This window comes from Ammospiza caudacuta, chromosome 24 (genome assembly GCF_027887145.1).
Source record: "Ammospiza caudacuta isolate bAmmCau1 chromosome 24, bAmmCau1.pri, whole genome shotgun sequence".
NCBI lineage: Eukaryota > Metazoa > Chordata > Aves > Passeriformes > Passerellidae > Ammospiza > Ammospiza caudacuta.
Genome location: NC_080616.1, coordinates 3,916,742 through 4,055,924, shown reverse-complemented (window position 1 = coordinate 4,055,924; position 139,183 = coordinate 3,916,742). Strand labels below are relative to the sequence as shown.

Genomic DNA, 139,183 nt, shown 5'->3' with positions numbered 1-139,183 from the left:
AGTCTGTAAGGAAGAAGGAAAGGGTTGGAAAGGGCAGGAAGAGGGAGGTGTCCCCAGGGAGGCACCCCGAGCCCAGCCCAGGGGGGTTTCACCCTGAAGCCCCCGTGCAAAGCTGCTGCAGAGCAGAGCTGTAAATCTGCATTGCCTCTGCTCTTTGTCTCTGCTGCAGCTCTACTCCAGGCCCTGACCATGGAGCACAGGCAGAAATTTCTCACTGTGAGGGAGGTGAGACACTGGCACAGGTTGCCCAGGGAGGTTCTGGGTGCCCCAACCTTGGAAGTGTTCAAAGCCAGGTTGGATAAAGGCTTTGAGCAACCTGGGCTAGTGGGAGGTGTTCCTGCCCATGGGACCTTGAAGATCTTTAAGGTCCATTCCAACCCCTTAATATCCTGTGATTCTATGACTGGGTCAGGCCATTGGAACTGAAGGTGATGAATTTGGGGGCATCTTCAGCACCAAGACCCACAGGTCCAACACCAGTCCCCAGCAGCCAATAGGCACCAGTTGGTGGCCTTGTACCCTTTGGAAGATGGGCTCTGCTTCCCTAGGAGACATCCAGGGAGGGTGGGACCACTCCCCATGCCCAAGAGCCAGGCAGGGCTCTGGCACCCAAGCCCCCTCTGTGTGTCCCTGCCATGACAATGCCACCAAGCCCCCAAGTAGTGACACCAATCCCAGTGCTCACCTTTGATCGTGGTCTGCCCACGTTTCAAGCCCTGCAGGGAACCAGCCCTGCAAACCTTCGAGCTCTGCTGAGCCTCCTCGGGGCAAATCCTGCCAACACCACGCTCCTTGGGGGGCACCCTGTGGGCCAGGGAGCTCCTGCTGTCACTGCTGATGACAGCCCTGACCAGGCTGTGAACCTCTTGGGGTGCCTGCTCAGCCACCAGCATCCTCTCCCACTTGAAGGGCCCTTCCAGGGGAGTCTCTGTCTCAAAGTTGAAGTTCCAGCGCTGCTGAGCTTCTTCCAGCTGCTGCTTCATCTTGTCCTCAAAGTCCTGCTGGAGCTGCTCGTGGTCCACGGGGCCAAAGAGGTTCCTGCAGGCTTTGCTGCTGCAGGGGCTCTGCCCAGCCCTGCTCTGGGACAGCGGCATTGTGGCGGCTGTGGGGAAAGCAGAGCGAGTTACAGTGAGAGGAACAAACACAGGGCAAAGCAAGGCAGGACAAGCTGGGCTGGGTCTGCACTGAGGCAGCCCAGAGGGGACTGACACATCTGGATTCTGATTCTGGAGATTTTAGCAAAGGCTCGAGCAGGGCTGAGGTCAGACACAGCCCAGCGCGAGACAGGAGGTGGGGAAGGTGCAGATTCAACATTCCCTGCTCCCCCTCCAGCAGGCAAAGCCCTGCCAGGTCAGAGCATCCAGCACCTCACTGCTCCACCCACAACAGCCCTCGGGGTGCCAGCCTCAGAGCCACAGCTGGATGATGCTCCCCTGGTCCCCAGCCTGCTCATCCCCACCTCCACGCAGGCAAGGGCAAGTTGGCACACGGGCAAGTGAAGCAACAGGATGTTTTTCTGGCCAGTTTCTTCATCTCAAGAACTCAGACCCGGTTGTAAGGAAACCTTCAAGCAGCTGCAAGAACATGCCACAAGCTTGACCACTTTGTTAACCACCCTCCTTATCTGCAAGGAGCTGTTGGGTAACCAGAAACAAGACCTTGTTTGTTTTTTTTCAAATCGGTGCCAAAAGCCTTGACCTTCCCAGAAAGTGACAAAGCCTTTTCATCCGAGCAGAACTTCCCCTGACACACATGTGGGGATAATGGACCCCTCACTACACCCCACTTATGAGGAACCTCGACACAGAATCAGAATTGTTTAGGTTGGAAAACACCTACAAGATCATCGAGTCCAGCTGATAAGAGGCAGCACCGCTCTGGGATTTGAGTTTTCGGAGCTAAGGCTTGCCCTTACTGCAACAGCCACACTCATTAAATCAGCTTTAAAAAGGAATATTCACAGCTCCCATTTCCCACCTAATCTGGGACTCTCAAAGCCAGGCCACAAAAGATCCTCCCCATCACCAAACTTCTCCAAGAAGCGACTTCTCAGCCTCCTGCAGGGAAGATTTCTCCCCAAACTCAGCACCTGCAGCCCCTCTGGATTGCCAGGGCCACACTGTCTTCCCCACATTCCACCCTTGAAATGTGCAAGAAACAACTGAATGTAGAACCCAGAGCTCTGGTCTAGCTGACAGGGTGAGGATCAGTCAGATTTTGGACTCGAGGATCTTGGAGGTCTCTGCAAAAAGGTGAATTTTCCAGCCTTAAAGATTCAGTGATCCTATTACCAGGCATGTCACCAACCCAGTGTGCCAGCGGGGGGGGCTGGGGGGCCACATTCAGTCCCTTTGGTCACCCCCGTGGGCACCCCGGGCTCAGACCCAGCACCCCGAGTAAAAATAGCAATCCAGCTTCCTATCTCCGGGCAGTGCGAGCGCACAGACAGGGGTGACCTCACTGCCAGGCAAGTCCCAGCATGTCCAGGCAAGCCCGGGCAGGTGGTGGGAGAGGGGGACACGTTCTGTCATCATGGCCAGACACCCCCGGCCCTCCCCGCCCGCGTCACGAGCCCATGTCCCCATTCCCAGGTCACCGACGCCACTCAGGTGCCACCCTGGAGCCTCGAGATAACAGCCTGGCCCTGACTCACGGCTGCAGATTGCCAAAGCCACCAGCGAGGGAGGGACCGGCACCGGCGCCGGGTCATCGTCCCCTCCCATGGGGCTGGTGCCGCTTCCAGCGCCCTCTGCCCCGCCGCAGCCCCGAGCTCCCGGCACCGGAGCGAACCCCGGGACTGGGGCGAGGGAGCGGCAGGTGCACGGCCCCGTTAAACCCCGCCAGCCGAGCTGGGCGATGAGAGCAGCCCTGCGGACACCGAGCGGGGCTCCACAGCCGCCTGCGACAGCCAGGACCAGTCCCACCAGTTTGGGCAAGGCTGGGCGAGCAGGAGGGGCTGGGGGCACCCGCATCCGGGAGCGGCTGAAGCCGCTGCTCCGCGCGGTTCGTGACACCGATGGCTCCGGGGGGCTGGCACGGGGCTGGCCGGGACCCGCGGGATGCTCGGCGGTGGCACCGCGCCCGCACCACACCCTGCACAGCACCGGGCACCGCACCCTGTACGACACCGGGCACCGAACCGCGGCCACCGGGGGGCGAGCGTGGCCCAGCCCGGGGGCTCCGGATCCCCGGGGGGCTCCGCACCGCCACCGCCACCCCCGGGCACCGCCAGCCCCGGCATCGCCACCCCCGGCACCGCCACCCTCAGCACCGTCACCCCGGCCCCGCTCTCTCCCAGCGCCGGGCACACGGCTCCAGGCGGAGCCGCCCCCGCTACGGCGTTTCCCCCGCTCCAGGCACCGGCGCTCCCCGGGGAAAGCGGCGCTCGCTCGCCCTCCTGCCCTCCTTCCCTTCCCGGGCAGCGCAGGAGCGGAGCCGCCCGGCCCGGCCGTGCCCAGCCCCGCCCGCACTCACCGCCGGCTCCGCGCGTCTGTCCGAGCTTGGCGCGTCCCCGCCTTTTAAGCGAGGACGGGGAGGAGCCGGGCCCGGCGTCGCCCGGGATTTCCCTCCCGCCCCGCCCCGGAGCGGCCCCGCTCTGCGTGTGCGTTCTCGCCCCCATCGCCCTTTCCTCTCCCCCGCTCTGCGTGTGCGTTCTCGCCCCCATCGCCCTTTCCTCTCCCCCGCTCTGCGTGTGCGTTCTCGCCCCCATCGCCCTTTCCTCTCCCATCCCGGCTCCCGGGAATGTGCGCGGTGCCAGGGGAGACCCGGCCATGCCAGGACCGTGGGCACCGGGACCCCCTTGCTAGGGACAGCGCGGAGCTGGGTTAGGGGATACCGGGACCCCCCTCCTTGGGGAGTGTTGGACGCCCCTGTAGCAGGAGATGGAGGGACCCCCACCAGGGGATAGGGGGAAGCCCTTCCTAGGTGGGTGCAGGGCCCCGGCATCAGGAGCCAGAGGGAAACCTTAGGCAGGAGATGAGATAAAGGAAACCCCAGCCAGGGGATACAGGTCTCTCCTCCCTGGGAGGTGCAGGCATCTCCCCCATCAGGGAACACAGGGACCCCTCCCCATGAGGAAATGCAGAGATTCCCTTCCTAAAGGGGTCAGGGGACAGGGAGATGCCCCTGAGGGATGCAGAGATCTTGTTGAGGGTACCAGGAGCTCCCTGCAGTGGATCCAGGTGCCACATTCCAGCCAGGACACACAGGAATTCACCCAGCTCCAAGAGGGTCTTGTCCTGCCCAGGCTGTCCCACCCACCTGGCACTGCAGGAAGGAGATTCAGGGGTTAAGGACAGGGTGGCTCAGCCCCTGGAGTGCCAACCTGAGAACCACACGGTGATGATCCTCCCCTGGGTGCCAACCTGAGAACCACACGGTGATGATCTTCCCCTGTGTGCCAACCTGAGAACCACATGGTGATGATCCTCCCCTGGCCCCCAGGCACTGCCCAACCCATCCCTGGCCTCTCCAACAGGATTGTCTCCCCCAGGTCTGGTTCTGCTCCACCAGCTGAGCCCCAGCACCCACCGTGGGTGGAAAAAAGTGTTTGGAGCAGGATCTGCTGCTCTGAGTCCTGCAGATGTCCAGGCAGGGATGAGGAGGAGGAACAAGTCTGTGCATGTCCTGCAGGAACCTGCAGCAAGGATTCGAGGGGATCTGTGGCTTAGCTGGAAAATGCATCCAAGGGAAGCTGTGAAGACAGGTCAGCTTCTGCTGGGGTTACTCTGTGGGCCTGGAGGGAGCTGCCCTGAGCCTGGCTGGTGGCTCCATCCCTGCCTAGCAGCCCGAGGAGGGAAGGGAAGCCCTCAGAGCCAGCCCAGCGGGGCACAGGCGCTCTGTCCTGCAGCCCTGTCATGGCTCGGGCACACAGAGACAAATACAACCTGCTCCCCTGGGCACAAAGAGGTGACAGCACAATTCCAAGTGACAAAAGCCTTGTTAAAGTGATCCCTTGGGAGTGCCTCAAAAGCCCCTGGAGTCATCAGGTACCGGAGTGCTGAGGAGGACCCTTGGTGTGCAGACCATTCCTGCTTTTTCCAGCTGGAACAGCAGCTTCCCCCTGGCCAGAGCAGCTAAAAAATGTGTTGGGGCATGTTCAGCTCCTGCCACGAGCTGCAGGAGTATTTCACAATCTCTTGTCCCTACTCTGCAGAGCTGTGCCAAGGCGCTGGAATCTGGTTCAGTGGCTGTGCAGTCCCCCAGAGAGGCAAGCTGGATGGACAGGAAAGGCGAAAAGAAGATGGGAAATGGGGAAATCACAATTCCAAGTGACAAGGTGACAGTGGAAAAAGTGTTTCAAGTGTTGAAAGTGTCAATCACTCGTCCACACTCTGCAGAGCTTTCCAAGTTCAGTGGTGCCTGCCTGATTCATGTGGCTGCCCTGTGGCTGCCTCCAGAGAAGCACAGTTGGATGGACAGGAAATGAGGATGGGGAAAGCTAAATTCATGTCACAGCGCTGAAAACCCAACCTGTAAAGATGCAGTCTGGACTTAAAGGCTCCAAAATTCATCCTTTCTGTTTGCAATAGGCAGGGAGAGGAGGGGGCAAGTTGGGACAGGGAAGTTGTCACTGGTTTTTCCACCTAGGAATGATTTCTGCTTCTGGGTGCAGGGAGCAGCCTTCAGAGCCTCATGCAGAGGAAGTTTGCAGATCATTTCCTTGCCAAGCTCCAGCCCTGCTCCAGCTGCAGGTGTGGGTTTGCTGCCTCTGGATGTGAGGGATGCAGTTGGCACCACCCCAGCCTGGGCATCTCCTGGGTCAGTGCAGCTCCAGTGCTGCTCTGGGACTCTGGGTTGAAGCAGCATTTACCAGAGGATGCTCCCTGCTTTAAACACTTCCCTTTTTACCATAGAACCCTTCCCTCCTGCCCCCCAGTGCACAGAAGGAAATGGGACCATTTCCATTTCCACAAACCAGCAGCTTTTTGAAGTGGCAGAGGAAGGAGCTTGTGCAAACCAGAGTGGCCCCAGAGCCACTGGTGCAAGACTGAGGGATTCAAAAAGTGAGATAAACCAACCAGCCTGGCTGCTGGGAACATCCCAGTTACACCAGGGGTTCATCCCAGGACTAAAACAGCGAGAAAATCAATCAGATGTAGATTTTCCCTTAGGAAAGTAACTCTCAGTGATTTTTTGGTGAGGGTTCACTCCCCACACGCTGTGATGGGGGGCATGGGGAGGTTTCTGGCTCTTGCAAACTCCACTCTCGCTTCCCTTCCTGTGGGAGAGAGGAGCTCCAACGACAAAGGGGGTAACTGGAAATGGGAAGTGGGAGAGGGATGGTGTCAGGGTCTGGCTCAGGAAGTCCATGAGTATGTCTGCAGTGGCATTACTAGAGAAAGAAAAAAGGGCTGGAGGGGTAAGAGGAAGAGTGATTAAGAAGGCGACACAGGAACTTTAAAAAAAAAAAAATAGAAAATCCCAAATGTGATTCATGGTGTTTGATCCCACAACACAGAGGAGGAGGAGGACGAAGGCAGACACAGGACTGGGGACCAGGATCAGCACTGAGGGCTGATGGGCTATTTCCTTCTCACCATTTATAGCCACAGCGTGGGATCTGTCACCTCCCCTGTCCCGGGCTCCCAAACCCCCACACGGGAGGAAGGTGTTGGTGGGAGAATCCGTGTTTATCATTTCCTTGAATAACCCGTCCCAATGCCTGGAAGCAAAAGGAATATATTAAATTACTGCATATTTCACAGCCTTCAAAGGAACCTCCTTCCCAGCACCGGGGGCACCCAAACACTGAGCAGCACCCTCGGGAGTGCTGAATTCCCAGGGGATCTCCCCAGGTGGGACCCGCAGGAGCCGAGGGGAGTGGAAGCCTGAGCAGACACGGAAGCAAACACATCACTCTGGGCAGGGAGAGCCGTGTGACTCAGCCCATCCTCACAGAGCCAGGGATCCGACAGGGAACGTGCCCGGGCACAGCGCCCCTGACAGGCTCGTCCCTGCCCCGTGTCCTCCTCTGACTCGGGAAGCAGCACCCCCAAAGCCAGGGGGACATGGGGACAGTTCCATCCTGGAGCAGGGAACAGCTTGGGTGGGATGGAGGGATTGGGGTGGGAATGCTCCAGCCTTGGAAAATGGGGAAATGTGGCTTGGTGGAGCTGTGTTCACACTGAGTAACACACTGAGGTCCACCCCGTGCTCATCAGGACTTCTAAAGGCACACAGATTCCTGTCTGGAAGGATTTTACACGGTTTGGAAATTTAGTGGTCAAAGGTCTTATGTGAAAAGGGTTTTTTAGGGTGGGGAAGTGATATTCCTGTTAGATCAACCGGCACAGAGGGGAAACAGCAAAGATTTGGGCAGATGAGCATCCCTCAGGTCTTTTGGGATGGAGATGGCAGAGATCAGGGCACACTTTTTTTATGTTTATCACACCTATTTCTCAAGGTGAGATAAACACAAACTCTGCAAAAAGGTGAATTTCTACCCAGAGAAACACCCTGAAAATGGGGGGAACTAACACAGGACCTCTGCCACAGCATGGACAGTGGGGAGATAGCACATGGGTTTGGGGTTCAGTCCTGCAGAACACCCATCCTACACCCCAATGTCCAGCCAGACTGTGTCCCACTCCATGGGGCACAGGGGTAATTTTTTTCCCCTCCTCAAACAGCTTTTATTTGCCAGAACATCCCAGGCAGGTGGAAATTACTCAACTCAGGACAGCAGATTGCCAGTGACAAAGTCCTGAGTATTCCAGCACTGAAAAGCCTCTTCAGCAAGATTCAAATCACCAAGAGTTTTTTCTCTGTGTTGTTTTTTTTTTTTTTTTTTTTTTTTTTTATTATCTCTGCTAACAAGCTTTTTTCTTTTAAGTGGGAAACGTGAAGGCTCTTAATGAAACCCTCACGCTCCAGCAGAAGTCTAAATGAGCCCAGTGTTCGGCTGGAGGGCGTTTGTATCCCAGCAAAGCCTGTTTTCCCATCAGCTCTTTGAAGTGCCCTATTAAGTGATTTTATACTAATAGGATTTTCCCAGGAAAGAAAGACAAGAATGACAAAACGCTGAATGCTTGATTAACTCTGCCCCTAAAAGAACTCGGATCGTGTTAATTGACTGTTCCCCTGCCATATCCAGCCCTTGTTTGCCCCATTTATGAAGGCATTTTGATGAGACACCAGACCCAGCAGAGTGGAAATAGAGTCCCACCAAGCACAAATAGGGGATGAGACAGTCCTAAAACAAGGCCTTTGCTTACTGGAAATATTCCTGGATGCGAGAGCCAGGCTATGAATCGGTCGCTTCATTCGGCCCCTCACTCATTTTCATCCAAGATTGTTTTTAGCCCCATTCATAGTCATTAACGTAATTGCTTCACTGACTTTCCATGAGCAGCTTGGAAGCTTTGTGGGGTTTTTTTGCTGGCAGCAAAGGCCTCATTGTTCAGAGCATGGCCGGGTGGCTGCAGTACCTGGCTCCAAACCCTGCACCAGGCTGTCCCTTTATTCCCCTGCTGCTCCACCTCAGTGCCCACGGCCTGGAGCACGGCAGGATGGGCAGACACCCACAGGAGAGGACAGAGACACCCACAGGAGGGGACACGGACACAAACACCCACAGGAGGGGACACGGACACAGACACCCACAGGAGGGGACACGGACACAGACACCCACAGGAGGGGACAGAGACACCCACACGAGGGGACAGAGACACCCACAGGAGGGGACACGGACACAGACACCCACGGGAAGGGACACAGACACCCAAGGAAGGGACACATCACCCACAGGAGGGGACACAGACACCCCGAGGAGGGGACAGAGACATGGACACCCACAGGAGGGGACACATCACCCACAGGAGGGGACACAGACACCCACAGGAGGGGACAGAGACACCCACAGGAGGGGACACAGACACCCACAGGAGGGGACACTGACACAGACACCCACAGGAGGGGACAGAGACACCCACAGGAGGGGACAGAGACACCCACAGGAGGGGACACTGACACAGACACCCACAGGAGGGGACACATCACCCACAGGAGGGGACACAGACACCCACAGGAGAGGACACAGACACCCACAGGAGGGGACACAGACACCCACAGGAGGGGACACAGACACCCACTGGGAACCAGGGCTGAGCGGCTCCAGCCTCTTGCAGTGCTTCCTGCAGGGAATAAGCTCCATCCAAAATGCTCACTGGGGGTTATTTTGCACCCAGAAGCATCTCAGTGAGGGCAGGGGGAGGACAGCAGGACCTTACCCAGCAGGATAAGTGAGTGGGGCAGGGTTGCTCCTGTCCTGCAGCCCCTGGAAGCTGTCAATGGATGTCACTTCTTCCCAATGCACAGCACGTGTGGCACGGTGCTGCTGCTGAGGGGTTTGCTGCTCTCCAAGCCATGGATGGTTTGAAATCCATTGGGAGCTCGATCTGGCCCTGTACAGCCACGAGAAGGAGGTGAGGATGGAGAGCTCTGACTAAGAACTTACTCACGATGTCACCCCTGAACCAACTCTGATTCCATGGGCACCCTCTGCCTGGAGCACCCAGACACCAGGATGGGGCATCTCCACTCTCAAATGCTGAGAGTTTGGGGTTGTCCCACACAGACCTGGGCTCTGGGATGTGCACACTGACCTGCCTGCCCATCCTAACACCCACTGGCTCAGCGTGTGTCACCATCTCCTGGATCTCCAGTCTCACCTTGTGGGAATGCCCCAGTCCAGCACAGCCTCGTGATTCACTTGGTGCTGGGGGGCGAGGAGTGGGGCTGGGCGTGGGCACAGGGAGGGAAGGGGCAGAGCAGGGGCAGGCAGACCCTGAGCATGGCATGAAATGGGATCTGCAGGAGGGCAGGACCAGGACTCAGACCCAGACAGACCCTGAACAGCATGAAATGGGAACTACAGGAGGGCAGGACCAGGACCCAGACCCCAGATGTCATGAAATGATATCTGTAGGAGGACAGGACCAGGACCCAGACCCACACAGATCCTGAACATGTCATGAAATGGGATCTGTAGGAAGGCAGGATCAGGACCCAGACCCAGACAGATCCTGAACAGCATGAAATGGGATCTGCAGGAGGACAGGACCAGGACACAGACAGACAGACAGACAGACCCAGAACATGTCATGAAATGGGATCTGCAGGAGGGCAGGACCAGACCCCAGACCCCAGACAGACCCTGAACATCATGAAATGGATCTGTAGGAGGGCAGGACCAGGACCCAGACCCCAGACAGACTCTAAGCAAGTCATGAAATGATACCTGTAGGAGGACAGGACCAGGACCCAGACAGACAGACAGACAGACCCTGAACATGTCATGGAATGGGATCTGCAGGAGGGCAGGACCAGGATCCAGACCCAGACAGATCCTGAACATGTCATGAAAGGGGATCTGCAGGAGGACAGGACCAGAATCTAGACACCAGGCAGACCCTGAACATGTCATGGAATGGGATCTGTAGGAGGGCACGACCAGACCCCAGACCCCAGACAGACAGACAGACAGACACAGCCCTGCCTTGTGCAGTGACTTGTGCAGAGCCCAGAGCAGAGCAGAGGTAATGGGAGGGGACAGCTGAGATGGCAATAAAGGCAGGGGTGATGATACGGCAGCCACCACCTTGACACAGGGTAAGGGTCGATTGCACTTTTCCTCCTACCTGTCAGTCAGGCAGAGCAGGATTTCTGGGGATGGAGGAGCAGCTTTCACCCCACTGGCCCCCCAAGCTGGGCCATGGGGGTGCACATGCTTCACTCACCACAGGGGCTCTGCCCAGTTGCACACAGATTAAAGTTGGGGAGTTCCAGGTGCCAAAATAAAATTTTCTCTTTCAGTTTCAGGGAAAAAAAATAAGGAAATTTGCTGAAACTTGGAGCTGTGGTCAGCAGTGCCACAGATGGAAACAGGGTTTAAAATGTTCTGTGCTTCACCCACCAGCAGCGATGCTGCACCAGAGCCCTTCCCACCTCTGCACAAACCTCTGCTTGGCAGAACACTGAGAGATTTATAGATTATCAATTGTAAATCCACAATGGGAGCAGGAGGGAGACAAAGAGAGGGGGATGTTGTAAAGTTGAAGTTCCCCTGCCCCTGTGCTGAGGCCACACCTTGAGAACTGTGTTCAGTTGTGGTCCCCTCATGGCAAGAAAGACATTGAGGGGCTGGAGTGTGTCCAGAAAACGGAACAGAGCTGGGGAAGGGTCTGAAGCACCAGGAGTGGCTGAGGGAGCTGGGAAAGGGGCTCAGCCTGGAGAAAAGGAGGCTCAGGGGGGGCCTTGTGGCTCTGCACAACTCCTGACAGGAGGGGACAGTTGGGGAGGGTTGGGCTTTGCTCCCAGGGAACAGGGATAGAATGAGAGGAAACAGCCTCAAGCTGCACCAGAAGTTTAGGTTGGATATTCACAAAAATTCCTTCACCAGAAGGGTTGTCAAGCACATGTGTCCACAGCAGTGGCAGAGTCACCACGCCTGGACACATTTCAAAAAAGGTATGGATGGGTTAGTGCTGGACCTGGCAGTGCTCGGGGGAACAGACAGACATGATGATCTTAGAGGGCTTTTCCAACCTAAATGATTTCATGTTTCTATGAAACAGGAAACACTGAAAATATCTCCAGATCAAAAAATACCCCATGGGTCCCTGTCAAACACTCCCTGCACAGGGGAACTCCTGACTCCAAACCTGGCGGAGTTTCATCCACGAGTTCCTGGGTGGCACGTGTCAGCCAGGCAGCTGCAAGGACAACCTGCCAGGAGTGGCAGCAAACCACACCTGGAGCTTATCTCCCCAGCTGGACAACCTCCTCCCACAAAGTTTATAGTACAAGTGCATGAAAAGCTGATCAATCCAGCACCAGGAAGAGCAGCACAAGGTGCAATAACACTGGTGTTGGGCAGAAATCCTTCCCTGCAATGAGGCAGAGGCCCTGGCACAGGGTGCCCAGAGAAGCTGTGGCTGCCCCAACCTTGGAAGTGTCCAAGGCCAGCTTGGATGGGGTTTGGAGCAACCTGGGCTAATGGAAGGTGTTCCAGGGAGTGGAACAGAATGAGTTTTAGGGTCCCTCCCAACCCAAACCATTCTGGGATTCTGACTGCAAACACTTTATATCAAACACTGACAGCAAACCCTCCGTCAGCAGGGAGGGCTGGGACAGCGCCGAGACTTCCTGCTGAATATTTTTGAATATTCATGTTCTGAGCAGCCTCTGCCCACGAGGAGATAATGGCTGTCTGACAGCTGGCAGGGGTGATGTTCCCAAGTGACAGCCTGAGTGACACAGTGCCCCACCCTGACACCCCTGCTGCACCCTGATAGCACAGTCCCCAAGGAGCCTGGGGCTGCCCAGGGCCTGTCACACACCTCGGGCTGCTCTGGGGGTGCCACCAGCCAGTGGCACATGGCAACTTCTGTGTCACCCAGCAAAGTGCCCAAGAACAACAGTGTGAAGGCAGCAGGAGGAATCTCCTCACGGCCAGGGAGGTTGTGGAGTGGCACTGCTGGCCATGGTGACAGGATCCAGATGGGAGGGACATGTGCTTCCCTTTTCCAGCTGTGGTCACTCCCACAGAAAATCTGACTAAAATGACTTAGAGGAGCGAGCAGAAACACCACCCGAATCAATGTGAAGATTTGTTCAACTCCAAGTTATGTCAGCCACTAAATTATTAAATAATAGCCACATGAATCACTTGGGAACGAACATAGTGTTCCTCTTGCATGTCTATTTTATATTTGTCTGGATCCCGTGTTTATTTTAGTCCCCAGCCGTGTTTGTTTGAAAGGCATTAACAGAGGAACTCGTGGCCGTGCCCCAGTGAAACTGCAGAAACAAAAGAGCAACCCCAGGCAGTGATGGGCTTGGAGGAAACCAGAACACTTCTCATGTCAGAGCCTGGGACAAGGCTTCAGCTCTGGCAAACTCCTGACTAATTGCAAACATGACCAAGCAAAAATTTGCTTTATTCTGCCAGTTTCTGTCAGGCTGAGGGGTGAAGCTGAGGCATTCCAGCAGCAGGGCAGTGGGAGCTGCCTCTTTAGGGCAGGTACAGCACAGTGCCATGGCCCTGTGCAGGAGCTAAGGTCAAACCAGAGACTGGAATTGCACTCCTGCCCTTCAGCCTTTTGTTTGCAAAAGGGGCTGATGCTCCAGTTTTTTTCTCTTGTTTTTAACTTGTTTTAACTCTGCACTACAACAGCAACAGAGTAGGTTGATCGGTGGGGGGAACTGCAGCTCAGGTTTTGGGACTGTATTTCTAGGACAGTATTTGAGCAGGGATACAGAGACAGGGATTAAATCCAGCACAAATATGTTTGTCCAACATTCAGCCACTTTGAGGATCTGTCTATCCAGAGACAAGGAGGCAGCCCATGGTGATGACATCATGGCAAATGAAAGTAAAACTGGAAACTGAAAAATGGTGATAAGAGCAGTAAAAAGCTGCAGAAGTGTTCAGGGACTGCTGGGGGGGGGGGAATGGTGGGACTCAATGTTAGAGGGCTTTTCTATGATTTTATTAATAAACACAAAACCCTGGAAACATCTATAGGTCAAAAAATCCTTCCAGCACTGGGTTCTGCTGCCAGACCCCACCAAAGCAGGAGAGGGTCAGAACTACAAGGTATAACTTGTGCCAGGCTGCTGCAGAAGATCCATGGGCACTGGGTGGTGTCTCTGGTTTCAAAAAGAAGGAAAGGCAAAGGCAGAGGATGAAATCCATCAGTAACACATTGCAGTTCCAGCTGTGGCTGGAGGACAGAAGAGCAAAGCTCCAGAACCAGACTGGCTTTGGAGGATGAGAGGGATTAAAACAGCACACCTGTTTGTCCAAGAGGAAAAAAGCTCTTTTTTCATAGAGCAATGTTTGGTCTGGACTTCTGCAGCTCTGTTCTGCTCTCAGAGGGGAAGCAAATCAATTTAATAGAGGAGAAACTGCCAGGCTGCACCTCTGGACAGGGATTTGGCAATTCTTCCCAAGGCTCAGCTTTGAAATCAACAGTGGGAATGCTCCATACTGGCTCCCTTCAGCTTTTTGAACAGGGTCAGGATAAGGTATCCTAAAACCTGATGAATTTTAGTGGAACAGACAAAAACTAATCTATTTTTCAAGGGATTTTTTTCCTTGTTTTTCTACCATTATCTGTCAGCCCTCCTTTTTTCCAGTTTTTGTCCTAACTAGCATTATGTATATGAACATATGTCATCCTGCACATGGAGCAGCCTAACCAGCAGCACTGTCAGTGCTTGGGATGATCCCAACTCCTCACACCCAAGCATAACCCTGTCTGAAGGCCAGTGGAACAAATCCCAACAAAAGAAAGAAAGGAGAGGTTAAGGATGTCCTAAAGTGCAAGGCACATTCTTAACATGATCTTTGGTCATAAACAAAGAGCAGCATGTACATAAAAAGAAAAAAACAAGATCCTCTTCTTTGCAAACCCATTTGCACACAATGCTCTCCCCAGGGAAAGTGTATAAAATAATTGGGATGTGCTCAGGCACTGCTGAGGATCTCTGAGTATTAACCCCAGGATGCTTCTGCCTGAAGCAGGGGCAGTTAAACCTCTCCCCAAATTAGAAACACTGTGTAAAGCATGACTGTCAGCACCATGAAACCAGGCCCTGAAACAATTTGGAAGGTGTCAGGCAGCAGCAATTGCTCCATCACTCCAAGGGTCTCCAGAGCAGGGCTGTGGCTGAGGTTCTGCCAAGGAGCCTTGGATAGTGAGTGTCCCTCTGTCCTACCCTGGCAGGGACAGACTGCTTGGTGATTCTTCCTGGTGTCAGAATCTTCGGGGAAAGGCAAGGGATGTCCCCAGCCTCAGAACACCAACACTTCCTTGTACATTTAATTTAAGAGCAAACTTTTTAAACACAACACTCCCAGGCTGGTCACTCCCTCAGACAGGAAGGAGATGCCTGAAATCCACAAATGTGCTGGTACATCAAAAATAGCTCATTACCTACACCCTGTGGGAAGGGCTGTCCACTCAGTGTTTATTTATATTTATAAATTTCCCATCTTTCTCTAGAAGCTGTTTGTTGTGTTCCCCTTCAAACCTCCACCCAATTACATAAAACCAGCACACTTCTGATCTAAGGAGCAACTTCTTCATTCAGCTGGGGAGTAAAATAGTCAGAAAGCTGAAACTGAAACACTTCCTCAAGAGTGTTGCGTATGAAAACCACAACCTGCTTCCCACTGTCTCTGGCACTTCAGATTTCTCCCCCTGCAGCAGCTGAACTGAAGGCTCCTTGTTCCCCCAGGTAACCACAGGAAGAGTGTCTGTGCCGGCAGAGGCACCACAAGCTGTGACCCTTCTGCACATCTGACACTGCCAGAGGCACGGAGGGGAAGGGAACGGAACAGAGCAGGGCCGCGGGCAGCCCCCGGGCCCGGCCCGGAGCTGGGCTGGGGCATCCCGAGAGCGAACAGGCCCCGGGCCGGAGCCGCGCTGACCTCTGCCGGGCACCGGCGGCACTGCACGGCCCGAGCCAGCTCCACCCGCTGTTCTCACCCTCCGCAACAGCCGGCTCGGGCCTGGGCATTCCCAGCTCAGCGCTGAATCCCGCTCCAGGGGTCTAAGTGCCTCTTGCAGCACCTGCGGCCACCCTGCTTTTCTGGGACAAGTGGGACACACAGCAACTTGCAGTCTTTAATTCATCAACAGAACCTCAGAGGGGTTGGAAGAGACCTTCAAGACCCAGCCCAACAAAGACTAAGTCACTAAAAAAATAAATCAATCCAGACACAGCTCAGCAGCACCAGCACATCCTTCCCTTATGCTTCACTGTCTCCCTTTCGCTGCCTGGAAACAACCAAGCAAAGGAAACTCCACCTCTGTCACAGACATCTTTTATGAAAAATCCTTTCCTTAGGATTTTTCCTCCTGAGAAGATGAGAGGCCTCAGGAACAAAATGTAAACAATGGTTATCTGCTGCTGTGGAATGCAACAGGTACATCTGGGATTGGTCTCATGGGGTTGTTTCTAATTAATGGCCAATCACAGCTGGCTCAGACTCTGTCCAAGCCACAAGCCTTTATCATTCCTTCTTTTTCTATTCTTAGCTAGCCTTGTGGTGAAATCTTTTCTTCTATTCTTTTAGTACCTTTTAATGTAATATATATCAGAAAATTATAAATCAAGCCTGCTGAAACATGGAGTCAGATCCTCATCTCCTCCCTCATCCTAAAACCCCTGTGAACACAGTCACACACCACCAGTGTTTGTCATGATGGATTTATCTAAACCACACAACTGAAGCAATGGAGCAATCTGAGATTCAGGTGCAAGGGAGCCCTTGGGCACTGTGGCAGCTCCAGCTGCTCTCCAGCCATGCCACATTTCTACAGGAAGGGAATCTTCAGGGTAAGTTTTGGTTTCCAGACTGAGATGGGATGAATATCTGAACTGCTGTTCCCAACCCGCAGCTGGCATACAAAGCTCAAGGTGAACCTTTGCATCTCCAGTTTGGTTTTCCAAGGAATCACTACAGGGCTCCCTGTCAGGCAAGGATTCAGGTGGCATTGGCTACTGAGCACCCCAGCTGGAGCTGTAAAACAGGATTAGATGCCATGGTGGAGTGAGACTGCACCTCACCACAGACAGGTGAGCAGGTACAGCTGTGTTGGACACTTCACAGCTGTGTTACAGCCAGGTGAGGGGACTGTCACAGTCAGGGAAGAGTTAAATACTGAACAACGAGTTGTAACCAAAACTTTAATCCCAAGGATCTCACAAAAGACATTTTACAAGTGACATGAAAATTCTTGTACAGTAAAGAAATGTTTAATAACTAATGTTTACAATGTACCATTAGACATAACACATCCACTCCAGGTGTCAGATCTGCTGTGGATTTGGTCTATTCAGAGCTTCTGGAATACATGGTTAATCAAAAATCAACTAATTAAGGGACTCTACTCACACCAAGTACAAAATTAACTGACACTATAGCTACAAAGTTTTATTTAATGGAATTTAAAGCAGCTCAGTCAGAACTGGAGCTGGATAAAGCTGCAGCCCCCAAGCCTTACCCTCCCCCTGCCTCAATACTCTCATTCCCAGACATGGGCTATGGAGCACCCGTGTCCTGCTCTGCTCCTGGCCTGATCCCACAAGGAACACTCCATCCCTGCACACCTCCTTGAGCTGAGCCCCTGCCACCCCCAGCCCAGCTCTCCGAGCTACACAACACAGACCATCTGCCATTCCACACACACACACACACACTCCCCATGTCTAATGGTACATTGGAAAACCATTAATATTACAAATCATAGGATCTGCTCAGAACCATATACAGATTCACATCTTTACATTTGCCACCTGTTACAAGATACAAGGAACAAAGCAAGTTCAACAGCTAAAACATTTTAAAAATGCACCAAGCTTTATGAAGTCTCAAAACAAAATGTTCTGTACATACTCCTGGCCTCGGATCTCATGACTTCCTGTACACAGCTCCTTCCCACAGTTCTATTTCCTCTCATTTGACCTGGAGCGACTGAAGAACAACAGACAGGTAAGGTTAGGATCAGGTGTCAGGAAGAGATTTTTCCTTTAAGCCCCCCAGCCACAATCACCAGGTGATATTTAAGCATTTTAAAAATATCTTTAATAAAACTGAGTATTGTGTTAAAGTGAAGAATCTCCTGACATTAGAGGTGATTCTCCACCAAGGCACAAAGTTATTTTCACATTTACTTTGAACCACAAACATTGAAGGCTCTCCTTACCTGCGAGACCTGGAGAAGGAGCGAGAGGGCTTGTGGTTCCTCTCCCGTGAGAGTGATCTCTCTCTTCTTCTGTCTCTGGAGAGGGACCTGGCACAGATCACAACACCATCAGAACAAAGCTTCATCAGGCAAGGAGGCTCCCTGAGGAGCTTCCCTTCAGGAGTGAAAATGTCTAACTGTTCAAGCAGGGAAAACCTGTTACTGATGCTGCTATTAACCTTTTCTAGAGGGAAGAATAATCAGCCTGAGCCAACAGCTTATAATGGGCTGTAAACAGGCACGCAGTACTTTGTAGAATATTTTTTTGTGTGTGGGTTTTGTTGTTTGTTTTTCTTTTTTTTTTTTTTTTTCAGAATCCCACTCAAATCACATTCTGATTTATGCCTGGACTCAATCTTAACTGTCTTTTCCCACCTCAGGGCTCGATCCTATGCTCACATTATCTGCGAGAGAGTAGCACATGAACATTTAAACTTCAGGGGAAAGCAACAGAAGATACCAGGCAGCTACAGAAAGGAAATTACTTCTGTTCTCAGTATCCTTCCACTGCTATCCCTGGAATCTCAAACAGCTCAGTAATTCGAGGCAAGCAATATGACAGAAACAAATCTGTTTCTCTTTTACCAAACTACTGACTGTGCACAGCCCACACGTGGAGCTGTTTTGGGCTGTTCTTTTCCAACCCCCCAGGCTGGAGGAGTCCATGGGGTAGGGGAGGGATCCGTACCTGCTGCGGCTCCGGGAGAAGCTTCTCCTTCGCGGTGATCTAGAACCAGAAAAGCAAATGTGAGGCACTTGATCCATTCTTTGAGCTTTAATGGGCTGAGGCATTTCCCAACTTGTCAAACTCACTGTTGGGCCCAGGGAACGTGCCAAGAATAACTGGCATCCATCATCCAGTAAAAGGCATGGAAAGATTAGGCAGTAAAACCAAGCTCAGTGTGAACAGCACGTTTCCAACCACGAATTCACTTAACTAAGAACGCGTCAGAGCAGAGTTGTCCAATGCAACACTTTCCATTTCAACTAAATACACTGCCCAGAACACCACACCAAAGTCCCACAGGTGGTTCCAAAAAAAAAAAAAAAATAGCACAGAGCAAATGTTTTGGAACCCATGCAAGCCAAAAAGGTCCATAACAAGACATAAAGAGATATCAAGTGGAAAAAAAAAAGTGAAAATGCGCTCAGTGTCAATATTGATAATGCCATTAAGTGCTACATTAGAACTGCATATTTGTGATTGTCATTTTTTAATGCCATAGAGTGTGTTTAGACTATTTTCTTATAAAAAAATAAAAAATTAAAAAATATAACCTTAGCTCGGCCCAGTTCATCCCAAAAAGTAATTGTTTTAAGTTTTGAAAACTGTTAGTAAAACCATTTAAAGGTGATAGGATTTTTCTGGCAAGGAAAAGCTACATTTGTTAGAGCCTTATTAAAAATTTCATTTGGCATCTCACATGCAAATATCCTGGTTTTTACATTAATCACAGTGTAAGAGCTTCCATATCACCCTTAAAAGTTTTCTCAAGCAACATATGTACGTTACCACTCAATTATTATGCACAGCCAGCCTTTGATTGAGAAAAGTAATTACTTATAAGCCGCTTACTCCTTATTTTAACCAGCAGTAAACTGTATAAGCAGGAAAAACTTACAAGTCTTTGGTTTCAACAAGCTAGAAATGGTGAGGTGAGGCTGCCGGACTGACTGCCAAGAAGAATTTGCTGAAAAGGTTTTGCCAGATGTTGCGTTGTATTTAGTTGGTTGGCGAAGGGGGTGTTGTGGATTTTTCCTGCTTTTTTGTTAGCCGAAGGCTGCTGCTGTAGTTGTTGTGAAGACATTTGGTAAATAAACAGCTGAGCTGATTGGCCGGGAATGTGTGGGCGGTCGAGGTGGCTGCTGCCGATTTGGTTAAGGTTGGAGAGAAGGCTGAGAGAAAACAGCATGCTCGGGAACCAAAGGGCGGTGCAACCTGACGACTGGCCATGCCTGGGTCATGTGAAACGACACCAGCCAAGCTGCATGGGGCGCGCTGGTCACATGACGCTGAAAGGGCTAGTTGGCTGGCTAATGCAGACTCAGAGGGTGGTGAGAAGAGACATGATGGTGACTCTGTAACGGGTTCATTTTTATTAATAGATGGACCAAAAAAGCATAAAAAAAATGAAAAACAAGCCATCAGTACAACCATCTATTAGCTAACAAATACTCCTAATGTGTTATTTTTTTTTTTTTTTCAACAGCAAAAGGGTAAGCTTGAAACCCTGGCTTGGGAGGACTTCACTCACCTGCCACAGGTAAATTCAGTCCTGTAAAAACCACGGTGCACACTTAACTGCCAGACAAACTAGTCTGGGTCCAAGAACGTGCCAGTTCCCAAAAATCCTGCTATATGCTAGAGCTGGGTTTGCAAACCTCAAGTGACAGGATCGTCACAGGATGCTTTATTTCCAAGCTAACACTAAAGTGTCAAGATTCCAGATGTTTAGAGCAACTGTTACTCAATCTATTATTAAACAGCTGCCTGCTTGGGAAGTATTTAAGTTCTGCAAACAAAGTGGAAAAACCCATTGGTATGGAAATGCTATACTGCTGTATGTCATGTTTTGCCAATATGGAGTAAAGGAAAGGAACAGCCTAAGTTGAAGTATGGGGAAGAAAGGCAAAGTGTGACTAGAAGATGAGCAGGTTTTAAGAGGAAGGAGGATAAGCCCAGGACAGAGGGCACTGACTACCAACTGCACAGTCACCTATGGACAAAAGCCAACAACATTCAACACAACTCAAGTTCACCTCGATTTTGTGGGGGGGTTGGTTTGGGTTTTTTTTTTTCTTTTAGCATCTGTCACTTCCGAATCATGATCAGATAGATGAATGCCATCCATCAACATGCCTTTAACAAGCCTGCTCCTAGGATGCTAGGTGGTAACTGTGCCAAGGGCTCTAGGAGTGTGCTGTGCCCAGGTACCTGCGCCGAGGAGGGGGACTCCTCCTGCGATAGTCATCCCGAGGGCGCCGGCCCCACGACGGAGGGGGGCCGCGGTTCCGACTGCGCTTCTCCCCGTTGGAGAGCTCCACGCGGACACGACAGCCACACAGCGTTCTGGGGAGAGAGGGAACTGGTCAGCACTGCCAGGAATAAAGCATACACAATCCACAAGGTGGATAAACAATGCAAAATGTTCTGTCATCAAAGCACAGTGCCCAGAGTCAGCTCCAGCACTTCCCTTCCCTGCAAGTGTCCAAGGCCAGGCTTGGAGCAGCCCAGGCTCTCCAGTGGAAGGTGTCCCTGCCCACAGCAGAGGGTGGAACCGGATGGGCTTCCAGCCCAAACCATTCTGGGATTCTTTGGCAGCCAAAAGGATTGGCTGCTTCTCAAAACTGCTGTGCCAGTAAAGCAGGCAGGGAAAGAGCAAAGGAGAGTCTCCACAATCAGTTTTACCTCTTTGTAGTAACACCATCTGCAATTTAACATGCACAAAGAGATGCAAATAATTCCTAACTTGGGAGATCAACAGTGAAATGCAAAATTAAAGATTACAATGCTACTCATGAATGAGAGCAGGGATAGATGGGATAGTGGGAAGGAATTCTTCCCTATGAGGGTGGGGAGGCCCTAGCACAGGGTGTCCCTGGATCCCTGGAAGTGCCCAAGGCCAGGCTGGACAGGGCTTGGAGCAGCCTGTGATGGTGGAAGGCATTCCTGCCCATGGGGAGGGTGGGACTGGATGAGCTTGGAGGTTCCTTCCAGCCCAAACCATTCTGGGATTCTACTGCTGCACCATAAGAACATCCTTATAGTACCATACAAAACAGTACATAAGAAATGCATCAAGACTTCAGTCTTTCAGTTTAAGTTCCACAATTTAAAACTGCATCACTCCTACAATGTCCCATATTTTGACCAGCCAAGCCAAGCACACTTTACCTTCCATCTAGCTCTCTGACTGCATCAGCTGCATCTCGGGGATCTTCAAACTCCACAAAGGCAAACCCAGGAGGATTTCTCGCCACCCATACACTGCGCAGTGGTCCATAGTAGCCAAAAGCTCGCTCTAATTCTGTTTTGTTGCCATTGTTTCCAAGGTTACCCACATAGACCTTGCAGTCCAGCGGACAAGAGTCACGATGCATTGCTAGGGCAAGAAAAAAAGAAGTTCACATATATTTAACACTGCTCATGTGCTTGTTCACTTCCAAGGGAAGTCGCTCTATTGGCTACTTCCCCCTGAAACTTCAGCAGTAATGCATTGTGATGGAGACATTGTTTGGAAGGGGCGAGTGGGGTGAGAGAAAACTTAAAACCCAACAAAACAGCTGCTATGGCATACTGAGACTAAAATTCACTATTTCGAGGAATTTCGTTTACTTTTACTGTTTAGATTTGCAGGGGGAGGTCCCTGCGCCTCTCTTCCTGCTTAGCGCGGGGGGGTCTGCAGAGGGCGCTGCGCGGGGGAAGCTCCATTGTTCCCGGATCGGGATTAGGATCAGGGCGATCCGCGCACGAACGGGAGTGGGCAGCGCCATCTCCCGCCGTGGCCTGCGGGCAATGCCCGGGGACTCGCTCCGGAGCTGCTCCTCGGCACGCCGTGAGGGACCAGCGCTGCTGCTGGCGGACGGACCGCGGCCACACCGCCCCCGCGGCACTTCCCACCCCGCCTGGCCTCGCACCCCGCGGGGAACAGGCCGAGAACGGGCTCCTCCCGGCAACCCGCCACCTCCCCACCCGGTTCCGCTCAGGGCCGCGGTAGCCGCCGCCCCAGGCCCGGCGTTACAAAATGGCGGCTGCTCTTTGTTTGGCGCCGCCGCCGCTTCCATCCGCCCTGCCGGGCACCAAGACCGCGGCTGCCGCCTCCCCCCCGCCCTCCGGGGTGAAGATCCTCACCGGTGCTTAGAGGGAGGGCGCGCGAAGGGAGCCCGCGCTAAACTCAGCCGACTCGACCCTCAGCGAGACCCCAGCTCCGCTTTTCCTCACTGGACAAAATGGCGGCTAGCAACGACCCCGCCCGCGTTTATATAAGGCCAGTCCTCTCCCACGTGATGCCAGGCGACAGCGAATCAGAGGGCGCCGTTGAGCTGATTGACAGGCGGCGTCACGGCGCGCGCGCGCGCGGGCGGACTCTTGGCGGCAATGGCGGGAGCGCTGAGGGGGCCCCGCCCGGGCCCTGGAATCAGGAGCGGTAACAGCGTTATAACTGCCGGTTTTCCGGCTAACATAAAAATAAAGTTTTATTTCCTTGTGTCTCTGGACGGATGAGGTCCCTCCAGGTAGAGTTTACACCTCTGAGCGCTTCAATTCTCTCAGACCCATTTCTTTCCCTGAGCTTTAAATAAATGTGTTGAGCAAATTGCTTTAAGTCAGAGTTTTTGGTAAATTTTACGTCTGGGCTTTGCTTACTGAGGCACAAAGGACGGAACTGATTTTTTTTTTTCTTTGTACTAGAGAAAACGAGAGGATTTGAACAGAGGAGTTTCAGGTACAGATATGCAGTGCTGTTGATATGCTTTGCCAAAATCATTCATTCACAACATTTGTACATACAACATGGGTTTTAACCTCTAATTAAACAATAAACTTGTTCCAAAGGGGTTGTCTTTGATCACAAACTTCCTGATTTCTGTTATCAGGTAATAGAAATCCACCCAGGGTTGTTGCTGCAATAACCTCCCAAAAACCTCCCCTCGCAGCCAGGCTGGGTTTAATCCAGACTTCAACTCTTTGCCATGGGCCAGAGAAGATAAATTTATCTGGTACAGGTATAATTAATAATACTTTTAATCATGTAATACACAAAAAGGCATTTTGAGTACAAATTAATGCTTGTTGACTCTGCTTTCCAAACAGGAACTGTGCAGAGGATGGGATGTCCTTGTCTACCAAAATTCCAGAAACCCAACCGGAATTAAAAACAACCAGCTGATATAATTAATTGGAATTTTCAAAAAATCTTTTGTGGAATCCCCCATTATTTTTAAGAGCTATTTCTCAGTAAAATCCTCAAAGGGTCAAAACTGGCCAAGGGACAGAAACACAACAATGATTTTGAGGTTATGAATGCTCCAAAGTATCTTTATTGTATATACAGTTACCTGCCTTTAATTAAGGAAATCTAATCCATTGTAATCTAAATTAGCTGATGGCTAATTTCCTGAGGCAACACAAACAAAGGAAATAATTTGAAGGTTGGAGCTGTTCTGCCATTTCACTTTGTGATTTCTTTGAGAAGGTGATTTCCAGCACTCACCTCCCTCCTCCAAGGGGGTTTGCAGCATTCCTAGACCCCCCTCACATCACATAATGTGCATTTCAATTGATATTTAAAATAATTGATATTTAAAAAAGAAACAGAACAAATATTAGAGAGCAATTTGGACAACCTTGTAATCCTAACAGAACTTTTAATTTCATACCAAAGTTACAGATGATGTATGAAGATAATTCTGGGTGACAGACATGGAACAAAGGATTTATTCAGAAGTCAACTCACCTGCTGCAAAGCAAACAGTGCACTCAGCACTCACCTAGGACATGTTACCTGCTCTATTCAAGCACTTCTTCCCTGGGGTTAAGCCTGATTTTATAAATCACAGCCCACAAAAATCACATCACCCAAACACAATCCGTTTTCAGTTTGTTTTTGGTGTTATTCAGAAACTGAACATGGCCCATCACAGGGCACACAGCAGAGCTCAGAGTGCTCAGCAAAATTCCCAGAGCTGGGGCTGGATGTGCCAGCAATCCTTGTGTCATTCCAAAGCCACATAATTCTTGTGTCATTGCAAAGCCAGTGCTTCGATTGTGACCCAAAACTGGTCCCCAAACTAGCCCTGTGCATGTCACATGTGTGGGAGCTTTGTGCTACATCACTTCCCTCCTTCTTCCATGTTTGTGAGTGCTTGGAAAATCCTGCTGTGCTTGGAAAATCCTGCTGTATTTGGAAAATCCTGCTGTATTTGGGAAATCCTCTATTTGGAAAATCTTGCTGCATTGCACTCACTGCTTTTACCACCTGTGTCCAATATCATTGGTTAAATGTGTTATAAACGTCCAGAGCAGGATCCGAGACCACACTGGTCTGCAGTGAGGTGTTCTAGTCAAGCTGTTGTTGTGGTTTCTGAGATTTCAGTCTCAGGGGAAAATGAACACGTTCTAGATGTTGCGATTTTGAAGAAACCTCAGCTGTGTGAGACAAATTTAAAGGATCGCTGAACCACAGAATATTCTGAGCTGGAAGGCACCCACAAGAACCATCAAAAATCTACTCCTGGCCCTTCACAGGACACACCAAAATCCCACCATGTGACTGAGAGCATTGTCCAAATGCTCCTGGAGCTCTGGATTCCTCAGAAGGCAGATAATATTTACTGGAGAACACTTCTATCTGCAGGAGGATCTCTGAGAGCTGCTCCTCAAGCAAAACCAGACACCAGCAAAACCAGTTATTTACTGGCACAGTTCTGCCCACAGAAAGGCCTTTTGTGGGAAATGTCAGTGCTCAAACACAACAGGAACTGGTGGAGGGGATGCATCTTCAGTCAGAAACTGCACAAGGGCACATCTGAGCCTGCTGTCATGAGGTTCCTGTGGATTCACCCCATTTTCACATCCTGCCCATCAGCCAGCCCTGGTGAAAGCTTTTTTCTGAAGAAACAGAGACTTACACAAGCCTGATCTTTAGATATATTTCAGTGCATGAGCTTATTCCCACACACTCTTCTGTTTAAAGGGTACAAGTCCCTTATTTCCTCACTTTTAAAACATATATTTTTACACAGTGAAAGCTTTTATCTCTACCTCAGACTTCATGTAAAGAGAGAGTGAAACAACAGACTGTAATTTATATATCATAGACCTAAAGTAAGACACAGCACCAAGCACAGCATGTCCCCAAGACTCAGCACTTGGGGATTAATTAGTGTGACATTTCTTTATGTGGATGACATTTAATTGCTCATCCTTCATCCTCACCTTTCCAGGTGTGAGGCTTCTGCCACTGTTGGGGGTCTCATGTCTAAGCTATTGGCACCACAGTGACATTCTCTTGCAGGGGCAGATCCCAGAGAGTTCCTTTTCATGGAGACAGGGCTCATGGCACCAGGACACATCCCTTCTTTTTGTTTTGTTTTGTTTTTACTCAGGTGAGGTCTTCAGGAGAGTTTTGCAACGCTGTAGAACCTGGGATAAGCTCAGAGAGCCCAGTGGGTGTTGCAGAAGCTGCAAAAGGGACCTGAAGCTTTGTCTCAGCTTCACCTGAATTTGTTTTGCACACATAAAATATTCCATCTGGAGACAATTTTGGGCAGAAAAGAGAACCAGCCCCAGGCTTGGCTTCAGGGTAGGTTTTGGAGGACAAAACATTCACCCTTGTTACCGTGTTCACACAGAGCTGTGAGTCCCAGGATCTTCTGTAGATCTGGCTTGGAAACAGAAAATGGAAAATGAAAACAGTGAGCCTGAGTCACTGCTGCTCAACTCTAATTTTAATTCCCTGGAAGATGGGAGTTTTCTCTGGAATGACGCAGTGCACAGTGCACAGGGGCCACAATTTCAAACAGTTTGCCCCTTCCCAAATGAGATTGCTGGCACCTCTCCAGATGGCACAGGACTGTCCCCAGCAACAAGAGGGTGACACAGAAGAGCTAAAAGCACCCAGAAAGGAGGGGAAGCCTGGAGCTGAACCTCTTGAAATGGTGATGGAAGCCATGGGTCTGCTGGCTCCTTCCTGGGGACAGAGAGCTGGTGATGCCCCTGGAGCACCGAGTGCAGGTGTGATGGTGCCAAAATCTTCGTGGTTTGCTGGGAGGTGTCATTTCCTCCTGTCTCTGAGTGGGGGAGGCCAGGGAGGGCAAACAGCCCTTTGGCAGCTGCTGCTCCTCCAGCAGCTCTGTTTGCCCTGAGTGTGGTCAGAGCGTTTCCTCTCGCAGGGCGGTGCCCGGCTTTCCACTCACAGGATTTCGGGTCTGTTGGGCTAAGAGCAGTAAGGGAAAAACAACAAAAAAACACAACCCAAAAATAATGGTAATCAAAAAAGAGTTGATGTTTTCGTCAGGGAAGCAGGAAGACTTCTGAAGCCCACACTCCTGTTACTGGTGAGTAACAGAGAACAGCAGATGGAAAAAATTCCTCAGATCTCCCAGCCCTCTCCCTACAGATAGAGGATCCCTTTGATGCAGCACAGTCTTTGTTTAATTAAGTTTTCACATCCCAGGCCAGAGGATCCCCCTTAGCCTAACGAGGCTATTTGCACATTCGCTTTGCTTTCTGTTCCCTCCCCCAGCTCCTTCTTCCCCCTCAGCTGGGCCTCCAGGCTTTCTCTTCCCTTTTTCTTTCATGCCCTGCAGCAGGCCATATTCCCTTCCTCCCCCACCTGGCTCCCCGGGGAAAGGGCTGGAAAGCAAAACAAAGGAATCGCTCCCTGGGAAACTGTAATTGGCACAACCCTGCTGCTCCAAAACTCCTGCTCGAGGTGAGGGAACAGCAAAAGGCCCTCCCAGGCAGGGAGCAGGGAAAGCTGGAGGGAGGGAGAGAAGGCTTTGAAGCCAAGGCTGAAACCTTTGATGGCTCCAAAAATGCTGTGGAGGATGCCCTGAGGGAGGACCAAGCTCTGGTCAGCCCAAATCCCTTCAGCAGAAAGGGTTCCTGCTCCTCTCTGCACTGCTCAGGCCTCTCACAGAGGTCAATTTATCTAAAAATATCACCTGGGAGTGCTGGTGGTACAATTCCCCCCTGTGACATTAGCGCTGACCCCGTTACAGCTGGGAACATTTCCTCCTGTGTGCAATGGACACATTTTATGTTTTCTTTAGAAATGTTGTATCTCTCATGGATATAGGGTAACCCCGGCGCAGTCCCACCTCGTGAGATGTCACAAAGTGATGACCATGGTTAGACTGACTTCTCCTGAGTCCTTTGTGGAAGAAAATGGCTGGTGGAAGGGCAAAGCCATGGCAGTGTGAGTGGTGATCATGGTTATTCCAACTTCTCCAGAGTCCTTGGTGGAAGGGCAAAGCCATGGCAGTGTGAGATGTCCCAGAGTGATGACCATGGTTGTTCTGATTTCTCCAGAGTCCTTGGTGGAAGGGCAAAGCCATGGCAGTGTGAGATGTCCCAAAGTGATGACCATGGTGGTTCTGATTTCTCCAGAGTCCTTGGTGGGAGGGCAAAGCCATGGCAGTGTGCTGTGACCACCAGAACACTCTCCAAGTTCCCCTGTCCTGATCCCACGTCACCATCTCTGCTTGTGGTCACTCAATTGATGTTTTTCCGGTGGAGAAGCCATAACTGCATCCAATGAAAACCAATTGTACGCTGGAGAATTGAAAAGTTCATGGATGAATTGTCCCAGATGTTTCTCACAGGACTTTGGCCAACGCTCATTAATCCTTGAAGATGTAACCAAGGGATCCACAGCAGATAATTTGGTGTAACAGTGTAAGTGCTAACGAATGTCAGCCTTAATTGGTGACACACTCTAATGAGTAACGCTGTCTTTAGTGATCAGGACTCAGGTAATGAAATCAGGAATGTTTATTGGCTGTCTCAGACAAGCTGCCTTGAGGAACACAATGAAAAGCAATTTGGTGTCCATGGAAGCTGGAGAACAGAGGCTGTGGAGCCCTGCAAGGGGTCTGTCTGTGCAGGACAACGTGTCTGCATCCACCTGAGCCTGGCTTTGTCAGAACACAGCCCTGTGCCTATGGGAAAGCAATCAGAAAACAGTGAGCAAATGATCTTTGCAATCCTCCCAGGGAATTGCTCCTCAGAGGTGACAAACACATTCACTGACTTTCACTTTGAGAAGCAGGAACTGGTCCTCTTAAGTGGTTCCAGCCTAATGATCAAGCCACATCCTGAGTATCCAAATTCTATTGAAATTACCTGCCTAGAGGTCATACAGTGAATATAAAACCTTGTGTGGTGTCAGCTTGCAGGATTTCAAAACATATCAGAATTTGGCTTTCTGCCTGTACTACCACTTACACTTTTATTGTTTAGTGAGTTTCTCCCATTTTCCAAAATTTCAAATTATTTTTTTTACTGTGCAATCAAGAGATTTAAATTAAATTTGTACTGAACATTAAAATTATTCTCGTTGCCCAGAGCAGCTGTGGCTGCCCCATCTCTGGAAGTGTCCAAGGCCAGGTTGGATGGGTTTGGAGCAATCTGGGATGGTGGAAGGTGTCCCTGCCATGGCAGGGAGTGGGATGGGGAGCTTTAAGCTCCTTTCCAGCCTAACCATTCTGGAATTTTATTATTTACCAGCTCCTGAGATTTGCTGTGAGTAACTGAACTTGCTTGAACATGTCCAGAGGAGGGAAGCAAGGCTGGTGAAGGGCTTGGAACACAAGCCCTGTGAAGAATGGCTGAGGGAGCTGGGGTTGTTCAGCCTGGAGAAAAGGAGATTCAGGGGTGGCCTTATCACTCTCTACAGCTCCTGAAAGGTGCCTGTGCTCAGGTGGGGTTGGTCTCTGCTCCCAGACAACCATGAACAGAACAAGAGGACACAGCCATAAGCTGCACCAGGGGGAGTTTAGGTTGGACATCAGAAAAAAATTCTTAACTGAAAAAGTGATTGGGCACTGGAATTGTCAGCCCAGGGAGGTGGTGGAGACACTGTCCTGGATGAGATTACAAAAATCCTGGATGTGGCACTCAGTGCTGTGGTTTAGTTGATGAGGAGGTGTTAGGTCATAGCTTGGACTAGATGATCTTAAAGATCTTTTCCAACCTGGTTCATTTTGTGATTCTGTAACTGGGTTTTGCTGACTGTACATTGCAGGCATCACCAGTACTGTTAATTTAGATTCCTCTTACCCAACTCAGGGTCCATACCCGAGCCATAAGAACAGGAAAGGAGCAAAATCTGTTTCCACACCAGAGATACTTTTCCTGATCAGTTCTGGTACAGCTGTCCATCATCTTGGGGCACAGCCAAGCTGTGTTAAAATCAAAAGTTCTCACAAACCAGGAGAGACTGTAAAGGAAGAAGAAACTGCCTGCAAAGCTGTGATCTTGCCTTTAGTCAGAGCTGAATATTTTAAAATCCAAGATGTATTACTGCTGGAGCTGTCTCGTTTCCCTGGCACAAGGTGTCAGTCACAGAGTGCTGTGCAGCCCATTCCCATTGTTCTGAGCTCCCTGGGCTGCTATAAAAGGTGCTCAAGGGCCCTCAGTGTCACTGCACTGGAGCATCACCACGGGGCTGGCAGGAGATTCTGCAGGTCAGGACTTCCCTGGGATCCAAACACCTCCAGTAAGTGGATAATGTTCCTTTTGTAACTGAGAGATGATTTTAATTAATGTAGAGTTTAGTGTTGATCACAGTGGCAAAATGTCATTTCTCTATTGTGTCTGAGCAGTTCTGCATTAGCATAACTTCAAATATCCCTCAGCATTTAATACACACATCTCTATGGATATTTATGTGCATGTATCTGCATTTAATACACATGTTTTTCATCAGAACTAATACCCACTTGTTATTTCACATCTAGTTTGATTTCAACATATTGCCCAAGAAAATTACTCGGGCAGGCTTATTAAGAACAAACTTGTTACAAGCAAATACAGAACTGATTTGCACTTATGTTCTATTAATGTTTAATTTGCTTTATTATCCAGTCACTGACAATATTCAAGTTAAGTCTTCTGAGGAGATGCTGAGTTTTTTATAATCTCAAATTTCTTCTGCTCAGAAAGAATTGTTCCTACAAAAATTGTTCAGGAACTTGTCTTTACTAATCTTACATAACAACTTAAATGCTAGAACTTTTGTTTTGTTGTCCCTCCAGGTTTTGATGTAACAATTAATACAGGAATAAAGGCTGGAGCCCATCCTAAAGCAGAGTACAGTCATCAATACCAAAAATGCAGAAATTTTAGGGCTAGACCTGGCAAAAAAGGTGTGGTGAGGTTGAAGGGATGGGTAGGTATGGATGTACCAATGCCATGACCAGATGTAGAGCTGGATGAAATGATAACATAGATTAAAATAATCATTTTTAATTGCACAATTACATCTTCTAGTTGTCCTTTCCCTAAGCCAGAAATCCACTTCTTCACAGAAAAGAAATCCAGCATCAGTCTAACACAATCCTGGATATTTGGGTGTCAGCACTTGTCTTGCTCATGGAAAAGGTTGTGTTATTGAAGGCCCAAACCCCAGGGCTGTGAACATGTTTTAACTTGATATTCCTGCTCCACCTTAAATACCTTTTGGGTTTCATGATTTTCAGCAATCCTGATCTTTGTGTCAAATTGCTGTGAAGTTTTTTGATCAGGAGGTTCTCTTCCAAGTCCTAAAATAATTTTCTGTGCTTGCAAATGCACAAGACAAAATGTTATTCGAGAGGCAGCAGTGGGAAAGGAGATTCAAAGCAAGGAAATGCAGAAATATTCTGTGAACCCTGTCCATCCTTTCCTGTCTATGTTACAAATACACAGGTCTGGGATGATTGGGAGGTCCTGGGGTGTTTTACCACAGCACAGGGCTCCACTCTCACCCCTGCTTAAAGGCTGAAATTCATTTTGTCAGGTGAAAGCAAGAACAGAGGAAAAGATTTCTGCCAGCTTCTGGTCCTGTGGAGCTGATTTAAAGAAGAGAGAAAATGTTCCTGCCCCAGAGATCTCTGCAGACAGTTACATTTTTGGCAATTCTTATTTTTGCCTGTTTTACAATGGGCCAAGACCTTGAAAAGTAAGTAATATTACCTTTTTTCTTCATTGATATTACTAAAAAACTGCTCACTATTGATTCCATGGGCTGTGTTCCGCACTGCTTTTAGTTCCTCCAGGCATGGCAGAAGAAAAATTCGATGTATTTGATACAGCACCATTTTACCTCACCCTCTCTGCAGTATAAAATTAAACCAATTGCATTTTTAGCTGTTTAACATGGACCACATTTCAGCTGTCACTTTTAAACACAGAGTGGCAAATCACATAAGGATGTTCAGCAGAAGCCATGGAGATGGCACATGCTGAAATTCCATATTTAGGCTCCCATTCAGATCCAAATCTGCAGTAGGAGCCTATAGCTGCAGTGAGATCTTATCTAAGCAGCCTGGAATGCTGAAATATTTGCATCTGAGATTTAGCCTGCCCTCCTCAGTCAACAGTTGACTCAAAAATTTTTGGTTTATCTGAAGAAAATAGGAATTTGGTTTTATTTCATGGACATCAGGGATTTCAGGTAAATTATTCCCAAATTACAACTCTGGAAGGAAAGACAAAACCCAAGAGTTCTGTAACACTGAGGCGATGGAAAGGAACCTTATTCTGCTATTGAAACCTCTGAAAATAATCTAAATTTGTGAAAGACCAAATTGTCAGTCTCCCAAGTTTACCTTTCTTAAGAAAGAGGAGATTCAAGGCAACCTTTGGGAAGAGCACAGCATTTCATCTTTGCTGGAATCTGAAATGCAGGGAACTCCTAGAACTTTGGGCCTGCAAGCCAAAGCTTAGAATTAAACACAAGATTTGATCTGAGACTTTAGAAAAGGCTTCCAAACTTAGGTGCTAGAAGCAAGAATGTGGATTTATAGTTTAAAGCGGAGACACATTAAAGTAAGTAGAAAAAAGTTTAGAGTTGAGTACAGTCCTGTAGGTTTGTGTGTCAAAACATGATTGGCTAAGAAAGCTCAGAGTCCATAAGATGAAATACTTAAAGATTAAGTAAAAAACATAAATGTCCTTGTTGACACTGTTTTATTAGTTAATAAGTGATTAAGAAGTCTTAGTCTTATAACTAGAGGTCTTGAGACCTTCTGAGCCATGCAGTGAAGATGTGAGCTGAACTCACCCTTCCTGCCTATGTAAAACATAGAAAAATAAAGTCACACAATCTGAAAAAAAACTCAAAAATCCCATCTCTAAATTAATTCAAAATTCCTTCCAAATCCCCACAAGCCTCCCATCTGCAGGCATCTTTAGCCTTCCTGTCAGGCTGCTGGAGCCTGAGGCACCTCCAGTGCTCCTTGCTCAGCGCAGAGAAGCATCTGGGATGGATGGATGGATGATGGATGATGGATGGATGGATGGATGGATGGATGGATGGATGGATGATGGATGGATGGATAATGGATGGATGGATGGATGATGGATGGATGGATGGATGGATGGATGGATGGATGGATGGATGGATGATGGATGGATGGATGGATGATGGATGGATGGATTATGGATGGATGGATGATGGATGGATGGATGGATAGATAGATGGATGATGGATGGATGGATGGATGGATGGATGATGGATGGATTATGGATGGATGGATGATGGATGGATGGATGGATAGATAGATGGATGATGGATGGATGGATGGATGGATGGATGATGGATGGATGGATGGATGGATGGATGATGGATGGATGGATGGATAGATAGATGGATGGATGATGGATGGATGATGGATGGATGGATGGATGGATGACGGATGGATGGATGGATGATGGATGGAAGGATGGATGGGTAGATGGATGGGTGGATGGATGGATGGATGGATGGATGGATGATGGATGGATAGATGGATGGAAGGATGGATGGATGGATTATGGATGGATGGATGATGGATGGATGGATGGATAGATAGATGGATGATGGATGGATGGATGGGTAGATGGATGGGTGGATGGATGGATGGATGGATGATGGATGGATAGATAGATGGATGACGGATGGATGGATGGATGGATGATGGATGGAAGGATGGATGGGTAGATGGATGGGTGGATGGATGGATGGATGGATGGGGATGGATGGATGAGGGATGGATGATGGATGGGTGGATGGATGGATACAAATCAGCATCTCCCGTGCCTGACACTGCGTTCCTTCCCCGCAGCAGGAGGGCGCTGACCGAGCACCAGCTCCTGCACGACAAAGGGAGGGCGGTGCAGGGGCTGAAGCGGCTGCTGTGGCTGCAGCACGCCCTGGGTGCCGTGCACACGGCCAGCAGCAGGGACACCCCGCTCCCCAGCGCCAGCTGGGACTCGCAGGAGAGCCAGGATCCCTCTGATTTCAACAGCAGCGATGGAGAGGAGGCTGCCAGCCTGCTGAGGATTCCAGCTTCCAGCCAGCTGCTGGAACAGATGGAAGCTCAGGGGCTCCTCCCACTAAAGCAGCTGGGTGGGAGGATCCCAGAGGGTAACTGGAACCCACAGCACCTTTTCAAGCCCCTCTGACTACTCCCAGCAGTGTCAGCTCACCCTCTGTTCTTGGCTTTACGCATGCACTGCTGGAGCGAACAGCTCCGGAACAAAGGGGAACAGCAAAATGAAAACCCTTAAGGGCACTCACTCCTCCAGTGCTCACAGACACCCTCCCACAGAGGGTCAGGGTCCTCCCCCATCTGAGCAACGTGACTGTGAGATCCAGAACTCCAACAGGTCCCTTCTCTTCCCCTGCTAGGGCCCCCCATCCCATCCCATCCCATCCCATCCCATCCCATCCCATCCCATCCCATCCCATCCCATCCCATCCCATCCCATCCCATCCCATCCCATCCCTCCTGCAGCCAGCTGGAGCTCCTGGAGCTGACACCAGCAGGAAGTTTGGGTCATTAATCTGCACATTCACAGCCCAGTGTTTTGACCAAGAACTTTAACTCTGAACACAGGCTCTCTTCCATTCACACCTGCCTGCAGTAATTTCACACTCTGCTCTAGTAATCACTTTTCCTATAGTTACAAAGGATTTTCCCTGCTCCCTCAGCATGCGGACTGTTTTAGGCATCTCAGACCCTCAGGTTTTCCTTAATTTTTTCAGGTAGAAGTTGGCAGTGATCCCCATTCAGCCAAAGCCCCAGACACCCACCTGGTTCTGCTGGTGGAGGAGATGGGAATGAGCTCTCAGGGTTCCTCTTTGAGCTTTTGTTCCACATTTCCTTTTCTTTCCTCAAGTGAAATCCTCTCCAAGAGCTCCCACAGCAGCAGGAAAACAGATTCATGAGGCCACCTGTATTTCCTGAGAGGTACCACTGGATTTTGCTGTTCACCTTTGATAACCAACAGATTATGTCTGTCTAAGCAAAGCAAGGTCCAGTTTAACTGTAAAGTCAGTCTTTCAGAAGTTAAATCTGCCATGTGTGTTACAAATATATCAGCTTTTCCATTGTGTAGGGACACTGTTTTAAATACTGAAAAATTCTTCTGTTGCTGATAGACTTCAACTGTGCAGTTCTCAGTGATTAAAATGTCAATAATAAAAACCCTTTTCACCCTCTTAATTGCACCTGGTTTTTAATTTTCTTTGATAGAAATGTAAATAAAATGAACCACAACAACATTTTCCCAATGTCTCCACATATCTGTGATGAGTATTTGTTGTGTCACTCCTCACAGCTCCCTATTAGGTTCCTAAGGCCAGTCAAACCAATATTGAAGTTGATGATTTCAGATATTTCAGGTGAGCTGGGAGGGTTAGGGATGAAAAACTGAGTTTGTTGAGCTGGGATGTGGGAGCTCTTCCTCATCAGAGTCAGAGGATGGAGCCCCAGGGACCTGACTGTGACAGCTCAAACCTCTGGGAAATGATCCTGTCCTGCCCAGCATGCTGTGGATCAGCCTCTCTATCCTTCTAAATACAGTTTCTTCAGGGACTGAGGGTTGTTTCCTTGATCCCTGAGAGGCAGAGGTGGCTTGGTGGCCTCTGTCCCTGGCACACCTTGCTCCTCTGGCCATGGCTGATGTGTATCACCCCTATGGGGATGGGAAAAGCCAACCTTCCCTCCCGGGTGAGCCCAGGCTGTGTGCTGGGAGGCTGCAGGTCACAGCACCATTGTGGGAAGGAGGGAAGTTGGAAAGGCAGCCAGGACAGGGCTTCCCATGCCGGGAGGAGCACCCAGGAGCATCCTAGAGGCACAGAAGCGTAGGGTACACAGTTTGTGGTAACTGGGACAGGGGCTGTGGCCTCATCCCAACGAGCTACAGCTGTGTGGGTCAGGTGAAGAGCACTGAAGGTAATGAACCATGGAGTGCCCAGGTGTACTGACCAAACACAACGGGAAGGAATCTATGGGGCAGAGGGAATCTATGAGGCAGGATTTCAGGATCCATGGGGAAGACAGGATCTGTGGGGCACAGGGGATCTGTAGGACAGAATCTATGGGACACACAGATGCAGCGCATGTATCATAAGGATTTAAAAGGTTGTGCTGAAGAACAAGAAAGGCCAGACTCTTGCACCTTCTGAAGTGACATGATGCTACTCTGTACGGGCTTGAAGCCCTCTGCTGTGGTATGGTGTTGTTCTTCTGAAACTGCAGGGCGACACTCTGTGTATCGCGGGCATCTCAACTGCGCCATATGCCGGGACACCGCAGGCAGGCCGGCGCCTGTGGCCGGACCAGAGGAGAGCAGGGGTTGATGCGGGGCCGCAGCACCCGCGGCTCGCGCGGATCCCCGTGCGCGGGGCGGGCGCGGCGCAGGCGCTGCGGGCGGGGCGGGCCGGGCGCGGGGCTCCGCCCGGGCGGGGCGGGCCGGGCGCGGGGCGCCTGCGCTGCCGTAGCGGTCCCTGCGCCGCCCGTCCCGGCCGGGTCGCTGTGGGTGCGGGGGGCGGCGGTGGCCCCGCTCCGAGCCCCCCACCCGCCGCTCCGCAGCCGGGACCGCGCCTCGCCTGCAGCTGCTGCCGCCCCCTCCGGGGGGCTCCGGGTAAGCCGCTCCCGCCTTGTTCCTACGGGCGCCCCCCACCCAGCGCTCCGCATCCTCTCCCCGCCCTCCTCTTTCCCTCTTTCCCCTTTTCCCCGCGGGCCCTTCGCCTCTCCCGGGGAGCGGAGCCCGGAGCGCTCAGCGGGGCTGGGGGCGGCCGCGCTGCGGGCCCGGGGCCGGCGGGGCTCCCCTGCTCCTCCCGTGTTGGTGGCTCGGGCCCCCTTTGTCCGCTCCGGGGATGCTGCCGGGCCCCTCCGCCGCTCGGGCCACGCCGGTGTCACCTCCCCGCCGGTGTCACCTCCCCGCCGGTGTCACCTCCCCGCCGGGCCCCGCTGCGGGGGCGTCCAGCCCCGCTCCGTCCCGCTGCCCCCGGGCTGGTCGGTGGGCTCTGAGCGCCCATCCCCGTGAAGGGCCCCGAGCGCCAACAGGTGGTTTGGCACCGATACTTTCTCTTTTGTTCCCCTTCCTTTTTTATTTCCCCTGCACCTCTTTCTGTCAGAGAATTTTCTTGGTTTGTTCTCTAGGATGTGAAAACCGCCCGTGGGTTTTACAGCTCCCACTGACAGCCACGGAGTGTCTGACCCCAAATCTGGGGGTGCAGACCCCCAATTCCGGGGGCAGCCCCCATTTCTGGGTGTGTAAGCACTCACCTCTTGGAGTGTAACCTCATATCCAAGGATACTCGCAGAGTTGTGACCCCTCCACTCGTGTCTGTCACTCTGAGCTGCTCTTGCATAAAGCCATGATTCCACCTCACATAATTCCATAATTCCATCTCAAAAGCCACCCAGCTGGAGATGGTCACCAGCTCCTGTCCCTGAGGAACCTGTGAGCACAGCACACACGTAGCTGCTGTCTGGGAAGGAGGTGGTTTGCAGGGCCCTGCCTCGTAAAGAGCTGCAAAAAGTGAACAGAAAGAGTCATTCGAGCGTGTTGGCAGCACCCAGGGTTATAAAAATGGGAAGTGTTTCACCTATTTTGTCTGCAACTTCTAGTAATACTTGCAAAACTCTGTTACCTTACTGCAGGTTATGTGGTGTACAGGAGAAGCAGGGTAAGGTGTAGTTGTACATTGGAAATATTTGGGGTTTTTTAAAGCATATCAGGAAATAGAGCTGGGATGTTAAATACACTGAAGCTGCTACACTCCAGTATTTATCTACTGTATTCTCAGAAACAAAGGATATTAAAATACATATATCTTTCTTAGAAATAAATATGTCAGATACTTACAGTAGGGTTTGGGTTTTTTGATATTTTTTAAACTACAACTTGCTCAAAGGTAGTGATCCTCTGGATTTGGCCAAATTTATTTACTAGATGTTTTTCTAGTAAAAGTGCTTAAGGGCAACTAAATACCCTTTTTGCTCATTCCTCAGTTGCTCTCTTATTGGGATAACTTTCAGGATTTAGATAAATTTCACAGCAGAAGAGCCTGTAAGCAACTGGTGGAATTATTTCTGCAAGGGTTATGGGAAGAATAACTTCTGGATTAGATGTTTCAGTGTGATATTCCTATTTTGAGCATTCATTGAAGATAGAATGTGGTGGTGGCAGCAATAAACATTTGCAGTGCTGGCTTAAATTGTGGTTTTTGAGGCTCAAAGTTTCTTAAGTTTCCTTCCCTTTAATTTCAGATCAAAAAATGTTCAAAACAGGAAGTTTGACTTGTACCTTTTATTTTGTAAGACTTTTCCCTGCTTAGCTTAAGCTGGTGATCTTTGTTATTAAAATCTGAACTCTGTGATTAAGCACCACTTAATGGGTATGGATTCTTGTTTCAAGATTATTTGCCATTTATAATGTTTGATGTTCTTCCCTTCTCCTTTCCCACCAGCCATGGCCATGACAGGCCCTACACCGTGCTCATCCATGAGTAACCACACCAAGGAGAGAGTCACAATGACAAAGGTGACATTGGAAAACTTCTACAGCAACCTCATAGCTCAGCACGAGGAGCGAGAGATGAGGTAAAAATCCTTCTTGTTTCCCTTCCATGCTGGATAACAGCCAAAAGTTATATTGAATGGATTTTGTTTTCAAAGCAAAAATAATAAAATCTTCTGGTTTCTGTTGGAAGGGACCTTAAAGCTCATACAGTTCCACCCCTGCCATGGGCAGGGACACCTTCACTACCCCAGGCTGCTCCAAGCCCCATCCAGCCTGGCCTTGGGCACTGCCAGGGATCCAGGGGCAGCCACAGCTGCTCTGGACACCCTGTGCCAGGGCCTCAGCACCTCACAGCCAAAAATTCCTTACCAGTATCCCACCTAACCCTGTCCTGTGGCAGTGGGAAGCCATTCCCTCTTGTTCTGTCCTTCCAGGCTCTTGTCCCCAGTCCCTCTCCAGCTCTCCTAGATCCCCTTTAGGTTCTGGCAGGGGCTCTGAGCTTTCCCTTCACCTCTCCAGGCTGGGCATTCCCAGCTCTCCCAGCCTGGCTTCAGCCCTTGCAGCATCTCTGTGGCCTCCTCTGGGCTCTCTCCAGCAGCTCCAGCTCCTTCCTGTGCTGGCCCCAGGGTTGGAGTTCCCTCTGCAGGTGGGGCCTCACCTGAGCAGGGCAGAGGGGCAGAATCCCCCCCTCAAATGCTGCCCACACTGGGGGATCAGCCCAGGGCTCAGTGGGGTCTGCACTGGGGCATGTCCAGCTCTGCCTCGCCAGCACCCCCAAATCCTCGTGCCAGGGCTGCTCCCAGTCCATTCTCTGGGTTTTGCTGGGATTGCCCTGAGCCATGTGCAGATGTGCAGAGGACAGTGCAGGGAGCAAGGAGGGGGTGCTGTGAGGAGTCAGTGCTGGGACTGACCTGAACTTGGGCACCTCTTAAAGTCCAATCCAGCAATGCACTGCACTGAGCTGTGTGGCTTAACTTTGGCTGCAACCCTCTAATTTGCTGAATATCCTCAATTGTGGCACTTCTGCTGTTCTCGCAGCTTGCCATGGAGGCTATAACCAGAATTTGGAAAATGGTTCATTGTTGGTTTGGCTTTGCTGCTTAACAAGCTCCCCAAGGAGCTCCCCGATACCTGCTCACTGCAAGAGCTGCAGAAATGAGGAAACAATTTAGAAATAAATACTAATGTGCAAAGGTACTTGCTTCAAAGCTTCTGATGAGTAAAGAGAGACTGAGGTCCAGTTCAGGCAGAAAATATCACTGATTTAATTAGTTTCTTTGTCCTCACAAAGCTCTTGCCTTTAAAATTTATTTACTCACTGTGAGCACTGTTATGTATTCCCAAAATCTCAGATTTTTTTCTGTTTGGTATTAAGACCTTGTCTGAACAAACAGACTGGACTTTATGAGTTACATGTTTTTTGTAGCAACACATGTCTGTGGGTGTGTAATTTGGAGTTTAAATGGTGTTGACACTGTACCCTGAAGTGCAGATTGACCTATTAGGGATATTTGGGGGAATTTCAGCATGGCTTTGGCATCACTCTGTCCTGCTGAGCTGTTTAATTCTGTGTAATTCAGATTTTGCTACTGGAGTTGCTGGTTTGAGTGTGGATTGGGGTCACTGGTACTTGAGCAAGGGCATTTTCATTGTGCTTGATTCTGAAGTGATAACCCCAAATATTACCACATCACAGCAGCTGCAGAGAGCCCCAGGAGACAGGAAGAGGATCTTGCAAAGAATGACTTGCAGAAAAAAAAGGAATTTTTTAGTATATTTGTAATGTCCCAAACCACCAGGCCCTGTTCAGCCAGCTGTTAATATGACTGGCACTGGGAAAAAGTTCCAGAGGATAATCATTACAAATGTCCCCTGAAGTCATTCCCCTTCTAAAGTCTTCCTTCCTCCTTTCTTTTCTCCCAAATAATCCCTTTGTACTAAGACTGTAAATATTTCTGATTCTTTAAGGGGGAGAACATGTACAGACAAGTTTCCTCTTCCCAAGTATTTTGAGTATTTCAGGGATTAGGAAATCTAAAATAACTTTTCTCATCTTGCATGTGAATAGTTTGAGATGCAGAGAAATTTTAAATGTGTTTGAATACCAATTCTTTCTGGAATAAGTGAAATTTTGGTGTTTAAATGCTTCTTATGGCTGTGGCCTGAAGTGACTTGCCCAGGTGTCAGAGAGAGATAAGAACAGAACCCAGATCTCTCAATTTGTGTTTGTGTACAGCAAAAATGTACACTTGAATAACTTGTGGAACTCAGGGCAGGTTTAGTTTATTAAAACCAGAGAGGACAAGGTTGGAATTATAAAACTACATAGTAGATTCTTCAGAATTAATTTCCTGTCTGAGTCTCTTGTACATCTTTACCCTCATAACTTGCTGGCACAAACCAGAGGTTGTGGATATGTGCACCTTGTTGAGAAACAAAGTTAATGATTCAACCTGGTTTTTTTTTCTAATTTAATTTAAAAAGCAAGGTTAATGATTCAACCTTTATTTTTCTAATTTGTCTCTGCTCTAGACAAAAGAAACTAGAACAAATGATGGAAGAAGAAGGCCTAAAAGACGAAGAGGTAATGAATGTGGAAAAACTGTCTTAATGGTTAAATACAAGAAATTTTCTTTTTCTAAATGGAGATCTGGGATCTTTCCTTGGAATTGCTGTGGTCCCTGTGGAAGCCACCTGCAGAGCTCTCACTGGGGTCTCTTAAACTCTAGAAAAGGATCAGGAGGTCGGCACATGCACAGAAGGAGACGGAGTTCCTTCGCCTCAAGAGAACCAGGCTGGGACTGGAGGACTTTGAGTCTCTCAAAGTAATAGGCAGAGGAGCATTTGGAGAGGTGAGTCCAGAAAAAATGACTATATGTGTTTTTAACTGGCTCTGGTGTTTGTTAAAGACTTGCTCAGTTTATAGAAGCAAAAGGAACAACCACAGATTGACTTTAGCTGAACAGGCACGTGCAGCTGTTTTTTTACCTAATAAATGCTGGTTCAAGGCATCCTGTGCTTTAGAGGAAGCAGAATGATGTTGAAAATGATCTGATGGACAGCTAAATACAGGTTTGCAGTGGGTTTTAAAGGTGAACTTCTGGGGCTGGGCTTAGGGAGAGGTGGAGGGCCTTGCATTCTCTTGTGGTGGTCTTCAGAGAAGGGGCTTTGGACCACCTGCTTTAGGTGTATATATTTTTCTGATTTAGAGATGGGGTAATTGAGAAGTGTTTTAAAAACTTTTATTCTATTTTTAATCTCAAGTGAAGGGTGAGACAATATAGATATTACAATTTACACCATCACAATCAGAAGTTAACTATTTCTTAATTACAATATATTATAAGTGTTTCTTGGTCTATCAGTTTTTGGTACCCTATGTTGTAAATGCTTTAAAGCTAGTTATCTAAAATTATTCTTGGTGGGCATTATATATATAGATATAAAACAATGTATTTATATATTATTATATAAATATTTATATAATAATATATAAACACATTATACATTGTATATTATACATTGTATATTATACATTGTATATTATACATTGTATATTATACATTGTATATTATACATTGTATATTATACATTGTATATTATACATTGTATATTATATTTATATAAAATTATATATTATATATATTTATATATATTTACAATGTGTTTCTTTTAAAACTTGTTTCTAATTCTCTTTTTCTCTCAACAATATTTATCCTATTCCATAATATGTCTAAGTTAATATTTCTTATCTCAAAGTTTCCATACAAATATATACTATGTAACTTCCTATTAAACTTTAAGAATTCTCTACAAATCTATTTCCTACAGGTGTGAATCACTCATGGTCCTCTGTTAAAATAACTGCAGCTCTTAGCATTAGCAGGACTTTCTGCCATTGCTGTGCACTGTCTGATGGTTCAGGTGTTTTACAACCTGAGATGATTTAATGGAATGGAAGCCAAGGGTTTGATACCAAACTGTGTCAAGGTCAAGAGCTGTGCTGGGTTTGATCAATGTCTGTGTGCCCCCAGGTGCGCCTGGTGCAGAAGAAGGACACGGGGCACGTTTATGCCATGAAGATCCTACGCAAAGCTGATATGCTTGAGAAGGAGCAGGTGAGGAACACCTCGAGCAGGAGCTGGGCCATGATCACTCTGTGGTGTGTGCAGAGCAGGAATAGGCTTCTGTGCTTCAGTAGCTAAAAATTCTGGGGTTTTTGTGTCTTTTCTTATGGAGGAAATAAGTCAGAAAAATCTCTGAATTCACAAGGACTTCTTTTCAACACAAAGTTCTGTGTAAATGATTCAATGCAGGCTTCAAGGCCAGTGTTTTACTGCACTTCTGACTTACAGGATCGGATATAAATATAAAGATATTTATATCAGAGATATAACTGCAGGATGTGTACCATGGATCACTCTGTCTGCAGAGCAGGAATTGGCTTTTGTGCTTCAGTAGCTAAAAATTCTTGGGGTTTTGTGTCTTTTCTTATGGAGGAAATAAGTCAGAAAAATCTCTGAATTCACAAGGACTTTTTTTCTAGTGGGCTCTTTCAACACAAAGTTCTGTGCAAATGATTCAGTGTTTTACTGCACTTCTGACTTACAGGATTGAATATAAATATTAGAGATACAACTGCAGGAGCTGTACCATGGATCACTCTGTGGTGTGTGTAGAGGAGGAATAGCCACCTGTGCTTCAATGGTTAAAAATTCTGGGCTTTTTGTGTCTTTTCTTATGGAGGAAATAAGTCAGAAAATTCTCTGAATTCACAAGCACTTCTTTTCAACACAAAGTCCTGTGCAAATGATTCAATGCAGGCTTCAAGGCCAGTGTTTTACTGCACTTCTGACTTGCAGGATTGGATATAAGTATCAGAGCTACAACTGCTGGAATTCAGACTCAGAGACATAAAGAAGCAGCATTTAACATATTTAAAGCTTTCCTTTGCTAGTACTTCTGGATATATAATGATCTGGGACAGTCATGTGTTCAGCACTGGGATGAAGCTCTTGTGTTTTTAAAAAGAGATCTAATGATTAGGTATATTTGTAAAGAATTGAGATTTTTGTATATAGGATTTATATAATGTACAGGTTTACTATTTATAGAGTTATATATAGGTGTATATGTAATAGGTATAAAATATATATATATAATCAACCACATGTTGAATGTTCTGATAGTGTTTCTGCCTTTGTGCAGAAATTTGACTTTTGTCTTCTCAATATTTGATGCTGTTCAGACTAATAATTGAATTGCCTGTGAAATATATGAATTTAATAAAACTTACCCAGTGCACTGTGTGTGTCCAGGTTGGCCACATCCGTGCAGAACGGGACATCCTGGTGGAGGCAGACAGCTTGTGGGTTGTGAAGATGTTCTACAGTTTCCAGGACAAGCTAAACCTCTACCTGATCATGGAGTTCCTGCCTGGAGGTAACTCTGGAATGCAAGGGCTGCTCTCCTTTTGATTGGGGATTGGTAATTATTGGTAATTCCTTCATTAGAATGCAGTCTGGGACTGGAGTGCACGTGGTGTTTGTACTGTACATCTGGAAGGGAACAAGATTTCTGCTTTTTAGGGTACTGAGGTGTTTGGGCAGGCTTGAGGTTTCCTGTTTGGGTCTTCAAGCTGCAGGTATTTAAACTTGGCTTTAATATTCTAATTCCTACCCTTGCTATGCCCTGGCTGTCTACAGAGCCAGAGCATATCCAGGTTTGGCAATCTCTGCTGGTTTTAGCTCAATGCAGCAGAAATGGCTTTTTTCTAGAAATGTCTTCAAACTCAGTGAGAGTGGAGCCTGTGTGTTCACCTCTGGGGGGTTTCCAGGTGACATGATGACATTGTTGATGAAGAAGGACACTCTGACAGAGGAGGAGACACAGTTCTACATTGCTGAGACCGTGCTGGCCATTGACTCCATCCACCAGCTGGGATTCATCCATCGTGACATAAAACCAGACAACCTCCTCCTGGACAGCAAGGTATGGGCTGGCTGTTAACAAAGAGGCCTTGTGACTGCTCATATTGACCTGAAGGGGTGTGGACAGTTGTGGAAGAAGATGGTGCTTCTTTATTTAGCCCTGTCCCTTCCAGCTTTTGAGGGGCATATCTGCCAGATTGCCAAGGAGAATCCCCAAAAGCCAGGAAAGACCCCAGCTCCACTCAGACCTTGAGCTCTTCTGACAGCTGTTTAAACTATTTTTGGCAATTTCAGATGCAGTTTAAAGCACGTGGTTTCAGTTCCCTCTTAGGCAAAGCTGTTTCCCTTTTCTCTCACATCTGTTCCACTCCCACTTGCCAGCTCTGGTGGTACCAAATGTGAAGGACGTGGCTGTTCCAGTAGCCAGGCTGAGAGTGGAGAACCTCCCTCAGGATCAGGGTGTATCCCTGAGGGCTGCCCAGGCTACCTGGTTATTGCAGGCACTTTGCAGAAAGCCCAGTTGTTTCAGTTCCTCTTGTTTCTCACTCCCAAGTTTGCCTAAAATGAAGATTTCTTGGAAAGAGTTTGCCAGCAGTAAATAATGAGTTTCCCACTACTGTGTGGAATTACTGCAGAATCCCAGGATGGTTTGGGTTGGAAAGGACCTTGAAACTCATCCTGTTCCACCTTTCTGGTGTCCCAGGGTGCTCCAAGCCCCATCCAACCTGGCCTTGGACACTTCCAGGGCTGGGGCAGCCACAGCTTCTTCAAGCAGTGTGCCCAATTCAGAATGTTCACCTCTAGACATGATTACATTTAGGGCTTTGAAAAGGAGGTGTATTTTATAGATACACCTCTAAAATTGCTTGTGGTCAGTGTGGTCATGTTATGCAACAGGACAGATTCAATCACTGAATTTAGGGTGATTTTTATCTCCTGGGGTCAATACACAGCCCAGGGACTGCAGGTGCCTCTGGAGATGTTTCCTTCCACCCTGAAGTGGTTGGGAGCTGGCAGAGCAGAGGTTTCCTGAAGTAAATTGGCACTGGGCTTTCTCTGTGGAGCATTGATGGCTTCATTCCCTGTACCCATCCAGTGTTGGGTTTAAACAAGGAAAGCAAAGGACATTGAGGGGCTGGGGCGTGTCCAGAGAAGGGAATGGAGCTGGGGAAGGGTCTGGAGCAGCTGAGAGACCTGAGGGGGCTCATCCTGGAGAAAAGGAGGCTCAGGGGGGACCTTCTTGCTCTCCCTGACAGGAAGGTGCAGCCAGATGGGGGTCAGGCTCTTCTGCCATGTCTCAAGGGAAAGAATGAGAGGAACTGGCCTTAAGTTGTGCTGGGGAGGTACAGATTAGATATTAGATTTTTTTTTTCACTGCAGGAGTGGTCAGGCATTGGAATAAATTGCCCAGGGAGGTGATGGAAGTGTTCACAGTCTCTGGAAGTGTTCAAGAGGCATCTGGATGTGGCACTTGGGGACATTACTTAGAAGTGTTGAGGGTGGTGTTGGGTTCTCTTCCAGCCTTGCTGATGCTGTGATTTACTATGATAATGCCTTATATTGGGTGTTTTTGTTGTTTTGTTTTGTTTATTTCTAGGGCCACGTGAAACTCTCAGATTTTGGTCTGTGTACTGGACTGAAGAAAGCCCACAGGACAGAATTTTACAGGAACTTGAATCACAGTCTTCCCAGTGACTTCAGTAAGTTCTTTGGCTCCAAAGGGATCTGGTTGGTTGCTCTTGGGTGCTGACAAAACTCATTTCAGTGTGAGGGTATGGCTGCAGTGGGGATCTAATAATCAACTTTACATCCTGAGGTGGATTTTCATTTTCTGTAAGATCATTTCAGTTACTTTAAACCCACTTTCATTTCCAGAAGTTTGTCTCTGAAACAGACTCTGCTGTTGCCTTTTGCATGTGTAATAAAGTGAGAACTCAGTGAGTTGGTAGCTGCTGGCTGGATCTCATTACTGAAATGAATAAACCAGCACAGTCTGAGTATCCGGGATTATTCTGGAAGGGAAGACCTTCAATCATGGAGTTACATCAACCCTGAAAACATAGTTTGCTAATGAAAGGCTCAATTAGATGTTGCCCATATTTCATAGGTTTGGAAGTTGCTGAGAGGTTTAGATTTGAGGTATTGACCCACATCTTAAATGAGATCTTTAGTGTAGTGGTAAAGATATTTTGGGGGTAAAAATGTATTGGGTGTCCAGTAGGATCCAGTCACAGCTATTGAATCTCCTTCAGCTTTCCAGAACATGAATTCCAAGAGGAAAGCAGAGACTTGGAAGAGGAATCGCCGGCAGCTGGTGAGTAGGTTCCACCTGCTTGGAGATGTTCCTGCTGAGGTGTTGCACCCACATGGAACATGGATTTACATGGAAGTTTTTAATGCATCTGAGGTCTGGACAATCCTGAAAGGAAAAGATTCAGGGATTTTTTTAAAAAGAAGAGGAATGACTCTAGTTTGTCCTTCATCCATCTGCTGAACAGCTGGTGACATATGTGCAGAGATAGCACTGCCATAATTATTTACATGGATATCTGAAGTCTCCCAGCCAAAACTATCAGTTCTTGCCACTTCCAATCTCACAAAGGTCTCTAAGGTGACCCATTCCAGGACACTGATACCCTTCCCTGTTTTTCTGGTGCTATTTTAAGACTCTTTCACGTGAAGATATTAATTTTGTCTCTACATATTTTGGAAGAAAGGCTTTAAACACCTTTGCTAAAGGATCTCAGAGACAATCTGGTGTCTTCTCAAAATAATCACTGTTGTTTGAGTTCCCATGTCCATGTCAGGCAGTTTTCCCTGCAGATGCATAACTGATGGTGTTTGTTCCAGGCTTTTTCTACAGTGGGAACTCCAGATTACATTGCTCCTGAGGTCTTCATGCAGACTGGATACAACAAACTGTGTGACTGGTGGTCCCTGGGGGTCATCATGTACGAGATGTTGATTGGTAAGGAACAGGCAGGGCAGGCTGGAGGTGGGAATGGTGGAGCAGCACATCAGCTGTATTCATATATTCATAGAATCCCAGACTGATTTGGGTTGGAGAAGACTTTAAAGCTCATCCCTGTCACCCTCTGCCATGGCATGGACACCTTCACTATCCCAGGTTGCTCCAAGGCCTGTCCAACCTGGCCTTGGACACTTCTAGGGATGGGGCAGCCACAGCTGCTTTGGGCAGCCAATTTCTGTGCTTGGGGTCAAGTTCTCAGAGCATCCACTCCTTGCCTGGTCTCTGGTGTGTTCTGGCTTCAGGGATTAATTTTGCTTGATCCAAGATGATATTTTTGTTTATTTTCAGGTTATCCACCATTCTGTTCTGAGACTCCTCAAGAGACATATAAGAAAGTGATGAACTGGAAGGAGACCCTGACATTTCCTCCAGAGGTTCCAATCTCTGATAAAGCCAAGGATCTTATTTTAAGGTGCCCACCCCATGGTTTGCCAGTTAATACAGCACTAATTTTCTTGTTTTTGTGTTCTATGCCTCTCATGGCTTGTTTCACATGGAAAACCCTGATGCTACAAACTGTTACACCCATGCATTAAATGCTGCACTCCCTTGTCAAATACTTTTGTCTCTCAGGCCATTTAGTGGTTCCCTGACTAAACTGTGCTAAAAAGGAGTTCCCATGGAAGTGCTACTACTCTGGCAAAATGTTTCTGCTCCTTATTTTGCCTGCAGCCTTCTCATGGAAGGACACAAGTTCAATCCTTTTGACAGAGTTGACTTCTTGCAACAGCAATGATTTTGCCTTTGTATGCACTGGAGCATACAAATGTGTCCCAGTGCTTGCTGACTCATTTGTACTTCAGTATCTATTCTCAGGACAGAAATATAAATGTCTGTTTTTTTAGGCTTTATATGTTCTCCTCTACTCTGGTCCTGAAATAGAAAGGTCACATTATCCTGTTGTGAAGGAGTAGCACATCTTAACTGTGGCATTGGACATGACATTCCTGTACATAACTTTGTGTGTTGGTTTTGCTGTGGAAGTTCTTGGTCTACTCCATTTATATGTTAAGAAACTGCAGCAGTATCAGTTCAGAAAGCTGTTCCATTTCTGGATGGAATGCTTTCGTTTTCATTCTCCCTTCATTTTCATTCTTCCTTCCATCCCAGATTTTGCTGTGAATGGGAGCACAGAATTGGTGCATCTGGTGTGGAGGAAATAAAGAGTAACCCATTCTTTGAAGGGGTTGATTGGGAGCACATCAGGTAAGATGCTTTGCAGAAAAGCAACTGCTCTTCTCTAGGGGCTGCTCAGGCCAGCCCTGGTCTGCAGCAGGGAGCAGCTGACTGGCATTTATCACATCCAGCTGTGGGTGAGAACATTTTGTTCTCTACCTGATGTTTGCTGAGGTTTAGGTACCTTCAGTCATGATTCAGCTGAGAAATGAAAGGTGGCTGAACCCTGCTTTGTCTGCCTTTGAAATCTCAATGCTTCATCTGCTCTTCTTGGCAGAGAGAGACCTGCTGCGATTTCAATAGAAATTAAAAGCATTGATGATACCTCAAACTTTGATGAATTTCCAGAATCTGATATCCTTAAACCAACAGGTAAATGATTGTTTGATTCTCTGTGTAAACCTTCCTCTTCTGTAGAATAATCCTTCCTGTTAGTCAGATCTTACTAGATACTGATTAATTTTTACCATGACCAAATAGCTTTGTGGTGCAGGGGTTGCAAGCTGGGTTTTGGAGGAGATGCAGGCTTGTAGATGATGTGGGAGTTGCCTGAGAAAGGGCAGCTCTCAGAGGCAGCAGAGCTTCCAGAAAGTTCAAATCTCAGCAGGGCCTGAGAGCCCAATGCTGCCAGTTCCCCTTGGTGCTGATTCCTGCTGGCACTTAGAGCAGGGTGGGGAAGGGTGGAATTCATGGGGATTTTTGCTGTGAATCTCTGAAGGATCACAGCATAGTCACACATTTGCTTCATGAGTTTAAAAACAGAATCCCAGACTGGTTTGGGTTGGAAGGGACCTTAAAGCTCATCCCACTCCACCCCCTGCCATGGGCAGGGACACCTTCACTATCCCAGGCTGCTCCAAGCCTGTCCAACCTGGCCTGGAACACTTCCAGGGATTGGGGCATCCACCACCTCTCTGGGCAACCTGTGCCAGTGTTTCACAGCTCACATTGTAAAACATTTCTTCTTTCTGTCATCTGAATCTGCCCTCTTCTAGCTCACAATGCTTGTGCCGTGTCCTGTGTCCCAGCAGTTCTTTCCTGGGGTTGAAACACAAAGCTGCATCTGCATTTAGGATTTTTTTTTTTCCTTTAGAAACATTCATCCAGTGTTTTGTATGAAAAAATAAACTCTGCAGCTCCAAAGGATAATTAATTCTATTTCTTCTATGTCTTCCCAGTGGCAACAAGCAACCACCCAGAGACAGACTACAAGAACAAAGACTGGGTTTTTATCAATTACACCTACAAGCGTTTTGAGGGCCTGACAGCCCGAGGAGCAATTCCATCCTATATGAAAGGAGGGAAGTAACACAGCTTTACCTGGGACTTCTGAGCCATGGAATTCTGTTGCTGTACTTTGGGTTTATACCCATAAAAGAACTTGTTGGTTTTTTTTAAAGAAAACTTGAGGGCTATCAACTCTTGGAGAAGAATTCAGGACCCTGTTTTGTTACACACCTGGTTGTTATTAAGGATTTTTTTTCCCTGCACCATTGAAAAATTCCACATGTTTGCATCATCTCTGCTGCCAGCACCTTTTGCTGCTTCAGGAGCAAGAGTTTTTTTTATATTTTTTGCCAGACTGTCTAGTCCATTGGGAGATGACAGCAAGCTTTCCCTTTGGCATTGCAAACCATGGAATTCTATAGGACTGTGTCCAGTCCTGCATTAAGTGACAAACTCACTCTGCCAATTCTGCCAGCACTGTTTGCCCAGTCCAGCTGAGGACTCCAGGACAGAGGAAACAAAGCAATAATTGAAGCTTGAGACAGACAACTCTCCAGGAAACTGTCTAGTAGAAGGACACAACTCAGATTGCCTTAACCTTACTTTGTAGTGCTGTTTCTGTAATGCTCCCTGGAAGCCTCTTCAATTGCATTTCTCAGCTCAGTCACTGTGGCCCCCAGTTCTGGTGCACTTTACTTTTGGTACTAAGTGACCCTCAAGCCATTTAATATTTTTTCTAAATTAAAAAATTTTGCAACACCTTTTCCTTCCTAAATAGAGGAGAAATGCGCCATTTCCTCCACTGAGCACCGAGTTTTTCAGTATTTCAGGGTGGATCCATAAGCAATGCAGATAAACTACAGCTGGTCACATAAGTGGGTCTGGAATTAGAGCAGAGGGAGGGAATTCCAGGAACCTGATCCTTGGTGGGCAAGTTGTGCACAGCTGGGCCAGCCCTGAGGCTTCCCAGGCTGCCTGCTGCTGTTTCTCAGTTTCCTCTGAGCTCTGCTGCATCTTCAGTGCTTTAAAGGCCAAAACCCAACTCCTGTGGCCTTTTTGCTGTTGGTTTTGAGCAGAACAGGATCAGGATGTTGCTGATGGAGCCTGCCTGGTGTTCCCTCACAGAGCTGCTCTTGCTGTACCATCTGTACCCAGAGTGTTCCATGGATGGTGCTCATGGGGTCACTTTTGGGGCACTGGAACCCACCCTGTCCACTCACTGATTGTTGCCTACTCTGTTTATAAAAGTACATTCAGTTCTGACCAGGGTCTCTCCAGGAGAGCCCCAAAGTGCCTTTCCTTGCCTAAGCCTCTCTCAGAACATGACAGCATTTTGGGAGGGAGGATTCTGCCTCAGCTGAGCTTTTCCTGATTTGTTTTTCTAACCACAAGCTCCACGTTGTGCCCATTTGTAGTTAACTCTGCACTTGCAGGGGCAGGTGGCATTAACCCATAAGCCTGCATGGTTCCAGTCTGGAATTTACAATCAGATATTAAAAATACAATTCAGTGAGTTTTCTAAAAGTGTTTCTCAATTCAAACTTCTCTTGGTGCTGAACACTAACTGTGGAGTACAGACAAGACAAAGCTCCAGTGATGTCTCACAGGAAAACAAAAGGCTTCCAGGTCTGTTTAGTCCTGACTTTCTTGATTAGAAAATGAAACAAAATGGATTTGTAGTGGAACTTTTTTTTTATATAGGTGCTTTTAGGGAATGTTTACCTAGATGTCTCTTGACTCGAGTGCCATCCCCAAGGCCTGGTGGGGGACTGCCAGTACTGTACAGAACTCATCAGGGTCCTCCCCTCACCACCCCTGTGCTTTTTGTACATGTCCTGCGAGTTCATGACTTGCCATAAGCAGTTCAGACAGCAGTTGGATCCTAGCAAGCTGAAATGCAAAGCCAGCCTTAATCAGAAGTCCCAGGATCTCTGTGGTCAGAAGGGCTCACTCGGATGGATAAGGGCTAAGGAAGGAATGACTTACAGGATCAGGCTTTCATCAGCTCATCCCTGCATCACATTCTGCTCCTTTTTGACTTTGCATGAAGGACTGATACCAGCTTCTCAAACTGTTCCATCTTTATCCTGCAGTTTCTTCTAGCCATTTGAAAATGTTGCCTTATAAACCATTGGAATTAATGTAAGATCTTTTTTTTTTTCAATTCTTAACAGCTTAGTTACTGCCTTAAAATAAAAACGAAAATCAAAATCCTTTGAAGCTGCTGTGGATTAGGAACAAATGATTTTGAGATAATAGCTGCATTCTTAGCCCTTTACTGAAAGGGACCAGCATTTTTATTTATAAATACCAAAGATAAGGAAGCTAAACAATTTTAAGTTGTGATAAGTTGCTGTGAAAAACCAACTCTCTAGTACTGTGTATTGTGCATTTTTAGTGCTGTGTTTGAAGTGGGACCCCTCAGGTGTGTCACAGGAGTCCAAGGTGAAGTTTTCAAAGGCACAAGGAGCAGTTGGGTACCTCATTCCTGTTGTCTTCCAGCAAAAGCTGGATGTGTTTGAATCCAGTCCTGCTGGACACACCTTTGCAGTGGGAGGTTCTGTATCCCAGGTGCACTGTAAGCCTGCATCCTGTTCCAGTTTTATACCAACATTAGGGAAATAAGTGTCTCCTGCAGTATCTCCTTCCAGGATCCACATTTCACTGCTGACAGTAAGGATTTTGTATGCCTGTTACATCTCCCATGGTAGCCAAACATTTTTACATGTTTTGTGTTTTGAGGTTCTTAGTATCTTTTATCTCTTTTTTTTTTTTTTTTTAAGCTACAGTTGCTGGATTTGTAGAAGTAATTCCAATCTGAATTTCCAATGGATCTGAACACCTTATGCTGCCAGTTCATCTCTGTATCATGCCTACCACAAAGCTGCACTAAGTGTTTCTTATCACTGTGCCCTGACTCTGCCTTAACCTCGAAGTTGAAAAAGTGTTCTGTAAATATTTAAAAGCTGTTACAAAATTGCACTGTACAATTTGGCAGGTGTAGTCAACTTTTTATGGAGCGATCTCGTTGTGTTGTGTAAATAAAATCCTCTTAGTAAACACACTGTTGTTGGTATGTTGTGTTTTACAAACAGGAATCAGGGAATCCTGGAATGGTTTGGGTTGGAAGGGTTTAAAGCTCATCCATTCCAACACCCTGCCATGGGCAGGGACATCTTCACTATCCCAGGTTGCTCCAAGCCCCACCATGGCATTGGGCACTGCCAGGGAAGGAGCAGCCACAGCTGCTCTGGGCACCTGTGCCAGGGGCTGCCCACCCTCACAGGGAACAATTCCTTCCCAATATCCCATCCATCTCTGCCCTCTGGCAGTGGGAATCCATCCCCTTGTCCAGGTCCTGATGAAAAGTCCTCCACTTTTCTTGTAGCCTCTCCAAGTAGTGGAAGGTGCTGTGAGGTCTCCACCTTATTCAAACTTTTAGTGCCTTGCCAACCTTCATCAAGAGAAGCCTGAAGTACATCCAGGGCTGAAGATGGAAATCAAAGCCAGGTCTGCTCCAAAGCTGTTTTCTTCTGAAGACAAGTAGGTAAAAGTGAAGAACACATTTCACAGCACTGAACAAAAACACTGGGGGTTGTTAGAGATGCTGCAGTTTGTGGCTCGAGGAGTGTTGTCAGTGCTGCCTTTAGAACAGCACTGCAATGAGGTGTAGAGATGAAGTAAACTCTGGGGTCCTCTCAGCACAAATGGTGGGAACACCTCCCTGCAAACCAGGCTCTGATGCCAAACTACTCCTAAGCCTTTGGAATCCAACCCACACTTAATGAAGCAAAGAAACAAAACCTTGTAGCTCTCCATGCCCTGCCTGTTCTACTCCACATTTAAAACAATTGTAAAAGGAGCCAAACAAGTCACATATGATTTATACTTTAATACAGAAAAGAAACCATACATTTGGGGTCCACACACAGCACAGGAGCACTTCAGTACATCCAGAGTAAGACAAAAGTTGACCTTGTACTTGAAGTAGGTGACTGTGCAAGGAGGAAAAGCAAACACTTTTAAAATTTGATTCAGTGTTCCAATGGAACTCGCTCTACTAACAAAATTAAAAATCCAGAAGGAATAATTACTTGGGAAAGCCAATAAACCACAGTGGGTAAGTGGTAAATCTGCATGGAAATCATGGGGCAATGTGTATCCCATGCTGAAGGTCCAGCTGATTGCACAGGGAATCACAAACTCCTACAGGCACTGCCTGTAACTCCCAAGAGGGCCTGGTGCAGTTTAATCAATGCCTGGATCCTTCCAGAGGCTGAGCTGCCCCTGGGCTCAGGGACACACTGGGTGGGATTTGGTTTGCCTGGATATGATCCTTTAGCTGTCAGATCCCAAAAGTGCTGCTGAGGTGAATTCTCAGCACCTGATGCCTTGACACAGTCCTAAAACAACACCCACACTCCAGTCCTTAGAGCAGAACGTGTGGAACCTCCAATTCCAGCTCAGCTGGGCAATACCAACACACATTTACTTCAACCTGACACTGCTGGGGAAATAAATCCACACTGGAAAACAATCACAGAGCTTGGGGGCCATCACTGCTGGGCACTCAGGGCCTAGGGATGAGTTCCACCACTGCTGGGCTCACCAGTGCTTCTGCTGTCCTGAGGAACAGCTCATACCAAGGCAAGGACTGGGCTTGGCCTGGCCCCTGGTGGAGGTTCATGGTCCATGTGTCTTCTTTACCACATAAATAACAATTCATCTGGAGCAACAATGGAGTGTCTGCACATCCCCCCAGCTCTGTGCAGGCACCAAAGGACACTTATCTCTACTGACCCAAACACACACAGGGAGGAGTTTTCAAAAGTAGTCAAGAGAAATTTAGGCATCTGAACACCTAGAACTCTTGAAATCTTCCCATAGGCACTTCTTTTTAGAAGAAATCTGTTTGCTGCACTTGGGAAAGAAGCTAAGAATGGAAATACTGAGAGAATGGAACTTCTATCCATACTAATGGAAACTAAAATGTGCCTTGGCAGAGATTTGTTACTTGCAACTAAAAATTTCTGCTTGATCTCGTTATGTTATTTGCACTGAAAACCACAAACACCTTGGCAGCAAACAGCAGCAAATTTCACTGCTCAATTCACCATGCACGTGGCAGTCAGGAGGAGAACAATACAAATTTGCTTGATGTTGCAGCCTGGCAAAAAAAGATTAAACTTTCTAGGGCCAGATTGATACCTACACCTCAGTTTTGCCAAATCTGACCAGATAACACTCATGAAATGCAGGTTTCAACACCTTTGCCAGAGCAGCACTGACGTGCCCAGTTCTGTGAGGAGCTCTGTCCCTCTCCTTCTTGGATGGTATCAGCTTTTCTTTGCACCAGCACCATGTTTTGAAACTCTGGTTTGGGTACAGAGAGCCTTTACACAGCCTCAGAAGGGATGGCTTTGTGAGGCAGCTCAGTTCTGGGTGCTCTCAGCTCAGCTGGGGTAGTGCAGAACTCACTGTGGGCTCATCAGGGGTTAAATCAGCTCCTACAGGGAACTGCCACAGGAATTCCTACATGGAACTCCCACAGGGAACTCAGTGCCGCAGGAGCAGGACCAGTGAGACTCCAATCCACCTGAGCTAAACCAGCCTGGAGTGTGCCTGTTCTTAATTCCCAGAGCCTGACATAGATCAGGATAACACACTCAGAACAGCACAGGAGCTGTTCCCAGGTGAAAATGGGAAAAATGTGCATTTTTCTCTTCTTAGGGCTGGGTTTACTATTGGTATTTCTTACCTGCCTGACAGAAAAATGGCCCAGTCAGTTCCAAATGGGGAAGAAAAGCTGTTTTATTAAAGCTGCTGCAGCAGCTCCTTGGAGAGTCTACAGCAATTCTGACTAAGGTTGATGAGAACAAGGATTTTACTCAGGTAGTAAACTGGGAGCTCCTCCACTGGCTTTGTTTGTCTTAGCAGGGGGATGGAGAAGACAACACAAAGTCTTCAGTATGCACAGTCACCTCTAGAAAGCTTCTTACATCTATGTGGCTATTAACAGATTTATTTTATTGGTAAAATATCAGCTACAGTCTTTTTTGGGTTTTCCTTCAGCACGATCTACTCATTTTACTGAACTTAACAGAAAACATCTCTAAAAACAATGATTCCATCTCACAGAGAAGTACAGATGGGGAATTCCTGTGAATATGCTTCCTATGGAACTGCTTCCTCCTTCCTAGGGCAGCAGTACACCACGCTGGATCCAAAGCCAGGTGGCAGTGCAAACAGATTCCTCCATGCTCAGGCTTTGCTGTCACACTGTGCTACATTTCTGCTGGTTGATATAGAATATCATCTGTCCTGCTTTGATGTTCACTCCTCTGTAACTCACAAAAACAAAGCTGTGCCTCATGGCAAAGGAAAGCTTTGTCTTGACAGGCCCAGAATTTCCTCTCTCATGTCCCACAAGACATTTCCACACTTGTGCTCTTCTTTCAGAAGTTCAGATAAAATATTCAGCACCCACAATCCGGAAGCCTTTGTAGTAGAAACAACAGGTCATTTCCTTTTTATCTGAGCAGATGTTGCTTTTGATTGCACAATTAAGACTATGGAGTGTGGCTCTTTATTAACATGCTTGAAATATGACAATGTAGTAAGAGCATGAACGAGGATAAAGCACCTGGCAGGAGTCTGTGTCCCATCACCTGGGATGAAACTGTGGTGAGAACTTCCCACCTCCAGCAGGATTCTCCACCCTGAGCAACACTAATCTGGTAGATCATTAACAACCATTTGGGAGAAGGGGGCATTCAGCCTGTCCAGTTCATCCACCTGAGGGGGGTGATGCATGATAACCTCGTGGTCCTCTGAGACATCATCCCCCACCGTGACCAGGTTTGTCAGGGATTTGCTGCGAACACACTGGAAATCCACGTGGCGGCTCTTGCCCTCCTCCTTCTCCCAGGACATCTGGATGAAGGGACGCTGCACGTAGTTGTAGATCACCTCAGAGCGGCCACCAGGCCTCCTCTTCACCTTCTCCTTGCACGTGGGGTACCCTGGAAACACAGAGAGACACTCAGTTCCCTCTCTGAAACACAAAGAGACAACAGGATTCCTGAACACCCAGGTAGGAGTGACTGTGGGGTCAGCGTGGGACACACGCACAACTGAGCAGATAAATGCTCAGATTCCAGACAAATGCTCACATTCCACGTTTAATATTACTGATTTGCAAACGACTGTTCTCTTTTATCCCGAAAAACAGTCCTGGAAGGCTGGGCATCCTTCAAGAAGGAAAACTTAAATCTCCAGGAGCAGATGTGCCAAAAGATGAGGCAGTGAGGATGAGAAGGAAAAAGGGCCAGATAAATCAAGGGGACTATGAGGATGTACTGAGGTTATGTGGGGAGAAATGAGGAGTCAAGGCTGAACATGAGCCCAGGTGGGCAACAAGGCCATGGGCACCTGGGCTGTAGCAGCCATGGTCCATCCAGCTCGGTGCCAGGGGCAGTGATTATCCCCTGTGCTGGGCACTCCTGAGGCACCTTGAGTACTGTGTTCAGTTTTGGGCCCCTCACAAGACAGACATTGAGGGGCTGGAGTGTGTCCAGAGAAGGGAACAGAGCTGGGAAAGGTCTGGAGCATCAGGAGTGGCTGAGGGAGCAGGAAAGGGGCTCAGCCTGGAGAAAAGGAGCCTCAGGGGGGACCTTGTGGCTCTGCACAAATCCTGACAGGAGGGGACAGCTGGGGGGGTTGGGCTGTGCTGCCAGGGAGCAGGGACAGGAGAAAAGGGAACAGCCTCAAGCTGTGCTGGAGGATATTAAATAGGATATTATAGAAAATTTCTTCACCAAGGTTGTCCAGCCATGGCACAGGCTGTCCAGGATGGAGGGATTTAAAAGACATGTGGATGTGGCACTTGGGGATGTGGTAGGCTTAGCAGTGCTGGGTTAATGGTTGGACTCAATAATCTTAGAGGGTTTTTCCAACCTAAACAATTCCATGATTCCCTGACACGAGGGCGCAGCACTGTGTGTAGTCAGCCTGCAGGTGCCTCACAGCACCAGCCATTCTGTGAGCAAACACAGCTACTATAAAAATAAGTCTCTCAGGACAGAGCTCAGCATTCTCTAAGCTCCCTAAGGGAAAGCTTGGATCAGCAGGTGGAAACATTTGACTCCTGTTTCCCGTTTACTAATTCCTAAGGAGACAAGTCTTTCTCCTACATGTTATGTAACTTTCACTTTCCTTTAACTTTTAAGCCCCCTGGCCAATTTCAGTGGAACACGGTAGAGGTAAAGGAAAAACATGTTGAGTTTTAACTGGATTTGTAAGAATCAATGTAAAACACAGAGTAAACAAGGAAATGCCTGGATTTCAGAAGAAATCAGGCTTTGCTGACTGTGGAGTCACCTGAACATGCATTTCCCCTGCTGAAGCAGCACCTTACCTTCAATGCCAATGCGAATATTCTTCAGACCCCGTTCCTTCAACACAGCCTTTGCCACGTCCCTGTTCTCAATGTACTTGAAGAATCTGTACAGCTTGGAACTGTAAAGGACTTGAGAAATAAAAGGGGTGATTAGAATCAACAAAGAGGAACCTCCTCCCTGCTTCTGGCATGCTTTGCTGTGCCAAAAGCCAGGTGTGGATTCCAAGGATTATTTCAGGTGTCTGTTTTCCTCACTGGGATTAATTGCACTTCCTTTTGGGAGGGCAGAGATGCAAATCACAGTCTCGATAGATTGGGTGGTGATGGGAGTGTAAAGCAAAGAATATTCCCTCATTAAGGAGCCTGGAAAAGGCTAAGGGGAGGCAGAAACAGGAGGAAAAGCACAATGAGTGCTGGGATCAGTTTTAACTAGCCAGGCATCCTGCCTCCAACAGCACCAGGGCTCCATATGCCAGCATCTCCTCCTGGAGGAAGCCAGACTGGGAATGTGCCCTTTCCTTATGGCTGTGTGTGTGTGTGGAACAGAGTGCAGAGCCCTTACTTTGTGAATACTCCTCTCCCATGGGAGGTGGATGATCCTCATCCCAGTCCACGGTGTCCTCGTCGGTCAGCACGACGATGTGACACTCGCGCTCGCCCTTCCGCGCGCTGTCCACCATGATGGGCAGGATCAGCTCCTCCAGGTAGCTGTCAAACTGCTTGTGAGCCCCATCGTTGGACAGCTCGTGTAACAGAGCACCTGAGGAGACACAGAGCACAGCAGCTTTGCTGCAGCATGAAAATATCTCAGCTCTGCACTTCCCAGATCCATCCGAGAGCACAGCCAGATTCTTCTTCAGACAAAATGCTCAACATATGTTCAGACACATCAACAGCCTCCAGATCCAGAACTGGCAAAGTCAGAAGTGCAGACTGCATTTCAAATGGGATGCAAATTGCACTGCAGAACCATTCCATTCCCATTAAAAACCCACCAAGCTCCAATCAATGCAGTGAAACAGTAATAGACTGAATAATTAATTCATTATGATACTTAACTTGAATTTCCAGCAACAACCTCTGCCCTTGAAAGCACATTTTACTGCCTTCTCTGTGATCACTCACCAGAGAACAGGGCAGGAAATTCCACCCACAGCCTGTGTTATGATACCACACACCCCATTTCAGTAAAGTGCCTTTCACAGACCTGTTTGTGTTAAAAGTACTTCTCTTTGCCAGCATGCCCACCAAAAAGCTGCTCCCAATCAAATCCCTTCAAGACCAGGAATTCTACTGCTCTCCAGATTCGGTATCCTTGGTTCCTGCTCTGCCCATCAGCCTTTAGCTTAAATTATTCATGATTCTCTGGTACATTTTGGTTAGGGGTTATAATCCCGCTTTTAGCCATCATTTTGTTGGCAGTAACAGCAAGCTCTGCTCAGCCTCTGTTAGAAAAAGAGACTAAAATGTTTAATTTGCTTTTGGAGCTAAGTGCCTGTGTTCTGAAGGATTTGGTCACTTCACTTGGGATTGAAGCAGCCAAAAGGAAGCTGTTTAAATGCAACTTGAGCCCCAGTGAAATCCATGTGTTCATGCTTAAACTAAAGCTCAAGATTAAAAACTACACTGAATCAGGATCAGAGTGCTCAACGCCCTGCAGATGATCTCCTAAAAGCTGATTTCTCTCCATACTTACTTAAATCTTGACATTTGATTGTGTTGAAATCAAAGTTTATGCAGAGGTAATCACATGTGTCTCGAAGGTCTGGGATGGAAATCCCATCAGGGCAGTTAATGATTCCGGTTTTGTAATAATCCTGTGAATAAAAGGACAGGTTTTGGAGAGAAAAACTATGAACATCTTGGACTATGACAATTCCTAATTAGTTCTTTATTTTGCTTACTAATATTGGAGAGATACTGAAACTATTTATAAAATAGCCCTGCTTGTCTGACAATCTACATGTTTTTGGTCTGATAAATTATGAGCTCCAGTTAAAACCTTTCCATGGCACAGGGTTTCATAACATCTCATAAGCAATATGTATTTATATACAACCACAAGGTCAGGATACAGCTCAGGAATTACAACAGCAGGACATAGAAAAGGTAAAAGGCAACATGAGCTTATATCTGAAATGTGGACTTATACCAAAGCTACATTTTTTCTTTAGAAATCACAATGCAAAACCTAAAACCAGAATGTTGCAGGGAGTGCCTGGAGATGGCTCAGCTGTGTGACAAACAGATTGTTTGTTTCTTTTCTCCCCAGCTGCAGAGCTGCCCTTACCAGCACGGTGCGGAACACGGCAGAGCTGATCCCTTCTGCGATCTCGTACTCGCCCTTCTCGTTTGGCCGGGTGAAATTGTATTCTCTGCCTGGCCCAAACATCCTGAAAGAGGTAAAGAACTGTGTGAGTGCACAAGAACACAGAAATAGATTTATTTCAGAGACAAAGAGGTGAAAATTTCAGAGAAAAATTTCAGAGAAAAAGAGGGGTTAGAAAATTCTTTCCTGTGAGGGCGAGGAGGGCCTGGCAGAGGCTGCCCAGAGCAGCTGTGGCTGCCCCAGCCCTGGAAGTGTCCAAGGCCAGGCTGGATGAGGCTTGGAGTAATCTGGGATAGTGGAAGGTGTCCCTGCCCATGGCAGGGGTGAAATGAACTGAGCTTCAAGGTCCCTTGCAGCTGAGGCCATGCCATGATTCTGTGATGAAGCCCAGCAGTGTCACAGAGATACAGCAACTTAAATCTCCACTCCAATCTCTTCCTCAGTAAATAAGGACAAGATTTGGCTCAGGGAGACCTCTGTTGCTATGGCTACTGCACTCTAAGGAACAAGCCAAAGGAACAGATCATTCAGTCCTGGGGCAGAAAATCCCCAGACAATAAAGCCCTTGCACTGACCTACACCAGATAAATCCACATGACTTTAAATGCCTTGTTTTACACAATAATCCATGCAAGGGTCAGTGACCCACCAGAACCCTTTGGCCAGAGAGGTGGAAGTGCTGGCAATACAGCACCCCTGGCAATACAGCACACGAAGATTTCTTGGTGCAGCAACAGGCTCCAACCTCTCAGAAGGAACTGAGTAATTTCTCTTTCAGGAGGGTACCAAGAGGTGGCAGCAGGAAGGGATGGAGCTTTATCACATTCCCCATTCAGGAGGAGGGTTATCAGCTGGGGACAGATGTACAGCTGACAGACCAGGCAAACACTTGGAGAGAAGGTAAAGGAAATCATCTTTGGCTAAAAGTGTGCATGTTTTGATGGACATGGATCAAAGGGAGACTTATCTAGAGAACCACCAACTCTCCATCTGGTCAGGCCTTCTGGGCCTCACTCACAGCCAAATTCTGACTGAGGTGTGTATAGATGAGATCACAAAACAAACATTACATGTTCATTCCATTAAAAAAAAAAAAAATTAGATTGTCTTGAGGTACCTTGAAGGTAAGAGAAGTGACCCACCTTCCCAGCATGGTGTCAGGGTGAGCAGTGAAGATCTGGGGATTCACTGCAAAGCGGGTGCCATCCACCACCAGGGTCACTTTCTCTGGAGCTACTGTCTGGGAACTGCTACTTGAAGACAATGCACAGCATCCATGGCGTTCCTGGGCATTAAAATATTCCAGCTGTCTCTTATTTCCATCTGGGATATGGCAGTTGTGAGGCTCTTCAGGAGCAGACAGCATGCTACAGAGCTGGGGATTTACTGGGCAAGTGTTGTGTCGGCATTCAGAATCCAAACCTGAGGGACACAAACAAACATTGCAAGGAAAGGAGAGAATTTATTTAAAAACATCATTTCATAGTAACACTTCCTACTGAAATGAGAAAACTGAGTCATGCAATAATTAAGGATGTCATAACTGTCAGGGTGATGTTATATGACATAAAACTGGGCTGTTATTGAACTGCACCAGCAGCTGGATGTTTTGGTGAGCCATGGTGCTTAACGTTCCTTGTTAAAGCAAGATGGATTCAGCTGAAAAGGGCAGGAGCACAGGAATTAAACAAGGTCAGAAATACAGACCCAGCTTGCTGGCAGGACTCCCACAGGAAGCTGAGCAGCAGCACACACCTCAGCAGGGTGGTGTAAGGCAGCAGTGCCCAGTGCCAGTCTGTGGTGGGCACACAGGACTACCCAGATGCCTGCAGTGAATCTGCTCAGGGCCAGCTCCAGGCTGGCCAGGACACTCCTGTGGGATGCTCTTGCCAAGATGCTGAACCCTGCTCTGAACCTCTGACCTTTGGAGCACCTGGCACAAGCAGGGCACATACTGCCCAGTGCAAACTGCCCTGTGATACTGGAACATTCTCCAAAACACAACACCCCTTAAAGCCCAAATAATAATCTCCCTTAAAGCCCAAAAAATAATCTCCCTCAAAGATTACAACGTTGAGGGCATTATCCTTACCCTCAGTCCTGGGAACTGCAGGGCTGTGACCTCCTAACACTACAGAGCTTTCTTCTGACTCATGGGCTGCTACAGTTCTGTTTTCCACAGGACAACTGGACTCCAGATTTCTCACCCAGTCTGTGCCCCCAGCACAGTTCCCATTCATGCTGGGCTTCCGTGCTGTGAGGAGTTGGTGGCGTTTCCTAAGAGAAGAGCTGGAGAGAGAATCCAGGTTGTTAGTTCAGGAAGAAACTCCCAAGCAAGGAAGTTCAAATTTCTGTATCTGGTACCACAAATAAGGTCCCTCAGGCTCAAAAGGCATTTCTTCAGGTATTTAATTGTGTTTCAGAGGCTTATGGTGCTTGTTATGCCCCTACCCTCACATGGAAAGAGGGGAAAAAAGATTTTAAAGCAATCAGGGGTCTATTAAGTCCATTTAATCTATAGACCTTCACTTTTTAAAAGCTAAGTCTAAAGCCACTGGTGTATTTAGATCACATGTGAGTTCCTGCAAATACCTTCCTGGCAACTCCTCCTTTAAAAATGTTTATATTCTTGACTCTCAGTCCTGGCCAAATGAGCTCTATAACATGCTTACAGCCTGAAATAGAACATTTTCCCAGTTAACAGCTCAGGCATTGCCTCTCAACCACTCTGAGGTTTGACCAGGAGGTTCCCTGCTCCCAATCATTGCTTGGTTTTGGTTCTTTCCTCCTGATTTATGCTGTGCTGTCACACAGTGCTCCCCCCAGTATTTAACCCACCACAGTCCCACAACAAACACTGGGACAGTGCAGAGCAGCCATGGCTGGAGCAGCCCCACACAGGATGCTTTAACCACTGCCACATCTGGAATGCTCTTCCAGCATATGTAAAGTCACAGCTTCCTTTTTTTTCCAAGTAAAATTCCTTCCTCCTATCTTTAAGACCCACTTCACCCCTTTCTATCTCCCAACAGATCAGATCTCTTTGCTGTCTCTTTCCCTCATTCTCTCTGGCATTTGCTCTGCTCTGGACAAGAACCAGCTCTCCTTTCTTGCCTTCAAGTGTTTTCCTTTCACTCTCTCAAACATAAAACACCAATTTCCTCATTAATGAATTTTTCCAATTTCCCCCCTGCAGAACAATTGTCCTGTGTGTTTCCCTTGGTTGAATGATGACTGCAGGGCCTGTGGGTGCCATCTCTGGCAGAGACAAAGCAGATAAAACACAGCACTAATAAAACAGCAAAATGCCAAGTCAGAGTTGCTGAGTTTTCTGGCCAGCACCTGCTGAGGCTTTAATGAGCAGTTCAGTGGTGAGTTTCAAGCCCATTGCTACTGGCAGTCTGAATTAAGCATTTTATTCCTAATGAGAATTTTAAAAAGGAATAACAATTCATTCCTTTTGTTCTGTAAACCCAATTCTAAGTTGCCAGCATTATTATATCTGTGTATTTTTAGAAAATCTGCTGCTTACACATCATGTGATGGTCATCCAAAGGAAGATTTTTGGCAACAACAAAATAATTTCTTTTTTTAAAGGCTCTGGCTGGCAGCACAGTGACACAAGGAGCCCCCAAGGGTCATCTCAGTTCCAGCAACCTGAACAGCACCCAGAGCACTGCCAAAATACTCAGTGTGGGAAAACTCCCTCTTCCACAGCTTCCAGGCTGCTCTCCTGTCCTGGCTGCCTGGACCCTGGAGAAAACCCTTAGCAGAAACCCCTGAGAATGCTGCCTTGTACCTGGGAATAGACTCCTGGAATATCTTGAGTTGGAGGAGAACATCAGTATGAGAGTCCACCTCCCTGCTGCTTGCAGGACCACCTAAAACTGAACTGTGACCAAGCATCCTCCAGGGAGAATCATGGAATATCCTGGGCTGGAAGGGACCCACAGGGATCACTGAGTCCAGCTCCTGGCCCTGCACAGACAGCCCAACAGTCCCCGGAGCTCAGGCAGCTTTGGGGCTGTGCCCATTCCCTGGGGAGCCTGGTCAGTGCCCAGCACCCTCTGGGTGAAGAACCTTTACTCACATCTTAAGAGGGATGGATGTGGTCACACATGAACAAATCTTTTACCTGAACAAAAGTAACACAAACTCCATGAGAACAATCTGAGCAACCCTCTGCTGTCGCAGACATCTTTTTATGAAAATCCTTTCCTTAGGATTTTTTCTTCCTGAGAAGATGAGAGGCCTCAGGAACAAAATGTAAACAATGGTTATCTGCTGCTGTGGAATGCATCAGGTGGATTTTTGATTGGCCCATCTTGGATGTTTATAATTGATCAATCACAGCCCAGCTACCTCGGCTTTCTGTCTGAGCCACAAACCTTTGTTATTCATTCCTTTCTATTCTTAGCTTAGCCAGCCTTCTGAGAACCTTTTCTTCTATTCTTTTAGTACAGTTTTAATGTAATATATATCATAAAATAATAAATCAAGCCTTCTGAAACATGGAGTCAGATCCTCATCTCTTCCCTCATGCAAAAACCCCTGTGAACACGGTCACACTCTGCCCTCTTCTTTCGTGTGCCAGAGCAGCAACGGGGAGGAGAATGCCCAGCAGTGCCAGCAGTGGGACACAGGGGTGTGGAGGGAAATCTAAATATGAAAAGTCACATACTCTAAAACATCCTGGAGGGAAAAAAAAGCCCACCCCTACCCCTTCCCCCCAAAAGCCTTTAAATCCATTCCAGAACTGACAATGTCCAGTGGAACAAAAAGTCAACTATTCCCCTGTATCACAGCACTCTAATTATTGTGAGGAAATGGAATTTTTCAAGACTGTAAAGGTTAAAGTATTTATACCACTAATAATGCGATTTCAAACACATTCAATGATTTATTATATTGTATGTTTTGACCCTGAGATTAGCTCAGTTATCAGCTCATGATGCTGATAACACCAAGGTTGTACATTCAATCCCTGCATGGGCCATTCACTGAAGATTTGGACTCAATGATCCTTGAGGATCCCTTTCAACTCAAAACATCCTGCAATCTGTAATCTGAACCAAAATGCTTTAAAATTTGGTAACTGCACTGAAAATCCAAACCTGTTTTTTAAAATGCAGTTTGATTTACTCGGGGAAAAGCATTTTGAGATAGGGAAAGGAATACCCTTGTTGAGCAGATATATAATATAATACATATTATGTGTATACATATATATGATATATATATGATATATATACAATCTATATATGATATATATACAATCTATATATGATATATATATATATATATATATATATATATATATATATATATATAAAAAATCATAACCCTAACCCTAAGGGAAAGCCCTTAAAGGGAATAATTCTTGGGACCTGCAGGCTGCCAGGAGGAACCCCAGAATGTTCTGGGCTGGAGGGACCTTAAAGCATCTCAAGGGACACCTGTCACTAACCCAGGTGGCTCAGAGGAACAGACACCACACTGGGCTGTGCCCAGGAACTCTTCTCCCCCAGCATTAACTTTCCTACACTGAAACAATATCCCTGACAAAGCTGATGCTACCACACTCACCAGGGAACAGGATTTGCTCTGTGAGCTGACAAGAACTCCATTAAGAAAACAAGATAAGCATAAAATTTACTTATTGGGCCTCTTTCTTCCAGGAGTGATGAATTGCTGCAGCTCTGCCAACAACCTCCCCTTGCGGTGCCTGAACAATCTCTTGACTATTTAATGCATTACTCAGCAGAGAGGAGAAATTAGGCAGGAAATCAGATCAATAACAGAGTATATGAAGGCAAAGAGCAGAGTTATTCAGGGACACTCAGACTCCACAACTCCCCCAGAGCTCTGCCTTACAAGCCCCATTTAAGTGATGCCAAACAACATGAAACACCAACAGACTGAATTTCACAACAACCAAACTGGGCTGGGTCAATGTTGAAACCTTTGTTCATCACCTCAAGCTCTGAATTAAATGCAGAGACCCTGCACACCCTTCAGCAGAGTCCTTAACTACAGCAGCTCAGAAATTATTTACAGAACCATCACCAGTTACTCAGGAACTACAATATACCAATTTTCCCTTGTCATTCCCCCTCTTCTGCTGCTTAAGCAAGATTGTCAGGGAAAAAATGGCCCAGCTGTTTGACATCTTTCTCCTCTTTCTTTTCTGTTTTCTTCAACGTTGAGCACCAGCAAAACCTGCTGAAAACAGCTGCTCTTTGCAATGTGATGGCTCTCCCAAGCAGAAGATCTGACTTTCCCCTTTCCTGGAAGTGGAACATCCAGTCCTGCTGATCACCAACCCAGCTCAGGCTGATGGCATTTCCCTGTCTCCTGGCAGGCCAAAATCCTGCAGGTCGTGTGTCAGCAGAACTGAGGGAAATGAGTAAAGATCTTTTGGCACATCTGGCTGGTACAATAAATCCCCAAACTGGTCATTTAATGTGACAAATATATTACAAACACACCCAGAACCCAGTGGGGAAACAAGTACATAATAAAGACTTCAAGGCCAAACTCCTGCCTGACCAGCTTACAAATGTCCTGGTTTCCTTTCATGGCCAGGATCAAGGAGAACTACCCGTGGTGAGAATGAATGCCTATAAATAATAATTAGCACCATTCAGCTTCAAAGCTTTTTACAAATACTAACTGCTCATTGCTCCTAAGAGCCCTGGGAAGCACTGCAGGGAAGTGTTTTATGAGAGAAAACAGAGACACAGAGGCACAGACCTAATCCTGAGGCTCCTAATCCTGAGAGCAGCAGGTCCTCTGCCTGCTCAGGTGTTTCTGACTTGGAGCACGTTCACTCCTCAGCTCCTGGCCCTGCACCAGCAGCTCCCCTGTGCTAGCAGGACAAACACTGCCAGGTCAGCACCCTGCTTAGAGGGCTCCTTCCATGCACGTTTGCACCCTCTGGGAAGTGTCAATTGGCTGGTACCACAGTGAACAGGCACCCTGATGTCTTTCCTCGCTTCTCTGGGACTTGTTTGCATGCTCAGATCCTGAAGGAGCAGCTACACAGAGGAGTTGAAGCCTCACAGCTGGAATGTAGGAGCTGGGCACTCAGGAGCAGCAAAAGCCCCATGTCACATTCAGCACTAAAGATCAGCAAAAGAGCTCCTCCAATTTCAATTTTTTAAAAATGGAATCAGTATCAGAATCAAAAACCAAAATTCCCATCTGGCTCTGGCCATAGATGGAGTGTAGCCACTCCTTCCTCTGGAACACAACAATGTCAGGAATGAGCTGTGCAACTGCACAAACATCTCTGTTCTCCAGCCCCTGTGCTGGTGGTCCCACTGAAATCATCTATATTTGAACTTGTCTTTTGTTGAGGGAAAAACATGGAAGTCACATTTAAGTTGTTTTTAATCACAAAGTGGAAAACACTTTAATTTTGCAATGCCCCATTGGTACAAACAATTCATGCTGCAAATGTTTTGCAGAGATAAAGAGGCTGATCCCTGCTCTTTGCAAGCCTTAAGGAAGTGTTCTGGAATGTAAAGAGGCTCTGACATCTTCAGCACATTATCCTTCCCCACCCTAAGGGATCTAAAGCACATCCAAAAGTCACTTCCCAATGTATGCAGCTCTCACCCCATTACTGGAAGAGCTGAATGGCTTCACCTGCACAGAGCACCATGAACAAGGTGTAAAGAAACTCAAATACTGCAAGGTGGCCAGCAGAGAAAACCCATTTAGATACAGCAGTTATTAAGCAAGAAAAAATAAAAGCATCACTACAAATGTGCTGGTTCCTACTTTTTATTCACTGTGTTACATAAATACAATATTATATTATATTTATAAAGATATACTCACTGGATTTTTTTAAAGAGCTATTATGGGGTATTTTAGGTATGAAGAACTTCATAGAAACTTCAAAGAAAAATCATGAAAAGCCTAGCTGCCAAATCCATTGAGGAATAAAGCCCTGCCAGCTTATACAGGGTCTCACTGTGGTTTGGCATGGCAAGAGAAAAGGTGTAAGAGAGTAGGAATAGTAGAAATGAGTGGCTTTACTTCACCATTTGGTTTGCAAACGGTGAGGAAGCACCAGCAGTGAGTGAATCAGCTGGTGAACAATCCTCCCCTCTTCCTAAACCACAGCTTAACCATCACGACAGAAATAAAACTCCAAACAACTCATTTTTAAGGTGACAGCACTCCTTTAAGTCTACAAAAACATTGCCATGTCCAATTATTCTCAGAAATATGAGCAAGCAGGAAACACGCGCACGCAGGGTGTGCCTGACCTAATTCCACAGCCCTGCTCTGAGAACAAGATGGATTTCTGATGGAGCTGCATGTCTTTCCACACTGGCTAAAGCCTGGCTTTAATTTGTGTCCTGGTTTAACCCCAGATGGCAACTGAGCCCAAACAGCCACGTGCTCACTGCTCCCTGGTGGGATGGGGAGAGAACCAGAGGAGGAACTTGTGAGTTAAGAGCCAGACATTTTATAGGTAAAGGAAAAGAGAAGGTTGTGTGCAGATCTCACAGCACCTTGCAGGATCTGAAGGGGCTCCAAGGAAGCCAGAGAGGGACTGCTCATAATGAACTGGAGTGACAGGACAAGGGGAATGGCTGCCCACTGCCAAAGAGCAGGGACAGATGGGATACTGGCAAGGAATTGTTCCCTGGCCCTGGCACAGGGTGCCCAGAGCAGCTGTGGCTGTCTCTGGATCTCTGGAAGTGTCCAAGGCCAGGCTGGATGGGGCTTGGAGCAACCTGGGACAGTGGGAGGTGTCCCTGCCATGGCAGGGGGTGGAATATGATGAATTTTAAAGTTCCTTCTATCCCAAGCCAATCTGGCATTCTATGACTCTATAAAAGCTGTGCATGCAAGTAAAGCAAAAAAGGAATTCATTCCCCACTTTCCATGGGCAGGGAGGTGTTCAGCCATGCCCAGGAGAGCAGGGCTCCATTACCAGGGAAGAAAAACAGCATCACTCCTAACATCCCCCCTGTTCCTTCCTCCCCCAGCTCTGTGTGCTTCTTATTCCACTTCCATAAGGAGAGGAATATCCATCCCTGGGTCTGCTGGCCTGGCTGTGTCCCCAGCTCCTGAGCACCCCCCAGCCCACTGGGGGTCTTGGTTCTGTGTGAGCCCTGCTCAGCAATAAATAAAACACCCCTGTGTTATCAACCTCTTTTTTCCAGCTAAATTCCAAACCGCCATAAGCTACTAGGAAGAAAACTAACTTTATATCAGATAAAACCAGCATAAATTCTTAAAAGGTCTCCTTAGAATATTCTAAAAGTTTCTCTAAACATAAAAGCAGAGAAACAAATTAGCAACAATTGGCTTTCTACTTTGGAGAGGAAAAGGGCAATCTCATGGGTTTAAGAGACATAAGGAGAATGTTTCCTGTACATAAGGATTAGGGGAATCACTGTAAGGTATAAACCACAGCAGGGAATGCAGCACAGAGATAATGGATCTCCCCTGGGCTGGGTAACATTGGTTAAATAAAAAAGCAGCCATCAAACTGCTGAAAAATTCTAATATTGCCAAGTAGGCAGCAATCCAACTTCTAAATTTCATAATAACTATTTGCTTCTGATCATCACATGAAGACTTTCCCAGAGAAAGAGAAAAACCAAATGATTCTGCCTGTCAGCTCAGATCACCTGCAATAAAAACTTCCCAGTGGCAGAGAGGCATTGCAGAGGGCTGTGCAGAGTGACAGAACTCATCCAGTAGAGAGAAAGGCAAAAAGTGAAATGTTCTCCTCTATTAAAAAATTACACCTGACCTGATGGCTCATTCTGTAACTAAGAAGGATATTAAAGCCCCCCCAGTGCCATCCCCGGCATGGCAGGGACACCTTCCATTGTGCCAGGGTGATCCAAGCCTTGGACACTTCCAGGGATGGAGCAGCCCCAGCTGCTCTGGGCACCCTGTGCCAGGGCCTGCCCACCCTCCCAGGGAACGATTCCTTGCCAATATCCCATCCATCCCTGCCCTCTGGCAGTGGGAAACCATTCCCTGTGTCCTGTCCCTCCAGGACCTTGTCCCAAGCACTTCCCCAGCTCTCTTAGTTGCTTTAGGCACTGGAAGGGACTCTGAGCTCTCCCTGGAGCCTTCTCCCATGCAGGCTGGGCATCCCCAGCTGTGCCAGCCAGGGAAAGCAGCACTGCCACGCTGAGCCCCAAGCACTGCACATGCACCAGAACCAAGGGAGATGCTCAGGGCAAGGTGAGACTTGGCAGGGCTGAAGTTGCCACTCCCTGGCAGCTGCAGATACACCTGGAGCACTGGAGAACAACATGGTCCTGTCCCTCCAGGCTCTTGTCCCAAGCCCCTCTTAGTCCCTTTAGGCACTGGAAGAGGCTTTGAGGTCTCCCTGGAGCCTTCTCCCAGCCAGGTTGGACATCCCCAGCTCTCCCAGCCTGGCTGCTCAGGTCTCTCCCAACCAGGCTGAGCCACAAGCACTGCCCTGTGCACCTGAACCAAGGGAGATGCTCAGGGCAAGGTGACACTTGGCAGGGCTGGGGTTTCTACTCCCTGGCACCTGTAGATACACCTGGAGCACATGGTCCTGTCCCTCCAGGCTCTTGTTCCAAGCCCCTCTCCAGCTCTCTTAGTCCCTTTAGGCTCTGGAAGGGGCTCTGAGCTCTCCCTGGAGCCTTCTCCTGCTCAGGTTGGACATCCCCAGCTCTGCCAGCCTGGCTGAGCCCCAAGCACTGTCCTGTGCACCTGAACCAAGGGAGATGCTCAGGGCAAGGTGAGACTTGGCAGGGCTGGGGTTGCCACTCCCTGGCACCTGTAGATGCACCTGGAGCACTGGAAAACAACAGGGTCTGCACCAGAGAGAAAACCATCCACCTGCAGCCTCCACATGCTCTTCACACACCTCCTACTGATCCCCATTTCATTCTCCCAACACAAACACAAGCAGACAATAAAAGCTGATTTGTAGGTTGAACCAGCACAGGCACATGACAAAAAGCTTTTCCCTTGTTATGAAATAACTCTATCAATATACAGAGGATTCATTTTCCATCTGGCTTCAAATGATAGATGGAAAATAATGTCCAGCAGGCCTGATGCAATGCAGGGCAGCCTGAAAATGTTGGCAGGAGACAGCAAGGAGGCTGATGAAATGCTTGATTGTTTCTCCTATTCTGTGCATAGTGCCACACTGTTAGCAAAGTTTACTGACTTACTCATTTAATTGAGGCTCAACAAAAATCCACTGTTTCTACAAATGTAATTCAAAACTACAGTTGGCAATATGAGTTTAAGGGTTTAACACTGTGTTTGCACACTTTGATTTAAGGTCTGGGGGTCACCAGGTCCCTCTGTCCCCACCAGTGCTCAGTTTATGCACTGAACTGACCCCTCACCAGTGCCCCACACTCACAGCAGCTTTTCTTTTGCCAATCTACACAACAAGACTGAAACCTGCAGAAAAATAATGGATATTTATTAACTGGATGTAACCTTTTACTGACTTTCCCAAAATAGGAAGGTCACACTGTGGCAGCCTCACCAACAGAAGAGATGAAATGCATCCAGCAATGTTCCTCACCACAGCAACAACTTACTGCTTTTTTATTTTTTATTTATTTTTATTTTTTATTTACCTCTGAGGCCCAAGGTATTAAAATTAGAGAGCAGACCCAAGTGAACTGTAAAGAGTATTTCCTCACAATTCTGGAATAAATAAAGACAGTCACCTGAAAATTTATATTTGATCCTCATAAAAAGCTTCTTACCTCTATGGCAATGGCAGCTTTGCCAGTGCTATCTGATTAAATTCAGCACTTTTAATAAAGCTGGCCATGCCCATATAGAATACACACCTCCTTCCTTGGCAGAAGGTTGGATTGTGTAGATATGATCAGGGAAAAGGGAAAAAAACCTGTGGCAAAAGATGAGCTGTTGCAAATATAAGCAGGATATTTTTACCTAGAGACAGGAAAAAAACATTCCCTGCTAAAATAAACAATACTGAGCTAAATGAAGTTTTAAGGCAGGTGACACCTGTGAGTTACACCTTCTCTTAACCTGTGTTAAATTAAGCTACAAATACTTAGGTGAGAGCCTGCAAAAGGAGTAGGTGCTGCAGACAACAGAGTTTGGTTGTACTCTCTGTTCTTTTACATTTGCTGCAAAAGTATTTACAAAGATTTCAGAAAATCCCACACACTTCAGCAAAGCATAAAAAAGCTGCCTTATCCCTTTGGATTTAAAAAACCTTTTATTTCTCAGCTTTTCTTAGGCAGTTAAATCCAACTTGGTTCCAGATTCGCATTATTTCAATTCCTGTATTTGTATTATGAGAAGTCCAATTTTTCAATTATAAACTGCAGCAAACAGCATGAGGACAGGAGTATTTCTGAGGGAGTACTAACAGAGAATCTGCCCTCTCATTTATATTATGAGAAGTTCAGTTTTTCAATTATAAACTACAAACTGCATAAGGACAAGAGTATTTCTGAGGGAGTTCTAACAGAGAATCTGTCCTCTCATTTATATTATGAGGAGTCCAGTTTTTCAATTATAAACTACAAACTGCATAAGGATAGGAGTATTTCTGAGGGGTTTCTAATAGAGAATCTGTTAACAGAGAATCTGTCTTCTCATTTGTATTATGAAAAGTCCAGTTTTTCAATTATAAACTACCAACTGCATAAGGACAAGAGTATTTCTGAGGGAGTTCTAACAGAGAATCTGTGTTAACAGAGAATGTCTTCTCATTTATATTATGAAAAGTCCAGTTTTTAAATGATAAACTGCAGCAAACAGCACAAGGACAAGAGTATTTCTGAGGCAGTACTAACACAGAATCTGTCCTCTCATTTGTATTATGAAAATCCAGCTTTTCATTTATAAACTACAAACAGTATAAGGACAGGAGTATTTCTGAGGCAGTACTAACAGAGAACCTGTCCCCTCATTTGTACTGTGAGAAGTCCAGGTTTTCAATTATAAACTACAAACTGCATAAGGACAAGAGTATTTCTGAGGGAGTTCTAACAGAGAATCTGCCCTCTTATTTATATTATGAGAAGTCCAATTTTTCAATTACAAACTACAGCAAACTGCATAAGGATAGGAGTATTTCTGAGGGGTTTCTAACAGAGAATCTGTTAACAGAGAATCTGTCTTCTCATTTGTATTATGAAAAGTCCAGTTTTTCAATTATAAACTACAAACTGCATAAGGACAAGAGTATTTCTGAGGGAGCATTAACAGAGAATCTGCCCTCTCATTTGTACTATAAGAAGTCCAGTTTTTCAATTAAAAACTACAAGCTGCATGAGGACAGGAGTATTTCTGAGGGAGTTCTAACACAGAGTCTGATCCACCAGAAGTTCTGATCACCCCCATTTCCCGGTGTAAGTCTGGAGCAAACCCTGTGCCCAGCACCCCTCACTTACTGCCGGCTCATCCGTGCTGGGCGCTCCCTGCAGAGCCCGAAATCCTCCTGGAGCAGAGGGAAGCACCGGGCACAGCAAAGCTCCGCAGTTTAAACTCCTCGAGCAGCGCTGGGCACTCCCCCAAAGCTGATTCATGTACTTATTTCAGGTTAAAAGGCCCTCCAGCTGATTCGTGGAAAGTTTGAACGCAATCCGTGTGGTAACAGCTTAAAGGCTCCTCTTTGCAGTAAAAGCCTCGTGAATGTTTCTCCGAATTCTTCATTCAGTTTTTGCAGGAATTGTGTGGTAGAAAAGGCTCAGTTGTGGGGTAGAAAAGGCCATATTTTGAGGGGGTAAAAAAGGGAAATACCACAAAAAATACACAAAATTGAAAAAGCAGAGAAGAGGCCTATTTCAACACACATAATGAGGAGCTTGTGCTGATGGAAGGTGTCCAGTTGGGAACTGGATAAGGTCACTCTTGAAAGGGGAAAGTTCTAAAATTAAGGTGTATTCCAGAACAGGCCTCTCTGGCTCGTTTTCACCTTGACAAGAGAGAGCCCAGAAATATCAAGAGAGAGCCCAGAAATATTCTAGCCAGCTGGTTTTGTGTCTATCTCAAAGATAACGAGCAAAAGAAATTCCAGGAATTTTTAAAAGTTAACTTATTTCAAGGAAATGGTCTTCAAAGCGTGTCCTTGTGAGGAATATTCACCTTTCTGCTGAAGAATCCAAGAGAATCTCAAATTAAACCCTTATTAAACCCTTGATACCATTTGGTAAAACACCCTCCTGCCACACATCCCTTAGACAGGCAGAGAGGAATTAACCACCAGAATTTTTGGTTATGTACATATGGATTGCCAAGGTCAGGAGCCCCAGGACTTGGGCCCAAACAAATTACAGAAACTGAGGATAAAATGAGTTATTAAAATTGATAAAATGAGTTATTTTGACACACCAGTGCATTGCTGAAGAGCCTCAATAAGAACCAGCACCTTCCCTCAGTGCTCCTGTGCCATGGCCAAGGCAATACATTGTTTATGTCACCTGGAAATGTTTCCCCTCTGCCAGCTCAAATATTAAATCCATCGATTCTATCTCCTACTGCTTTCCCCTAAGATACAGCTCAGAGACTGCTCCAAACACCATTTCACAAAACAACAGAGTTAAATATATCACAGATCATCAATAATATATAATTTTTAATGCAAAGAGAGTCTAAACAGGCAGGAAATATTTTCCTCCTGACTCATGCCAGTGATAAAGCACATGTGTCCTGGCAAGTCTGAATAAAAGATGCCTTTAGAGAGCTCTTAATTAAAAACAAACCAAGCAATACAATATAGAAAAAAAAAATCCAAGTCACTAATTTACTAACTTTTGTATAAAAACTTGTTATAGGTTTTGGTTTGGGGGCAAGATTTTATTTCTTTAATGCCCAATTCTCTCATCTGTCCAGACACAGGTGCAATAGGCTGGGGGAATGTAAACAGCAAGAATCTCTAATCACCAAGAGGTGTTGTCCCACACCAGGTGAGACTGGTGGCTATCATCAGGAGAAAGAATAGATTTATTTATTTTATATAAAATTTACATAATCTGTGTATGTAAAATTTATAAATTAGCTTTTATAATGACCCTATTTGTTTTAAAGACACACTTGTCCACTGTGGATCTCTCGAGATGAGCAATGGTGTATTATCAGTGTGTTTTGAACGATACAAATTTTAATTAATTTATGTAAAAATTAAAAATTCAGCAGAGACAATACCCTAAACCAAAATTCCTCTCATCATTTACATTTTTGCTTGCTACAAAAACTTATCTAACATTTCACCCATGACAAAAAGCACCAACTTGTTTGGACTCTTATTTTAGAAAGGCTGCGAGCAGCTCAGAACTCCACCTTCCTCCTCTGGAAGGGATCCCAACAAGTAACAGCTCACTCATTCCCAGCTCATCTGCTGCCATTCATTTCTCACCAATTACACACCAGCAGCTAAAAAATTAACAATATGTGGCACATTTTAAAAAGTTGGATGCAGTCAGAGGAGCTTTCAAAATAATAACAGTGAAAAAACTCAAAGCAAACCCAAGAAACAAACGCAGGGATGCAATGCGAATTAAATTTGCAAGGAAATATTGAGAAGGAGGTTCAGACTGCAGGTCCAGTGGGAAGGGCAGAAGCAGGATTGGCAAATTCAGGTGTCCCCCAGCACTGGAATCCTGCCCCGAGTCTGGGCTGGTTCAGGCTGGCACAGGTCCCTGCCAGGGGCATTATCTGCCATCCCCATGGGGCACTGCCCTGTCTCACCACACAGGTGCTGGAAGCTTGTTCAGATAAAGCACAGCTGGGTTCTCCTCTGGAAGGGCAGAGATGCTCCTCTGAAGCACAAAGGGAACATTATCAGTGTTGTTCTCAGGAAGAACAGAGTTCTCTGAATCAAACACATGGTTTTAATGCTCATTAAGATACAACAATAAGAAAAAGCAAAACAAACATAAGGCTCCTTTCACGGGGCAGCTGCATTAGTAACTGCAAGTAACACTGAGTAATCCGAAACCAAAATAAACACAGGGGTTTTATTTAGCACAATTACAGCCCTTTGGAAAACACCTCCTGATTTTATTTTGAGGAAGGCAAGAGCAGGGGCTACAATTTCATCTAGGTGAGGCCAACCATTAGCACTGTGCCAATTCATGTCAGCAGAGAACCTGATACTTTATTTTCAAGAACTGAAAAACAGTTCATGATTTCAAACCGGCCATGGTTTACAAGGGGACATTGGCAAGACACCTCTTGCTTTGTTTACATGCCTGAATAAATATTTTACATGTCAAGCATAGTTATAACACTTTCTAAGAATATTTCATTACATTCTTTCTTCTATGACTAATAATTCTTCCACAAAAATATTTGGTTAGTGCAGCATTACAGCCAAATTAGTCAGGAACTGGAGCCATATTTTGAGGGAATAAAAAAAGGGAAATACCACAAAAAATATACAAAATTGAAAAAGCAGAGAAGATGCCTATTTCAACACACATAATGAGGTGTTCCTGATGGAAGGTGTCCATTTGGGTACTGGATAAGGTCACCCTTGAAAGGGGAAAGTTCTAAAATTGAATATTCTAGAAGAGGCCTCTCTGGCTTGTTTTTACCTTGACAAGCAAGGTAATATTCTAGCAAATATTCTAACAATATTCTAGCCAAAACTGTAGCTGGTTTTGTGTCTATCTCAAAGATAACATGCAAAAGAAATTCCAGGAATTTTTAAAAGTTACTTATTTCAAGGAAATGATCTTCAAAGCCTGTCCTTGTGAGGGATATTCACTCTTCTGAATAATCCAAGAGAATCTCGAATTAATGAGCATCTTTCAGCAGCAGAGCTTATGTGTGATTTTAATAAATCCTTAACAAGAAGATAGGTTTTCCTGCATAGCCTGCTAATTAAAGGGTCTGTAAATGTCCCAAGAGCAGCTCCCTCCAACCTGAGGGTTTCAGCTCAGTCCTGACCACACTGTGACATTTTACAGCTCTAACATGGCCTGCATGAAACGAGGTGGCTTTTGTCAGTCTGGCTGAAGACACAGGACATCAATCTCCTCTTATGCTGAACCTGGAGCACCTCTCCCATGAGCAGAGGGGAACATTTCCTCCTGCCCCGTGTGCCAGACACGGCCTGGGCAGCACGAGGGGCTGGAATGCTCCTGTCAGGGCTCCAGCTGTTCAGAAGTAAAGCTTTAAGGCTCATGGCTCTCAGTCTGGTTCGCACGAGGTTTTGTTTTGAGTTGGTATTTTTACTTCAGCTGCGACAGCCTTCTAATTAAAGATAGCACTGCAGCACACAGGGTGAGAGGCTGGAGAACACACTATTTTCTGCACTAAGAATTATTTCATCTCTCAGAAATGCAATCATTCTAGTCTCCAAGTGGTGAAGTGGCATTTCCCATAGCTGTTCATAACACCTTTAAAATGCTCTTGGAATGACTTAACAGCACAAAGTCAAGACACACAGAGGTCCCACAGCCATGGCATATTTACCAATTTTCTGAAAACAATTGCTTTTCAAAAGCAACTTTAAAAAAGAGAGGCCCATGATCTTGGCAAAGAACATTTTGTAATAGGGACATTTGACAGACAGGATACTATTTAAATGTAGCACAGTGCTAATGCACAAAGCTCTCCACAGCTTTATAATTATCAATAAACAAACCCAGTTTCCCCTTTTGCTCAGCCAGCACAAGGTAACAGAAATCATTAGACTGGTTTCACTTCAGTATCTTGTGCAGAGCAAGCCCAGCTGACCTCCTCTAACCCAGCTGTTTAGAGACAGCAAAACTGCACATCAACACAGCTGCTTGTATCAAATAAACTCATTCTGGTCTTTCTGAAGCCACCTTGTGAGGGGACTTCCAGTCCCAGAGCAGCAGGAGCAGTGACAGAGCTGTCACAGTGCCCTTCCCACCCAGCACATCTCATTCCCACCATTGTCTCCTGTTTCACATCAGTAATGGGGCTGCAGCATCTCTGCCCCGGCTCAGGGTGAGGCTGTAGCAAAGTCATCTGAGCTGCTGGATGTAAAGTGCTTGTACCTACAGACAGAGAAAGTGAATATGGGATTTTCTTGGGGCTGCTTATTTTCTGGAAAGGTTTTGAGACAGTGATCACTCCCAGTGATTCTCAGGTTTCTGGTTGTTAATTGCTGCTCCCAGATGTGCAGGATGTCTCTGTTTCAGCCTGTGCGCCCGAAGAACGAGTCAGAGCTCTTCAGTTTTCGGTCTTGAAGTTGTTTGTTAATTCTTATCTATAAAATTTTCTTTCTGCCCAGCCGAGATCTGCTCAGCAGGGCAGCCACAGGCACTCTGTGTTGTCCTTTTATACCCCAAACTCCATATAACATATTTACACTTAATTCCCAATACCTATCACCTATGTTAGACAGTGCACTTCTACCCTAAACCAATCCCAAAGTGCCAACATCACTGCAGAAAATGGAGAACAAGAAGAAGAAGAAGAAGAAGAAAGGCTGGACATGCCCAGGTTCCTCCATCTTGTCCCCATAACCCCCATACCAAAAATCCTAAAATCTACATTTTCACCCTGTGATCATTTTATTATTATACTGTTTAAAGTTCGGTGACTTTCAGGTCCTCATACAAAGCTGGCAACTTGCTCCAGGGGTCACAATCAAACCCCCAGGTGCTCTGGGCTGTGTGCCAGGGTCTCTGAGCCCCCTGACGGGGTCCTGGGGAACTCTGGACACCCAGAGGGATGCACTGAGCTCTGACAAGTGATGGGGTTTCTGGAATTACCATCATATCTGCCACTCCAAGAACTCCACTGCACTGTTCATACCATGATCTATCCTACAATTTGCAACATGATATATAGCTCCACACCCCTATAGCACAAAATTTTTCACCTAGCTACGATTCTTCCTAATCACTATACTCATCCTAATCATCACCAACAACTCCTTTGTCCTATTCATTGGCTGAGGAGTCAGAATCATATCCTTCCTACTAATCAGCTGATACATCACATCTGCCACTCCAAGAACTGTCTCAAAACCTTTCCAGAAAATAAACAACCCCAAGGAAAGCCCATCTTTACTTTCTCTGTCTGTAGGTACATACACTTTACATGCAACAGCTCAAATGACTTTGCTACAGCCTCACCCTGAGCTGGGGCAGGGGCAGAGATGCTGCAGTCCCATTACTGGATGTGAAACAGGAGACAGTGCTGGGAATGAGAAAGCTCCTCTCCCACGTGCCCAAGAAATGCTCGTGATCAATATTTCTCTCCATTAGTGCAGCATCCCAATCAATGGATTTGACTGCACTCCAAGGGAGCTCTGAAATCAGCACAGCTCTGAGATCAGCACAGCTGAGAGCAGAGATCCCAGCACTCAGAATAAAAGCTAAAACCTGCCTGTCCCCAGAGACTCCAACATTAGCTCATTTACACATGCTTAGGATGCATCTCAGCAAAGCCTGGATATAGGCAAAATCTTGTGGTCTTTGGGCACTTTAATATAAAGCTGAACCACTTCTCAAATATACCTGAATCATGTGATTTGCACACAACTGAATAATCTTATGATTTTTCATATTTGTATTTTGGTCAGTCTGAAAGGAAAAAGAGAAATTAGATCCTATAGAAAAAGGCCAGGTTATGCTCATGTATATGAAACTCCATAGATTTAAGAAATCAAATTTTAACTGCAATCAAAACCTGAGATTTTAATAATCTCTATTTCTTTTCCATTCCTTAGTTGGATTCCTTTCCCAGCACAGGCAGTAAAGTTTTTTTTCCAAAACCCCTATCAGTTTAAAGGCCTTTGCTTTGTACACATCCATCTCCTGAGGCTGTATCAGCCCCTGACACCTGACTAAGGCTCCTCAGCAAGCATTGGACCACAGGGAAGTCAGCAAGTGCTGCTGGATCATTTCTGTCAATGGATTAGGGAACTCATTCATAAGCACCAACTGCCACAGCAGATAACATTCCAGGCAGACAGAAGCTTTTCTGTGGGTAGAGATTATGTAACACCATGATTTTTAATCCACTTGCCCAGAGGAAGAAGAAATGAGCTCACTTTCACGGAGGTTAAAGCTTCCTTACTCTATTTTTCTCCATTATTTGTTCCAGTCATGTTGAACTAGCAGATGATACTGAGCACATGAACTGAGAGACTCAGAAAATCCACTGTGCTCATCTCCAGTCCATCCAGAAACTCTGCTGTTGCTGCAATCACTTTCTCTCTTCCTGCCTTTTCCACACTCACATCTTTTGTGGACCTTTCACTCCAATTTATCCAAGTTACCAGAATAACCTGAGAATTGCAGTCATTCAGTTATAAAACAGGCACCAATTAGAAAAAAATTAATGTGAATGGTTATTAAACTCGGCATACAGCTCAAAGTGGGGCAGATGCTTAATCCTGGCAGTTTACAGGACATCCAGGGGCATCACGTGGACTCCCAGCTTCATTTCAGGAAACGTGCCCAGCTGCTGTCCCAGCACAGCGAGCCACAGGGTGGGCTCCAGGACTCAGCAATGCCTTCTAGTCCAGGAATTACATTTATTGAAACCCCTCTTTTATTAAACATGGCTTTGTTGTTTACATCTCCCTCATCTGTTTTACATAGCCAAAACTTTGCATCCAACCCACGTGGCAGCAGCAATCATTAACTGTTACCATTCTCACCGCTGTCACAAGGGTCAGTTCTGTTTTTATGGCTGCCAAGCTCTGCCTCCTTCTGAAAACTTCCTGATTCACTGGACTAAACTCTGACACCCCACACAGGTCAGGGACACGGCACTGTTTTATGGGAGCTGGTTGGGAAATGCTTTCATTTCCCACTTCTTGGAAATGCTGCTGCAACTGAAAGCAGTTCTGACTAACAGACTAATCCAGACTATTTGTCCACACATTGCAGAGGCAGACCTGACACACAGCTGTGCTCTCATTTCTCTATCTTTAGTCCATTTCCATCACCTTTTTTATTGCTTCTTTTGGCTACTTCCTTTGAATCTCAGGCAGCTTTTTAATCTTGCAGTAAAAAGCTGAGTAATTCTCAGTCACTTTGACAGTGGGATACACATGACTGTTACATTTTATGGTTCACAAGGGTATATCTGTATTTGTGTGTTCAGAAGCAAAACCAAAGCAATGGCTGAACATTCCTGCTCCCAGGAGCAATCCATGGATTAACACAATTTTTAACAGCTGCACACACAACACATTTGAGGTTGTTCTGAGGGCAATAAGAAAAAAGCAATCATAAATTGTAGAAGAAATTACTGAATGTTGAGCTTCAGCAGCTACAGCCCATGTTCAGTGCTGCTTGCAAGACTAACAGACATTGATTTTCCTTCTCCATTTCAGGCCTGTGCTCATGGACCAGCTGCCCTTCAAAAGTCCTTAGTGCTCTTTTGTGCTCCAAAAAGTGGATCCAAAGCCCACAGGGGCCGGGGAAGAGGCTGGAGGACATATTGTGACTGCAAATTCGAACTGGAGCAAGACACAGGAGGAGAAGTGGTTGTGAAAAGTGACGGAATAACAGAGGGAAGGAAGGCAGGTTCCAGGATTTCAGCTACTTCAGCACCTGTAATTATTGTAACACTCCCAAAACACATCCCCTCCCCACTACATGGATTACAAATCCCAGCTTCTCTGCACTGCCATGGCTCAGAACAGTGGACAATTCACATGGCAAAGCCATCCAAAAGCCAGAGACCCAAAACTGTACCAACCTTGGCAAAGATGGTCCAGTAGTGCTACCCCACTGTCATGCTGGAATTGGAGGGGATATTGGGATGAGAAACCTGAAATCAGAGTGGCTTTCATCAGCAGCCTGGCCAGGTCTCCCCAAAAACCAGATATTGTAATCAAACTGTTTCTACAAAAATGTTAATGACACCAAATTGGTAATTTCTAAACTTTACTTGGCTCTAGTTATGCTATTTATGAATAAATAAACAAAAAATGCTGATGGTTCCCCATTCTTTTAGATTCCCCCCCCAGAAAAGGTATTTATTGTGCTGCTTGTCTGGATGTGGGTTAAATTAGCAGTAATGCACTGATCCTCTGGCTAAATTCACTTTTTATTAAGAAACTAATTTAAAACTCAGATCTTTTAGACAGCTCAAGTGACCTTTATCAGCAGGCACCAACTCAGCACTTTTCTTGTAAAGAAAGAGCTCATTATCCACACACTCCTCTGGGATGCCCAAGCAGAACACAGAAGTTGCAGAGTCCATCCCAAGCTGAAGCTTTCAGAAGACTCACTGTGCATTAATTAGGCAGGATTTGACTTTCTAGGAGGAGGAAGAATTCTCGACAGTGGCTTTGGCAGGCACAGGCACCAAAGAGAGAGCTCACAGGTGCTATTTCAGGAGTGCTGCAAGGCTCCTTCCCCCACATTTGGCTGCTGAGTTGGCCTTTCACTGTGCAGTGACTTTCCAAACAGACTCTGCAGCTCTGTGATGCAATTATTAATCCAGTCCCACTGCCTGGCCAATGTCCCTTGGTGATGACAGCTTTTGGCAAAGGGGGACAAAGGTGTTGTTAACTACAGCACTGGAGCCTTATAGCAAAAAAATGGAATGTTATTTACTTTTCTCTACACCCAAATGTTCTGCTTATAGGTTTTCAGGTGTTTAAATAGAATGAACAGCAAGACTTAAAGCAATATTATACTTTGATTCTTGTGAATGTACTGCTACACAGAGAACTGAACACTTGGCTGCCTGTCCTGGGCACATGGAATGAGTTCAAGATGAGGTCGAGTGACAAACACATCCTGGCATGGCCCAAACTCAGGGCTGAAAGTACCAACTGATAAATGAGATGATGATTCTTGCTTCTTATGACCTGTAAGGACAGACTGAGTCACCAGACACAAAATGTTACAATATCCTGAACAGAAAACTCCCAGCAAGTGGTTATGCAACCTCTTGGATTCTGAGCATGCCAGAACATGAAGGTACTTCAAAGAGACTGAGGTAACATCAGATTTATGATCAAATCAGCTGAAGTAAGAGAGTTTCTCAAGCCTGATGGTTAAAAATACTTTGGGGATGCAAATATTGATGACTGGTGTGCAGAGCTCAGGTAAGGACAGCTCTGGAGCACAGGAAAACAAAGTGTAACTTGGATTGATTTATACTGGACACATCCAACAACTCTAGATGGATCTTAGATGATACATTTCTGTTAGCACAACAGTGATGAGGCTCTGGAATGACTCCCATCTGCCACTCCAGAACTGCCTTAAAACCTTTCCAGAAAATAAACAACCTCAAAAGGAACCCATATTCACTTTCTCTGTCTGCAGGTACATGAACTTTACATCCAACAGCTCAGATGACTTTGCTGCTTGGTTCTCACCACTGTTAAGAAGGACAGAAATAACCAGTTTGGTTCTTTCACCTCCAACTTCTTCCAGCTGCCCCTGCAGCTTGACTGAGCTCACTGAACTCCACTCATTTATAGAGAACTACAAAACAGAAAGCTCCCCCAAAATAAAATTATGTCATCAACTCCTACCAGAAAGTTCATTCTTTTCAAGCCCAAATCAAACATAAAATTCATCCCCTTTGATTCTGGCAGCACAAGACAGCATCCAAAGATATCAAAAAGCATTTCATGTGCTGCAAATTAATCTGTTTTGAAACAAACACAAACAAATCAGCACATGCCTATTTCCATGACAGCAGAACTTACTTTAACCTGTCTTTAATTGCTTTAAGACAAGGTGCAGTGAGTCTAGACAGAGTCTTCTGCACAGGCTTCCCTTGGTTTACATAAGCTGCTGCATTTCAGCCTTAAGATCAGAACATGGATGTTATTATGGAAAATAAAGGCAATTGTTGTACAGGCTGCTCTGCAGAAGAGCATTTGTTAGTGATGGAAATACAGAGTTATGCTATAAACAGAGTATTTATTTATTTTAGCAGAAGGCGGCTGCTTCCCTAAACAGAATAACAATAAAGGCACATGGAAATCCAGTCTGGAGAATACGAACTCTCACAAGCAGCTTTGCCTACACACTAACCCACAGCTCCTGACCCAAATAATTCAATGTTTTGATGCTCAGATTACTGAAAATACTTCTAAGCACTGAGCCCTGAGGTATTTACAACCCTCCAAGCCAGGTGACTGTGAGCAGTGCAGCCCCTGCACAGGGCAAATAAACGAGGACACACCTGAGCAGGGAAAGCTCAGGGCTCCTGTTGATCCCAGACACAACTTCCCTGCCATGAGCTGTCTGTGACTGCTGCTAAGGCCAGCAGGAAGGGCTGGGCTCAGGTGGGATAAGGCTCTCAGGAAGGGCTGGGCTCAGGTGGGATAAGGCTCTCACAGGGGCCACAGGTGAACTTTCTGCCTTAAAGCCAAAGTCTACAGCTACAACATGATTTGGGTGCAGCAAAACAATTCAAAACACTTTCCCTACAGAGGTTCTCAATCTCCCAGGTTTACAGAATCCCAGGATGGTTTGGGTGGGAAGAGACCCTAAAGCTCATCCTGTTCCAGCTCCTGCCATGGGAGGGACACCTTCCACTGTCCCAGGCTGTTCATCCCTGTCCAGCCTGGCCTTGGACACTGCCAGGGATGGGGCAACCACAGCTTCTCCAGGCACCCTGTGCCAGGGCCTCAGCACCCTCACAGGGAAGAATTTTTTCCCAATATCCCATCTAAATCTACTGTCAGGGTGAAGCCCTTCCCCCTTGTCCATTCACTCCAGGCCCTTGTAAACAGTTTCTCTCCATCTTTCTGCAGTTTTCTTTCAGCTCCTGGAAGGCCACACTACAGTCACCCCAAACCTTCTCTTTTCCAGCTTGAACAACCCCAAATCTCAGCCTTTCCTCACAGCAGAGCTGCTCCATCCCTCTGATCGCCTCAGTGGTCTCCTCCAACAGCTTCATGTCCTTCCTGTGCTGGACCAGCTCTGCATGTGGGGTCTCACCTGAGCAGGGCAGAAGGGGAGAAATCCCCCCTTCCCTGCTGCTCACACAGGGCTCTGGGGGCTCTGGGTCCAACACACCTGACCAGGGCACGTCCAAGCAACTCATGCCCAAGTCCTTCTCCCTGGGCTGTTCTCCAGCCCTTCATTCCCAGCCTGGATTGACACTGGAGGTTGACCTGACCCTGATGCAGCACCTGGACCTTGGTCTTATTAAACCTCATACCCAAGACTTTGCATTATTATATCCCTTCCCTGAAGAGCCTCAGGTCACTGAGATGGCAGAGCAGAGACAGGCAGGATCACAGCTGACACAAAAACGTGCCTATGAGCAGAGGTGGGATGAGGTCTCACCCACTCACCCATTTAGGGGAAAATCCCTTAGAAATTCCTGCTCCTTTCAAAGCACAGTGGGGCCAGAAAGGAGGGATGAAAAGGAAGGTTAACTCCAGCCTAAAAACATGTTTAAGAACAACACTGCACCAGCCCCAGAACACGTGTAGGAGGGTGGTGTGTCCAGCCAGCACCCCAAGGGGAGGCTGGTTCCATTCTGGGGTGGTGGGCACAGCACAGGGCACTGGGCACAGCCCCAGCCTCGCACACAGCCCAGGAAAATGCGAACACGACGATGCAGTGCCAACCTAGGTATAACAGCCCCAGCCTCCCACCAAACACAGAGTGTAGGAAAGCCCCAAAGACCCCCTTTGTAAGTAAACACTACAAAGGTGGCAGCACCCCCATCCTCACAGATGGCTCCCATCAGTGCACACAATGCTGTGTCCCCAAACAGCGGAGCAGCCCCCAAAGCCCTCCCAAAGCACATTCACAACAACAGAGTCTGCTGTGACCGCCAGACACCTCCTCAGCCCACTCCAGCATATCCTGTGATCCCCAGACACCCCCTCAACCACAGCCCCCTTCAACATGTCCTGTGACCCCTAGACACCCCCTCAACCACAGCCCCCTCCAGCATATCCTCTGTGACCCCCAGACACCCCCCCAGCCCCACATCCCCTGTGACAGCCACACACCCCCCAGACCCTCATCCACGTCACCTGTGATCCCCAGATACTCCCGAACCCCCTCCAAAGCCCATTCACAACAACGGAGCCTCCTGTGACCCCCAGCGAGTCCCTTAGCCCTCTCCCCATGTTTCCTGTGACCCTCAGGCCCCTCTCGGCCCCGCGCTCTCCTCTGTGCCCGCCGGGCCAGGAAAGCTCCCCCCCCAACCCCCTTTTCCGGACACAGAGCGCACTGCGGGCGCCCCCAGGCCCGCAACCGCCCTCAGAGCATGGAGAGCACGGAGAAAACCCCCCGAAGGTCAAAGAAGAGCGGGAAGGAGCCCCCAAAGCCCCGCGGGGTCCTCGGCCGCCCCCCCCTCGAGGCCTCACTCACCGCGTCCCCGCCGCGGCCGCTCCCTCAGGCGGGCGGTGGGCGGGGCCCCGCCTCTGAGCCCCGCCCGCCGCCCACGCCGCCACCTGATTGGACCAGCTCCGTGATTGGCTTCCCTAATTGACCAATAGAAAACGAGAGAGCAGGAGGGGGCGGGGCGCGAGGAGGCGGTGCCCGCGGGGAGCGGAGCCCGCCCAGTCCAGCCCAGTTCCCTCCCAGTTCCCTCCCACAGCCCCTTTCTGTCCCTAAAAGCGCCTCCCAATCCCATCCCCTGCCCTCTAAGTCTATCCCAGTCCCCTCCCACAGCCCCTTTCTGTCCCTAAAAGCGCCTCCCAATCCCATCCCCTGCCCTCTAAGTCTATCCCAGTCCCCTCCCACAGCCCCTTTTTGTCCCTAAAAGCGCCTCCCAGTCCCATCCCCTGCCCTCTAAGTCTATCCCAGTCCCCTCCCACAGCCCCTTTCTGTCCCTAAAAGCGCCTCCCAATCCCATCCCCTGCCCTCTAGGTCTATCCCAGTCCCCTCCCACAGCCCCATTTTGTCCCTAAAAGCGCCTCCCAGTCCCATCCACCCCCCTCCAAGTCTATCCCAGTCCGCTTCCAGTCCATCCCCGTATATCCCAGTCTATGCCGGTGCCCCCGGTGGTTCCAGAGCCCTTCGAGTGCCCCTTCTTGTCCCTCCCAGTCCCATGCACCTCCCAGTCTATCCCAGCGCCTTAACAGTCCACTCCCAGTGCCCTTTTTGTCCCTAAAAGTGCCTCGCAGTCCTTCCCAGTCGCGTCCAATCCCTCCCAAATCCCATTCAATCCCCTCCAAATCTATTCCAGTCACTCCCAGTCCATCCCAGTCGCCTCCCAGTGCCCTCCAAATCTGTATCTATTCCTGTCACTCCCAGTCCATCCCATTACCCCCCCAGTCGCTCCCAGTCGCCTCTCAGTACCCCTTTCGTTCCTAAAACTGTACTTTTTGTCCCTCACAGTCCCTTCAAAGCCCATCCCAGTTACCCGTGTAACCCCACAGCTTGTGTGCCCGCACATCCCCGGCTGTGCTCGGGGTCGGTGGGCACCTCCCGGTGCGCTCCCATCTCCCGGTGCGCTCCCACTTCCCGCTGCTCCGAGACCGCTGCGCCGTTTTCCCCCTTTCCCCCTGGGGGAGAGAAAGGACGAGCCCCGCTCCTGGAGCTGCTCCCGGCGTGTCCCGGGATCGCTCCGTCCTCCCGGAGGAAGAGGAGGAGGAGGAGGAGGAGATGCGTGTCCGCCCGCGGGGCCCCGGGAGCGTGAGGTTCCCCGGTTCTGTCCCGGTACCGGGTGGAGCGGGGCGGGCCGCGGGGCCTCGGGAGCAGGAGGTTCCCCGCTATCGGTACCGGGCGGATCGGGGCTCAGCGGAGCAGGAGGTTCCCCGGTGCTGTCCCGGTACCGGTACGGAGCAGAGCCCCGCGATCAGGAGGTTCCCCGGTACCGGTACCGTTACGGAGCAGAGCCCCGGGATCAGGAGGTTCCCCGGTACCGGTACCGGTACGGAGCAGAGCCCCGGGAGCAGGAGGTTCCCCGGTACCGGTACGGAGCAGAGCCCCGGGATCAGGAGGTTCCCCGGTACCGTTACGGAGCAGAGCCCCGGGATCAGGAGGTTCCCCGGTACCGGTACCGTTACGGAGCAGAGCCCCGGGATCAGGAGGTTCCCCGGTACCGGTACCGGTACGGAGCAGAGCCCCGGGATCAGGAGGTTTCCCGGTACCGGTACCGGTACGGAGCAGAGCCCCGGGATCAGGAGGTTTCCCGGTACCGGTACCGTTACGGAGCAGAGCCCCGGGATCAGGAGGTTCTCCGGTACCGGTACGGAGCAGAGCCCCGCGATCAGGAGGTTCCCCGGTACCGGTACCGTTACGGAGCAGAGCCCCGGGAGCAGGAGGTTCCCCGGTACCGGTACGGAGCAGAGCCCCGGGATCAGGAGGTTCTCCGGTACCGTTACGGAGCAGAGCCCCGGGATCAGGAGGTTCCCCGGTACCGGTACCGTTACGGAGCAGAGCCCCGGGAGCAGGAGGTTCCCCGGTACCGGTACGGAGCAGAGCCCCGGGATCAGGAGGTTCTCCGGTACCGTTACGGAGCAGAGCCCCGGGATCAGGAGGTTCCCCGGTACCGGTACCGTTACGGAGCAGAGCCCCGGGAGCAGGAGGTTCCCCGGTACCGGTACGGAGCAGAGCCCCGGGATCAGGAGGTTCCCCGGTACCGGTACGGAGCAGAGCCCCGGGATCAGGAGGTTCCCCGGTACCGGTACCGGTACGGAGCAGAGCCCCGGGATCAGGAGGTTCCCCGGTACCGGTACCGGTACGGAGCAGAGCCCCGGGATCAGGAGGTTTCCCGGTACCGGTACCGGTACGGAGCAGAGCCTCGGGATCAGGAGGTTCCCCGGTACCGGTACCGTTACGGAGCAGAGCCCCGGGATCAGGAGGTTCTCCGGTACCGGTACGGAGCAGAGCCCCGCGATCAGGAGGTTCCCCGGTACCGGTACCGTTACGGAGCAGAGCCCCGGGATCAGGAGGTTCCCCGGTACCGGTACCGGTACGGAGCAGAGCCTCGGGATCAGGAGGTTCCCCGGTACCGGTACGGAGCAGAGCCCCGGGAGCAGGAGGTTCCCCGGTACCGGTACCGGTACGGAGCAGAGCCTCGGGATCAGGAGGTTCCCCGGTACCGGTACGGAGCAGAGCCCCGCGATCAGGAGGTTCCCCGGTACCGGTACCGTTACGGAGCAGAGCCTCGGGATCAGGAGGTTCCCCGGTACCGTTACGGAGCAGAGCCCCGGGATCAGGAGGTTCCCCGGTACCGGTACGGAGCAGAGCCCCGGGAGCAGGAGGTTTCCCGGTACCGGTACCGGGCGGAGCGAGCCGAGCCGCGGTTCCCCGGCGGGGGCGGGGGGAGCAGGACCCGGCCCCGGGCGCTGCCCCCGTTGCTCTCCGGCCTCCCGGGGCTCCCGCTCGTTTCGATTTCGTTTTTGGCCGGGATCGCGGCGCGGGGACGGGCGCGGAGCGCGGCGGGCTCCGCTCGCACCGGGCCGGCCATGCAGGTAGGAGCCGGCCCCGGTCCCTGTCCTCCCTCCTCCCGGCCCCTCTCGGGATTTCTCCTCCTCTCTTCGGGCTCGTTATGATGCTTGAATCCTCGCTCGTTGTTCTGTTTATGCTGGGTATGATGTTCTGTGCCTTCAGACTGGCAGAACAACAAAAAGCTAATAATGTAGAGGTAAATCGTGTTGGATGCTGCGAAAAAGTTGATATATGATGAAGAATATAATTTTGAAAATGAGGGTGAAGGTGAAGCAATGTTTGTGGAGTACAGAAAACAATTGAAACTGTTGCTTTGTCAGGTTTCAGCAGGATTACTGTTGGCATCTGTCCGCAGAGGTTTAACACTGCACTCCAGAACTGGCAGAGTACACAATTTATAGAAGTGGCAATAAGGCTGCTGTATTTGTTGGCTCTTGGTGCTCATTTCTCACAAATTTGCCCTAAACCAGGACAAAATTTGCTGGAAGTTCATGCCCTGGAGGGTGAGCCCCTACCCCACCTCCAAACAGCCTCACAGAGCAGCCAGGAGCCTCTGTTCCCCCATTGGGTTCTGAGCAAAAAGCTCCTCTCACACATCTGGGGGCTCCTTTCCACCCTGCTTTTTCTCACTTTCCCACTCAAACACCCCCAAGGACAGTATTTCCTCTTGAAGCAAAAAAAAAAATCTCAGAAAAGTCTGAAAGCAGCTAAGCAGGGATAAAAGCAAGAACATAAAATTAGTATAACACAATAAAAATTCAGAATGTATCTCAAGGCCTATAAATATTTAGGAGCAAGAAAAATACCAGATTTGTTCTGGTTTTACTGTAAATCTCGTTTGTAAAAGAGTCACAACAATAGGAGAAAATTAAAATAACTTTTAGAGAGTTCTAGACAAAATACACTGCTGATTTCTTTCACTTTTATTTTCCCCAGAGCTTGTTGCTTAGAGTGAATCTGAAAGACAGTTTGTGTTGCTGCCAAGCCTGCTCAGAGTTTATTCTGGAGTCTCACTGTTCTCCTCATGCAGTGTCATGTAGCTGCCTGCTTTTTAAATCCAATCCAGTGACCACCAAATTGTCCTTCTTTTTCAGAAGGAAAATTCTGAAATGTTCAAGAATTTCAGAATTCAGGATTCAGCAATCCTCACAACAGCCTGGTGTAACTCCCAGGGAAGCATTTCCCCCTGGACTGATGCACTGTATTGCTCCTGTCTCCTCTTGTCCTGATTTTGGGAGCTTCAGCTTTGCCTTTAAGGTGTGTCCAGCTCCCATCTCCTCACCCCTCATTTTCAGAGGGCTCAACTCCTCTGCCTGCACACACAGTCAGGGGGTGGCTGCTCTAAATCACCTGCAAAAGCCTGAAGTGCTCAGAGTTGGTAACTGCTTCAGAAAATACCATTTGACAGCAAAATTGTTAATTTTCCAGTGAGCGAAGCTGAGAAATCGCTGGGATCCACATTAATAGGTTTTTAAGGGGAAACATTATCTGCCTGGCTGCCAGTAATATTTCAAGATCTGGATGTGGCTGGAAGCAGGATCTGAGCTCCCTTCTGGTTCACATACCCTGGCTGAGAGGGAAAAGTAATTCTTGAGGGGGCCAGAACTCCATGGAGAGTGAGCAAGAGGAGATTGCATCCCCCTAAACCATGGGATGGCCATTCCCACTTATGCCCAAATGATCCCTGGGGAGATTGAGAGATCCCTCTCCATACGGTGTTTTCAAAAATCAAAACACTGCTGCCAGGTTTATTTTAACAGCTCTAAAGAACTGAAGTGGTCCCCTAAAACCTTGAGCATCCATTGAGCATCAGAGGGTCCTGCAGGAGCACAGGCACTGCAGGCTCTGCCAGCCTCAGCTCCATCTCCCACTCCCCTGCAGCCATGGGAAGTGGGGATGGGCAATCCCCATCCAGAGCCTGAATGAGGGCAGGTTCCTCTGCTAAAGAGCTGGAGAAAGGATCTCTTGGTGACCAGGGACTGGAAAAGTGTGAGGAAGAGATGTAGACAACACATCACATCTGTGGTTGCTGAAAGTCTGGTCAGAGAAAGAATCAGGTAAACTTTCCCAAGCATTACTCTGGGAAGTTTGAGAAAGTAATTCTTGAGGGAAAGAATTCTTGGGGAAAGAATTAAAACAATCCTTAATTTTTACAACTAGTGTTTTAAACATATTATTTACTTATAAAATATTTACAAGAAGGGTGGTATTCCTAATTAACCAATAGCATAAAGAGTATTAATTAAAGACCAATCAAGTCCAACTTTATCATAGCTATCTATAAAAGAATAAATAGTGTCTAATAAAATTTACATTTACCTTCTAAGAACCTAAGAGGTTTTGTCACTTCATTCATCCTTAATGCAAAAATATCACATGTCACATCACATCACACTGCTATGAGAAACCAGTTAGGAAATACTGGAGCAGGTGGAGTGTCTTGGTTTGGAAAGCCAGGTGTCTGCTAAGGAAAGCAGGAACCTCCCCTGAAATGGAAAATGTAAACCTTCCCCTCCAAATTGCTATAAATTTTAAATTAAGGGGCTCTCAGGCAAAGATATGGGAGCAGGAATAACAGTTCTTTAATAGGGAAGGAAAAAAAAAGGATAAAATAAACAGTGCAGTACACTAGAAAAACAACAATGCCAGAGTCAGAACCCAGCCTGACAGCCTGTTGGTCAGGGTGTTGGCAGCAGTCCCATTGGAATTGTGGCTCAGCCCTCCTGCAGTGTCAGGGCTGGTTCTGCTGGAGCAGGGATCCTGGAGAAAGGTGCAGTCTCTGCCTCTGAAGATCCAGGGGAAGAAGAGGCAGCTGCTGTTCCTCTGGGCAATCCAGTGCAGAAGCTGTGCTGGTGTTCCAGAATCTCCAGATTATATCCGGGTAGGAATGCTTGGCTCCTCCCTCTGGGCTCACATCTCCCAATGGGATGCTGCAGTTCTTATCAGCCATGCAGGAACATTCAATAGCTGTTATCTGCAGATGTCTCCTTGGAGGGAGAAGTGATTGTGGAAGAGATGAGGAAAACTGCCCACTGAACAGAAGACAGCTGCCATACAGATGGCAAATAAACACAATCTGCTTGGCAATCCAGGACATAGAGGCACCTCCAAAGCAAAGGCAGGACCAGAATTTCTCCCCACTGATATATCTGATCTCTTCCCCAGGGCAAGGGGACCATCAGCTCCTCCAGCCCTGTGGTGGCAGTGTCAGTACCACCCTCATCCCAGGCCAGACCCTCACCCATCAGCACCGGGCAGATCTTCAGACTTCCAGGGAGGCTGAGTGAGTAGAGGTTAAGCAAGTCAGTGCTGCCCAAAAGGGAGTTGCCAGGGGATGGGACAGGGTGGGCACAGCCATGGTGTCACAGACATCTTTTATGAAAAATCCTTTCCTTAGGATTTTTCCTCCTGAGAAGCTGAGAGGCCTCAGGAACAAAATGTAAACATTATTTATCTGCTGCTGTAGAGTGCAACAAGTAGATCTTTGATTTGCCCATGTTAGATGTTTCTAATTAATGGCCAATCACAGTCAGCTGGCTCGGACAGAGAGTCCAAGATAAAGCGTTTGTTATCATTCCTTCTAATTCTATTATTAGCTAGCCTTCTGATGAAATCCTTTCTTCTGTTCTTTTAGTGTAGTTTTCATATAATATATATCATAAAATAATAAATCAAGCCTTCTGAAACATGGAGCTAGATCCTCATCTCTTCCCTCATCCTAAAACCCCTGTGAACACGGTCACAGTGTCCCACCCAGGGACCATTCCCTGCTGGCAAGGGGGACAAGGCTTCCTCAGGGTTCATTTTCTCTCTTTGTGGTGTTTTTGAGTGCTTAATACAGAGGGAAAGTTTGGTGATGGAGAAGAAGCCCAACTCTGCCACTCAGCAGTTTGAGAACAGAGGTGTTTTCCTGGTTTCAGGAATCCAGCCCTCCCTGTGGAGCAAGGATGATGTGATCCACTGGCTGCGATGGGCTGAGAGGGAATATTCCCTGCGGCCCACTGAGCAGAGCAGGTTTGAAATGAATGGCAAAGCCTTGTGCATCCTCACCAAGGAGGACTTCAGACACCGAGCTCCCAGCTCAGGTGAGACCCAGGGGCTTGTGAGCACCTTCACAGCACAAGGTGGGGATCCAGGCACTCTTGTGGCTGCATCAAAGCCAGTGAAGTCCAGGGAGTGCAGCACTGGGCAGTAGGAGCTCAGGTCTCTGCTTGTTCATTGTCTTTCCATCATGCAAAATACACATGGTGCACATTCCAGGAAGCCACAGAAACTTTAAAAATATTACAATGGTCAAGTTAATGGGTAACTTAAAAAACAGATAAAGTTTATTTTCTATTTAATTTTCTCTAATGTGTCGCTAGCACTATAGGTGTTTGATCCTGTTGTTTACTCTGAAAGGCTCTTTGTTACTTGATACCTTGAAATAAGATATCCATGGGGTATTAAGTTTGAAATGAACAGCAAAGCCTTGTGCACCCTCACCAAGGAGGATTTCAGACACCAAGCTCCCAGCTCAGGTTGGACCCAGGGGTTTGTGAGCACCATCCCAGCACAGGGAGTGCTCTGCTGAGAGGGCTCAGTGGGTCCCAGCAGAGCAGGTTTTGAGCTGGAGATGAGGACAGCTCTTCCTTTCCCTGGTCCATCTGAACTGCAAATACTTTGGTGTGATGGAGAGAGACGGGGAGACTAACTTGGTGATCAGAATCCCATTTTATTGTGGGATACAAACACTTACGTACTACTTCAGGGAGACTAGTAATGTGTCCTGCAATGATTAGGTTAAAATCACATACACAAACTTATGCAAATAACAACATCTCCTGCTTGCAGAGTTTAATGGGATTTTCTTTCTTCAGGTCTAATTTTCAAAGTTGCATTTGCTTTTGCCAAGGCATCCTGTTATCAAATCTCTTTTGTTAACCAGGTCCAAAGTCCATGCTCTGTCTTGTGTCCCCCAACATTCCAACACTTTGGGATGGGGAATAACCCACACTCTGTAGTTCAGAATCTCAGCAACATAATTCAAACCATTATTCAAAGGCATCTGAGCAGAGTTTCCCTCCCTGCAGGGGACGTGCTGTATGAAATCCTCCAGTTCATTAAAACTCAGAGAAGAGCTCTGGTGTGCAGCCCCTTGCTGAACTCACCCTTCAGGAAAGCCAGGAGCACAGAGGAAGGTATGATGGGGGAAAAATACCCTGGGAGGGCAGCAGTGTCCAGCAGGCAGAACCTGCCTGGTTGCACACACCTGGGGCTTGGAGCTCAGCCTGCTGAAACCATCCCACACCCATGAGAGAGGCACCCAGGCCCAGCAAAGCCCAGGCCAGCTGGGGAGTTTGTAGTGATGCAGCAGCTCAGAACAGTGCTGTGGGGTCTGTGGCAAACTGGCAATGCTGTGACTTCCCTCAGAAACCTGCCTGCAGGTTGAGATTTGGGTCAGGGAGGGTCAAAGCCAGGCAGAGGCACAGCCCTGCTGGAGATCAGTCCTGCAGCATGGAAAGGGCTGAGGAGCTGGGCTGAGCTTACACAGAGATGCTGGGTCAGGGGGTGGGGTGGGGACAGGGCCCAGGTGAGGTTGGTGGGGGGCAGTGAGGCTTCTTCATGTCCTTGAGGGGGCCAGGTTGGAGTTAGGGTGGGTTGGATTGGTGTCAGAAGGTGGATGTGTGTGGAGGTGGATCCGGGGGCACTTCCCTGGGCTCTTTACTGGTTCCTATGCAATGTAAATAACATATTGCATCCCCACAACAATTTACCAGGGGGTGCCTCTGCTCTGGGGCATTTTCCTCTACCAGTTTTTCTTCATCTGACCCTTACCCTACCTGACATCTCCTCTAACCCCCCTGGACTTTGTGCTGCTCCAGCCTCTGGAAAATCCCAGGCTTTCCTCAGCATCCTCCTCCTCTGTGGGCTGATCCCACCTGAAAACCACCCCAGGCTGTCCCTCCCCTCCTGTTTCAGGGCTGTGCAAAGTCTGGGACTCTAATGAACCACAGGGTGATTATTAGGGGTTTATTTTATTAGGGTTTTTTTTTTGCAGGTGCAGACTGCAGTGCTGAGGCTGCCCCAGCTGTTTCCTCGTGGCTGGGCTGTGCAGAGCAGCCCCTGTTCCACAGCCACAGGCAGCCACTGAACCTCTCCCACCACAGCTCAGAGAGTCCAGCTGCCATCTGCTCCTTCCCTGCTACCCTGTCGGCCCCAGTGGATGGGAAAATTGCAGGTAATTATGAATTTATAGCCTTGTTCCTTGGGGAAATGAGATGGTGCTTTGTCCTGTCTGCCCATCTGTCTCCTTTCCCCTCACTCCGTGCTTTTCCACCTCATTTTCCCCACCTGAAAAATTGTAATTGCTCTGAGATCTCACAGTAAAAGTCCTGTGCCTGAGCTCTGTGCTCTTCTCATATTTATTGTGTTGCCCTGATTTTTAAAGTTTTTCTAAGCCTTCTGATGTTTACATTTTTATAACATTCTCACACTCTTTACATAAATAACTTACTGTTTTGCATTTTTTTATGGAGGACTAAAAATTTACAAACTGTTGGTTTGTCCAGTGTCATTGGAGAGGTGGCACTGTCACTTTTAGCAATCTATAAATGTTAGAGTCAGCAATTAAAAACTCTGTTTTCACCTTGGAAGAGCTGCGTGTCTGTGGCATGTTATTTAGTGACAATTGTCTTAGTGACAGTGACTGTAGTGACAATTGTCATCTCAGAATCTCTGCAGGTCACAGTGACCCCAAGATGCATTAGAAAGTCTCTTTTCCTAGCCTGGCAGTTGAAGGAGTCAGACCTCTTCTATTCTCCTTCTCAAGGTTGTTTATTGTTTCTGATCTATAAAATTCTTTCTCTGACCCACCAGGGTCTGTCTTGCAGGTCAGCTTGAGGCATACTGGTGTTATCTTTTTATACTAAAAACTATGTGTACATTATTTACAGTAACTTCCCAATACCTATCACCTATGTTAGACAGTGAGCTTCTACCTTAAACCAATCCAAAAATGCCAACATCACCCAGAAGATGGAGGCCAAGAAGAAGAAGAAGGAGAAAGGCTGGACATGCCCAGATTCCTCCATCTTGCCCCCTGAACCCACATGCTAAAACACCCCAAAAATCTATTTTTCACCTTGATGTCACTATAGGACATGAAACAACACAAGCTCACACACTGCTGCTCTCAAGGTGAGAAGAAAAGGGAAGTTTATTTCCTGGCTCTAACATTTATAGTTTTCTAAAAGAGACAGTGGATTGGAGGGTGGCAGTGCCACCTCTCCAATGACACTGGACAAACCAACAGTCCATCAAATTTCTCTTCTATAAAAGAATGCAAATCAATAAGTTATTTATAGAAAATATGTGAGAAAGTTTGCTATAAGAATGTGAACATCAGAAGGCTTTGAAATTCTTAAAAAATCAGGGCAACACCCTGTGACCAACTATTATTCTACTTAAACTCTCTTGGCTTGTAATTCTTCATATAAAGCTTGGTAATTGTTTTTTCCAAGGGCTAAACCAAAGGCACAGGGGTCTTGGGCTCTGTGCCAGGGTCTCTGAGCCCCTTGGGCAGGGGCTGGAGCCCTCCAGGGCAGCCAGAGGGATTTCCTGGGTCTCGGGTTTCTGGTTGTTAATTGCTGCCCTGAGATGTGCAGGATGTCTCTGTTTTGGCCCGCACATCCAAAGAACGAGTCAGAGCTCTTCAGTTTTCGGTCTTGATGTTGTTTGTTAATTCTTATCTATAAAATTTTCTTTCTGCCCAGCCGAGATCTGCTCAGCAGGGCAGCCACAGGCACTCTGTGTTGTCTTTTTATACTACAAACTACATATAACATATTTACACTTAATTCCCAATACCCATCACCTATGTTAGACAGTGCACTTCTCCTCTAAACCAATGCCAAAGTGCCACCATCACTGCAGGAAATGGAGAACAAGAAGAAGAAGAAGAAGAAAGGCTGGACACGCCCAAGTTCCTCCATCTTGTCCCCATAACCCCCATACCAAAAATCCTAAAATCTACATTTTCACCCTGTGATCATTTTATTATTATACTGTTTAAAGTTCAGTGACTTTCAGGTCCTCATACAAAGCTGGCAACTTGCTCCAGGGGTCACAATCAAATCCCCAGGTGCTCTGGGCTGTGTGCTCTGAGCCTCCAGCGGGGTCCTGGGGAACTCTGGACACCCAGAGGGATGCACTGAGTTCCACACCTGGGTTCGGACATTGTTGCTCTAAATGTGCAATAGTGCTGCTGGGGCAGGCTGGCAGGGTGGCAGCTCTGTGCCCAGCAGCTGCCCCTGCTCAGACTGCAGGCTGCTCTGGGAGTACGTGTACCAGCTGCTGGCCGACCGCCGCTACGAGCCCTACATCAGGTGGGAGGACAGGGAGGCCAAGGTGTTCCGCGTCGTCAACCCCAACGGGCTGGCCCAGCTCTGGGGCAACCACAAGGTGAGTGCACCTGACAGGGAGTTCGGCATCCCTGAGAAGGAGTTTGGCATCCCTGCATGTCCCTTTCATGAGCTGCTCCCTAGAGATCATGGCCCAGGCCTGGGGAGGGGGACATGGGGGGCGTAGGGTTAATGTCGGGATCTCTAGCAGGTCAGAGTGACCCCGAGAAAAGTTGGAAAGTCTCTTTTCCCTGCCCAGTGATTGAAGAAGGAGTCAGAACTCTCAGTTCTCGGTCTCAAGGTTGTTTATTGTATCTTATCTGTAAAATTGTTTTCTCCTGCCCAGGTCTGTCCAGCAGGACAGTTCCAGGCACTCTGCCTGCCCCCAGGGCAGTGTTATGTCTTTATACTAAAAACTACATGTACAATATTTACAATTACTTTCCAATACCTATCACCTGTGTTAGACAGTGAGCTTCTACTCTAAACCAATCTGTAAGTGCCAACATCACAGCAGAAGATGGAGGCCAAGAAGAAGAAGGGGATTTGCTGGACACACCCAGTTCCCTCCATCTTGCCTCCTGAACCCCCATACCAGAAACCCTAAAATCTACTTTTCCACCCTGTGATAACTTCACTATTATTCTACCTAAACTGTTGTGGCTTGCAGATCTTCATACAAGGTTGGTAATTTGCTCCACGGGTCATAATCAAACCCACAGGTGTTTTGGGCTCTGTGCCAGGGTCTCTGAGCCCCCTGGCAGGGTCTGGGCTGCTCAGGACAGCCAGAGGGATGTCCTGGCTCCTGACAGGTTAGTGGGAGATGCCAGCCTGGTGGTTAAAGTGGGACTTTCTCACCTCTTGGAAAGGAAACCATGAAGCCAGTCTGGGGTAGGGACCCACACTACAGACCCACAGTGCCCCAAACCTCCTCAAATGTCCCATGTGTGGCCCTGCTGCACACAGAACCAGAGCAAGACTTGTGGCTCTGGGTTTTTTGCTCAACACCCCACAATCCTTCTCTCCTTCCAGAACCGGATGAACATGACCTATGAGAAGATGTCACGAGCTCTCAGACACTACTACAAACTCAACATCATCAAGAAGGAGCCAGGGCAGAAGCTGTTGTTCAGGTGAGGTGAAGCAGAGCAGGGAAATGGCATGGATGGGGCACGGGAAGGCGATGAGCTCCAGATGTTGGCAGCTGCTTCATCCAGCAGCATCCTCCCCTGCACACACCCCAGTGGGTTTGTCCAGGCTCTGTCCTGTGCCAGCTGGGACCTCAGGGCTTCCTGGGATCCTCAGCAAAGCCCAGGGATGGCAAATCCCCTCTGAGCTCCAGAGCTCAGCTGATCACAGACTCATGGAAGGGTTTGGGTTGGAAGAAACCTCAAAGTTCATCTCATTCCACCCCTGCCATGCACCTTCCACTCTCCCAAGTTGCTCCAAGCCCCATCCAACCTGTCCTTGTTGAGGGCAAAGGCTCCAGCATTTACAGCCTGGTTTGGGGCTGGGTTTGGACATGCCCTTAAAGTCACCACAAAAATCTATTTCAGGTTTTTGAAGACTCCTGGGGAGGCTGTGCATGAGAAATCCAGCAAACTGGAGCAGCTGGAGAATGAGGACCATGAAGATTTGAAGGAGGACCCAGTGGAGGTTTCAGCACAGTAAATCTTTGGAGGCCTCACTTGAGAGCATCACAGGGACCCTTGTGCTTTGCTGGCAGTGTTGGTGTCTCCTGCCTCTCCTGCACAGAAGGCCACAGAGCTGGCCTGGATTTCAAAGCCTGATGTGAGCCAAACTGGGCCATCTCTGGGGTTTTGTTAGCAAAGAACACCCAGAAGGTGCCCCCAGCCCAAAGCACAGGGGGATGTGTGGGCTGCTCCTCTGCTGGCTCCTCTCCTGCTCTTTGGAAGGAAATGTGATATTTTTGCTGTGAAATTTTGATGCTTGTCTTTAAGGTCCAAACCTGTGGAAAGGATCCCTCTGTTCTCCCAGGGAGATGAGCAGAGCAGGAGTTTGGGCAGTGGGAGCTGTGCCAGCTGTGAGTGAGGGCACATTGCAAACTTGGTGCATGCTGCAATCTCTGCTCCTGTGAGGCTGCTCCTGGGACTGAGGTCAGGATTGGGCTGAAACACCTGCCTGGATCAGGCCTGGCTGCAGCTCCATGGTTGCCCATAGCTGGTATTCACTTTAACTCCTTTCTCTCCAGGTAACGACTTCTGTAATTAATTTTGTGATTAAATAATGTGACAAGAAACAAAGCCAGTAACAAATATGACCCCACCCATGGTCAGATATGTGATTATTTGTTTTGAGTTTGAAGCAGGAATACCTGAAGTGAACAGAGTGTCTGTATGTGAGTGTGTGAAAACAGAAAATACCCACTACTATTTTCACTTTGCTTTCCATAGAGGAAATAAAATGCTGTGACTGTAAGGGTGAAAATCTCACTTCTTGCTGAAGGTCTGAAATCGGGAAATCCAAGCTTTCCTCGTGTAAAACCAGCTCCTGTGGGCACCCACATCTCCTCCCCAACATCTTTTGGCAGCTGCTAAGGCAGAGGCCACCAGTCTGAGCTGCTCAGCAGGGTGAGCATAGCACAAAACATGTGGTTGCACCATGAGGTTTCCACCAAAACTGTTTACTGCCAACCTGAAAGTACAATTCCTTTGGCTGTAACTGGTCTTGGTCCTGCAGAACTACTGCACACCTGCAGCCTGAGATGCTGTGTGGGCAGTAGCCAGTAAGAGACAGTGGTGGGATGGGTGGTGGCTGGATGGCAAAGCTTCAGCAGGGCAACATCTCTGGAAATATTTCACTTCCAGAAAAAATCACCGGCTCGGTGTCAGAACAGAGGGGCTTGAGAATCTGAGTGATGGAGGAGGAGGAAATGAGGAGCTCCAGTGGGGAAATGAGTGTGAGGGCACAGCCTGGGGGAGATCCTGGCTGGGAAGGGAGGGAAGGGAGGCACAGTCCCTGCTGAGAGAGGGGCTGAATGTTCCCAGCACCCACCCAGCTGCAGCTGGGGATGCTCCACAGCAGGGAGGGGCAGTGAAGCACCCAAACCTCATCCTTCCCTCCCCAAAGGATGCTTTTTGTCCCAAGGAAGAGACAAACCAACTCTTTCTCGGGGTGAAATCCTTCAGCTTTGGTGGGAGAGCAGATCTCCTTCCTTGGGAGCTGTAACATCCAGGCCCTGTGCTGCTCCTGGGATAGGCACCCATGGGTGCATTTTTCCTCATCTCCTCTTTCCCCTTCACTTTCTTGCAACAGAACCAGCCCTGATGGCTCCTGAGATCCCTTCTCCACCTGTGTTTGGTTTGCTGGGGCAGGTGACAGTTGGTGGCCCTGGCTCTTGTGCTGTGCCCACAGGGAGTGTGTGGAGTGACCTCTCTTCTCCTGCTTTCCCATGATGACCAAAGATCACTCTGGGCTTGGCTGGGGATTTCCTTTCCTGGCTGGGAAGCTGCCAAAAGCCCTCAACCCTCCCTGTGCCTCCCTGAGCAGCTCCAGACGGGTTTTGTGGGGTGACAATCCAAGGGCACCTTTGCAGGGATGGGTTGGAATGAGTTGGAAAGCTCCTAGGAAGGTTTCATGTCCCTCCTGGAGCAATACCTGCCTTTCCCTGTGCCATACAGAGCAGGAGGGCTGTAAACCTGCAGCTTTCCTGGAACAGGAACCCATCCCTGTTAGTAAACAATGAAATAACCTTGCTTATGCCAGGGAGTTTGGTGTGGGGGTGTAGGGAGGGACAGCACACAGCTCTTGGTGACTTCTGGGGTTCAGGGGCTGTGAAACACAGACAGGTGCCTCATGTGGGCTTTCCCAGAGGTTTCCAGGGCTTCATTTCCTGGAGAACATCAGCCACCCTTCAGCAACCCCACACCTGCTGGTGTTTGGGGCAGGGCATTGCTCATTGCTCATCTGCTGGGGGAAACCAAAAACCACACCCAGGGCTGGAGGAAAAGAGGATTTGCTTTGGGGGCTGGTGCCCACCACCCTCTTGGATCAGAGGAACTGCAGAACTGCGCTGAGAGGTTTCCACTGAGGCCATGTGTTGGCTGGGGCAGGGAGCAGTGGCTGCCCTCAACAGCCCACCATGGTCCAGGTGTTCCCTTCCACACCCCACCATGGTCCAGGTGTTCTCTTCCACACCCCACCATGGTCCAGGTGTTTCTCTGAACACCCCACTATGGTCCAGGTGTTCCCTTCCACACCCCACCATGGTCCAGGTGTTTCTCTGAACACCCCACCATGGTCCAGGTGTTCCCTTCCACACCCCACCATGGTCCAGGTGTTCTCTTCCACATCCTGCCATGGTCCAGGTGTTCTCTTCCACACCCCACCATGGTCCAGGTGTTCCCTTCCACACCCCACCATGGTCCAGGTGTTCTCTTCCACATCCTGCCATGGCATGGTCCAGGTGTTCCCTTCCACATCGCACCATGGCTCAGGTGTTCCCCCCAACTCCCTGCCATGGTCTAGGTGATCCCAACACCCCACCATGCTCTAGGTGTTCCCTTCTACACCCTGCCATGCTCCAGATGTTCTCCTCAACACCCTGCCATGGTCCAGGTGTTCCCCTCCACACCCTGCCATGGTTCAGATTCTTCTCTCCACACCACCACCATGGATGAGATCTGCAGCTGCTGTGTTTTTGTGCCCAGGTTTCTGGTTGGTGGCTCGTGGCTGGTTGGTGGCTCATGTTTGGCTGTTGGCTCGAAGGGATCTTTGTGGTCACCATAAAACACAGTGTTCTCCTACACCAGGTTAGGCTGCCTGTGGCTTTGTCTGGCCAAGCCCAGAAGCCCCCAAAGGAGGTGATTCCCAGCCCCTCCAGACACCCATTTGAAGTTGTCCCAGCCTCCTGCACAGGAGTTTTCCTGATGTCCAATCTCAGCCTGTGTCTTCCCAAGGAATTCAGGTGCTTTGAGCCCTGAATTCTGAACCTGTTGTTGCCCTCTGCCCCTTGCAGCTCCATGTGGGGAATTCCTATTCCTCTCCCTTGGTTTTTTCCTGTTTTCTGAAGCAATTTCCGGCACAGAAGCCGCTTCTCCCCTGCTGTGCTCCCATGGCTTTGGTTCTGCTTTTGCCCCAGGGTCAGATGCCAAGCCCAGCACTGGTGCTCCCCCTCACTGCAGCATTTCCTGACAGCTTCCTCCTCTCTCCCAGCACTGATAAGAAAAGTGGATGAAAAGTTTGGGTGCAGATCTCTTGCCCCCACTCTGGTAATGGGATTTTGGTTTGTCTCAGCCTCCTGCATCTTTTTCTTGTGCCTCTCTCCCATTAGGTTTGAACATGTCCCAAATCCCAGGAGGGATCTGAGCTTGGGTAAAGGTCTCGGTCCTGAATCACATTTCAGGTGAAGATTTTTCCTGGAGTTTGGCTCTCCCATCTTCTGGCTGTGTCTGGAAGAGGCCGTACATCAGTTCTGATTCCCAGTGCAATCATGAACATGGATTGTGTTTGGACTCAGCCTTGGGGAATCTCCAGAAGAAAGATCTCCAAACTGGAGATGGCCAAACCGACCCCATGGCCAGAGTGGATGTGGCTTTTTGTTTTATGGAACAAAATAGATTGTGGAACTCCTCCTCACCCCCTGGAACCCACCTGCTTGTGGAAGGATGTGGACAAGAGCTGGGAAGCAGCCTGGAGGCTCCTCACCATTTATCAATAGGTGGGGATGCTGAAAATGCAGCCAGGTAATTCCTGATCTATACCAGACTCTGATTCAGCCCTGTGGGCTCAGGAGAAATGAAGGGACATGGTCTGGGTCTCTCCCAGCCACAGGAAATTACAGCACAGAGAGTTTATAGAAAGAGAAATAAACCAGTCCTGATTGCAAGCTGAACTCTGCATCAGGAAAAGGAAATTTTTATCCAGGAGACACAAAGCTGAACATCAATTCCAGCTGACAACAGGGCTGCTCCGGTGGAAACCTTCCCCAGGGGTTTTCCAAAGCCTGCGTGTCTGCCGCCCCATCCCTGCGAGCTGCAGTGCGGAATTTTGCCATCAGATGGCAAAGCAGCGATGGGGAATAGCGGGAATCACCTGCCGGAGGATCCACAGCCAGGGGAGGGGGAATTGGGGTGGCCAAACGGGGCTTTGGTGTCAGATTTGCTCGGTCTGGGTGCAGTTTGTGGGTGTTGGGCTGGGCAGGTCTGCCTGGTGGGAGATTTCCCATCCCTGGGTGAGGCTCAGTGGGATCCACGGGGGTGGGCAGGATCTGGGGCAAGAGCTGGTTCGTGTTTTAGGGTGGAAGCATGGGCAGTCTGAAGGAGCCCAGGGCAGGTTTCAGGGGTGTTTCAGGGGTGTTTCAGCCCAGCTGTGCTCAGGGTGGTTTATAGGGATGTTTCAGCCCAGCCATGTCCAGGGTGGGTTTGAGGGATATTTCAGCCCAGCCGTGCCCAGGGCAGTTTTTAGGATGTTTCAGCCCAGCTGTGCCCAGGGTGGTTTTTAGGGATATTTCAGCCCAGCTGTGCTCAGGGGCAGTTTTTAGGGATGTTTCAGCCCAGCTGGGCCCAGGGTGGTTTATAGGATATTTCAGCCCAGCCGTGCCCAGGATGGTTTTTAGGGATGTTTCAGCCCAGCTGGGTCCAGGATGGTTTTTAGGATGTTTCAGCCCAGCCATGTCCAGGGTGGGTTTTAGGGATATTTCAGCCCAGCCGTGCCCAGGGCAGTTTTTAGGATGTTTCAGCCCAGCTGTGCCCAGGGCAGTTTTTAGGGATGTTTCAGCCCAGCTGGGCCCAGGGTGGTTTATAGGATATTTCAGCCCAGCTGTGCCCAGGGCAGTTTTTAGGGATATTTCAGCCCAGCTGTGCCCAGGATGGTTTTTAGGGATGTTTCAGCCCAGCTGGGCCCAGGATGGTTTTTAGGATGTTTCAGCCCAGCTGTGCTCAGGGTGGTTTATAGGGATGTTTCAGCCCAGCCATGTCCAGGGTGGGTTTGAGGGATATTTCAGCCCAGCCGTGCCCAGGGCAGTTTTTAGGGATATTTCAGCCCAGCCGTGCCCAGGGCAGTTTTTAGGGATATTTCAGCCCAGCTGTGCCCAGGGCAATTTTTAGGGATATTTCAGCCCAGCTGTGCCCAGGGCAGTTTTTAGGGATGTTTCAGCCCAGCTGTGGCCAGAGTTGTGCAAGAGCCTGACATTGCCATGTCCCAAAGTGTCTGTGGCCCCTGGGAGCTCCAGGGATGTGAGGAGTGCACTCTGCTTCCTGCACCAAAACCCTGAGAAAGTTGAGACTTCCCCTCACAGACACAACCCAGAGGAGCCCATTTCGGGCATCACACCCAGTGCAAAACAACAAACCAAACAAAACCCAAAGGCAAACATCTGCCTGAGATAACTGGTGTCAAAGGGCAGTGCTTACACCAGGTGACAGGTGATTCCATGTTGTTTTGCTGCTACTTGTAATGAGGAAATTGCTTTCCCCTCCAGTGAAACTCACGCCCGTTGATCTGCACCACGAGGGTGGTGATAGCGGGGAAGCCTTGGCTGCTCTCCTACCTGAATGGCTGCTAAAAATAGGAGTGAACTCACCACCAGGGCATAAAAAGGCACCTCCCAGGAGAGCCTGGGATCCCTCAGCACCCGTGGCCCAGGAGCTCGGCTTGAGCTGTGTCCAAAGGAGCAGAAATAATGATGGAAAGGTAAAAGCCAAACCAGCAAATAACCAATGTTGTGATCAGGGTGCTGGAATCAACCAAAGTAGGATGGGGGTTGTGGGTTTGACGTGATTAAATTTAGCGGGATGGTTTTTTATTGAGGGTTTGGTGGGCTTTGGTGTTGGCTTGGATGAAGGGAGCTCATTTTCTGATCTCAAAAGCAGCTGAGGTGGGCTGGGTGGGTGTGCTGTGTGTTGTGGTGATGATTTTTGGGTCTGAGCAGAGGCTGATTCCCAACTCCAGGGTGCTTTGTACAGCCAAGTGTGCCAGATTTTGGTGCTGTTCAGAGGTGGAGAAGTCTGATTTGGGTCTGGTTCTCTGAAGGATAAAAATGGTTATGGAGGTAAAACCAGCATAAGGCACCATCCTGGCTCTCTGGTTTTCCAACAGGGGCATCTTTGGTTGAATTTTGCTTATAAAAGTAGAGAAAAAGGGTGGTGGGAAAGGCAGGGATTGGTGTTCTGAGCTCCTTTCCCAGCCCTGCACTGGTGGGAGCTCACAGAAGGGCTGTGTCATCACAAAGTGACCAAAGCCACCTGCAGGAGCCCACATCCCTCAGCCTCTCTGGGGGCTGGAATGATTTTTATCAGCCAATACTTTAAGAGGAAATACTCTAAATTTGGAGTTCGGCGGCTCACTGGGTGCTCCTGGGGTGTGGTTTTTCATGTTAGTGTGGGAACATGCTGCCATGGGATAATGGGGGGTGTCTGGGTGATGTCCTTGCTGGATAAAACCCCCCTGGGTGATGACCAGGCTGTCCTTTAGGCTATGCCCAGCCCATCTCCTCCCTCTGCACAGTTTCGGTTCCTTTACCAACGAGTCTGTGTTTATGAAACCCCATGTAGGCCATCTGCATCAGGAGCACCCAGATAATGGCCATAAAACTGACTGATCATTAACCAGGAGCATTAACGACCCCAGACACCCACAGCACCCTGCGTGCCAGCATGGGGGAGGTTCCCATCCAGCCCAGCCCGACTGGGAAGGGCAAAAACCAGACTGAAAATGTTGTTTTTCTCCACAGCAACACTCAGACTCCAGCTGAGGAGATGCCCCAGTGGGATATAGGGGGGCAGCCCTTGGGCAAGATCCTCTCTCTGGACAGGAGAGAGGCCAAGAAAGTGCTGGAGATTTATGTCAAGCGCTCACTGAGCTGCCATGAAAACTCACTGGTGGCCAAAAGAACCCTTCAGGAGAAGGACAGAGGGCAAGGGAGGAAAACAGACAGGCTACAACGGTCAGAAAGCGATTTCTGCACATACTCATGTGCCAAACCCAGCCCCAGGAAGGACCAGGAGGAGAGACTCAGAGCACCAGACCTGGAGGAGACTTTGGGTGATGACAACAAAACTCCCCAGGAGGTGCCTAAAGAGGGGCTGAAAGCCAAGAAGAAAAGCACAAAAAACTCTTCCCAGCGCTCAGGTTCAAAACCAGCCTGGCTGAAAGGTTTCCTAAATCTCTTCTTGAAGAAGAGCCCTGAGGAGCAGAAGGAAAACTCAGGGCAAAAAACAAAGGAGAAAGACACCAAAGCTCTTCAGGGCTCCAAACCAGAAGGAACCAAAAAACACAAAGTGGATTCCAGCACGTCCCCAGCGTTGGGCAGAGCCCTGAAGAAGAAGCCCAGCCTCAAGAAGGTTTTCTCCCTGAAGAAACACGGGGAGGAGGAGCCGGGATCCGGGCCCAAGAGCAAACGGCCCAGCTGCCTTCCCCTGCGGCACGTCCTGGGCCCAGCCCAGACAGGTGGGACCCCAGCCCAGCCCTGACCCACCCCTGCTGCCCCTGGGACCCCAGCCCAGCCCTGACCCATCCCAACCCTGACCCAGCCCAGCCCTGACCCACCCCTGCTTCCAGCAGGACCCTGCTGGGCTTCCCTGGGCAAAGCCATGGTGTTCAGTGCTGGTTTCTAACCCTTCCCAGGTTTTTGTGGGGCCTGGGATGGGTTTTGGAGACCCCAACCCCACCCTGCTGCCCCAGGAAGGGTCGTTCTGCCCCTGCTTTGAGCACAGTCACTCCAAGCTATGAGCAGTTATCAAGCATGAGCTTTCCTCCTCTGGCAACCAAGGGTCACGGTGGTTTAGTTAAAACCTGCATTTGAGACCTGAGATTAGATCCAAGCCACTCTAAGGCCAACGTGAAGCTGCTTGAGGTTTGCCTTGGGGCTGGGCGCAGGCAAAGCCCACGGGACACCATCCCCAGCCCAGCCCTTCCCGAGCCAAAACCCTGCCCAGGGGATTCCTGAGGAGCTCTGGTGGGTCCAGGGCAGGTCACAGCTGCTCCCTTCACCTTTGGAATGTGCTGATCCGGGGTGGGCGCCGCTCCCATGGCGGCTCTGCCCCACCAGTCAATGCTGACAGAACCAATCCTCACTCCTGGCTCTGTGTTTGTGTCCCAGCAGAGGCGGAGCAGCTCGATGGATGCTACACCCAGGTGTCCCAGGAGGTTGTGCAGGACAGCAAGAGCCAGGGGGACACGGCAGGAGAATGTGGGGAGCCCCCAGAGCCCCCCAGCACCGATGGGGTTGGTGAGTGTTGGAAACAAACTGGGGAAGGCTTGTTCTCTGCAGAGCCTGCATGGCATCCACCCCTGCCTCAGGCCTGGTCCTGAAAGCTGGATGAAGACTTTGTGGGAGATTTTCAGCATCAGGGTTTGATTGGGAGAGAGGGAGATTCACAGAATCCCAGAATGGGTTTTGGGTTGGAAAGGACTTTAAAGAATGCCTCATTCCAGCCCCCTTGTCATGGGCAGAGACACCTTCCACAAAAGACAAAATTCAATGGTAAGAGAGTATTTTTGCTGGCTGAGGGTAAGAAGGCCCTTGGCAATAGGCTGAAATGGGTTTTGGAAGGATGGAGGTGGATAAACATTGCTCAAGGAATTTTTCCTGGGGACTAAACAGGACATCTGGATGTGTGAGGCTTGGAGAAAGGGCTGGAGATAACCTGGTGTCTCTCTCTACAGATGAAGCCATCAAGAGAATCGTTGCCCTGCTCCGGAGTGCAGGAGATGAGCTGGACAGGGAGGTGAGAGGGCTGTGGACGGCTGGGTGGGGCTGAGGGAATCTGGGCCAAGCTCTGCACTGCTGTAAAATAAATACAGCAACACCATTGATTTCCCCAGGGCAGGAAAACACTCAGGAAAATAAGGAAATGCCAACTTTTAATTCCTTGCCTGGGTGTGATTGTGCCTGGCTGTCTGTTTTCTGCTATCACTGGCTGGGGGTCTCTGTACAAATCACAAATGGGATGGGACTGCTGTGGAACATCCTTGAGCTGTTTTATTCTCCAGCATCAGTCTCATTACATAGTTATGACAATGGGAAGATGCCACCAGCTCACATCCCAGGCAGCAGACAAAGAACTTAATGTTACAAGTCACTTTATAAGTTTTTTGACCAATCACACAAAGCAAAAGCACATTGACAGTATTTATATCTGTATGCTATATATTCTATATTGACAGTAGTTCTATCCACCACTATAAGCACACGTACCTTTGGTTAAAACAACGCTTGCTTATTTCAAATACAATACCTGCTTGTAAGCCTTAAAACACAATGCACAGAGGTCCATTTTTAAGCTTCAAACTTCCTAATATCTCACTAGATAAACTTTTCTGCAGCTTGGGGAGTTATTCTAGCCTAGCATTAATACACAGACCATTGATCTATTTGTCCTTACTTTTCTACTTTTTAAATCATTTTTCTGCTGACCAATCTCACGGCTGCTGCTTAGCTCCAATCCCAGTTCTGCTGTCTCTGAGGCCTGCCTTTTGCAGCTTTCCCAAAACCCTTGATTTGATGGGTTCCCACACTCTGCCAGCTGCAGTGCTGGTGTGGAGTGAAGGTGTCACCACGAGGGTGGCACTCAGAGCCCTTCCCTCACCACGTGTTTATCTCCCACGCAGGTGAGGGAGGACGCGCGGCTGCAGCTCTTCTTCAGCGACATGTCCTACAGCTCCTTCAAGAACCTGGCTGATGCCTACGTGCAGAGGGAGCTGACAGCCAGCAGCCCCAACGTGAACCCCCAGGAGATCCAGTTTGCCTACACCGTCCATCTCACGGCCACGGTGGCGGGGATCTGCAGCCAGGCAGTGAACAGGATCATGGGCTTCGGCACCCGCTACCTGGACGATTCCTTGGCACCCTACGGCAAAATTCTGCAGGTGAGGAGAAGGAGGGTGAGCCTGGGGCTGAGCTCCCAGCAGCAAGTTCGGGCAAGTTGTGGCTGCCCATTTGTGAAAGTGTTCCAGGACAGGTTGGATGGGGTTTGGAGCAACCTGGGGTAGTGGAAGGTGTCCCTGCCCATGGCAGGGGTGGGACTGGATGAGCTTTAAAGGTCCCTTGTAGGCACAGAGTTTGGGGTCATTGGGAGTGGGGCTGGCTCAGCCTCATCCCCAGTGGGTGCAGCTGTGAGCAGCACTGAGCCATGGAGTGCCCAGGGGTGCTGAGCAACCACAGAGGGAACAGAGGGCACACAGGTGCACTGCATGAACGTGAGGGTATAAAAGGTTGGGCTAAAGAACAAGAAGAGCAGATGTTTGAAGCCTTCTGACATTGTATGGTGATAGTGTGTATTGTGCCTGTCTCAACTGTGATGCACTGTGACAGTCCCTTCCAATCCAAAGCATTCCATGATCCTAAGAATGTTTTCTTCTGTCTCAGCAGCAGAGAGAAAAGCTCAGGACAGACCACTGTGACAGCCCAGACTGACACCAGCTGCTGTGAGGGGCCAGTGGTGCCTGGGAAGCCAAGGATGAACATTTGTGGTGGGAGGACAATCCCTGATGGTGACCTGGATGTGGGGTGACCTTCTGAGCGGTGGATTTAAAATCTTTTCAGGAGAACTAGCAACTGTGAAATGCTTGAACCCACCTGGCTGGGGGTGAAAAGTCAGGAAATCAAACAGAGCCCACATTTCACCCTGTATTTGTATTTTAGCTCCTGCCAAGTGCTTGTGTTGAACCTCAGGGGTTGTTGCTGTTTGTGCATATGTATTTATTTACCTGCTTTTCTAAATGTTTTTGTAAATGTACAACATAATTTTTTTAGTTTCTTCTACCAGCCAAGAATCCAGTTTGAAAAAAAATTTCTAAAACTCAAATAAATTGGTGCCTAAATGCCAGCCAGGCTTGTCTGCTGGGAGTTGTGTTGTAGATGGAATAATGTTTGCTTTGCTCCAGCTGCTGTGGGCTGCTCCTTTCCAGCCAAATTCCAAGTGGCACAGGGGACTCTGAGAGCAGATACACAGTGTTGCCCTGCCATTTTTACAATTTATGGGCCTTCCCTTTCCAGCAGAAGGAGATTTACTACCCAGAGCAGCTTGATCTGACACCAAGAACTGGGTAAAGCTCATTCCCAAGTGGCGCAGGAACTGTAACATCCCCAGGGACTGAGGGGATTTAAAGCTGCTGGGGTCTCACCTATGTGCTCTAAGAAGATGTGAAATGCCAAAGGGATTTAAGCCCTAATCACTGGGAATGTTTCCAGCTAATCTTGGCCCAGAACCCCTAAGCAGGGCCACGGATTAGGGCAGCTCTGGGCTGGGTTGGGGGGTTGCCGGGGCTCCGTGTGGAGCATCTCCTCTGCAAGGGTGGAGCTGGCCTGGGGTGAAGGAGATGAAGTTTTGGGGTTTGCATTGTGCAGGAGGGATGCTCTGGTGGGTTGAAGGTGATGGTGGTGGCAAACAAACATGTGGGTGTGTGTCACTGCCACATTTAGGGTGACAGTCCCCCATGGGCTACTGGTGACAGCCCAGGTTTGCCCAGCACCTCCTCTCCTGGAGGATCCGACCTTCTTGGTCCTTGTAAAACCCAAAGTAAAAGAAAAAGGGGAAGCAGAGGCCTCACAGGACAGAAGCAGCCCTTCCCCACGTCCCCAAAGCCTTCAGGGCTGTTTGACAGCCACAGGATTGAGTCACCGGCTGCCGAGGGAGGGGGGACACCTTGCAGGCCTCCATCTAATTCAGCCTGGGATAATTAGAGTGTGGAAAACATTAAATCCCACTCCTGGCTCCTGCCAACAACGAGTGCAGCGTCAGCACCACGATTCCTTTTGGCTGGGAACCAACCCAGGAGATTTTGCTGTGGGAGAGACTGAAACCGCCCTTGTGTGTTTGCAACAGCCCCGACATTCCCGTTCCCTGCCCAGACCCGTGGGGCTCTGCTGGGCTGGGAGCAGGCCTGGGTGAGCTGCTGCTGCTGGGGATGTGCTTACAGGGTCACAGGATGCCCCTGTAGCCAAATTTGTTTTGCATCTGAGCTCGTGCTGGGTTGGGATTTGCATGGAGCAGAAAAGGGCTCTGTCTCCTCATGGACTTCCCAGTGGAAAGTCAAATAGTCTCTGTCCCAGAGGTTATCATCTTCCATCAGCACGTGGGATGCACCTGCCAGGTGAAGCATCAGACAGGGAAACTCCCATTCCCTTCTCCTGTGCCATTCCCAATACCACAGCTGAACCAAACACTCCTTCTCTGCTCACTGGACCTTTTCCCACCCATCGGGGCAGCTGTGCTGGGGGAACAAGGAGCCAAACCTGCCCAGCCCCTTGCACAGGAGGCTCCTGCTCCCAAAAAACCCAACCCAGTGTGCAGGGATGCTGATCCAGCTGGGCATGGCGCAGCATCCCAGGGCTGGTGGCTTTTGGAGCCCAGGTCCCTTCCCGTGAGTGATTCCAGCACCTTGGATTAATCTCCTAGTTACAAAATTGGGACCTGCCTGCCTGTGACCACTGAAGATATTAAGAAGGTTTTAAAGAAGGGCAAGTTATTAGTCCTGGGGGTTTGAGCCGTTTCCAGCTCTCAGCATTACCTTCATCCTGCCCTAAACACCCTGTGGTGGCTTCCCTGAGCGGAGACAATCGCCTCGCACAAAATCCCCGGCTCACGGCCACTGGCCATCTGGGCATGCAGATGATCCTGCCCAGGGCAAAACCCAGCCCTGCACAGCCCCCAGCCCACCCAGGGCTCATGGGAGCTGGGGGCTTTCTCCCCAGACCACCCCAGGCTGCTGTGGGATCCTGTGTCCCCAAAGCCGTCAGTCCCCACTAATCCTGCTTGGAGTGCTGGGGCGGGGGGTAGAGCAGCTTAGACAATCAGCCCGGCACTTAATGAGCCAATTAATGCAAAATTCGCTGTCACTAAGAGGATGATGACAAGGTTTCATCTCACGGGAGCATGGAACTGAGCCAGGCAGGATGATGCCTCCTGGATGCTGTCCCAGGCTGGGGTGCAGGGGAGATTGGGCACCTTGGCCCTGCTGGAGAAGCCCCCATGACCGAGTGCAGGACAAAGCTGTGTGTGGACAGAGGAGTGTGTTCCCACAGCTCCCATGGGATCATTTATACCTTTCCCAAACCTTGGCTGTCACAGACATCTTTTATGGAAAATCCTTTCCTTAGGATTTTTCCTCCTGAGGAGCTGAGAGGCCTCGGGAACAAAATGTAAACAATGGTTATCTGCTGCTGTGGAATGCAACAGGTTTGCATTGATTAATGTTTACATACAGGGCTTTGATTAGCCCATGTTGGTTGTTTCTAATTAATGGTCAATCACAGCCCAGATGGCTCAGACAGAGAGTCTGAGACACAAACCTTTGTTATCATTCCTTCTTTTTCTATTCTTAGCTGGCCTTCTGAAGAAATCCTTTCTTCTATTCTTTTAGTATAGTTTTAATGTAATATATATCATAAAATAATAAATCAAGTCTGCTGAAAGATGGAGTCAGATCCTCATCCCTTCCCTCACCCTGGGACCCCTGTGAGCACGGTCACACCTTGGCAGTCAGGGCTGGGCAGGGCTGAGGAGGTGCAAGGGCTGAGTGAAGCTGGAGCATCCTACAGCTCTTTATGCAGAGCCTGATGGAGTCCCTGGGGGCCTGAGGCAAACAAAAGGAACAGTTAATGCACAGGGAACATGGGAACAACTCATCCCAACAGTTAATGCACAGGGAACATGGGAACAACTAATTCCAGCACACAAACCCTCTGCACTTCCAGTGCCCTGGCATGTCTGGACCAGTCACAGCAACAGGTGAGAGTTTTGTCCTTCATGAACTTGCCAGTGCTGGAAGAAAATCCTTTAAATGAAGGGTTTTGCTTTGCCAAGGGCTGGAGGAGCCAGTGGCATGAATCACACAGATCAAAGCTTTGATATCTCCAGGAGGCTGGTGCAGAGGCTGGGGTGTGTGGGAGACTCACCCAGCAAGGGGATCATGAGAAACATCAGGCACTGGAAAGACAAGAAATTAGGGGCTCCAGTAAGGCTGTGGATCTAGAAGCCCTGATTCAGGCATTTGTTCACCTTCAGATAAACCCATTCATCATTAAATATGTCTTGGAACTGGCAGCCTCCTCCTGTGTGTCCTGCCATGCAGGGAGCACCAGAGACCAGCCCTGGCCATGCTGTGACATTTACCTGGGGGGTTCCTGGCAATGTCCACCTGCTGCTCCGGGTGACATTTCAACCCAGGGACATTTTGCATGTCAACGTGGGGGACTCTGCTCCAATTCCTGTCTTGGGGACACAGTCATAGCTGGGGAAGGCAGGGAAAAATGTATGAAAATTTGGGGTGAAACAGCACTGCAAAGGTGGTATCAGGATGCTGGGACCATGCTGGCCAGGCTGGTGCATGCACACAGGGAAGGAGAGCCTTGCTCCTTACCCACATGTTGTGTTGTATACACAGCCCTAATTCTAACCCACGGAATGTTTCCTCTCAGTGAGCAGCTCTATGGATTTGGACAACAGAAACGACACAATATTTACCAGTACTTAATAAATACATCTGTTAAAATGGCAATTTTTGTTCTGTATGTTGGCAGCAGCATTGGATCATTAGAAAAGACAAGAAATCTATGGCAATTCTCCCTGGTTTTATAACTATCCCCCAGGCAATGCAGACAGTTTGAAGGCAGCTTGATTCTGGTTGAATAACCACAGGTTTGGGCAAGGTGATGCTGCTCTAGGGCCTTATTGGGAGGGGAGAGAAAAGCAAATCCAGGTCTTTGGTTTTTTCCTGATGCAAGCAATATCCAAGGGTCAGGCAAGGGCAAAACCCTTCCAACAGGGAGCAAACTTAAGGAATATTTCCAAACCTAACCCAATGTAACGCCCTGCATCCACCCCTTGTGTAACACCCTCTGGCTTTAAGTGTCTTATACAAGCCTTTACTCACTCAGTACTGAGCTGTGCCTAAGCTGGGATTGATGGAGAATCCAATTTAGGAAAACACCCTTTGATGAAGAAAGGATAAAGCAAAGAGGAATTTTTGCACGGATGTTCCCAAGTGTGACAGGCACAGAAACACCAGGATCCTCTCTGGGAGGACTCCTGGAGCACTGCAGACCTGTTGGCATGAGAGGGGAGCCCTGATACAGCCCTAAGCATCCGAGCTGGCTGTGTTTGAGGATTATAAGAGCTGTTTTGATCAGGGGAAAATTTCTGTTTTTAGCACAGGCAGCAATTAAAATAGCTCGTGAATCTCAACGCCTCGGGGAGCTGTCATAAAAGGAGGCAGAAAATCCATCTTCTGGACTCCTCTGCAGCTAGAGATGAGCCTGGAGGCAGCAGAGGAGAAGACAGCCTGAGGTTCACCTGGTGATAAAGGACAACCCCAAGACCTCGAGCCAGATCTGCTGCTGTGATCCCGAGATGGCTGTGGAGGATCTCCGGGCTTCCAGCACCCCTTTCTCGCTCTCCTTTTCGGGCAGTGGCTTCCTGGCCCTGTACCAGGTTGGGGTGGTGCAGTCCCTGCTGGAGTTGGCTCCCGAGCTCCTCAAGTCTGCCTGCAAGGTCTACGGCTCCTCGGCCGGGTCGATCATCGCTGCTGCCGTCGTGTGCGGCATCGGCCTCGGTAAGAACATCCCGGCCTCGAGTCCTTCCAGGAGCTCTTCTGCTCCATGAACCCTGGGGAGATGCCTCGGGGTGCTGGGGGGTGGTGGGGCTGCTGGAGCTCTCCTCGCTCAGCAGGCATTACAGAAAGCCAAGGTGTTGCCACCTTGGCAGGCAGCACGGTGCAGTTTTGGGAGGTGTGAGCTGAGAAAGCCGGTTCTGACAGCCCGCGTGTTCCCTCTCAGTGGGCAGAAATTACAGGGGGAAGTCTGGATGTACCTGGCATTCCATATCCCATATTCCACTGGCTCCTTTTCTTGCTCCTGCTGGAGGAGCAGATCTCCTGCCCTTCTGCTCTGAGGTCTGAGGGGTGCTGAGGTGTGTCCCAAAGGCAGTCTGTGCAGCCCCAGGGGCTGGATTTACCCATGTAAAACCCTCTTTTCCCTATGGATCAGGTTTCTTGGGATGTGAAGCTATGAAGGGACACGAGTGGCTGTCCCACAGGTATCTATAGAGCTGGCAGCCTTATTTACATGCCACTTTAGCTGATCCCACTCAGCCTTCCCAGAACAACCAGAGATGTTTTGTGATTCCCAACTCCGGGTGCATCTTTCCCTGTTGCTCCTGCAGGATATTCCTGGAAAAACAGCAGCTTGCTCCAGCCCTGGGCTGGAATTTCTCTTATTGCTGCTAAAGGGGTTTTCCTCTGACCCTCTTTCAACCATGTAGAAACAGGCACCTTTAGCAACAAGATCCTCTATGTGTAGAATTAATTCAGAGTAGTTAATCCACTTTTAATAATCACATCCTCCCATATTTCCAATTAGTGCCCATGTGTAAACAAGTGTACACAAGACTTAAGGCTCTAAAGCCTGATCCAAGTTCTGCTTCAAGCAATGGGGACATTTAGGAGGAGCAGAAGGTTTTGGGGACTAAATAATGATGGAGGAAGCTGGGAGGAAACATACAGCTCTTGAAACCTCTGGTGGATGCTGGAACTGTTCTTCTGCAGCTAAAAATAATTCAAAACATTGGCAAATATGTTTAGACAAGGCAGAAAGGAACATTTCTGCCCACGTGGGGATGAACTCCTCCACAAATAAGCAAGGGCCCCAAAATTTCTGGTTCCTCCTGCTGCTGTAATAGATGGAGCTGGGGCTGTCCAGCAGTAAAAATACATTCAGCAGCTGCTCTTGCCGGGGGCACCAGTCCTGAACTGGGCATCTGCTTCCCTGGAGGTGGAAGGCAGCTTCCACTTAGAGGGGCTGAGATGATCTTGCGTCCAAAATATCTTCCCCAGAGGAAGAAAAGACCCTTTGGACAGTGATAACTCTGGTCAGGTTTCTAACAAGGAAAATGAATGTGGCACAAGCTCTGTCATAGTCATAAAGCGGATGACTGGGTCACAAAGGTGAAAGGCGTGTTTGGTGTCCCACAGTGTCTGCAGTCAGGTGCCCATCCCCTGCCCTGGGCTGCCTGAGGAGCTCTGAGCTCCCAGAGCCAGGCTGTCCTCTGTGACCCCGCCAGCCAGCTCGTGGGGACATGCTTGTCACCCAGCTGGTGCAGGCAGGGACAGTCATTGCTGCCAGACTCATCCTTCACTCGCTCTGCAAAGCTGGGCTTGGCTCTCACCTCTTACCCAGCAGTTTTTGTGGGCAGTTTTTCCATGTTTTCCCCCATTTCCAGGACACAGAGCAGGCAGACAGAGACCTGGGCATGCCCCACATCCCTGGAGGTCTGGCTCTTTCAGCATCCCCTCTGTGCAAACCTGCCCAGCGTTAATCGTGGCCCCGTGTGGCCTCAGCATCTGCTCTAACACACATAACCCCTCTTAACGCCTGTGTGGCTCCAGTTGCCCTCAGGACACTGCGCCTAATCCGTCTGTCCGTCCGCACAATCCCATGAGACTGCACGGAAACCTCTGTCCCTGCAAAGCCTTGGTGCTGAGGGTGCTGAGCCAGGCCCGTGGCCTCGTGCTGGTGCAGGGTCCCACCCTGGGTGCTAGGACAATTCTTTGCGGCTTTGGTGCTGGACAAGCTGTCACTTGCAAGGGTTTAACCCCGCAGGTGGGGTGTTCCCCCAGGTGAGACCTCCATGTCAGCAAAGGAACTAAATTCCCTCTATGGGATCAGGCTGCCTGCAGGGTTTGCTGCACTCCTCTTCTTCCCCATCACTTTAAAACCTGGAGTCTCCTGAGCCCTCAGCTGGGGCTCCACGGCTCTGCACCTTTAACCCAGCTCCTGGGATGTGCAGACACATGTCGTGGCTATTAACACCTCCCCTGAGCTCAGATGAGTTAGGAATCCCAGCAATGTGGAGCCAGGACACCTGGCTTGCAGGAAAGCCCTGAGCAGAAGAGGTGCCCCTCATCCTCACCCAGGAGCCAGCCCAGCTCCCTTGTAAAGCTGGGGCTGCCCATGTGGAAAACTGGAGGTGGAGAACAGGAATTTGTTGTGCAAGTCACGTTGTCATGGATAAATCAGTGTCCCCCTTCCTGGGGCTCTCTGGAGCCTTTCCCTAATCCTGACCAGGAACATCTTGAGGCCCCATCTCTGGTGCAGGTGGAGATTTCACCAGTGGGGTCACACAAAGACATGATGTCCTTTGAGGACATTATGGGGATCATGCCCCACTTTCTGCCCTGCCTCAACATTCCCCACTGTAGCAGCAGTATCATCCTGGGGAAACACAGAGGGGCTGCAAGAAGCTTTATTCGTGAGGAGTGTTAAAAATAGGATTTAAAATATAACTGTTAGTGTAGCAGGCATATTGACCTTCTCATCTTCTTTCAGATGACCTCAAGGAGTTTTTCTTTGCAATGGCAACAGAAGTCAGGAAAACCATCCTGGGCCCCCTCTCTCCCAAGTGCAGCTTGCTGGCCAATCTCAAGACTGTCCTGCAGCGGATGCTGCCAGAGGATTCCTACCTGCTGGCCTCAGGGAGGCTGCACATCTCCCTGACACGGGTGGTGGACGGCCAGAACGTCATGGCCTCAGAGTTCAGCTCCAAGGAGGAGCTCATTCAGGTACACAGACCTGAATATGGACATGTCCCAAGTGCTGGTGGCTTTAACTGCACTTTTTCTACCTGAGATGGGGAGAGATTCAGGAGGCTCTGCCACAGCTGTGGTACCACTACAATGGGCTCCTTGAGCCTGGGGAGGAAGGTTTGAGTTCCAGGATCAGATGGAACAAATCATGCTAAAAAAAGCAGCAGGTTTGTTTGCAGCCTCACAGAGCTGATGTTGGGGCTCTGGTAGTGACTTTGCAGAGCCCTGTCAGTACTGATGTGACCTCTCAGCTCTCCCTACAGTCTCTCCTCAGCCATCTGGCAATGGTTTTCTTGTTGCCTCAGCACTTTCCTGGGAGGAAAGAGCTGGACAAAGCTGCTGCTGAACAGCAAGCAGCTTATTAACCAGTAAATTATCTGCTGAGGGGAGAATCCCAGGGTAAACTCCTAACAGAGCTGACCCTGAGGTCCTGTGCCCCTTGTCCCAGAGAGACAGTAGAGGATGGCAGCTCCATGGAGATGTTGGAGTTGACCCCATGGTGCCTCCTCTAGGTAGCCCAAGAGCCTGGGGTGCTTATTCCCAGCTGATGAGATTGGGTGGGAAATGATTCCAAATGTCCCAGAAGTGGCTTTAACACTGACAAATCCCAGCAGGGTGAGGATACCTTGTGAGGGTGTCTTGGTTTTGTCCAAAAGCCTGCAAAGATGGAAATTGGCCCCAAAGCTTCAGCTTGCCACCATCAAAGGGCAGTGTTAGACACAGACATGTAGATTTACAACTATTAATTCTGGCAGCTATAAAATTAAAAAAATGCAGTGTTGTGCCCTGGTCCAGAGAAGTCTTTCCACTTCAGCGAAATCAGATGTTTTCCCTTTCTTGAAGCCTTTCTTGCCACAGTCCCCAGCAAAGTCCAGGTGGCACCAACAGCCTGGTTCCAGATTTTGTCAAGGCTGAATTTTCAGGCACCATGTCAACAGCTTTTGTGTAGAATAACTTTGACAGGAACATTGACTTCTGCAATCCCTCTCCTCCCCAGGCTCTCCTCTGCAGCTGCTTCCTTCCAATTTACTGTGGATTCATCCCTCCATCCTACCGAGGAGTGGTGAGTGATATTCCCACTAAAACACACACTCCCAGCAGGGAGTTCTTGGTTTGAACTTTACACTCCTCTGTAAAGGAGGAATATACAGAACAGGGAGGGACAGGTGTGTCCAGGCTTTTCCTTTAGTTGATGGAGGATCATGAAGCCCATCAGCTTATTCTTCACCACATCCTAAGATGACGGCTGGGTGGAATTGCCATCTGGAGAGCCCTCTCCTGCTTTGCCCATGGACAGAGCGTGGATGACCTTGCAGATCTCTGAGTGAGATAAGAGGACGCCCACAGTGGGGACTTTGAGACACAATCCAGTTATCCTGGGCAGGGCCTGGCTGCAGGGCAGGTTCATCCCTCGGCTCAGGTGCTGACTTGCACAGCTGAGACATCCAGAGTTCGTGGGAGGATCCTCCCCCAGCCCTGAGCATTTCCCTGCTCTGCCTGTCTGAGGGAGCGAAGGAGGAGCTCAGCAGTGTTTTCTGGGCAACCTGTGCAGGGCTTCACCATCCTCACAGGAAAAGATATCTCCCCGATATTCCATTTAACCCTAATGGCAGTGAGAAGCCATTGCCCCTTGTCCTGTCACTTAATCTTCAACTCTCTTGGAGCCCCTTCGGAGTCTCTGAGGTCCCTGGAAATGTTCAAGGCCAGGCTGGACATGACTTGGAGCAACCTGGGATAGTGGAAGGTGTCCCTGCCCATTTCAGGGGGTGGAATGAAATGAGCTTTAAGGTGCCTTCCAACCCAACCCATCCCCAGGTCTGTGATTGCTCTGTGAGGCCTCTCTGCACAGTTATTTCAACAACATTTAATTCCATCAGCTGCAACTTCCAATCCCACCAAGGGAGGTGGTAAATCCAGATTTCTTTTGGAGTAGAGCAGTTGACATTTTCCTTGCCCAGTATGTAATACCTCATGAATCTGCAGGCAGTTATTAAACATGAGGGCCCTGCTGCTCGAGCTCAGGATTTGAAAAGTTATACAACACTGTGCATTCAGTGATGTCTGAATTGGCTCTTGACTGCCAAAAACTGTTGTACAAGGCTTTGTGAAAGAAAATAATTATATTTCCATTTTAATAACTGCTGTGGATTGCAGACCTGGTTGAGGAGCTGGCTGGGTGCCACAGGCAGGGCAGGGGAAGGAGCTGACAAAGTCATAAAGAGCACAGGTGGGACACGATGCTGTTGGAAGTGGGAAGGGAGAACAAGCTGGGATGGCCTCAAGACAGGAGTGTCACCTGTGCAGCTGCTGGCTCCCAACTCAGTGACACTGCAAAGGCCCCCAGAACAAACCCTCCCTCTGTGGTGATGTTCACAGGGGTCCCAGGATGAGATGAGAATCTTGACTCCGTGTTTCAGAAGGCTGATTTATTATTTTATGATATATATTATATTAAAGGAAATTATGTATATATATGATATATGATATATGATATATGATATATTATATATGATATATACTAATATATATATTACGTACGTTACGTTACGTTACATTATGTTATATTATATTATATTATATTATATTATATTATATTATATTATATTATATTATATTATAGTTTTGGTGTAAAAACTATACCAAAAGAATAGAAGAAAATATTTCATCAGAAGGCTAGCAAGGGAAAAGAATGGAATGATAATAAAATTTTGTGACTGACCAGAGAGTCCGAGACAGCTGACCGTGACTGGCCATTAATTAGAAACAACCACATGAGATCAGTCAGAGATCCACCTGTTGCATTCCACAGCTGCAGATAATCATTGTTTACATTTTGTTCCTGAGGCCTTTCAGCTTCTCAGGAGAAAAATCCTAAGGAAAGGATTTGTCATAAAAGATGTCTGTGAGATCCCTGTGCTCCTCCCTCAGCGCTACGTGGACGGAGGTTTCACTGGCCTGCAGCCCGTGTCCAGCCTGGAGGAGCCCGTGATCACCGTGTCCCCGTTCACCGGCGAGCTGGACATCTGCCCCCGTGACTGCCCCGCCATCTTCTTCTGCTTCCAGATCTTCAACGGCAGCATCCAGATCTCCATAGAGAACCTGTGCAGGATCAGCTACGCTCTCTATCCACCCAGCACCATGGTGAGACCACCAGGGCTTCTCCCAGCTTAGTTCTGGTGAAAAGATTAATGCTGCTCCTGCCTGCTCAAGATTTAAGGTTCAGCTCAATCTCCACTGTTAATTAATGGGATTTCAAAGGGAGGGGGCAGCACCCACTGTTTTTGCAGTACATTTTGGGGGAGGGACACTGATGATGGGTGGCCAGCTTGGGATGGAGTCCACAACCTGCAAAGGACCAGAAAAAACCAGGTGATCTCTAAGGTCCCTTCCAACCCAAACCATTCTGTGTTTCTCTTACTGGTGCTGTGGTGGTTGGAAACCAACCAGTGCTTGCTGCCTTCCCAAATGAGCCATCCCAGTCCTCCACAGTCAAACAGCTTTGGATAGATCCTGTTGTACTGGGGTCAGGGCTCTTTAATGACCTCAAGTGTTTTTCCTTTCAGGTCTTGAACGACATTTTCTCCCAGGGCTACCAGGACACAGCCCTTTTCCTGTACAGGAACAGTAAGTGGCACCCCAGGACCCAAGGGGCACCTTGGTGTGACACAGACAAACATCAACCCCTTCTCTCTGTGTCTCCCAGATGCCTTTGGCTTTAACTATTTCGATGGCAATTTCCGCTTTGGCAGCACCTGTGGGAAGAATGACTCTGGAAAATCCAATGGGACACACTCTGGCCTGAGCAAAAGGGTCCCTCAGTGCCTGACTCCTTACTTCCTGCCAGGTAGAGGATTTGGGGTGCTGAGCTTGGGTTTAGGGCTGCTGCAGCCTTCAAGAGCAGCAGTGTTATATTTAAGACATTACTGAGTTATTTATTAAATATTTCTGTTGCAAAGAGACTTTATAAGAGTGACTCCAGCTGGACTTTGGCCTGGGCTTCATTACCTACCTGAGCTGGGCAAGAGGAGTTATTGCATTTATTTAATTGTTTGTAATTACTGGTCTTTATTTCCTTCTGTGCTGTCATTCCTGGGTGCAGGCTTGTGGAAGAAGGAGCAGGTGAATGGACTGCAGGACCCACTGGCGAAGGTCCTTCTGCAGCCATACAGGCTCCCAGCCTTATTCAGGAAGGGGTAAGAACATCCCAACAGGGGCATGAGGGAATGACACACAAACCAGGGGCTGTGCCTTTAGCAGTGGTGGGGCAGCTGAAGGGACACATGGAGGGATTTGGTGTTTCCTGAAGGCAAGATCCGAGGGAGAGCGGGTGGGGCTGGCAGGAATGCCACAGCATCTCTTGCTAACGGAAAAGATTATTACAGCGTGCATTTACTATGAACACCCTCCCCTTTTGCTGCCTTCAGCCATCATTAAACTCAGCCCATGTACTTTGCTTTTGCAGGGTGAAGAAGGTGTGGGGGCTGCTGGAAGGTGTCAGGTCCCTGGTACAACGACTCCACAAGCTCCTCCAAACCTTGGTGCCTGGTTTGCCTAAGACACCTGTGGACAGGAGGTAAGGGGCTGGGGGGCTGCAGACCCTCAGCAAAAAGAGAGAAGGGTGCAGAGCAGGGAGACTTTGGGAATCTCACCCACTGGGTCACTGATGGTGAGTGTGGCTAAAAACTCCAAATCTGGAGTAGCCCACATTAAAAGTAGCTTTTTTTTTTTTAATCCCTGTGATATTATTTTGATATTTCAAAGAAGCTACAAACCAGCTTAGTGCCACCTCCCTACGGCAATACTTTTGTGTTCCAGATATTCATCTGCTGGGCTCTGTCCTGGCAGGACACCAGGCACATTCACCAAGGTCTTGAGAGATGTTCTGGCACTAAGCTCTCAGGGATTTAAAGCATATCCCCCCAAAATCTGCTTGCAAGTTCCCTCCTGTGCAGCCGCCCAAGAGACTCAGAATGATTTTGCCCTGAGGCAGCTGCAAACTCCTCAGCTGTGAGAAAATCCTTTGGAGTCAAACATTCCTGGGGCTGCTTATCCCTGTCAGTAGCTCGACCCTGCCTCAGCTCTCACCTTGTTCCCACAGGTAACAAGGATTGTCCAGCGGTGCCCTGGGAGTCTGAAGCACTGCCTTGGAGTGTGGTGGGCAACACCAGCACGGCTGCTGGTTCTCGAGGGAATTTTCATGGAGTATTTCTTTCTTCAGAACCTGTCTGGCTCTATCTGCAGTGCTGCCACTGCAGTGCCCCTGCTCTGGCCTCACCTGCTTTTCCATGACGGCCGAGAAAAAGCTCCAGTGCTGCTCCTGGGACCCACCCCAGGCTGCAGGGGCCACGGGGCAACTTCACCTGCAGACCTCACAGCCCAGTCCTTTCCCTGCCCACTCCATCTCCTCTCCACCAGCAGCATCTCTTCCATGCTTTAATGCAGATTACAGGGTAGGCAGTTGCCAGGAAATGCCACGTTTTAAGTGTTTTCCTCACACTCAAAAACTTCAAGAGAAATTCCTCAGAGAGAGAGAAAAGCCTTAGGGAGCATCATACTGGGCAGGAATTAATTTTTCTACAATTCCCTTAGTTTTTTTTTTACCAATTATCAATTCTTGAGCTTCACACCTCCCCATAACCCTGCTTCTCCTGCCTGTGGAGGTGGGAGTGCATTTGGATTCCCCTGGAACTTGCAGCTATGCAGAAGGATGGAGAAATCTTAAGATCAACTTCCCCCTACTTCTGAGTCCTGCAGGCTGCATCTCCTGACATTTCACAAATACATTAATTCTTCTCATGCAATTGTCTGTAAGTCACAGCCACCACAGATCATGGCCCAAGCAAACACACCCTGTGTCACTGGTCTGCACACAGAATTAATCAGCAGCACTCTTAATTATCCAAAAATTGTGCTGCATATCAGATGCTGTCGATTGGCTTTGGCCCACCTGTGTCTCCCCTGTTGGCTGGTTCCCAAAAGGCAACAAATGGATCCCAAGAGCAGCAGCTATTTATTAGAGTAAATAGCCTGTTTCATTGGACAAGGAGAAATGGAACAGAAGGAAGTTTCATGCAAAGGGCTGTGGAGACCGCAGAAATTAATGGGGGGAGTAGCTGAAGGCAGCTTTGATGTAATCAAAGTTAACTAGGAGGGCTGAGTAAAAGAGCAATGTTCTGTATTCTGCCATCTTTAGTTCAAATCAGTGACTTGGGAATACCTTCCCTGGAATGGATTTGCTAAAAGAAACCTGGATGCTTATTTCATAAGTCATGAAATAGTTTGGGTTAAAAGGGACCTTAAAGATCACAGAGATCAATTCCCTGCAATGGCAGAGGCACCTTCACTATGCCAAGCCCCGTCCAGCCTGGCCATGGACACTGCCAGGGATCCAGAGTCTGCCACAGCTCCTCTGAGTACCTTGGGCCTGGGCCTGCCCACCTGAGGTGTCCATCCAACCTTCACTTCTCCTGGCTGAACAGCCCCAACTTTCTCAGCCTGTCTCCATAGGAGAGGTGCTCCAGTTCCCTTGTAACTTTTTATGGGCCATTTTGACAGATCCTGTTTGCTTTGGATCCTGTGTGCTCCTGTCTTTGAACCATCCTGGATGGATTTATACCTCTCAAGCACTGCAGCCTAAGGCAGGCTGCTCAAATCCAGCTGTTCCTGCCACAGGGCAAAGTGGAAGGCTCAGAGACACTCAGGCTTCCCCAGGCAGGGACAATCAGCCCATCAGCTGCTTTTGCACCTCTGCTCCCACTTATCCAGCACCTTCTCCAGGCTGCTGCAAGCACCATCCCCACCTCCAGTCAGGGTATTACCATTTCAGTCAGCCTGAGGCAGTTACCCTATGGAAATGGGCATTTAAATCCCCCAAAGAAAATTCTCATCTAGGAATTGGACCTCCAAATCCAGTAAAAGGATCGACAAACCTCAGCCACAAACAGGAGCACAGTTTGAACTGCCCAGTGTATCTCACCTGCCCCATCATCTTGATCATAAACAATTGTAAAGCTTTGAGAACTTTACGAAAAATCAATCTGCAAGGAGCCCCCAAGTAAAAATAGTCTCAGAGCGGGATTCTCCTGCTCCAAACCTGAGGAATGAGGAAGAAATAAATATTTACACAATTGAGTATTCCGATCAGCTGGGTTTTGCTTTATTAATCCCTCATCTGTTCAAGCGAGCAGAGCTGGTGCTGTCTCCTCTGGGAGACATGAGCTTGGTGCTAGTGGCAATGGAGGCTTTGCCAGAGGCAGTGGCTAGAGGCAAAGTTTGGCATAGACTGGAATCATCTTGTGCAGGAGCTTGTTTCACCCCAAGGAAGCAAAGTGGGAAGCCCAGCTGCACACAGTGGGCATAGAAGCAGCCTGGAATGTCTCCTCTAGGGATGGATCATGGGAATCATGTGGGAGCTGTGGCCCTGCCTGTGCTGAGACATTGCTGGCACAGTCCATGTGCTCCTTGGGGCAGGTCAGGCTCAGCCTTCAGGCTGGGTTCCAAGTTGCTCATTGCCTCTTGAAAGCAGAAACTGGGGCCAAAGGCTGCAGCGGGCTCAGAAATGCTCTTCAGCCTGGCCCTAAAGGGAAGAAAACCACGTTGGTCAATCTGACAGACACCTCTGGCAGATCCTGTGGGACAAAGTGGATTCCAGTCAGAGCTGCTTCCCTTCCTCCTGTTGTCTACAAGACAGCTGGCTTTGGTATCCTCAAAGTATTACCCCTGTAGCCCTGTCCTGTTGCTTGTCTCATTTGGCTTCAACCTCAGCAGAAATGTGAAGCCTGAGGTGGATGGGATGAGAGTCTGGAGACAAGGCAAGACAGCAGAGCTCCTCCCTCTGGAGCTGGATCCCACTGCAGGTCTAGAGGGAAGAGTCCTTGAGTGTGATGTGTGAAACTGAGCGCAGCAAAGCCAAGCACGTGCCCCCTCCTGCCTGTGGCTCTGGCTGTGGGCTGCAGGTGCTTTATGCCAGCCTCTGTTTCCAGTCTGGGCACTAAGGAGGGTGCAATTCCTTGTGCACTTGTCCTGCTGGGCACACGGATAACCTGCAAGTGCTTGTGGATAAGCTGCTATTGCAGCCTGAGCCTCATGGGATTGCAGGCTGCAGACACTTGTCCAGGAAATCAAGTACAAGTTGTTCCCCAGTTTATCCCCCTGCTGCTGTGGTAGCATCACTGATGTTCTGGCATTGCCCAGAGAAAGAGTGCAAGAGCCTTTTGCTGGCCTTGATCAGTAGGGCTTTTCCTTCCCAGAACTGGAAAACCTGAGGTGCTTCTGCTCTGGAGATGGAGAGCCTGAACTCGCCCCTTGATTGCTCTCTGGCCTAACAAATGAGCCTTCACTCCTCCCACAGGAGGAATCTTTCTCCTGAGACTGGTCAAAAACATTGTGGCCCATCTGCACAGCAGAGGCAGAGATTCCTGATAGCCCAGAGCTGCCCAACTCCCAAAGAAACCTCATTCCCACCTTGTTGCTTCCACAAGCTGCTCAAAGTTGAGACTGATGGAGCCTTTAAAAAAGCCACCAGGGAAGCAACTTCTACAGCCTAACACTGTGTCCTGCATTTCTTAGTCGGTTTGGAGTTGGTTTATTCTCAAAAGAAGTATCTTTCTTGCTTCCATTTTGTGTTTTCCATACTTTTCTTTTTTGATCTGGAATGGTAATGGTCCTAGTCTTTCCCCTTTATATTTCTCATTTCTTCTAGACCTTCTAGATATAGCACATTGTGTCTTTCATCGCTTTTCATTTAATTCATGAGGCTCCATTTAAAATAATTGCCCTGTTGAAAAAGCTGTGTAATTTTACTAAATCTGATCAATTCTGAAATGTGTAAAGATTCATAAGGAAAGAGAAAATAAAGAGTAAAATTGAAAGAAAGATTGCATTTTATCGGATGCTTCTTCTTATTTTTCAGCACCAAAAAGTGCAAACAGAAATGACAAAGATTCACTGATTTTCCATGCAAAAAATGGGAGCGGGCATTATTTGGAATATGATTGCAGAAAACACAAAATTTTGAATTTAAACTTGCCTTGTGTTGCTTGAAAATGATATAGAAAGATGTGTACCTGGAGCTCTAATATTCTTTCCTTGCAATAAGTATTTCTTTGGCTGCATCCAGGGCTCCTAAGGAGAAGTTTGAATTTGTCTGGCACAGCCAAGGCAGCGTGAACCATTGAGACACCTCTACTGAAGGGAGGTGTGGGCAGAACCTGTTCTAACCTCACTGGGTGAGTGAACACATGGCATTCTGCATGGAAAGAGCTCCTTCTCCATGGAGCCCTTCTGAGCCAGCCACCAAGGAAGTCCTCAATGCTGACCCAAATCGAGGGTGAGGGCTCAGTGTGAGGCCTCACCTGTAATCCCTTATCTGAGAGGGAACTTCCTCCCATTGCTGATGTTCTCACCTGTCCCAGAGCCTCTCTGGGCACTGACAACCCTGGGCAAGTGTCACATGAAAATTGATGGGGTAAAGAAAGTGCTGGTTCTTTACCTTCCTGGGGGTGGGGAAGGTGATGTGGGGCTTCCTACTGCTCTTCATCCACTGCCTTGTTGATCCCCGGATTCTTTTTGGTGTCCTCCTCATGATCGGCGGCTCTGGAGTGAAGACCCCCGAGTCGTGGCTTCAGGTGCAGGGTTTCCTCCTGGGCCAAGGAAAGTGTGAAGCCCTCAAAGTAATTCACCTGGAAATCCCCTGGTGGGAAGAGATTGCAGCTCTCACTGCTTGTTGCTCACCTGCCAGGTCTGCAGCCGTGTGAGGCGTGACCTGGGCTGAGTGGAAATCAGGGACACCGATGACCCCAGGGCTCAGGGATCACCAAACATTGCTGCTGTGTGCATTAGGGGCTGATCAAACAGCACACAGGGCACCTGAGCCTGCGCTTGTGTCTAGAGGTCCTGGGACCTGTGTTCCCTGGGAAAAAGCTCTGTCATGGCCAGTGTGGCAGTGAAGAGGGCAGTGTGGCTCCAGAGGCAGCTTCAGGAGCCACCAGGACTCAGGGAATCGTGGCAGCGCCAGGAGTGCAGGCATTTGTCTGCCCCAGTCACTCTGGGGCAGCATTTCTTTCCTTGTGCCAGCAAACCAAGGATGTAAGGGAAGCCCCCAAGCTACGTGTCCCCTCTGGCAGTCACTTACTCAGTCGTTTTAGGAAGGAGATCGCGTCCTGGTAGCCCTGGATATAAAACTGGTCCATGACCTGTGAGGGGAGGTGGCAGTCAGGGCAGCTGGGCTGCTGCAGGGGGCTCATGGCTCTGGCTACCTGGAGGAGCTGCTCACCTGACGAGTGGGAACCTGAAAAACGTACAATAAGCGGCAAATATTCATTTTTGAGATGTGTAGGATACAGTCAGAGAGCTGGAAGGTCAGGAAGGCAGCAGGGCCGTCCTTGGGGCAGATGTCGTATTCGCCGGCGAAGGCAGAGATGGTGATGGTGCTGCGGGACACGAAGTCGGCTTTCCACATGGCCAGCTCCCCGTCCACGTAGCGCTGGGAGGCAGAACAGGGAGCCCTGAGCCTTCCCAGCGCTGTTCACACGGGCAGACGGGGGCCTTGTTCCCCAGGCAGGCCCACACCAGGCTGAGGTTCAGGGTTCCCACAGATCCCCTTCAGGGAACTGCCCCACCCGCTGCTGCCCTGCTGCAGGTGCACACCTGCCCTACTTCCTTCCCCCCAAAAAGCTGCTGCAATGAAACTGGGAGCAAAGCGCAGCAGAAGGGAGCTGAGGAAAGCCCAGGGACAGGGGAAATAGACAATTCAGTGAGAAGCTCAGTCCTGTCTGCAGTGAATTCAGATTTTGGAGCCCTCCTCTTCCCTCTGCAGACGCTGGAGGACCCCAGCCTTGAGCTACATTGGTGGCAAACCCAGGTATAAATAGCCTTAATGCCAGTAGAGGAGAAAGGACAGAGGCTGGAGGGGCCCTGGCCTGAGCTGGGACAGGGTCTCCAGACCACAAAGCTACTCACCACCCCACGGAACTTTGGAGGGAAAATCCCAAAATACAGCGGGAGGAAGCAACTGCACGTCATAGCCTGTGGGTGAGATGGGAAGGGCAGAGGTGAGCAAAGGGCCAGAGAAACTGTTACCTTTGGGAGGGGAGGCTCATCTGTGTGTGCCAAAACAGGGCCCCTCAGCTGTGTTATTGGGCACCACTGACTAATGGGCACCAGGCCCTGTTTGATACCCACAGCCAGGGCAGAGAAGTAGGAAGGGAACCTGTGAAATGCCTCAAATTGCTCTCTGCATGTTCAAGATAACTCAGACATCATTTAGAATGTCTGATATTTAAAAATTATTTTAGCTTGTCTGCAGTCAGAGGGAGGCAAGGACAGAAATCAGGTCATAGTCTCGAATGGACCAAGGCCTGTTAGAGTAAGAGAAGGGTTGATGGTTTCTAACTGCAAGGGGGATGATTTAAGTATTTGGAAGATATTTTTTTACCATGAGAATGTTGAGGCCCTGCACAAGTTGCCCAGAGAAGCTGTGGCTGCCCCATCCCTGGAAGCATCCAAGGCCAGGTTTGGTGGGGCTTGAGACCAACCTGGGACAATGGAAGGTGTCCCTGGCCAGGACAGGGTAGAACTGGATGAGCTTTAAGGTCCCATCCCACCCAAACCATTTGGTGATTTTGTGCTGCGGGCCATGGCCAGGCAGCAAATGTCACCCAGCTCCTCCCTCACGGGGTGGCTGTGGCTGCTCCCACCTGAATCAGCTCCTCCTTTGAGGTAAACTCGGACACTGTCACACATCTCCAGTCGTGCAGGCGGGTGAGGATGATGTGCAGCTTTCCAGACACCAGCTCGTGGGCATTCGGCGGCAGGAATTTGTCTAAGGTCTCCCGCAAGAGTCTAGGTACCCTTCCGCCATAGACCATCCCCCAGAGAGAGATTTTCAAGTGACTGAGGAAGTAGTCAATTATCTCATCTGAAGCAAAGCAAAGCAAAGCAAAGCGAAACAATCATTCTACAAAACGTTATATTTTTATTTATGTACTTTCTGAGCGACACTTCCACCTGGGCATGGATGGGGTATTCTACTCGGCTGCAAAATGCTCATTTACAGCCATTGTGTTTCATCAAGGCTAAAGCTCCAATGACTGGAATCAAGTTTTCCAAGGACTTCCAATATTGCAGGAGACAGAAGTATTTGTTTTCTCTTCCCATTTCTTCCCATTTTCTGCACAAGGCATATTAAAAGTTGGTGGACATATGGGAGAAAACGGACAGGAAGCCTTTGTATAAATTTCCTCCTGCTAGCTCTGCATCTATGCCTGGCTAATGTGATTTGTGTCCCCTTTTTTTTTTGGAATCTACCAACAATCCCTAATGCCTTATCAGGGAGAGCACCTCTCTTTCTTTTATTGGATATGTTTGCCTTTAATTCCAGTTAATAAGATGCCATGCATTTATAGACTCTCTTTTCTCTGTGCTGCTTAATTTACCCATGTTTTCAACTCTTCAAGAAGCCAATAAAGTAAAAATCGGAGGAATTAATCACTGATAATGATACAAAAATCTTTTGCAGCTCTAAAATTCCCCGGTATTCCATCTCTTGACACAGAAAGAAACAGAAATCTGTAGTCCTTACCCAGATCACATCCACACAATGCTGCTGTAGCTATAATAGATCCTGAAGATGCTCCATAGATCCTGTATGCAGATTTCATTATGTCAGGAGACAATTCCTGCAAAGCAGATAACACTCCAGCTTGGTATACAATCAAGGAACTGCATCCTCTAAACAGTATAGAGTATGGTCTTCCCTCTTTTCCACTTATTTTCAGCATCTCTGCTAACTCCAAGCACCCCAACAACAAGAGGAAAACAGCTGCCCAACAGCTTCAATGGATTTTCCAGAGCCAGGCAAATCTCAGCTGTGTTTCTCTTTCCAACCTCACTCTCACAGTCTTATATGCCTCTGTTTGGCATAAATCTCTGAGCCAAAGATCCAGTGAAATGGCAGCAGTGGGCAGAAGTGAATGATGTGATGTCCTAACACTCATTAAAATAAGATTATTGCAATGCATGGTGTGTGAGGTGAGCACTGGCAGCCCCAGGCGATGGGGACAGCCACATGTCACACTGACGTGTTGGGGGAGCAGCCCAGGGGTCCGGAGGGTCCCAGGACCGAGTCTTTGGGAGGGAAAAGGTGCTTCCCAAAGTGCTGAACTGTTTCAGCGATCCCCTGGGGTTCCAGCACAAAATTCCAGCCTCTTGGGCAGTAGAAACCTGCAAATATTCCCTGGTACAAAAGAGTCTTGCAAGCTGCTGCTCCAAACTCTCTTGCCCTATTTGCAACAGGTTGCCAAACCCTATCACAGGGATTGGAGAAGGTGGCTGGATTATTAAATAAATCACAATCCAAGTGCTTTTCCTTGTTTCACAATTTCAGGATTAACCCCATTTTCCTGGGTTCAGGTGCCCCTGGTTAGGGCTCGCTTCTCCAGCTGCTCTGAGCACTCAGCCGTTCCCGCCCCCATTCTGAGGGCTCGGCCGTTCCTGCTCCCAGGGTCTGAGGGCTCAGCCGTTGCCGCCCACGTTGCTCTGAGGGCTCGGCCGTTGCCACTCCCTGGGCTTCGAGGGCTCGGCCGTTGCCGCCCACGTTGCTCTGAGGGCTCGGCCGTTCCCACTCCCGCTGCTCTGAGGGCTCAGCCATTCCAGCCCCTGTAGCTCTGAGGGCTCGGCCGTTTCCATTTCCAGTGCTCTGAGGGCTCAGCTGTTCCCACCCCCATTGCTCTGAGGGCTCGGCCGTTGCCATGTGCAGGGCTCTTTTTGGGCTTGGCCGTTCCCTCTCTCTGGGCACTGAGGGGTCGGGTGCTTGCACACCCGTTGCTCTGAGGGCTCGGCCATTCCTGCCCCCGTTGCCCTGAGGGCTCAGCCGTTCCCGTTGCTTTGAGGGGTCAGCCGTTCCCGTTTCTGTTGCTCTGAGGGCTGGGCCATTCCCGCCCTCATTACTCTGAGGGCTCGGCCTTTGCCATTTCCAGGGCTCTGTGGGCTTGGCCGTTCCTACCCCCGTTGCTCTGAGGGTTCTGCCGTTGCCATTTCCAGTGCTCTGAGGAATTGGCCCTTGCCGTTTCCAGGGCTCTTTGGGCTTGGCCGTTCCCGTTGCTTCTGGGCACTGAGGGCTCGGCCGGTCCTGCCCCCAATGCTCTGAGGGCTCAGCTGTTCCCATTGCTCTGAGGGCTCAGCCCTTCCTGACCCCGCTGCTCTGAGGGCTCAGCCATTCCCATTTCCAGGGCTCTGAGGGCTTGGCCGTTCCTGCCCCCGGTGCTTTGAGGACTTGGCCATTCCTGGCCCCGTTGCTCTCAGGGCTCAGCTGTTCCTGCCCCTGTTGCTCTGAGGGCTCAGCCATTCCCATTTCCAGGGCACTGAGGGCTCTGCTGTTCCGCCTGCCCTCACTCCTGCCCTTTGCCAGCATGGCAGTCGCAGCAAGCCTCGGCCCTAGGCATCCATCATGGGAGCCCTTAGAAACGTGGGTAATTTGTGGTGATTGCTATTAATTAAGACTTTTTTTCCCAATGATGATACATTCTCTCTGCGCAGCCCAGACCCTGTTTGTTGCAGATGATGAAGCTGGGCCTGTTGTCACAAACACCACTGTGTGCTGGTGCTCCCAAATCATGGAGGATTTAGAGAATCTCAGACTGGTTTGAGTAGGAAGGGGCTCTAAAGCTCATCTTCTTCCACTTACTGCCATAGGGTGAGGATAAGGAGACGTTTGAGCAGATCACATTCAGCTGGAAGCTGTTTGTGTAGACACAAGAGAATATCAGCCCAGAAGAGATTCCTTAGCCTATGTGAACCCTTAGGAACACAGAATTATGCGAGAAAGACACTTGAAAAGTAGATCACAGAATCTGAGAATGGTTTGGGTTGGAAGGGACCTAAAACCTCATCCAGTCCCATCCCCTTCAGGGACACTTTCACTATGCCAGGCTGCTCCAAGCCGCATCCAACCTGGCTTTGGCCACTGCCAGGGATCCAGGGGCAGCCACAGGTGATCCGAGCACCTTGAGCCTGGGCCTGCCCACACTCCCAGGGAAGAATTCCTTCCCAAAATCCCATCTATCGCTGCCTTCTGGCAGTGAGCAGCCACTGACTCTTGTCCTGTCCCAGCAGTTCCTGATGAGAGGACCTTCTCCAGCTTCTCTGTTGCCCCTTCAGCTCCTGGAAGGGGCTGTGAGGTGTCCATTCAATGTTCTCTTCTCCTGGCTGAACAGCCCCAGCTTTCTCAGCCTGTCTCCATAGGAGAGGTGCTCCAGTCCCCTTGTAACTTTTTATGGGCCATTTTGACAGATCCTGTTTGCTTTGGATCCTGTGTGCTCCTGTCTTTGAACCATCCTGGATGGATTTACACCTCTCAAGCACTGCAGCCTAAGGCAGGCTGCTCAAATCCAGCTGTTCCTGCCACAGGGCAAAGTGGAAGGCTCAGAGACACTCAGGCTTCCCCAGGCAGGGACAATCAGCCCATCAGCTGCTTTTGCACTCTGCTCCCACTTCTCCAACAGCTCCTTCTCCAGGCAGCTGCAAGCACCATCCCCACCTCCAGGCAGGGTATTACCATTTCAGTCAGCCTGAGGCAGTTACCCTATGGAAATGGGCATTTAAATCCCCCAAAGAAAATTCTCATCTAGGAATTGGACCTCCAAATCCAGTAAAAGGATCGACAAACCTCAGCCACAAACAGGAGCACAGTTTGAACTGCCCAGTGTATCTCACCTGCCCCATGTGGTGCTTGATCATAAACAATTGTACAACTTGGAGAACTTGACGAAAAACCAATCTGCAAGGAGCCCCCAAGTAAAAATAGTCTCAGAGCAGGATCCTCCTGCTCCAAACCTGAGGAATGAGGAAGAAATAAATATTTACAGAATTGAGTATTCCGATCAGCTGGGTTTTGCTTTATTAATCACTCATCTGTTCAAGCAAGCAGAGCTGGTGCTGTCTCCTCTGGGAGACATGAGCTTGGAGCTAATGGCAATGGAGGCTTTGCCAGAGGCAGTGGCTAGAGGCAAAGTTTGGCATAGACTGGAATCATCTTGTGCAGGAGCTTGTTTCACCCCAAGGAAGCAAAGTGGGAAGCCCAGCTGCACACAGTGGGCATAGAAGCAGCCTGGAATGTCTCCTCTAGGGATGGATCATGGGAATCATGTGGGAGCTGTGGCCCTGCCTGTGCTGAGACATTGCTGGCACAGTCCATGTGCTCCTTGGGGCAGGTCAGGCTCAGCCTTCAGGCTGGGTTCCAAGTTGCTCATTGCCTCTTGAAAGCAGAAACTGGGGCCAAAGGCTGCAGCGGGCTCAGAAATGCTCTTCAGCCTGGCCCTAAAGGGAAGAAAACCACGTTGGTCAATCTGACAGACACCTCTGGCAGATCCTGTGGGACAAAGTGGATTCCAGTCAGAGCTGCTTCCCTTCCTCCTGTTGTCTACATGGCAGCCGGTTTTGGTACCCTCAAAGTATTACCCCTGTAGCCCCGTCCTGTTGCTTGTCTCATTTGGCTTCAACCTCAGCAGAAATGTGAAGCCTGAGGTGGATGGGATGAGAGTCTGGAGACAAGGCAAGACAGCAGAGCTCCTCCCTCTGGAGCTGGATCCCACTGCAGGTCTAGAGGGAAGAGTCCTTGAGTGTGATGTGTGAAACTGAGCGCAGCAAAGCCAAGCACGTGCCCCCTCCTGCCTGTGGCTCTGGCTGTGGGCTGCAGGTGCTTTATGCCAGCCTCTGTTTCCAGTCTGGGCACTAAGGAGGGTGCAATTCCTTGTGCACTTGTCCTGCTGGGCACACGGATAACCTGCAAGTGCTTGTGGATAAGCTGCTATTGCAGCCTGAGCCTCATGGGATTGCAGGCTGCAGACACTTGTCCAGGAAATCAAGTACAAGTTGTTCCCCAGTTTATCCCCTGCTGCTGTGGTAGCATCACTGATGTTCTGGCATTGCCCAGAGAAAGAGTGCAAGAGCCTTTTGCTGGCCTTGATCAGTAGGGCTTTTCCTTCCCAGAACTGGAAAACCTGAGGTGCTTCTGCTCTGGAGATGGAGAGCCTGAACTCGCCCCTTGATTGCTCTCTGGTCTAACAAATGAGCCTTCACTCCTCCCACAGGAGGAATCTTTCTCCTGAGACTGGTCAGAAACATTGCAGCCCATCTGCACAGCAGAGGCAGAGATTCCTGATAGCCCAGAGCTGCCCAACTCCCAAAGAAACCTCATTTCTACCTTGTTGCTTCCACGAGCTGCTCAAAGCTGAGACTGATGGAGCCTTATAAAAAGCCACCAGGGAAGCAACTTCTACAGCCTAACACTGTGTCCTGCATTTCTTAGTGGTTTTGGAATTGGTTTATTCTCAAAAGAAGTATCTTTCTTGCTTCCATTTTGTGTTTTCCATACTTTTCTTTTTAGATCTGGAATGGTAATGGTCCTAGTCTTTCCCCTTTATATTTCTCATTTCTTCTAGACCTTCTAGATATAGCACATTGTGTCTTTCATCACTTTTCATTTAATTCATGTGGCTCCATTTAAAATAATTGTCCTGTGGAAAAAGCTGTGTAATTTTACTTAATCTGATCAATTCTGAAACATTGAAAGATTCATAAGGAAAGAGAAAATAAAGAGTAAAATTGAAGGAAAGACTGCAGTTAATCAGATGCTTCTTCTTATTTTTTAATAACAACAAATCGCAAACTGAATTGTGGGATTCACTGGTTTTCCATGCAAAAAAATGGCAGTGGGCATTATTTGGAATATGATTGCAGAAAATGATAATTTGATATTTAAACCTGCTTTGTGTTGCTTGAAAATGATATAGCCAAAGGTTTTCCTGCAGCTCTCATATGCTTTCCTTGCATTAATTATTACTTTGGCTGCAAGGAGAGTTCCTAAGGAGAAGTTTCGATTTGTCAGGAACGGCCAAAGCAGCCTGAACCCTTGAGACACCTCTACTGAAGGGAGGTGTGGGCAGAACCTGTTCTTACCTCACTGGGTGAGTGAACACATGGCATTCTGCATGGAAAGAGCTCCTTCTCCACAGAGCCCTTCTGAGCCAGCCACCAAGGAAGTCCTCAATGCTGACCCAAATCGAGGGTGAGGGCTCAGTGTGAGGCCTCACCTGTAATCCCTTATCTGAGAGGGAGCTTTCTCCCATTGCTGATGTTCTCACCTGTCCCAGAGCCTCTCTGGGCACTGACAGCCCTGGGCAAGTGTCACATGAAAATTGATGGGGTAAAGGAAATGCTGGTTCTTTACCTTCCTGGGGGTGGGGAAGGTGATGTGGGGCTTCCTACTGCTCTTCATCCACTGCCTTGTTGATCCCCGGATTCTTTTTGGTGTCCTCCTCATGATCTGTGGCTCTGGAGCGAAGACCCCCGAGTCGTGGCTTCAGGTGCAGGGTATCTTCCTGGGCCAAGGAAAGTGTGAAGCCCTCAAAGTAATTCACCTGGAAATCCCCTGGTGGGAAGAGATTGCAGCTCTCACTGCTTGTTGCTCACCTGCCAGGTCTGCAGCCGTGTGAGGCATGACCTGGGCTGAGTGGAAATCAGGGACACTGATGACCCCAGGGCTCAGGGATCACCAAACATTGCTGCTGTGTGCATTAGGGGCTGATCAAACAGCACACAGGGCACCTGAGCCTGCGCTTGTGTCTAGAGGTCCTGGGACCTGTGTTCCCTGGGAAAAAGCTCTGTCATGCCCAGTGTGGCAGAGAAGAGGGCAGTGTGGCCCCAGAGGCAGCTTCAGGAGCCACCAGGACTCAGGGAATCGTGGCAGCGCCAGGAGTGCAGGCATTTGTCTGCCCCAGTCACTCTGGGGCAGCATTTCTTTCCTTGTGTCAGTGCACCAAGGATGTAAGGGAAGCCCCCAAGCTACGTGTCCCCTCTGGCAGTCACTTACTCAGTCGTTTTAGGAAGGAGATCGCGTCCTGGTAGCCATGGATATAAAAGCGATCTATGACCTGTGAGGGGAGGTGGCAGTCAGGGCAGCTGGGCTGCTGCAGGGGGCTCATGGCTCTGGCTACCTTGAGGAACTGCTCACCTGAGGAGTTGGAACCTGAAAAATGTGCTGTAAGCGGCAAATGTTCATTTTTGAGACATGTAGGATACAGTCAGAGAGCTGGAAGGTCAGGAAGGCAGCAGGGCCGTCCTTGGGGCAGATGTCGTATTCGCCGGCGAAGGCAGAGATGGTGATGGTGCTGCGGGACACGAAGTCGGCTTTCCACATGGCCAGCTCCCCGTCCACGTAGCGCTGGGAGGCAGAACAGGGAGCCCTGAGCCTTCCCAGCGCTGTTCACACGGGCAGACGGGGGCCTTGTTCCCCAGGCAGGCCCACACCAGGCTGAGGTTCAGGGTTCCCACAGATCCCCTTCAGGGAACTGCCCCACCCGCTGCTGCCCTGCTGCAGGTGCACACCTGCCCTACTTCCTTCCCCCCAAAAAGCTGCTGCAATGAAACTGGGAGCAAAGTGGAGCAGAAGGGAGCTGAGGAAAGCCCAGGGACAGGGGAAATGGACAATTCAGTGAGAAGCTCAGTCCTGTCTGCAGTGAGTTCAGATTTTGGAGCCCTCCTCTTCCTTTGCAGACGCTGGAGGACCCCCATCTTGAGCTACATTGGTGGCAAACCCAGGTATAAATAGCCTTAATGCCAGTAGTGGGTAAAGGGCAGAGGCTGGAGGGGCCCTGGCCTGAACTGGGACAGGGTCTGCAGACCACAAAGCTACTCACCACCCCACGGAACTTTGGAGGGAAAATCCCAAAATACGGCGGGAGGAAGCAACTGCACGTCACAGCCTGCAGGTGAGATGGGAAGGACAGAGGTGAGCAAAGGGCCAGAGAAACTGTTACCTTTGGGAGGGGAGGCTCATCTGTGTGTGCCAAAACAGGGCCCTCAGCGGCGTTACTGGGCACCACTGACTAATGGGCCCCAGGCCCTGTCTGATACCCACAGCGAGGGCAGAGAAGTAGGAAGGGAACCTGTGAAATGCCTCAAATTGCTCTCTGCACGTTCAGGATAATTCAGACAGCAATCAAAATAGCTGGTATTGTAACATTATTTTAGCTTGTCTGTATTCAGAAGGTGGCAAGGAAGGAAATCATGGCATGTACGAGAGTGGACCAGGACCTGTTAGGATAATGCATGGGGTAATGATTTCTAACTGCAAGGGGGATGATTTAAGTATTTGGAAGATATTTTTTTACCATGAGATTGTTGAGGCTCTGCAGAAGTAGCCCAGAGAAGCTGTGGCTACCCCATCAATGGAAGCATCCAAGGCCAGGCTTGGTGGGGCTTGAGACCAACCTGGGACAATGGAAGGTGTCCCTGGCCAGGACAGGGTAGAACTGGATGAGCTTTAAGGTCCCATCCCACCCAAACCATTTGGTGATTTTGTGCTGCGGGCCATGGCCAGGCAGCAAATGTCACCCAGCTCCTCCCTCACGGGGTGGCTGTGGCTGCTCCCACCTGAATCAGCTCCTCCTTTGAGGTAAACTCGGACACTGTCACACATCTCCAGTCGTGCAGGCGGGTGAGGATGATGTGCAGCTTTCCAGACACCAGCTCGTGGGCATTCGGTGGCAGGAATTTGTCTAAGGTCTCCCGTAAGAATCTAAGTGCATATCCTCCAGGGATCAGCCCCCAGAGA

At 48.8% G+C, this 139,183-nt stretch overlaps 8 protein-coding genes across 9 annotated transcripts in view; 5 read left to right on the top strand and 3 right to left on the bottom strand.

Annotated features, from left to right (window-relative positions):
* Nucleotides 1-3,550, bottom strand: part of CDKN1A (cyclin dependent kinase inhibitor 1A) — a 4,732-nt gene extending 1,182 nt beyond the window's left edge. Inside the window, exons 1-3 of the mRNA XM_058819423.1 lie at nucleotides 3,475-3,550; nucleotides 686-1,102; nucleotides 1-3 (exon numbers count right to left, since the gene is read on the bottom strand). The exon at nucleotides 1-3 is cut by the window's left edge and continues 1,182 nt beyond it. Of these exons, the coding sequence (XP_058675406.1) occupies nucleotides 1-3; nucleotides 686-1,094 (412 nt within the window). The 5' untranslated portion in view covers nucleotides 1,095-1,102; nucleotides 3,475-3,550. The remainder of the gene's footprint in view (nucleotides 4-685; nucleotides 1,103-3,474) is intronic.
* Nucleotides 3,551-16,687: 13,137 nt separating this feature from the next.
* SRSF3 (serine and arginine rich splicing factor 3) lies at nucleotides 16,688-22,728 on the bottom strand. Its single transcript, XM_058819356.1, has 6 exons — nucleotides 22,612-22,728; nucleotides 21,655-21,862; nucleotides 20,695-20,829; nucleotides 18,448-18,486; nucleotides 17,721-17,807; nucleotides 16,688-17,488 (listed from the first exon to the last, which is right to left on the bottom strand). The coding sequence occupies exons 2-6, from the start codon at nucleotides 21,858-21,860 to the stop codon at nucleotides 17,461-17,463; spliced, it is 495 nt and encodes a 164-aa protein (XP_058675339.1). The 5' UTR covers nucleotides 21,861-21,862; nucleotides 22,612-22,728; the 3' UTR covers nucleotides 16,688-17,460.
* Nucleotides 22,729-31,334: 8,606 nt separating this feature from the next.
* LOC131567562 (parathyroid hormone 4-like) lies at nucleotides 31,335-33,909 on the top strand. The gene is made up of 2 exons (XM_058819219.1): nucleotides 31,335-31,423; nucleotides 33,570-33,909. Exons 1-2 carry the CDS (start codon nucleotides 31,335-31,337, stop codon nucleotides 33,907-33,909), a joined length of 429 nt encoding a protein of 142 aa, XP_058675202.1.
* Nucleotides 33,910-36,257: 2,348 nt separating this feature from the next.
* On the top strand, nucleotides 36,258-52,676 carry STK38 (serine/threonine kinase 38). The gene is made up of 14 exons (XM_058819590.1): nucleotides 36,258-36,375; nucleotides 38,210-38,342; nucleotides 40,795-40,846; nucleotides 40,992-41,114; nucleotides 42,297-42,380; nucleotides 43,581-43,704; nucleotides 44,099-44,253; nucleotides 45,790-45,892; nucleotides 46,445-46,506; nucleotides 47,043-47,160; nucleotides 47,512-47,635; nucleotides 48,334-48,429; nucleotides 48,677-48,771; nucleotides 49,578-52,676. The coding sequence occupies exons 2-14, from the start codon at nucleotides 38,212-38,214 to the stop codon at nucleotides 49,706-49,708; spliced, it is 1,398 nt and encodes a 465-aa protein (XP_058675573.1). The 5' UTR covers nucleotides 36,258-36,375; nucleotides 38,210-38,211; the 3' UTR covers nucleotides 49,709-52,676.
* Nucleotides 52,677-53,541: 865 nt separating this feature from the next.
* On the bottom strand, nucleotides 53,542-86,648 carry KCTD20 (potassium channel tetramerization domain containing 20). 2 transcript variants are annotated; one of them, XM_058819592.1, is made up of 8 exons: nucleotides 86,621-86,648; nucleotides 62,446-62,642; nucleotides 61,496-61,775; nucleotides 60,315-60,417; nucleotides 59,721-59,841; nucleotides 58,587-58,784; nucleotides 58,043-58,153; nucleotides 53,542-56,648 (listed from the first exon to the last, which is right to left on the bottom strand). In XM_058819592.1, exons 2-8 carry the CDS (start codon nucleotides 62,591-62,593, stop codon nucleotides 56,356-56,358), a joined length of 1,254 nt encoding a protein of 417 aa, XP_058675575.1. In that variant the 5' UTR covers nucleotides 62,594-62,642; nucleotides 86,621-86,648; the 3' UTR covers nucleotides 53,542-56,355. The 2 variants fall into 2 exon arrangements, with proteins under 2 accessions (XP_058675575.1, XP_058675574.1); XM_058819591.1 differs by lacking the exon at nucleotides 86,621-86,648 and adding an exon at nucleotides 73,769-74,943.
* On the top strand, nucleotides 85,333-92,941 carry LOC131567561 (adhesive plaque matrix protein-like). The gene is made up of 5 exons (XM_058819217.1): nucleotides 85,333-85,562; nucleotides 86,474-86,655; nucleotides 87,771-88,025; nucleotides 88,091-89,673; nucleotides 92,816-92,941. The coding sequence occupies exons 1-5, from the start codon at nucleotides 85,333-85,335 to the stop codon at nucleotides 92,939-92,941; spliced, it is 2,376 nt and encodes a 791-aa protein (XP_058675200.1).
* A 715-nt stretch (nucleotides 92,942-93,656) lies between these two features.
* ETV7 (ETS variant transcription factor 7) lies at nucleotides 93,657-100,389 on the top strand. Its single transcript, XM_058819533.1, has 6 exons — nucleotides 93,657-93,735; nucleotides 94,723-94,890; nucleotides 95,691-95,870; nucleotides 97,950-98,092; nucleotides 99,064-99,164; nucleotides 99,588-100,389. The coding sequence occupies exons 1-6, from the start codon at nucleotides 93,672-93,674 to the stop codon at nucleotides 99,700-99,702; spliced, it is 771 nt and encodes a 256-aa protein (XP_058675516.1). The 5' UTR covers nucleotides 93,657-93,671; the 3' UTR covers nucleotides 99,703-100,389.
* A 14,532-nt stretch (nucleotides 100,390-114,921) lies between these two features.
* Nucleotides 114,922-127,339, top strand: PNPLA1 (patatin like phospholipase domain containing 1). The gene is made up of 9 exons (XM_058819496.1): nucleotides 114,922-115,545; nucleotides 118,316-118,548; nucleotides 119,570-119,635; nucleotides 121,501-121,713; nucleotides 122,136-122,196; nucleotides 122,276-122,416; nucleotides 122,672-122,765; nucleotides 123,035-123,145; nucleotides 123,671-127,339. Exons 1-9 carry the CDS (start codon nucleotides 115,344-115,346, stop codon nucleotides 123,672-123,674), a joined length of 1,125 nt encoding a protein of 374 aa, XP_058675479.1. The 5' UTR covers nucleotides 114,922-115,343; the 3' UTR covers nucleotides 123,675-127,339.
* Nucleotides 127,340-139,183: the final 11,844 nt, after the last annotated feature.

What these genes read in the sequence shown, in the direction of transcription:
- ETV7 (XM_058819533.1), top strand. Translation starts at nt 93,672, where the DNA reads ATGAATGGCAAAGCCTTGTGCATCCTCACCAAGGAGGACTTCAGACAC. An exon ending in CAGCAGGCAGAACCTGCCTG is followed by an intron (nt 94,891 to 95,690) that starts GTTGCACACACC and finishes TTTTTTTTGCAG; the next exon opens with GTGCAGACTGCAGTGCTGAG. An exon ending in AGTGGATGGGAAAATTGCAG is followed by an intron (nt 95,871 to 97,949) that starts GTAATTATGAAT and finishes GCCCCTGCTCAG; the next exon opens with ACTGCAGGCTGCTCTGGGAG.
- PNPLA1 (XM_058819496.1), top strand. Translation starts at nt 115,344, where the DNA reads ATGGCTGTGGAGGATCTCCGGGCTTCCAGCACCCCTTTCTCGCTCTCC. An exon ending in CGTGTGCGGCATCGGCCTCG is followed by an intron (nt 115,546 to 118,315) that starts GTAAGAACATCC and finishes ATCTTCTTTCAG; the next exon opens with ATGACCTCAAGGAGTTTTTC. An exon ending in CTCCATCCTACCGAGGAGTG is followed by an intron (nt 119,636 to 121,500) that starts GTGAGTGATATT and finishes CTCCTCCCTCAG; the next exon opens with CGCTACGTGGACGGAGGTTT.
- LOC131567561 (XM_058819217.1), top strand. Translation starts at nt 85,333, where the DNA reads ATGCCCAAGTCCTTCTCCCTGGGCTGTTCTCCAGCCCTTCATTCCCAG. An exon ending in AAACGTGCCTATGAGCAGAG is followed by an intron (nt 85,563 to 86,473) that starts GTGGGATGAGGT and finishes TTCCGGACACAG; the next exon opens with AGCGCACTGCGGGCGCCCCC. An exon ending in GCACCGGGCCGGCCATGCAG is followed by an intron (nt 89,674 to 92,815) that starts GTAGGAGCCGGC and finishes TCTCTTCCCCAG; the next exon opens with GGCAAGGGGACCATCAGCTC.
- STK38 (XM_058819590.1), top strand. Translation starts at nt 38,212, where the DNA reads ATGGCCATGACAGGCCCTACACCGTGCTCATCCATGAGTAACCACACC. An exon ending in CACGAGGAGCGAGAGATGAG is followed by an intron (nt 38,343 to 40,794) that starts GTAAAAATCCTT and finishes TCTCTGCTCTAG; the next exon opens with ACAAAAGAAACTAGAACAAA. An exon ending in TGATATCCTTAAACCAACAG is followed by an intron (nt 48,772 to 49,577) that starts GTAAATGATTGT and finishes ATGTCTTCCCAG; the next exon opens with TGGCAACAAGCAACCACCCA.
- KCTD20 (XM_058819591.1), bottom strand. An exon ending in CCGTGTTCCGCACCGTGCTG is followed by an intron (nt 59,842 to 60,314) that starts GTAAGGGCAGCT and finishes TTTTATTCACAG; the next exon opens with GATTATTACAAAACCGGAAT. An exon ending in TATTCGCATTGGCATTGAAG is followed by an intron (nt 56,649 to 58,042) that starts GTAAGGTGCTGC and finishes CTGTGTTTCCAG; the next exon opens with GGTACCCCACGTGCAAGGAG.
- SRSF3 (XM_058819356.1), bottom strand. Translation starts at nt 21,860, where the DNA reads ATGCATCGTGACTCTTGTCCGCTGGACTGCAAGGTCTATGTGGGTAAC. An exon ending in AGTCCCCCTCCTCGGCGCAG is followed by an intron (nt 18,487 to 20,694) that starts GTACCTGGGCAC and finishes TTCTGGTTCTAG; the next exon opens with ATCACCGCGAAGGAGAAGCT. An exon ending in TTCTCCCGGAGCCGCAGCAG is followed by an intron (nt 17,808 to 18,447) that starts GTACGGATCCCT and finishes GATCTGTGCCAG; the next exon opens with GTCCCTCTCCAGAGACAGAA.
- LOC131567562 (XM_058819219.1), top strand. Translation starts at nt 31,335, where the DNA reads ATGTTCCTGCCCCAGAGATCTCTGCAGACAGTTACATTTTTGGCAATT. An exon ending in ATGGGCCAAGACCTTGAAAA is followed by an intron (nt 31,424 to 33,569) that starts GTAAGTAATATT and finishes CCTTCCCCGCAG; the next exon opens with CAGGAGGGCGCTGACCGAGC.